General features: G+C 41.4%; 4 protein-coding genes across 5 annotated transcripts; 2 read left to right on the top strand and 2 right to left on the bottom strand.

Moving 5' to 3' along the window:
- Positions 1–18,915: 18,915 nt before the first annotated feature.
- LOC135466838 (uncharacterized) lies at positions 18,916–45,709 on the bottom strand. 2 transcript variants are annotated; one of them, XM_064744560.1, is made up of 4 exons: positions 45,380–45,709; positions 42,713–43,584; positions 29,660–29,890; positions 18,916–20,206 (listed from the first exon to the last, which is right to left on the bottom strand). In XM_064744560.1, the coding sequence occupies exons 2-3, from the start codon at positions 43,527–43,529 to the stop codon at positions 29,844–29,846; spliced, it is 864 nt and encodes a 287-aa protein (XP_064600630.1). In that variant the 5' UTR covers positions 43,530–43,584; positions 45,380–45,709; the 3' UTR covers positions 18,916–20,206; positions 29,660–29,843. The 2 variants fall into 2 exon arrangements, with proteins under 2 accessions (XP_064600630.1, XP_064600629.1); XM_064744559.1 differs by lacking the exon at positions 45,380–45,709 and adding an exon at positions 43,951–44,420.
- A 119-nt stretch (positions 45,710–45,828) lies between these two features.
- LOC135469352 (uncharacterized) lies at positions 45,829–90,783 on the top strand. The gene is made up of 19 exons (XM_064747981.1): positions 45,829–45,967; positions 47,578–47,696; positions 61,479–61,606; positions 61,966–62,106; positions 64,081–64,185; positions 64,967–65,084; positions 65,433–65,554; positions 65,850–65,919; positions 66,340–66,398; positions 66,595–66,726; positions 67,031–67,075; positions 67,714–67,758; positions 68,052–68,096; positions 68,312–68,434; positions 74,679–74,778; positions 80,519–80,620; positions 83,402–83,494; positions 87,055–88,715; positions 89,548–90,783. The coding sequence occupies exons 1-19, from the start codon at positions 45,939–45,941 to the stop codon at positions 89,569–89,571; spliced, it is 3,261 nt and encodes a 1,086-aa protein (XP_064604051.1). The 5' UTR covers positions 45,829–45,938; the 3' UTR covers positions 89,572–90,783.
- A 7,925-nt stretch (positions 90,784–98,708) lies between these two features.
- On the bottom strand, positions 98,709–105,989 carry LOC135468666 (protein lin-52 homolog). Its single transcript, XM_064747040.1, has 6 exons — positions 105,957–105,989; positions 102,998–103,069; positions 102,747–102,781; positions 102,353–102,425; positions 102,084–102,167; positions 98,709–99,464 (listed from the first exon to the last, which is right to left on the bottom strand). Exons 1-6 carry the CDS (start codon positions 105,979–105,981, stop codon positions 99,406–99,408), a joined length of 348 nt encoding a protein of 115 aa, XP_064603110.1. The 5' UTR covers positions 105,982–105,989; the 3' UTR covers positions 98,709–99,405.
- Positions 105,990–106,229: 240 nt separating this feature from the next.
- LOC135466156 (probable methylmalonate-semialdehyde/malonate-semialdehyde dehydrogenase [acylating], mitochondrial) lies at positions 106,230–126,470 on the top strand. Its single transcript, XM_064743532.1, is given in 16 exon segments — positions 106,230–106,339; positions 108,956–109,003; positions 111,031–111,105; positions 111,653–111,706; positions 111,708–111,815; positions 112,719–112,797; positions 113,212–113,321; positions 113,323–113,367; positions 117,572–117,719; positions 118,402–118,466; positions 120,358–120,414; positions 121,087–121,146; positions 122,700–122,829; positions 123,453–123,634; positions 124,181–124,459; positions 125,412–126,470. Coding segments are annotated over 16 exon segments (1,629 nt in total). The 5' UTR covers positions 106,230–106,252; the 3' UTR covers positions 125,514–126,470.
- The last annotated feature ends 3,892 nt before the right edge of the window (positions 126,471–130,362 follow it).

Genomic DNA, 130,362 nt, shown 5'->3' with positions numbered 1-130,362 from the left:
TTTGTTATGTCTTGGGATGGTGTGGGATTGAGAACATTTCAATGGGGAAGGACGCTGGGGGCGGGACGAAGTGCAGGGCGAGGTACCTTCTGCCCATATCCCTTTCCCGGTCAATGGCTTCAGGCAGAAAAACTGGGCTAAATATGCAGGGTCGACAAATTAATATCGTCAGGCGCGCGCTGTCAAAAGCAACTCTCATTGGTTGTTTTTTCACTAGAATGCCTGCGGATATTTCCAGGGGTCGCTGCACGTGCTTGCACGCAGGATAAAGTCGACCGGTGATTGGCGTATGCAATGTAAAACACTAGGCTATGTTTTTTGTATGTTCAGTTACTTGATAAAGCATGATAATAATTTACAATTTATTAAGATCAACAACAACAAAGGGTACGGTATATCTATGACAGCAGAGCCTGGAAAGGATAGGTTGTTATGATTGACTGGTTGGCTGTATGACTGGCTCCTTTAGTATGGCTGGCTACTTTACTAGGCCTATTTCCCACGCATGCGTCGTGCCTGCTTTGTGGCCGGTTTGATCTGAGTTATCATCCATATGTCAGAGTTTTATTAGCTTGTTCCTTGCTGTCTTCTGTCTTGATCTGCATCGCTCTTTTCTCTGCCCGCTCTCACTTAGCTTTAGTCCCACCTTAGGCTACTTGGTTATCCGTTTCTTGTTTCTTTTTTCCATTCTTCCCTTGGTTCGGTTACCTATCTTTTCACCTCTTCGAAGTCCGCACACTCTCTCTCTCTCTCTCTCTCTCTCTTTGTCCTTCTTTATTTCGCGGTATATCACGTGGGAATGTCCAGGCACATGAAAACACTCCCCTCACCATACTCCCCTTAACCGCCGCTGCATGGGCTTGTTACAAATGTTTCTGTCCGTCTGCGGCAGTAAGTCAGGCTGTGTTAATGGTTTATCTATTTTATTGTTGTTACGCAGGAATTGTTCACATACACGATGGCGGTCAGCTGTTCACATACAAGATGGCGGCCAGCTGCTCACATACACGATGGCGGTCGGCTGTTCACATACACGATGGCGGTCAGCTGTTCACATACAAGATGGCGGCCAGCTGTTCACATACACGATGGCGGTCGGCTGTTCATATACACGATGGCGGTCAGCTGTTCACATACGCGATGGTGATGGTGTCGCGATGACGACAATACAAAACACAAGTCATTTGCCGCTCTGGTTTGCGACCGCGGGGATGCGGACAATACAAAACACAAATAATTTGTCGCTCTGGTTTGCGACAGCGGGATGTCGACAATACAAAACAAGTAATTTGCCTCTCTGGTTTGCGACAGTGGGGATGGTGACAACACAAAACACAAGTAATTTGCTGTTCTGGTTTGTGACAGCCGTGACGGCGACAATACAAAACACAAGTAAGTTGCCGCTCTGGTTTGCGGCAGCTGAGATGGCGACAGTACAAAACACAAGTGATTTGCTGCTCTGGTTTGCGACAGCCGGGATGGCGACAACACAAAACACAAGTAATTTGCCGCTCTGGTTTGCGACAGCTGGAATCTGAAATGAGATTAAGCGGCGAGACTTTCAGGCTATTTACCCACAAATAGGCTTCACCTCATGATTTAGCTCTTCGCGGCCTTGCCTCTGATATGTCGTCTCATAAATGCAACTTTAACACATCTGATTTTATTTAATATTTTATAATCACTCCATAATTCCTGGATGGAAAAGGTATTTTCTTTCCACAAATTGACTGGAACCAAAGGAATGGTGATGTCTGTTATTTAATTTCTGGCCTCTGAGGAATCGATAATTTAAAATAGTGTTTTATTTCCAAAAATTGTCTGATATTAAAGGAACTGTTGTTATATTTTGATATGTTACGCGTACTTCCGTTCATTCTCCGGCTGATCACATGAAGCATGTGGATTTGCCTGCACAGAAAATTGCGGGAGTGCTTCACGAAACGTGAGGCGGTCACTCAGTGAAAAACTCACAGTGACTGTAGTAAATAGTGTAGTATATTGTGTGGTGAGAGCATTAATGGTTTAGACCATTAATCTATTCGACAAACTTTATGAATAACCTTCCGTGGGCTGATACCGACTCCCCCTATAGGTACACAGTACATATAGATAGATGCTAGGGGTTGCAGACTATACAGTGACATTTATGGATTAAAGCTATATGTAGTACTTTACCACACAAAGGTATAAACTGAGGATTCTACTAAGGCGATAAACAGTACCACTCATACACTTAATACTTGATTGGAGACAGTGTGTAACTATAGAAGAAACATGACAAACTCAACTTGTTGATTTAGCTTACTAGTTTCACCGTATCATGACGGTTCTTCAGAGCTTTGTTTATTTCAACGTAAAAAATTAGTCCTAGTTACAAATTACATATAATATAATAAAGTTCGAAATCGCCAAGGGGATCATCGATTCGGAGAGATTGTCTCCCGATGTTTTCTATGTTAAGTTCAGATTTAAATTTATGAATGAAGAACTGCTCTTTGATTCTTCTGGTTCGATCTTTATTCACCGATAATTTAAAGAAGGGCATTACGTGGAACCTGGGCCCACTGTGTAGGTTACGGGTACATGATGCGATATGTTTGGTTACAGGTAAAATCTGTAAACTTGGCGCGTTAATTTGTTGCCCATGTACCTTACACAGATTCCTTAAAGAATCACCGGTTTCTCCTTTGTAGAATTTGCTACAGTTAGAGCAGGTTAAGACATACAGTAGATCTGGGGAATTATTAGCATTAATACGGAAGTTAAAATTGGTAACATGAAACAAAAAATCACTGCTTGTTATTAAATGTTCACAGCATTTGCATCGTGGGTCTCCACACTTAGAAGTTGTATAACTGGTTTCTATTAAGTTGGTAGTAAACCGAGCCTTGTTAGAAGTTTATTAAGATTGGGAGCCTGTCGTTGACCTTTATAATTTTGGTTTGATGAAAAGTTTTAGTGAGACGATCATGTGATTCTTGTAGTGGACGGTTGTTGTGGATAAGGGGAGAGAAGTTGAAATCGTTAGGGTTATGAGTGCATATAAATAAAATATATAATTTTACCACTCACAAAGACAGTTGTACTGTACACTGTATCAACGGCCAACATAATGCTAGCCGCCGTTGTATGAGTGAATATTATTGAGTGTGGCGTAAAACATCAATCAAATAAATAAATAAATACTTCATTGGTGTTTTTACTCTGTACTCAAGAATATTTCATTTACACGACGTGACTAGCATTATGGTGGGAGGAAACCGTGCAGAGCCCAGGGGAAGCCAACGATGATCAGCAGGTTGCTAACAGACCTTCCCACGTACGACCGGATAGGAAGCAACCACGAGCTGGACTTGACTCGCAACGACTGCATTGGTGAGAAGCTTCTAGGTCAATTCTGGGACACGCTAACCACTGGGCCACGGTGGCACTCATTAGCAGTGGCGGCATAACTTACTTTTTCCTTTGATTCAAATGACTGGTAACTAGAAATTTTGAAATTAAGAGCTCATAATTTTGATGGAAAAAACTATTCCCATATGGGCTTACGTGTGTTGGATAACTCCCTTCTTAACACAACATCTATTGTTGGTTCAATGTTTTATTGACGGCCACGCTCAGTTTTAAAATAAACCATCTTAATGAGGAATGATCATCATAAGATATGGTGTGTTTACATCAATATAAGTACTAATTCCAAACAATATAGGCCTATATAGGATTAGTTATATATGTGGTTGTGTGATGTCTCTCCTGTATGGATGAGAATGTAGCTGTTATATATGTGATTGTGTGATGTCTCCCTTGTATGGATGAGAGTGTAGCTGTTATATATGTGGCTGTGTGATGTCTCCCCGGCATGGGTGAGAGTGTAGCTGTTATATATGTGGTTGTGTGATGTCTCCCTTGTATGGATGAGAATGTAGCTGTTATATATGTGGTTGTCTGATGTCTCCCCGGCATGGGTGAGAGTGTAGCTGTATATGTGGTTGTGTAATGTCTCCCCGGCATGGGTGAGAGTGTAGCTGTTATATATGTGGTTGTGTGATGTCTCCCCGGCATGGGTGAGAGTGTAGCTGTTATATATGTGGTTGTGTGATGTCTCCCCTATATGGATGAGAGTGTAGCTGTTATATATGTGGTTGTGTGATGTCTCCCCGGCATGGGTGAGAGTGTAGCTGTTATATATGTGGTTGTGTGATGTCTCCCCTGTATGGATGAGGGTGTAACTGTTATATATGTGGTTGTGTGATGTCTCCCCGGCATGGGTGAAAATGTAGCTGTTATATATGTGGTTGTGTGATGTCTCCCCGGCATGGGTGAGAGTGTAGCTGTATATGTGGTTGTGTAATGTCTCCCCTGTATGGGTGAGAGTGTAGCTGTTATATATGTGGTTGTGTGATGTCTCCCCGGCATGGGTGAGAGTGTAGCTGTTATATATGTGGTTGTGTGATGTCTCCCCTATATGGATTAGAGTGTAGCTGTTATATATGTGGTTGTGTGATGTTTCCCCGGCATGGCTGAGAGTGTAGCTGTTATATATGTGGTTGTGTGATGTCTCCCCTGTATGGATGAGGGTGTAACTGTTATATATGTGGTTGTGTGATGTCTCCCCGGCATGGGTGAAAGTGTAGCTGTTATATATGTGATTGTGTGATGTCTCCCCTGCATGGATGAGGGTGTAGCTGTTATATATGTGGTTGTGTAATGTCTCCCCTATATGGATGAGAGTGTAGCTGTTATATATGTGGTTGTGTGATGTCTCCCCGGCATGGGTGAGAGTGTAGCTGTTATATATTTATATATGTGGTTGTCTGATGTCTCCCCGGCATGGGTGAGAGTGTAGCTGTTATATATGTGGTTGTGTGATGTCTCCCCTATATGGATGAGAGTGTAGCTGTTATATATGTGGTTGTGTGATGTCTTCCCTGTATGGATGAGGGTGTAGCTGTTATATATGTGGTTGTGTGATGTCTCCCCGGCATGGGTGAGAGTGTAGCTGTTATATATGTGGTTGTGTAATGTCTCCCCTGTATGGATGAGGGTGTAGCTGTTATATATGTGGTTGTGTGATGTCTCCCCGGCATGGGTGAGAGTGTAGCTGTTATATATGTGGTTGTGTGATGTCTCCCCTATATGGATGAGAGTGTAGCTGTTATATATGTGGTTGTGTGATATCTCCCCTGTATGGATGAGGGTGTAACTGTTATATATGTGGTTGTGTGATGTCTCCCCTGTATGGATGAGGGTGTAACTGTTATATATGTGGTTGTGTGATGTCTCCCCTGTATGGATGAGGGTGTAACTGTTATATATGTGGTTGTGTGATGTCTCCCCTGTATGGATGAGAGTGTAGCTGTTATATATGTGGTTGTGTAATGTCTCCCCTGTATGGATGAGGGTGTAGCTGTTATATATGTGGTTGTGTGATGTCTCCCCTGTATGGATGAGGGTGTAACTGTTATATATGTGGTTGTGTGATGTCTCCCCTGTATGGATGAGGGTGTAACTGTTATATATGTGGTTGTGTGATGTCTCCCCTGTATGGATGAGGGTGTAACTGTTATATATGTGGTTGTGTGATGTCTCCCCTGTATGGATGAGGGTGTAACTGTTATATATGTGGTTGTGTGATGTCTCCCCTGTACGGATGAGGGTGTAACTGTTATATATGTGGTTGTCTGATGTCTCCCCGGCATGGGTGAGAGTGTTACTGTTATATATGTGGTTGTGTGATGTCTCCCCTGTATGGATGAGGGTGTAACTGTTATACATGTGGTTGTGTGACGTCTCCCCTGTATGGATGAGGGTGTAACTGTTATATATGTGGTTGTGTGATGTCTCTCCTGTATGGATGAGGGTGTAACTGTTATATATGTGGTTGTGTGATGTCTCCCCTGTATGGATGAGGGTGTAACTGTTATATACTCGTATAATCCACACCAATACCCTGATATGCTCAAAGTAAAGCCAGTGTGTTTATACCGGCTAACATTTAAGGTATAGTACTGCGGGGCTACAGATCTGTACAATGTCGTAAACTGATGAAGGACATATTTGCAACATTAACTTTCATATGAAAAAGATCACGATGCTTTTACGGGTGTTCAGTTTTTATCCAATCTATCAATTACATTTAAAGTAATTGTTAAGCTTTAAAAGGTGCATAGAGCCTATATCTTGTATGCTATATTTGTAGGTTAGTATGTATGTATACAAATTAGTGTGACATAGGCTTGCCTCAGTGAAAATAAACTAAACTCAATAAGCCTACTTTGCGATTTAATAAATATTGCCATAGTTTGTAATAAGCCTTAAGAATTGCCAAAGAGTAAAAGAAATTTCGATTGTCCAACAGATTTGTATGTTACTATCAGAAAAGTCTATCTGTATATTTGAAGAAAATAGCAGGTTGTCATTCACAACCAGCTATTTGGTCAGCTGTGGTCAGAAAAATTACCCCTGTGAGGCCCACCTGAGTCCTCGGGCGAAGGTACCACATACTGCCACGTTACTCATATCAAAGTAATGCTGATGATGTGGGCACAAGGCTCATATATTGATAACAGCTTTATTTGGTGACTCGTGAAGGCGGCAAAAATCAATACATAGTGTGTGGGTGCCAAAGACTGGGTATTTCCTGAAATCTTCGCTATCAGCAAAATGACATCATTCCAGTCTACCGAAAACTCCTCATGCATGACTGACACCGTGTAGAGAAAATCCTTTTTGCATCTGTACATCTACTGTAGACTGGATTTAATTGGTCTGACTGTAACAAGTGGCAATGGAAAATGTGTCACCGAAGCCTATATAATGTGTCCAGGAGAATACAAATTCCGGCTCGCAATAGTGTTCAGTGCAATAGAATGCACTAAAGAAATTTACTCAAAATTACCTGAAAATATAATAAAGGAAAAGACAAGCAAAATAAAAGTTTGCAGGTTGTCTAACCCTCCGTTAAATTGAGATCACCTGACCTCACTGGTCTAAAACTAGTGATCTCATCTGAGGTAGACCAGTCCATCAATAACACTCAAGATGGTGAAAGTGCGTATAGAGCAATCAAAAGTGCGTATAGAGCAATCAAAAGTGAGTATAGAGCACGAAAAAGTGCGTATAGAGCAATCAAAAGTGAGTATAGAGCACGAAAAAGTGCGTATAGAGCAATCAAAAGTGCGTATAGAGCAATCAAAGGTGCGTATAGAGCACGAAAAAGTGCGTATAGAGCAATCAAAACTACTCAGGTACAACATAACTAATCACATGTTCAGAAAAGAAAAACGCGGATAAATGGATTTAATAACTTTGCTTCCTCTCCGGTCGTACGTGAGAAGGTCTGTCAGCAACCTGCGGATGGTCGTGGGTTTCCCCCGGGCTCTGCTCGGTTTCCACCCACCATAATGCTGGCCGCCGTCGTATAAGTGAAATATTCTTGAGCACGGCGTAAAACACCAATCAAAAAAAAAAAAAAAATAATAACTTTGCTGAATGAAAATCCAGGTTGTTTTTAATTTGCGCAGAAATCATCCTGCCTATGTATGAAGCTTCTTAGCTGATGCGCCAAAGTTGTCCATTTCTACGTGGAATTTGGGATTGCCTTCAGATCAGTTATTAGGTTAATTTCCCAAATATTAATGCCCCAGTAGAGACAATGAATTCTCCATAGCAGCGTTAATGAACTGTGTCAAGCGTGGGTAGGAAGTGTTTTCACTTGTCATAATCGAGCAATCACATTTCGATTTGGGGTATACAGTATTGATTATATCGTTACATGCATATCCATGACTCCACTGAGTACACGCCCCATAGCTCCAGGGGCCGAAGTTATACCCGAAGAGCGGGGTTTCCCCGAGAATGGCCGTCTCCTGAATAACGCCAACCTGACGTGGCAACCAGCCGCTGATTCACGCCAAATTTTAACAGGGGATTCCCCTCTGAAAATTCGACATGACACATAATGTCAATCTTTGAATTTCCCGTGATGATAAAAAAGAAAATCACAGCGCAGCTCTTTGTCTTTAAAGAAAGAATCAGCTATCAGCAATGGAATCACTTAGTTTCTGACCAAAACATTAGATCAACGAAGTCATCATCTCTATGAAAAGCAATTTCAAAATGTCAAATCACTAATCCAAAAAAAGCTTTGTCGAGTATCAAATTGGCAAACACCAGTTCAAATAGTTGTATTTAACACAACAATTCCTTAAGAATACAGAACTGTTAATTAAAGTTACCTGATTGAAAGAAAAATGAATGAATAATTAGGAATAAAGATCAGATTAGCAGGATTTTAGTCAAACCTTGAAAGAAGAATTTTCAGAGCTAATCTATACACTGTGTCAAATCTTCACGTTGCCCAAAATATTGATAATGCTAAAGCGTGTCATATCACGGTTTCAGACGGTTCATACATAACAATATTCAAACCGTCCTATCTTTTCAAAAGTCAGGAAAAACTTCACATTTAAGCCCACCTAACTAGCATGACCTGTCAGTGTCTATACTGGACTGACGCATGTGTGGGCTACCCACCTAGGTGGCTGACCAGGTATCAGTCAGGAACACCAGGTGGATGTACAGGTGTCTGTACCATCCCTGCTCAAACCTACCAGACATATACACGCAGGCCTAGGCAATTTACCCTTAACATAGGCCTGTTTTGCAAGCTGTCTGTGTAATTTAACAGTATTTCTAATTCCTAGATCTCTAACTCTACATAACAAGCTGTCCTAAAAAGCTGAGCTGAGCCTACAATGACACCAGATTAATAACACGTGGAATACGCCTACTCCAGTCTGATGTTTACAGAAGTCCTCTGGCGACAGGCCTACAGTTAAACTACTGTGACGAATTTTAAGACAACATAGCATTACGCCGTGCATTAAACAGAGCTCTCTAGTTTCGTCTTGCAAATTTACTGTGTAAATGAACAAGGAGCTAACACAGTTTGACAAAATGCGTATAAATACATACTGAACATCCTGAATAGAAGGACGTGAAATCCTTCCGCCATCCTTGATGATGATGAATAGCAAAGATTACAGCATACAGAGCAAAAGCAGTGACAACAGTATGGTATTGGCAAATGCGTGGTCACACATAACCCCTTGTCAGTTTACCTCAACTTGTGTTGTCTTTTAACTGCTCATGCGAATGCTTACATACGTGTAACATCTAGGGCACGCTTCTGTATACGTGGACACTGAACTGCCCTAAACACGTATGCGGTTGTGTCCACTGGTCAATGGCTGATTACCTGGTGTCCAGTCTTACAGTGCTGCGAAATCGTACACCGTGTTTACTCAGTCATAACGAATATCGGTCTGCTTCCTCAAAACATCAGCAGGTAAAACTAACATGGAACACGAAAAGACGAAGTTGATATCGTGAAACCAAAGAATTGTCCTGAGTTCTAGAATGGCACCGAGAAATAAACAATCTGACGATGAAAACGTATGAAAAACAGTGCTTGTTTTTCCGGTCTAGAAATGATCTTGTGATTTGTGTTATTCAAAGGATCCTTTTACGAGTTACAACTTGTACTAGAGTAAGTGTACCTCATGATAGATGTTCTTGTTGCAGTCACTGTGCTAGATGGTCAGATAGCCAACGTAAAAATTATATTTTTGACCATTGTTTTTAACATATTTGGTTTAATTTGTTTAAATTTTTTTTCTTTTCATTGGTATTGATGTACTCTTTACCATTAACTTCATTGTTTTTCGTGTCGATACTCTCGCGATTAGACAAGGATTTTAGTCTCTTCTTCGGATATTTCAGGAAACGTGGTGTAAATATATCTTTTCCAGTGACAAAAGACCAAGTTTTAGGAAAGATATACACTGTCTGATAACCTCATGAGCATACATACACTCTAAAAACGACTGTATAGCACAGGTACACACAACTCTAACAAAAGTGAACACCTACACGTTTGTGTACAAGAGGTACACAACAGTATGTACTACCAATACACATGGTGTCTTCTCAAGTAATCGAGTTTATTACGTCTATTACACAAAATATGAGATGCTCAGTGTTGTTACAGTTGTGTGTACCTATGGTATACAATCGTTCACAGAGAATACACACCAGATTCTTCTACAGTACGGCTATCAGTATACTGGCTCTATTTCGTAAACTTAAAGGATGAGCACGAAATGCAATGAGAGTCGCTTCACAGCTTCGTGTAAGTGTAAAGATTGCGTGACGGTGTCGAGATATGTTAGTACATAGTGATCTGGAAAAATCGAAAAGGGTTGTGTTTCAAGATAATAAAATGCTGGGCAATATCGCGTATCTAATGTTCATTTGTCAAGAAGAAAAATAGCTCGGTCCATTATTACACTACTTGCAGGCTTTTTTGCGCCGATCTGTTCGCGTGTAGCACGACTCAGTTCACACGAGGCCGCCAAATCAATTCTTCTGAGACTTTGGTAATTCACTATAGGTGGATTGACGCAATACTTAAAGAGACTCAAAGGGTTTTGTTTATGTGAAAACCAGTGTTTCCTCTCACAAAAGCAGAGCATGATCTGCATCTCTAATCAACCTTTCGGACCTCTGTACGCGCCCGGTAGTTACAGTGTCGAGCTGCCACATCCATCGATAACCTATTCATCAAGTGGTCGGACGGCGCGATCAACCGAGGCGGCAAATTTATTTATCCAGTATCATGAAGTATCGGGAGATTGTACCGTAAAGAGTTTCTCTTGACTGGGTCAGGATTAGATCAGATTCCAGTATCGGGTACAAACCCCTGCGGGCAGGCTTAATCATGGAGCAGGCGGACAATTAGTCACCCCTCATATCCCTCCCTAGCTCTTTATCTTCCAGTATATTCAGCTATACGCAACCTCCTCAACGACACGAGTGACAAATGTGTATAAGCTACCATAACGTACTAGTACATAGTTGAGCAATACATCTTTACGCTTGTGTAGGTTCGCCAATGTCGTCACCCGGTAACACGGGGTATATTGGGATGGTGAATATAGAATATACTCAGATATACCCCTTGACCGAACTCGGCGATCGCAGGAGAGCACGTTAGGGCCATTGAGGCCGCGTGTTAGTATCCAGCTGTCGCCACACAGTACTTCGTGGTTTGTATTAGTCGCGTCCGATTTAAAATCATGATAAGGGAATATGTTAATATCAACAAAACACTTTACCTTCTCTCCAAGAGCCTTCATGCAGCTGTCTTGTCGTTTGTCACACAAAATCACGTATATTTTATACTTTGTTTTTATTGGGCTGGGTCAATGAGATGTAGCTAGTTAAAATGAGGATTACACCATATTGAGTGAGTGAGTGAGTGCTTGGGGTTTAACGTCGTACTTAACAATTTTTCAGTCATATGACGACGAAGGAATTCTAGAGTGCATGTAGTTGTTAGCCACCCAGCCCGAGCCATTATCTGATACGGGTCAACCAGTCGTTGCACTATCCCCTAATGCTGAACGCCAAGCGACACCATATTGTGGCAGACGAATGAGTTGTATTCTGTTATGTAAGGGTAATACCATATTGTGTCATGCGAATGAGGTGTATTTTGTTGTGTAAGGATAACACCATATTACGTCAGACGAATGAGGTGTATTCCGTTGTGTAAGGGTAACACCATATCGAATGTCTCAACGAAATGCCATCGCTATGATATCGTTGGCAATATTTTAGCTCCCTTAGATTACCGTGTTCCAACTCCTTAGCCGTCTGTTTGGATGGTCGAGGGGAGCTCCTCGCAATTGCTGTTAATTTAGAACATAAAGCCCATTTTACGCATTCACGCTGGCATTTTTTAGACGACGGTGTGCGAATGAAGTCAGTGAGAACATACTGGCTGTTCAAACTCCGCGCGGAATTGAGGAGCGCATTTCCGCTCGAAGGAGCCATGAAGGTTACCAGGGACGTGTCTGATCAGCTCATTCATAACTCCCTAGCCGTCCATAATTTACAAACCAGACTAATGTTTCGTAATGAATTTTAAAAGCTTTCACGACCAGCACATCGGGGCCACCCACTAGAGTCCTGCTGAATAGAGCTACTGCCACAATGACGTCATGCTACAGGGAGTAACCAACCTCCTCAGTTGTTCCGCATGCGCCTGTAGGGCACGTGTCTCGCGCCCTCCTCAAATATTTATCATCAAGAGTTCAGAGCTGGCGGGAAAATGAAATGCAGCCTTTGATGTCTTTGCTTGCGTGTTAAGCAACACCTTGTTATAACCGTCAGTTCTGAACCTGTGTCAGATTGCGTTCAGCTACTCTTTGGGCCGTGATCATGGTCTGCTCTACTCATTTAACTCTTCCAAGGACCATTGTGTTTAAAGAAAAGAGCAAAGGGACGCATTTTGACAAAACGGGTTTTTTTTACAGAAACAAAACCCCGTCGAGACAAGCGAATATGACGAGTATATCCAAGACTTTGAACATGGAAACCAATTACACGGGTGTATGCCCCACTTGAAGGAAAGTAAACGTACAACTTCCTCAATCAAATGCTCTGTTCTAACAGGTCGATGAAGTGGTAAATTCCTAACGTGTATACAAGAGCATGAACATGAGTGAGTGCTTGGGGTTTTACGTCGTGCGTTTTCAGTCATATAACGACGAAGGAATCTTTAGGGTGTATGTAATGTGCCTCTTTGTCGCAGGACGGATTTCCACAGCTTTATTATCTAGTGCTGCTTCACTGAGACGAATTACCGAAGGTAAGTAAGCCACCCAAGCCATTATACTGATGCGGGTCAACCAGTCGTTGCACTATCCCCTTCATGCTGAACGTCAAGCGAGGGAGTTACAACTTTTAAAGTCTTAGGTGTGACTTGACCCAGGATTGATCCTAGATCTATCGCTCCCGAAGAGGACGCTCTACCAACTGTGCTATCCGGGCCGGTACATGAACATGAAATTCAGTCTTCAGTCCATTGTGCTTTAATCACATCTAGTTTTATTTTTTATCAATGTACATTTAATACAAAATGGCGACTCAAAAAATTGACCCCATTCTTCCAGCATTCACAGTTTAAAAAAGCAAATTTTACTGATTCAGCTGAAGATCTGTTTGATAGTGAAAAAATGGTGTGTGCCCTTTGACAACTCACTGACAAATACCCTCAAGAAGAGGTGACCAGGTTAAGTGGGGACCACTTACACATGGGAACAGAGAGCACTTCACCCATTAGCTGTTCAGTAACACAGAGTACTTACCGTTCTTAACAAGAACACAGTTATCCATCACAATCAATATGCAATTCCTTTATATTAAATAATCTTTGACATAAATTAACAGAATTTACGTGAGACTGGCAAAGTGACACAAACTCAAAATAGGTTGCATCAAACTGTCATCTTCTGCTTTCCAAAACATATCTTCAGTTAAAGTTTATATGCGAAATACATCCGCAGTGCACTGTGTATTCATTCTGACATGATTTCCCTTTCTGTTTCTTAAACATCTGAGACAAAATTATTCAAAAAAACCCATGTTCCATCTAAAGGAATAAAAAGAGCAATTCATTATCAATAAAAATCATCAAAAATATTTGCAGCAAAAATAGAACAAAAAGGGTCATATATATATTTATATATATATATATAGTGATTGAAAAGAATGTGACATATCCGAAAACAAATGACCTGCTTCCTTATAGATGCAATGGTTAAATTCTGTTGAATGTGAAGCGCTGGCACAGTTGACAGATGAAATGTGTTTTATCTAAGTTTAAAAAGCAACCCAAACTGTATGTGATTCCTGTATCTGAAGACAATCTAGCCAGCGATGCGTAGAGACAGCCAAGAAGAGCATGAAGTATCTATGGTATTAACATACCACAGGTGTTCAAGGTTAATTGTAATAGACGTGCTCTGTCTTTTTTTTTTTTTTTTGATTGGTGTTTTACGCCGTACTCAAGAATATTTCACTTATACGACGGCTGCCAGCATTATGGTGGGCGGAAACCGGGCACAGCCCGGGGGAAACCCACGACCATCCGCAGGTTGCTGGCAGATCTTCACACATACGGCCGGAGAGAAAGCCAGCATGAGCTGGACTTGAACTCACAGAGACCGCATTGGTGAGAGACTCCTTGGTCATTACACTGCGCTAGCGCTGAGCCACGGAGGCCCCGCTCTGTCTTTTCAACTAGCATGAACTATGGTGAAGAGATAAAAAAGATTTGATATAACAGTGATCTAACAGATAAATGCCTGAAGCTGACTGGTCCACTGATTAGGGGAGAATGGATGTACGTCTCCACGTCAGTGACGGTATCGGCAATGAGACTAAAACCAGGCCTAATTTCCAGCTATTGAGTGTAAGGAAATGTCAGTAAATGTGTTAGATGTAGCAATAAGATATCAAAACGATAAGTTACAAAAGTGAATGGTTTAAAATGGCGATTGGAAATGATAATGATGTGGGTTTCTTGCATAGATAACACGTGATGAAATATGAAATGGAGCATGCATTTAACGTGGTTAATTTGATACATGACAACACTCCACTCTATTATCATGGGGTAGTCAACTGACTTGTAAATAAGGGGTAAAACCAAAAAATAAAGGAGCAAAAAGGAGAATAAAGTAAACAAAATTAATCAGCACTGAACAATAAGGTAAAACTGGAATGACTATTATTTGAGACAATTGCAAATGGGGTCAAAAACAACTCTCAAACCGCATGCAATGCATGCATTAGAACAAACTCCACAACACTTTTGGCCATCAGTATGCAGTACAAAAGCTATACAGCAGAAAACATATGCCATTAACGCTTCATGCCATCTTTTCCCTCAAAATAGTGTCTTTGTACAGGTCTGGGCTGGGAAACTACTAATACTGTTACAGAGTAAAACCCCCACCTTGATACCGGTTTATATGATGTCAACAGCAATAGTAGACTTCTATGCAATAGTTATGCAGCCTAGGGTGGGAACAGGCACACCGGTTTGACAGAACTGCATCTACAATACCCAGCCAGAATGAGAACCATCCTGTGATTAATACTCTTGTCCGTAGTCTCAGCCGCAGCACTACTGCTCTCTCCATTCCTATGCTTAACCTGGTCCCTATGTAATGACTAGTCACCAGATCAACCAAAAGGTTAATCGTCACAAACAGGCTAATCTTCATACACAGACACTGTTTACCTAAAAAAAAAAGGTAAATGTAATAAAAATTTAAGGTTAATTCTGATTTAAATGAGTTTCTTTACCTTCTATTTTGAACATCTTGTCAATGTTGCAGATTATTTTCTAGAGCAAAAGTTATTTTGAAGAATACTGTCTTCCTTGTAATAAGGAGCACAGCCCAATCCCAAAACACTGTCAACCATCTTACCGCTTTACACATTGTTATAAAACATATAACACTACAATAAAATCTCTATTGAAGGAACATGATAAATATAAACACACATTAACAACAACTATATAAGTGCAAGCAGAAAATAGCAACTCATAATTATCTGATGGTACCTAGGTTTGAAGAATAAATATTTTTCAGAAATACTGGAGAGATTATAGGATACCCCCCAAATTCAGCACAACAATCTCCATTTTTGGTTTTTTCTCTGTCTTTCTATCCAATGCTGTAGTAACTATTCATAATTGGGATGATATCCAGAACCAACAGCACCATAACACTTCCTGATTCTTAATCCGCAGAGAAAACTGTCTCTTTCAAAACACCTGCTACATGAACAACTTAAGGCTACATGCATCAACCAATGGCTTGCCCTTTACCAAGAACAGCGAGCAGCATATGACAACATCTACTGATCAGACACCAAGATGGCAGACTGTTTAACGAGCCTGCAGAATATGAAGTCCATCTGAATCCAGACAACCATATAGGTTAACACTTTTTCAAACATACATTATGGCATTGTACACAATTTAAAACAGTATGGTTATGGTGTTAACACTATTTACAATTGATAAACTTGAACATAACTATAGTACTGTTATAGTACAAGTTGAAAACCATTTCACTGCTGATAGAACCAACAGGGTCATCAGGGCAGCCAATCTGAGATCATAGAAAACATCCATATGGCCAAATGGATTAGAAAAACCATCCAAATGACAAAATAATGAGGGGGAAAAAGACAAAACAAATGGAAAATAAACAGTAGTACCTCATTCAAGATTTGAAAAAAAAAACACAAATGATCTTAACAATGGTATAGATACTAATTCACGACATTTCAGAGTTATACAAAAATTGACACAAATATAATTCTAGTTAGGTACACACCAAGAAAAACAGCTCTGACTTTGTCACGCTATGATTCCAAAATTTTTCATTTCAAAAATGTCGTCACTTTTTACAAAAATAAACGCACCCACTATGCTGTGTGTTTCAAATGAACGAGCTCTTGGTAGTCACCTCATCAGATGAAGGTATATACATGTGTATATTTCTGTATATATATTTATTTCACCACGGCCAGGTGTTGTGAGGCACATTTCGTGGGGGGATTTACACAAACTTTGGGGAATTCAAATGGATGATAAACATAGTGATATTTGCAAATTCCCCCAAAATATTTGGAACTTGAATGTAAATTGTTGCCCTATTAAGATATCTTAAACAGCTTTCTCTGCAATATCTTTGGTTCAGACACTAAGTCAGTAACAACATGGTACAAACTGGTCAAATCTCCCAGGAAGAGAAATCATACTGTTACATGCCACAGTGGAGATGCTTATCTTCCAAACTGTAACAAATCCCTACACTACCAACACGTCAACACAACCAGCATTCTTCATTGGCCCCAGAACATCTGGATGCACTACCACCTCTTTCAGATCAAACTGCAAATGAACAATTTACTTCTTACCCAGATAAGCCCAATGGTTTGGAAAATTGCTGCCTAAATGTTATTGAAAGCACTCCAATAACTCTCTGATGTTGTCTATTGTAGGCTAAGCAGGCTGCTGTGTCACCTTTGGCAACTAAGTCCATGTTCAATACCTGCAGGGCTACATTTACACACATTTCTTCAACAGAATTGTGTATGATGAGATCAGGGAATTCAACTGCATCAAAAAGTTCAGAGAACAACCATAAATTCATTGAGCTTGTCGTATCAAAATACTCATCCATATTTAACAAGTACATATGGAGATCGCTAGACAAAAGAATGTTGATGAAAATGTGTCATAATGTTAATGTCATGGTTACAGTTATTTTCCATTTGACAATGATGCCACAACCATGGTGATACATGTGGCAGAAAAATACAGGATATTCACCTGTCTCTAGTTTCAAATCCAAATCTGATGATCACAATTTGGCATAGATTTTTCTACAAAAAATGCACAATTGTGGCACTGCCATTTGCCTAATGGTTAATAGCAGCATTTACAAAAAGGTACAAGGCACAAGATGATGACTGCTCATACACTACACAAGATTACCAATTACAAATGGCGGAAGCAATCAACAACTGCTTGACAACCATGGAGTAACACTACTGCTTGACAACCATGGAGCAACACCACTGCTTGACAACCATGGAGCAACACCACTGCTTGACAACCATGGAGCTACACCACTGCTTGACAACCATGGAGCAACACCACTGCTTGACAACCATGGAGCAACACCAATGCTTGACAACCATGGAGCAACACCAATGCTTGACAACCATGAAGCAACACCACTGCTTGACAACCATGGAGCAACACCACTGCTTGTAACCAATGATGAGATTAGAATGATCAGCATTTTACTTCTGACACATCACAAGTATATGTACAGCAAGCTTGGTAAATCATTAAACCACATTCATGTATAGAACTGCTGCCTTGGATGGGAGGAAATTGCAAACATGTGCACATGGCTACACTGTACATGTACATATGTGTACACTAACTGTTATACATGTACATATGTGTACACTAACTGTTATACATGTACATATGTGTACACTAACCGTTATACATGTACATATGTGTACACTAACTGTTATACATGTACATATGTGTACACTAACTGTTATACATGTACATTTCTTAGTCATTAAGACAAAATTTCAAAGACTTTCAAAACCACTAAATTTAGTTCTCATAACAGTATTTCTAGCCTTGACATGCTCAACTCACTTTATACAAATGCTGCTGAGTCAAAAGTTTACACTTTTTCAAATGTCATTGATAAAACATAGAGAATTCTGATCCTGTTATATACAGCCCTGTTCTCAAAGTTGCTCTCTACAGCTGTTACTTTTTTTTTGCTTTTCTTGCTCATCGTCATACTTTCTTTTATAAGCACTACATGAATAGTTCACCACAATTCTGCATGAGGCAAAACTGGGTTGTTCAGATCATGAAATGCAGGGCTGTGTAGTTATTATAAAATATTAAAAAGATTATTTGGATATCTGATTACATGATTGTACAAGCGAATTTTTGTTCAAAAAGTCCTATACAAATATCAAGGTTATGTTGTTGTGTATTTGTGAAAAATGATGATATGATGCCCTGTGAAGATTTGTTGATGAGGTCAATACGCATTTGTAGGCCTACTCTACCATGATGATACCATGGAATATTGATTATCTTGTGTTTTTGGCTACCAAAATATACTGTAGCTACTCTAAAATATCTTTGGCATCAGGAAGCACACAAACCATGTGACCAATCATATGGGCTTTCTCCATCAAAATGGTGAGGCCAGCCAATCAAAAACATGAACAAATGACAGGTGATTTGACTGACTGTGATGGTAGCATGGCTGGACTAGATACTGACTAGATTTGCTGGTGATGACACTAAATGGTAGATGAGCTAGGACAAAGCACAGTTCTGGAGATAAAATGGCTTCAAGTCTTTAAGTATAGGTTCTCCACCAGAGGGGCTCCCAAAACTGTGCTCACATTGTTGACAAACTTTTGTTTTGTTTTTCAACAATGGCACAATATATTTGAAAATACCATGACAGAAATGCCATACATGTAATCATCAAATTTTTTTTAGTGTGATATTTTCTTTGATGTATGTGTAGGTTCAGGGTCACATTGGGATGAGTATGAACGTCTTTCTTACGTTGTCACTTTTCCGATAGATTTCAGAATGCTAATGGCACTAATCAAAAAGTCTGTGATACAAAAATGGTGATCTTGAGCTACTGTGGGCTATTCACAATGAGCAAATGACAAATGTCAGGAAATATTTTGCTCCACTTGTATCAGATAAAACAACACTGTAGTCATAACAAAATGATACCATGTATAGTCATGTGCGTGGTGTACTACTTGTCAAGTTCTTACAACAAACAACAACAACAGTATTAACCTCCAAACCCTTCCTTACAAAGGGGAGTGAATTGCATTGGTAGTATTCCCCTGGGGAGAGCCTCACTGCCCTCTGATTGCATTATCGTTTCCAAGGGGACATTGTGTCGTTCTTTAGCTCAAGTGCATAAGTTAGTGTGGATGGACAGCTGATATTTGCCAGTGCCTTACAGGCGCAATCGGTGAATGACATGGCATTTGTAACAGTTTTCAGCAACTTGTAATGCATGAAGTGCTTTTTAAAAAATGCATTACTCTTTTCTCTCTCAAAATTATTTCTTACAAAAATATTGCCCATAAATGATAATTTGTAGCACTGAATAATGGTACGATTGTGATGTAAAGAAATGTAACCATGATTTCACTGTGACCAAACAAACTGGTAGATGACCCTTGACATGAACTTTACCATGCTGGTACTCTGTACTTTGTTAAATGTCAGTGGAGACATCATAAAAATGAATAAGAGAATCATTTGTTCTACAAAATGTGTAAAAACAAAAATTTTATAATGTAAACATTTACCCAAATACAAAAGAAAAAAAGTTCAAACACTAAAAAAGCAAAGGCTGAAGAAAATGTATCTCATCTGTTGACAGTGTGAGTTGATTTCTTCTCGGTTATGATGATAACCAATCAAATTTGGTCTGGATCAGGTGCCATGTGACGGGGTGGCGTTGACTCCGGGCGACGTGGTAAGGCGTTCACACGGCGCTGTGAGGTTCCGCCAGACGCCAGAGATGAAGTGTGGATCCACCAGCGTAGACTCTGCCAAATACCAACACGCGATCCATCACTGGGGTAGGAGGATGGGGTGGAGACCAGTTGGGGTGGGGTGGCGGCCAGAGGCTGAGGCAGGGTGGCGACCAGAGGTGGAGGTGGCACGGTGACGCGAGCTCTGTAAGATAATGCAGAAAGCTTCATCCGTTAACATGATCACATAATCCACACAATATGCTGCTGATGGATAAGCAATGAAGACCTACACCAATGACATTTTGACCAACTATGCGAATTGCATCAGCTGTAGTTAAAGTCACAGATATGTTCATAACATCAGCTGTTCAACTTTATAAGCCACAAATATGTTCATAACATCAGCCGTTCAACATTATAAGCCACAAATATGTTCATAACATCAGCCATTCAACTTTATAAGTCACAGATATGTTCATAACATCAGTCGTTCAACTTTATAAGCCACAAATATGTTCATAACATCAGTCGTTCAACTTTATAAGCCACAAATATGTTCATTACATCAGCCGTTCAACTTTATAAGTCACAGATATGTTCATAACATCAGTCGTTCAACTTTATAAGCCACAAATATGTTCATAACATCAGCCGTTCAACTTCATAAGTCACAGATATGTTCATAACATCAGCTGTTCAACTTTATAAGTCACAGATATGTTCATAACATCAGTGGTTCAACTTTATAAGCCACAAATATGTACATAACATCAGCCGTTCAACTTCATAAGTCACAGATATGTTCATAACATCAGCTGTTCAACTTTATAAGTCAGGTATGTTCATAACATCAGCTGTTCAACTTCATAAGTCACAGATATGTTCATAACATCAGTCCGTTCAAACTTTATAAGCCACAAATATGTTCATAACATCAGCCGTTCAACTTCACAAGTCACAGATATGTTCATAACATCAGCCATTCAACTTTATAAGTCAGATATGTGCATAACATCAATCGTTCAACTTTATAAGTCACAGATATGTTCATAACATCAGCCGTTCAACTTCATAAGTCAGATATGTGCATAACATCAATCATTCAACTTTATAAGTCAGATATGTTCATAACAGCAGTCGTTCAACTTTATAAGTCAGGTATGTTCATAACATCAGACTGTTCAACTTTATAAACAGAAATGAAAATCGGGTCAACTATACAAGCGGCAAAGATTGACTGATTGAATGTCGGATAAGTTCCTCATGTCACTCGACATAATCAAAGCCTGAAACTTAAATGACCTCAACAAACACCAAAAATCTTTGATGCTGAAATATGGTGACAAACATAAGAAATAGACTGATGCTCTATGTCACAACAATGCTCTTAAACAGGCATGTTCAAATTATGACAACCAAAAACCATGTTGATGTTAGACAGTGCTCAGACATACGACGTACAGTGTATGACATATGACATTACTGGAGTGCCGAAGCCAGCTTAACAATGTACCCTTACTGTCTAGAATGCAGTATGCAGAATGCCTCATCACATGTATTACAGATCTGTTTACGGTCTTAATTTTGTGAAACTTTGAATACAAAGATACTAATAATTGTTTAATCAGCAGTGATTAACATGCAGGTTATTAACAAGCACTTAATCTGAAGACAGCAGCTGAGATCACCCAACCACAAATTAAAAAGCTGTTACTGGATAAAGGCAACGATTTCTCTAACACTTCAATGTTCTGCTAAACGTTTGGACAATCAATAAATGTGTGAAAATAGAAACTAGCATTCAGCACCATACCTATGAATTAATGAAATCTTTCATCAGATCACGCCTTGGCAGATGGTATTACGAAATTTCGAACAACACACAGAAGTATACAAAGCCGATCTGACGTCAATGGCCCTATTTTTATTGAACAGTCTACAGTTATTTCTAATCAAACATTTTATCTGTGATAAAGACATGCCACGTGGCCTTCTGTGGAGTTAATTTTAATCTGATTCAGGTCTGTTTGGCTCACGTCTCGTCAAAACACACCACAGTTTACGTCAGCTACCCACATAAATATTGACCTGTCGTTGCCATAACGACACCCAATTAATTTGGAGTAGGGTCAGAAATGCAGGACTTGAGTAGGACAACTCCGTCCACAGCCAACTAAATCGAATGTTCCTTCAATGACAGTGTTTCAGGCCAGGCCACTAACCTGTACATATTGCAGGCAGATTACGTTTGGGGGGTCTAGAGAATACCCTGCAAAAATACCGCTCAAATCTGTAATTTCATATTTTTCAGTGTGGTGTGAATGGATGAACCCACTGCAATTTCTGCACCATCAATGATAACTACATAGTATATCTATTTTCTCATTTCAGTGATACATGTAAACTGCTACTTACCCAGAGTGAAACTGAAGACCCTACTCCTCTAGAGCCTCGTCACAATAATATTATGGCTGTAGGCACACACGGACTTAGCTCAAGCCCACTCTGCAAGAGCGAACCAGATCAATAAGTAGGTCAGCAGACTTTGGGTAAACCTGTTATCTGATTGGTTCAAGAGGAAATATTTTCATCCCTTGACTGGCTGACGTAAAGCTGCGCTAGTTCTGTGAATACCCACAGAGAAGGTGACTCATCTACTGCCCGCGACTGTACAGCTTCACTGCCGAGCCGTCGTTGTCCCAGGCCACTGCACTGATAATTTCAACTGTGCCAACTGCACAGTGGCGCAGACCTGCTCTCAAAGGCTGTCCATGCGGTTTCTGCAGACAAATCTCTGTAAAATGCTAGCTTGTAAATGTAGCTCAATTTCCATTCTTGGAAAGTGCTGCTCATGCCTCTATAGCCTACCGCTCACTGAAGTGCTGCACATACCTCTATAGCCTACCACTCAGTGAAGTGTGGCACATAACTCTATAGCCTACCGCTCAGTGAAGTGCAGCACATGCCTCTGTAGCCTACCGCTCACTGAAGTGCAGCACATGCCTCTGTAGCCTACCACTCAGTGAAGTGCAGCACATGCCTCTACAGCCTACCGCTCACTGAAGTGCAGCACATGCCTCTACAGCCTACCACTCAGTGAAGTGCAGCACATGCCTCTATAACCTACCACTCACTGAAGTGCTGCACATGCCTCTATAGCCTACCACTCACTGAAGTGCTGCACATGCCTCTATAGCCTACCACTCAGTGAAGTGTGGAACATGCCCCTGTAGCCTACCACTCAGTGAAGTGCTGCACATGACTCTGTAGCCTACCACTCAGTGAAGTGCAGCACATGCCTCTGTAGCCTACCACTCACTGAAGTGCAGCACATGCCTCTGTAGTCTACCACTCAGTGAAGTGCAGCACATTCCTCTATAGCCTACCGCTCAGTGAAGTGCTGCACATGCCTCTGTAGTCTACCACTCACTGAAGTGCTGCACATGCCTCTGTAGCCTACCACTCAGTGAAGTGCAGCACATGCCTCTATAGCCTACCGCTCACTGAAGTGCAGCACATGCCTCTGTAGCCTACCACTCAGTGAAGTGTGGCACATACCTCTATAGCCTACCACTCAGTGAAGTGCACCACATGCCTCTGTAGCCTACCACTCAGTGAAGTGTGGCACATACCTCTATACCTACCACTCAGTGAAGTGCAGCACATACCTCTATAGCCTACCGCTCACTGAAGTGCAGCATATGCCTCTGTAGCCTACCACTCAGTGAAGTGTGGCACATACCTCCATAGCCTACCACTCAGTGAAGTGCAGCACATGCCTCTGTAGCCTACCACTCAGTGAAGTGCAGCACATGCCTCTATAGCCTACCGCTCACTGAAGTGCAGCCCATGCCTCTGTAGCCTACCACTCAGTGAAGTGTGGCACATACCTTTATAGCCTACCACTCAGTGAAGTGCAGCACATGCCTCTGTAGCCTACCACTCAGTGTGGCACATTCCTCTTTAGCCTACCATTCAGTGTGCTGCAGATAATCACAGACAGCTGCACAGCCTTGCACTGTGAATGTCTTCCATTATACATGAAGACATATTGACCTAATTGGCTGCATAGAATCAGATAACTAAAACTGCTCCACAAACATGGTGTCATTTATAAAACAAAATAAGAAATAACCGCCTTCTCTCATGTAATCTTTTCTGTAAAGAATGGTACAAAACAGATGCATGCGAAACCATGGCAACAGTTTGATACATAGTCCAAGGAACACCAGTCTCCACCAGCCAATCAAATGGCTTTTTCTTATTGTTTTTCTTTTTTTTTTTTCTTGTTTGCCTTTAACATGGCTGCATGTACGGCCCAGAGGTGTAGAGATGAAAGAGGAATTTTTTTAAAACCAGAATGCATCACTCTTATTGGACGCCTGATGGTTACATAACATATCATCTCTGTGATCAGCAAACCAGAGGCAGCCTTCACCTCGTCACTGGGTCAAGGCATGTATAAAAAACATAATCATAATGCGTATTGCACTGAAAAGTGACAATGATTTTCTCAACCAACCATGAGTGTAGTATAATAATCTTCAGGAGTTAAACAATGGAAAAAGTGCAGCTTATGTTACTACTACATATCCTATTTCACCTCAATTTTAGCTTTTATCCAAGTGGCACATTTTGCTTCATTCTGACTGATCCATCAGCTTATATAGCCACCTAAGAGTTTTTTGTGAAGTTTCATTCATTTCTTATCCGAATTCTTACGTATTGCATCAAAAGTATCATTTTAAGTCCTTAATGTTCTTCTGAAAGCTGATTTTGAGAGGTCAGGTGAGTGGCAAACAGTCTCCACCCACATCTAGGTTAGACCTATATGTTCATTTTGACAGGTCAGGTGAGTGGCATACAGTCTCCACCCACATCTAGGTTAGACCTATATGTCCATTTTGACAGGTCAGGTGAGTGGCACAGTCTCCACCCACATCTAGGTTAGAACTATATGTTCATTTTGACAGGTCAGGTGAGTGGCATACAGTCTCCACCCATATCTAGGTTAGACCTATATGTCCATTTTGAGAGGTCAGGTGAGTGGCATACAGTCTCCACCCATATCTAGGTTAGACCTATATGTCCATTTTGACAGGTCAGGTGAGTGGCATTCAGCCTTCACCCACATCTAGGTTAGATCTATATGTTCATTTTGACAGGTCGGGTGAGTGCCATACAGTCTCCACCCACATCTAGGTTAGACCTATATGTTCATTTTGACAGGTCAGTTCGTCGTCATATGACTGAAAAAATTGTACAACAACCCCAAGCACTCACTCACTCACTCACTTTGACAGGTTAGGTGAGTGGCATACAGTATTCACACACATCTAGGTTAGATCTATATGTTCATTTTGACAGGTCAGGTTAGTGGCATACAGTCTCCACCCACATCTAGGTTGGACCTTTGCGTTCACAACTGCTCTGATCCTGAAAACCTATAGGTCACACATCCTCCACTTTAAGGAATATAAAAAGGCACAGGTATGAACACATTTTGACCTGCATCTCGCAGTCTTGGAATTTAAGGTGGGTAAACCACTGAGACAAAGTTTTGAATCTGTTCCTTCCCAGCGACTATATACTTATATTGCACATATGCAATAAATATCTATCAGTGGTTAGCAGTCAAACTGGCTCAGAATCCCTATCATGTCTATCCAACTGCCATGTCATAATAATCCCTATCATGTCTATCCAACTGCCATGTCATAATAATCCCTATCATGTCTATCCAACTGCCATGTTGTAATAATCCCTATCGCCTCTGTCCAACTGCCATGCTGTAATAATCCCTATCACGTCTGTCCAACTGCCATGTTGTAATAATCCCTATCACGTCTGTCCAACTGCCATGTCATAATAATCCCTATCATGTCTATCCAACTGCCATGTTGTAATAATCCCTATCCCCTCTGTCCAACTGCCATGCTGTAATAATCCCTATCGCATCTGTCCAACTGCCATGCTGTAATAATCCCTATCACGTCTGTCCAACTGCCATGTTGTAATAATCCCTATCGCGCCTATCCAACTGCCATGTCACAATAATCCCTATCACGTCTGTCCAAATGTCATGTAATAATCCCTATCACGTCTGTCCAACTGCCATGTCATAATAATCCCTATCACGTCTGTCCAAATGTCATGTCGTAATAATCCCTATCGCGTCTGTCCAAATGTCATGTCGTAATAATCCCTATCGCGTCTGTCCAACTGCCATGTCATAATAGTCCCTATCACGTCTGTCCAAATGTCATGTCGTAATAATCCCTATCACGTCTGTCCAAATGTCATGTCGTAATAATCCCTATCGTGTCTGTCCAACTGCCATGTCATAAAAAACCCTATCGAGTCTGTCCAACTGCCATGTTGTAACAATGTCATACACTCTGTCATGGAAATGTCGTGTTGTATATGTACATACAAATTCATGGAATCCAAGGCCATATGCAGACCTGCCTGATACTTTAGATCAGCTTCAGATTCATTATGCTGACAGACAAAAGTATACACAGTGTATAGCCAATGGGAGTAGAAACAGGGATGTATATGTATATGAGCGAAGTACATGTATAAGCTAAGGTAGGGAACAGGGTTGGTATTTTGGGAGGCGGGAAATAAATTCATACCTGCATTGCGACCACTGTAGGCCTACACTTAATATGTCACTTGTGGAATATCACGAGTGCGTGTATGCACTAACTACATGTGTGCTTCTAGTCTTTGACTTTGTTGCATTGCGACCACTGTAGGCCTACACTTAATATGTCACTTGTGGAATATCACGAGTGAGTGTATGCACTAACTACATGTGTGCTTCTAGTCTTTGACTTTGTTGTTTTATAAATATCATTCATTCAATTTACTGGTTTTTTTGTGTGTTTTAGGGGTGGGGATTTTTAGGAATTTTACTCACCACTGTGATCAACTGACTTGAATGAATGTGGGATCTAGGGATTAGCATTGTGAGGCGATGCAGCATACTGCAATGTGTGCAGCAGGCAGCATATGTGCATGTACTGTCTGAAGCGGTTGCAGTATGAGAGTATGTTAGCAAAATAATCAATACTGGACGCTAGCACTTCTACAAGTACACCACTAACTAACATTGCAGAACCCACCACTTGTGCAATGTCTGGATGCTCTAGCTGCAGTCAGCAGGCCAGGCAGGATGTCAATCTAGCGACAGATGGCAGCGATGTACAGCTACCGTGACATCCAGTCAGCTACAAGCCAACAATGCGCGTCCCAAAAAAAATAACAATTAAAAATAAAATAAAAAAAGTCTATGTGTTACCAGAGCACAGTTTGAAACTAGTATTAAGAAGTATAATGTGATTTATGATTTACCCGCTGACCATCGAAAGGTTTGTGATTTACACGCTGACCAGCGAGTGATCGAGTGATCTGATTTAGAGAACAGAGAGTGAATTATGATTTACACGCTGACCATAGTGATTTATGACCTACACACTGACCAGCGAGTCATTTACGATTTACACACTGACCAGCGAGTCATTTATGATTTACACACTGAACAGCAAGTCATTTATGATCTACACACTGACCAGCGAGTCATTTATGATCTACACACTGACCAGCGAGTCATTTATGATTTACACACTGACCAGCAAGTCATTTACGATTTACACACTGACCAGCGAGTCATTTATGATTTACACACTGACCAGCAAGTCATTTATGATCTACACACTGACCAGCGAGTCATTTATGATCTACACACTGACCAGCGAGTCATTTATGATTTACACACTGACCAGCAAGTCATTTACGATTTACACACTGACCAGCGAGTCATTTATGATTTACACACTGACCAGCAAGTCATTTATGATCTACACACTGACCAGCGAGTCATTTATGATCTACACACTGACCAGCGAGTCATTTATGATTTACACACTGAACAGCGAGTCAATTATGATTTACACACTGACCAGTATGTGATTTAATACTGTGCTCTATTAAACATACAACATTTGCATTTATCAAGAAAATTTTGTGCCCATTTCAAACCAAATGCCATCTTCTGTTCACACATCTATGTGTTATGTACATGTATACACATTGTGCTGATTAGATAAGTCATCTAAAACTGAAATGTGATATAGAGTAGGGCAATGTGGAATGTTGGCTAAAACTGTTTCAGCTTCTGATGTGAATTGGTAATTCAGGGATTAGAACTCTTAGCCTCTTCAGTTAGAGAGTATTTTCACCAGCTCCAAAAAACTAGCATGTATATCAATTGGACCAGCTATGTGACACAGTATTCAAGGCTATGTGAGCAGGTGTCAATAGATTCTCTGAACAACATTTAGATAACACTTTATTAGCATCTGCAATTCTGTTATCTTATTCAGAAAAAGAGGCTTACAGTGACCAGGGAAGTGGAATAAATGAATAAGCACACAATTTGCTTAATAAAACAAAAACTAGAGCCAGCGAGTGGTAAAAAACTTAAATGATTGGAACACTGGCCCATTTTATGTTGCACCATTAAATCCAGTTGGATGTGAAGCCATTAATCCTGAAGTTAACAATATAATGAGTAACTTAATTCAGACAGGGAAAAAAAAACCATGTCCCTAGGTCACGCATTTCAACCACTTACAGCCAGCTAAAACCTTCTGCCAGCCAGGACTCTCTGTCATTTCACTGTTTACACTGGAAATTAGTGGTGTCCGTACTATCCACTGAACTAAATCAAATGTTACCCACATGGGAGAGTGGATTTAATGGGGCCAGTAAATTTCATCACAGCAAGAAGTCAAAGGAGTAACATACTGCAACCTAATTACATGCCTTTGAATGATTGGCAGGTTTTTTGCGTTTTTTTTTTTTGTTTGTTTTCTAAAAGAGGCAAACCTTCACGGTCTAACAGGCTTGTGGCAATTTTCATATAGCACCAGAACTAAAGACATGATCACTGGTTTCCATCTGCTTACTGAATTTCTGTGTTCAGTATAAACATCTGAATTTTTGATCCTACCCAATAAATGCAGATGGGTTTCTGAATTGAGCCCTTAATTTCCCTTTCTATCATGGGTAATTTTCCATCAGCACCCGAGTCTATCATTACTGCATTACTAGGTCATACGTCAGCATCTCATACAGACTTGTACATCCAACAGTAAATATCACTCATTTATGGCTGCGATAAGCAGCTGTTTACACGTTGTTCTGTTGGTCTGTTGTTCTGTCTGTTCGCTGGCCAGTCTGTCCGTTGTTCTGTCTGTCTGTTGGTCTGTCTGTTGGTTGTCTGTTTGTTGGTCAGTCTGTCTATTGGCCAGTCTGTCAGTTGATTTGTCAAATTTTTCACATCAAATCTTTTAACATAGTCTAAAAACAAAGTGCATGTATAAACTTGGTAATGGCCTTTGGAATGTTGGAAAACTTGGCAATGCCTTGGAAAGTGTGAAAATGTGGAACTTTGACAATGTGTTCTCTTATGCAGAGAAACGCCACTTTTACGGGGCCAAGACCTGGATTTGACCTTCACATTGTGTTTTACAAGTCAATCTGTCAAGCGGCACCAAAGGCTAACTGAATTCCATGTAAGACAAGACAATACAGTCACCTCCAAAGCTAACATTTATTTTTGAAAAAAAAAAAAAATGACTCTTACCAAATTTCCTCGGATAAATTCGAAATGAAACTCATCACTGATTCTGCGGAGTTGACGTCCCACTTCTATCTCTGGTTGGCTGGCTATGGCGGGGGCACATTGGGTAATGAGATAGAGCGGTCCCCGCGTCACGGGGGACAAGGTCCGGCAGAGGCTCAGGCGAAATGTGGTGTCTGCTTCCTCACTATACTCCCCCTTCTGAGTGATGTCGTAACCTGGTGTGAGCAGAACCTACAACATGAGACCCAACAATTGCAAGATGACAGAAATAATAACTAATAGTCAGCATTATTTCCAATGAACTTACACATGCATTTTGCCTATTCTCAACATTATCACAGTACATGTACTTTATAGGGGCAGAGCTATTTTGTGTGGTTTTTTTGTCAGACACATTTTGTCATTCACCATGCTAAATGAAAAAAAAAATAGGAAAATTTCAGGAAAGAGACTGTTTTACATCAGATTCAGATTACCACAGACAAAAATACATAAATGCCTAAATCATTTACAACATTTTGCCCATAATAAGGTACGTACAAACTTATAATTTTCTTGACCCACACAGGATGGTAGCCTCAAAATGTGCCAAAATGTCCAGCGTAATAAAAAGCTTGGAGGACGTGGAATATCACTGGACGACGATCAAAACTTCCTCAACATGCATACATTGTATTGTCTACCATCTTATGTAATACTGCAGGTCACAAAACTTCCTCAACAAGCATACATGTATTGTCCTACCATCTTATGTAATACTGCAGGTTCACAAAACTTCCTCAACAAGCATACATGTATTGTCTACCATCTTATGTAATACTGCAGGTCAGCCAACTTCCTCAACAAGCATACATGTATTGTCTACCATCTTATGTAATACTGCAGGTCACAAAACTTCCTCGAACAAGCATACATGTATTGTCTACCATCTTATGTAATACTGCAGGTCACAAAACTTCCTCAACAAGCATACATGTATTGTCTACCTATCTTATGTAATAGCTGCAGGTCACAAAACTTCCTCAACAAGCATACATGTATTGTCTACCATCTTATGTAATACTGTAGGTCACAAAACTTCCTCAACAAGCATACATGTATTGTCTACCATCTTATGTAATACTGCAGGTCACAAAACGTTCCTCAACAAGCATACATGTATTGTCTACCATCTTATGTAATACTGCAGGTCACAAAACTTCCTCAACAAGCATACATGTATTGTCCTACCATCTTATGTAATACTGTAGGTCACAAAACTTCCTCAACAAGCATACATGTATTGTCTACCATCTTATGTAATACTGCAGGTCACAAAACTTCCTCAACAAGCATACATGTATTGTCTACCATCTTATGTAATACTGTAGGTCACAAAACTTCCTCAACAAGCATACATGTATTGTCTACCATCTAATGTAATACAGCAGGTCACATTAAGCAGGTAGTGTGTGGAAGAATTTAGAGCATTTAATGTTCCAAGTGAATACCACATAAAAAAGAAACAGTGAACTTTTGACTCATATTCTCCAACGTCTAGCTATATAGTAATTTTCATAGCTTGCCACAGACGACTCTTTGTAAACCCTTGATGAGTGGCCCACTGAAAGCCTTTGTAACCTGCGGCTCACTCTAACCATTTGTGGAAACCATGGTTTTTGTCTGCTGTTACAGCAGCTACAATTATCACTCTTTGATCTCAGAAATCAATGTTACCGAATATGTAGGTCAGACTCAAAGGCATTAATGATAGTGTTAGCTTACTGACAAGTACTCAAGGCCTGGTTTTGTCCAATATTGACCCACCAGTGAGAAAGACAAGAACTGCCACTAAGCACACATACCAATATACACATGGCTCCTGTGTGGGGAAATGGTACGTCTAATATATACCAGCAAAAAGATGAAGTCCATGTTACAGGCACCAGTAGTATTCAGTACAGTTTGCATGGTCTATGAATAATAGTAAAGGTAACAAAATTTTAAAATGCTATGAACAGAAAAATTTTCTGTCTTTGTTTTTGTCCATAATACGCAACAAACAGACTTCCTAAATGATGTAAGCTACAACACAGCCTACTTAATCAAGACTGAAGAGGTATCCTTCATAGTCAAGAAATCATTTACTGGAGAAGTTAATTGAAGCTTGGCCTAAGGGCAAGGAAATTCAAGACGTCCCACAGATGGGGTATCAAGTTGTTTCCATGGCTGATTAGTCTCTAATTAAGATAAGCACGAGCAGGTAAAAATACTGATATGGCACATGGGTATCACGTATCTCAGCTGATAATGATGAGACACCTGTAACTGGAAGAAGGGATTGACAGTTTGACACAAGCCAGTAAATATCATTCAGTCTTTTGATCCTGAAAAGTATGAAATTTGCGCAGGCCAATTGCTCAGCCCATCAAGTCAAAACGGAAACACTAATTACCTGGATGCCGCAGGTAACCTAAGTAAGCTTAAAGAACAAAACCACAAGAGTGCTGATAGCATGCCCCTGTGGTGCGTAGGGATAAGTGAGGATTAACCATATCCCTGATGATAAGTGAGGGATTAACCATATCCCTGTGGTTTGTAGGGATAAGTGAGGATTAACCATATCCCTGTGGTTTGTGGTGGGGATTAAGACACAGAGGTTCACTTAATCCCTAAATTGCTTCTGACAGAGCAATGATGTTACACGTCTGTGTAGCATCTTAGAGCAAAACATATTAATAGACATCAAAGAAATAATATTGCATACCATCAAATTTTTGCATATTTCTTTTAACTGTCATAATGATAGAACATTTAAACATGTTAAATATCTTAAACTTAAAACAAATGTGATATTAAATTTTTAACATATGTACCAATGATACATTTATCAATTGCTGCAAGACTCAATGACAGAAGTCAGACAGTTGCAAGTTTTATTCAATTTTCCTTTCTTTAAACTTTTTGCAAGCCAAAAGGCAGATGCTTTAGATCGGGATTGTGAATTTGTGGGGTAAAGTATTTTCAGAGCTCCGTGATATGTAGAATTTCTTCAGTTTTCACGAGGCGCCTCTAACAACTATGCCTTAATCAGGACATCATGTTAACAAATTCAACTACAATGCTTTTCAAACCCAACTTAAACTCTCTCTATGGTAATTACTCTCCATGATTCGGCAAAGTAACAGGACCTTTGGTTCATTTCAACAGCAGAAATACTCATACTGGAATTCACTGTTATCATCTCATCCAATCAGGTCCCACGATTCTGTTTCAAATTTTCCAATCAATCACCAGAGAGTATCAGTCACATCTTGACATATCTACATTCAGAGTAACCTGAGAGGATGTGTTACTGCAAAGTGTTTTCCTTGACCCAAATCAGGAAGAGATGATCAGTATATGATGGCAAAAACGTAGATAGATGGGAAGAGACAATTCTGTGTCTGAACACAGACTTTTTACTGTTGACATTTCTTGCTTGGTTCAAATAGGATTTTTAGGAATTTTCAAGGGCAACCACAATTCAACCACACAGTCCTTGGGATTTGGCAGAACTCTCCCACGGGGGGCTTGAGCCAAGGTATAGTTTACCAGGTAAAGCGTACATGTACATTTCCAGTGAAATTATAGCAGAATGCAACATCACAGCACATAATGATCTCAACATTTCCTTAGAGATAAACTCTCCGTTCCTTGTAAATCATGCAATAGATTCCGAGAAATCAAAGATTGATTTAAATGTTTTATTTATATAGACTGCTCTACAGAAAATAAATGAGAATGCGGCCAGCATTATGGTGGGAGGAAGCTAGGCAGAGCCTGAGGAAATCCCATGACCATCCGCAGGTTGCTGCCAAACCTTCCCACTTACAGCTGGAGAGGAAGCCAGCATGAGTTAAACAAGAGTAACTCAATCAGGTGTGGTGTTGTATATGAATTGCTGTTTATTATTAAAACAAGCATTATAGTGGGTGGAAACCGGGCAGAGCCCGGGGGAACCTGTTCAATAAACTAGACTACTCCAGGTGTGCTGATGTACCTTATCACAGGTGTGTCTGTTACACAAGAAGAATGTCTCAGGTGTGCTGATGTAATTTATCATAGGTGTGTCTGTTACACATGAATGATGTCTCAGGTATACTGATGTACCTTATCATAGGTTTGTCTGTTACACAAGAATAATGTCTCAGGTGTACTGATGTACCTTATCATAGTTGTGTCTGTTACACAAGAATAATGTCTCCGGTGTACTGATGTACCTTATCATAGTTGTGTCTGTTACACAAGAATAATGTCTCAGGTGTACTGATGTGCCTTATCACAGGTGTGTCTGTTACACAAGAATAATGTCTCAGGTGTGCTGATGTAATTTATCATAGTTGTGTCTGTTACACAAGAAGAATGTCTCAGGTGTGCAGATGTACCTTATCATAGGTTTGTCTGTTACACAAGAATAATGTCTCAGGTGTACTGATGTACCTTATCATAGGTGTGTCTTTTACACAAGAATAATGTCTCAGGTGTGCAGATGTACCTTATCATAGGTGTGTCTGTTACACAAGAATAATGTCTCCGGTGTACTGATGTACCTTATCATAGTTGTGTCTGTTACACAAGAATAATGTCTCAGGTGTGCTGATGTACCTTATCATAGGTGTGTCTGTTACACAAGAAGAATGTCTCAGGTGTGCTGATGTACCTTATCATAGGTGTGTCTGTTACACAAGAATAATGTCTCAGGTGTACTGATGTACCTTATCATTGGTGTGTCTGTTACACAAGAATAATGTCTCAGGTGTACTGATGTACCTTATCATAGGTTTGTCTGTTACACAAGAATAATGTCTCCGGTGTACTGATGTACCTTATCATAGTTGTGTCTGTTACACAAGAATAATGTCTCAGGTGTACTGATGTACCTTATCATTGGTGTGTCTGTTACACAAGAATAATGTCTCAGGTGTACTGATGTACCTTATCATAGGTTTGTCTGTTACACAAGAATAATGTCTCAGGTGTGCTGATGTACCTTATCATAGGTGTGTCTGTTACACAAGAATAATGTCTCAGGTGTACTGATGTACCTTATCATAGGTGTGTCTGTTACACAAGAAGAATGTCTCAGGTGTGCTGATGTACCTTATCATAGGTGTGTCTGTTACACAAGAAGAATGTCTCAGGTGTGCTGATGTACCTTATCATAGGTGTGTCTGTTACACAAGAAGAATGTCTCAGGTGTGCTGATGTACCTTATCATAGGTGTGTCTGTTACACAAGAAGAATGTCTCAGGTGTGCTGATGTACCTTATCATAGGTGTGTCTGTTACACAAGAATAATGTCTCAGGTGTACTGATGTACCTTATCATAGGTTTGTCTGTTACACAAGAATAATGTCTCAGGTGTGCTGATGTAATTTATCATAGTTGTGTCTGTTACACAAGAATAATGTCTCAGGTGTGCTGATGTACCTTATCATAGGTGTGTCTGTTACACAAGAATAATGTCTCAGGTGTGCTGTTGTACTTTATCATAGGCATGCCTGTAGCAAAAGAAGAATGTCTCAGGTGTGCTGATGTGCCTTATCACAGGTGTGTCTGTTACACAAGAATAATGTCTCAGGTGTACTGATGTACCTTATCATAGGTGTGTCTGTTACACAAGAATAATGTCTCAGGTGTACTGATGTACCTTATCATAGGTTTGTCTTTTACACAAGAATAATATCTCAGGTGCCCTGACGTACCTGAAGGGCTGTTTAATAAATGAGAACATATAAAGTCAGGTGTGCTGTTGCACCTGACATGCTGCTCGTTTAATGAGAGCATAAACTCAGGTGTGATGTTTCTGTGTATTGATCATTAATGGGCCAATAACCTGATGACCTACAGAGATCATTACCCAGCTAGCGGAAGCTTCCCCCTGCTCTGATGGTCTGTCTAGACAGCCCACATTACATCAGCGCTCGGAAATACCCGCCTATAGACAGAGGCTGGCCTAAAGTGAGTACTGTGAGGCAATGTTTACAGACACAGAGCAGAGGCCAACAGTTCCTGCAGGATGATTGCGCTGTGTGGCTAAACCAACAATTATCACATCTAATAAATACTACATCACTGCTCTACCTTAATGACCCAACATATAATTCCTCACGTCTTACAGTAATTACACCCATTCTTTCAATATTTTAGCCCCATTCTTTAGGTATGATGATTAAGTGAAGACAGGGCTAAAAGCCCTATATCACTAGTATATAAATAAAAAACACTAGATATTCTTCAGTTCTTCACATTAAACTCTGTGTACAGGAACACCACAGGTCTGCAGAGTTTGGCCATATATATAACAGGGTGAATACTTTACACATAATGTAGAACCTTCACAGCATAGCCATTCTGGTTCATAGATAAGTGTACAAAAGGGGCTACAAAAAGAGTCACTGCATCATGCACAATGGTGGCAAACACTAAAACATCAAAGATTCTTTTTTCTCCTTTTCAAACTAAGAATACCCATACATATGTAAATCTATTCTCTTATCCTCTGGTAACTGTAATTTGTTTAGTGGTCAAATTAAATGTATATGACAAGTTCTTAAGAATATGTATTTGATATAATATCAATGTTTGTGATTCCCACATCAGTGACATCACACACTAATTGTTTGGCTTGTACTAGCTCTGTGACATCACACACTAATTGTTTGGCTTGTACTAGCTCTGTGGCATCACACACTAATTGTTTGGCTTGTACTAGCTCTGTGGCATCACACACTAATTGTTTGGCTTGTACTAGCTCTGTGGCATCACACACTAATTGTTTGGCTTGTACTAGCTCTGTGGCATCACACACTAATTGTTTGGATTGTACTAGCTCTGTGACATCACACACTAACTGTTTGGCTTGTACTAGCTCTGTGGCATCACACACTAATTGTTTGGCTTGTACTAGCTCTGTGGGCAGCATCAGAGATAAGCATGTTTTGGCTAGGATCATTTCTCTGTTTTTGTGTGTCTCTCTTCATGGCTATGTTGAAGTTCAAATAGCCATGCACTACGCAGGTCTCTGTGTTAAGCTCTACAAGCACCATTATGGCTTTGTCTCCTGGTCACAATCAAAACCCTTTCTGTGGGCCAGGTGCCACTGTGTCTGTCATCTGTGCAGTTTAGGGCAGTCTCTTGTTGGAAACTTGTTGGAAAGCATCTAACATGCCAGATAAGCTGGACAGCTGCCCAATCCAACTCCCAACAACCCTCCCCACCTCCATCACTCTCAACTTCTTTCACCTCCTCCCCCATGTCTGAGGTGGTTTGTGGTTCCCCTGGGGTAGGCGGTCAGCCCAGGGTTCCCTTAAACTGTGTCCTGTTTGCTCAGTGGTTCTCACCTAGCAATGGGCCACACGCTTCCTCTGCTTCCCTCAGTGTTTGTGTATCTGTTGAGTGTCCACAGGCATCCCTGTGACCCGATGGCTCTAATTTTCAGGGGTGTCCAGGCTAAGGACAAGGATAGTATATAAACAAAGACCTAAATCTGGCACTGGCTTTCCCTGACAGATAATTGAAAGGCATTTTGACAGATCCAAGTGGGGCCAGTGGCTGGAAAACAAAGTAGTGACATATTGAGGGCATGTCCCTGCACCGCTGGCCTAGTAAGACAGCTTGGATATACAGAGGTGCAGATGGCGGGGATTTTGGTTAGGTGGGGTGTGGGGTGGCTTGAGTTTCCATGCTGGTACAGTTCCCACGGCTATAGGTTTTCACTAGTCACTTTTACTACAGCTATACTACTACTATGTGTCCTCTTGGATCCATCTTGGCACCAATGAGGTGTCAGTAACCCTATTTAGGTTTGCTCAGATTCTAAACTAAGAGTATCTTCCCTAGCAGTTGCCAATTTTCCCAGCGCCCCTTAAGCCAGACTGTGTCTCAGAGTTTGGTGCATGTCAGCTGGTAGCAGTCAGCCACTGCTTTCTACAGCCATACCATTGGCCCCCATCTGGAAAATTTGTCTCCAGGGTAATTTTTTATGCTGTGTGGCTACAGCAGTGGCAGACCTATAGGTTACAGACAGTGGTGTGGCAGACTTCATAGTTTAGGCATGAGGTGGAGTTCTGATAGGGGTCTACCCCCTGGAGTGCTCACTACACCCTAAGACTGGAGGCAGATCATTCTGCCTCCAGGCTCTATTATCTCCCCACTAATTCCTCCACGCATTTCTATGTTGTAATACAGCACATCTTGACAGATATGACCCACAGCCAATTGTCCTGTGTACAAAGTCATGTATATTACCAATATTAAGGAGATCCACATAATGCAGTTTTTAATTAAAACAATTTCATTTCTAATTTTATGAGGCATACTGTGGAAAAATTAGGATGTTATGCACATCCTCCGTTGTACACCTGCCCGGTACCCATGGAGTGCCTGCCAGTCCGGGGGGGGGGGGGGGGGGGGGGGGGGCAGGGGGGGGGGGGTTATCCCACACAGCCCTATCCTACTTACCAATGTTCACAGACCACTAGGCATGTATTTCTGACAACCATCAGGTAGAAACAAACTCAAAGGAAACTGGAGCATTTTCACAAAACAATCAGAGTCTGTGGGAAAACCCTGGCTAGTAACCCTCTACACCTCCCCTATCCCCTGCTCTTCACACACAAGGCTTACCCCTGCCAATAACACTGTGCTTAACTTTAACCACCCACAAGTGATTTCTAAACCTATTACCATACTAATGGGTTATAAATCTGACAAATAATTCTGTCTAAATTCTTTCCAACAGGACATGTCAAGTCATGCCTTTTTTCACCATAACCACTATTAATTGAAAAATAATAGTAAAATAAAAAAGAACAAAAAAATTTCATAAGAATACGGTTTTGAGATTGGGTATGTTTATTGAATAAATTTTTGTCTAGTTCTTGTCTTTGTATTCATAAATTAAATACATTACACAAGACCTGTGTTTCAGACATCTACCAGAAATTCCAGAATAACTTGTAATAATCAGTTCCAGCTTTCAGTTAACTGAACCATCACAAATAACTATTCACTGACAAATTTTATGGCAAAACTGGCAGTCTGGAACATTTCTTACAAAATGTAACAATATGGATAACAATGTTTTTCTAAAAGAAAAGCATCATTAACTTGGAAAAAAGTTAATATTCTGGAATTAATAATGCAGTAATTGTGAGTATGTATAAAGATAAATGTTGAAATAAATTGGCGCTCTCAAAGGTAACTGATGTAACATCAATGGTTTTCTAGATCTGCACAACCTTTTTGTTGTCAAATCAAAACACATGCAGTCAGGGTAAACAGGTCTTCATTATGATCATAGATTTGTACACTGAACTTAAAAACAAATACTGTAGCTAGGAGTAAAAAAAAATGATTTGGCAGTGTGCCAAGTTGTAGCTTTGACAGGAGCAGACCCATATGGTACAGGTTATATTTCAATGGCTGGGCCTTGTTAAAACATCAACCACTTAAGGGGGTCAACCTCAGGCCTACTGCTAATTCATTCCTGCTTAAATAAAAACTAAGAAAGGATTTAAAAATAATAGATCTGTTTAACAGGAAACACCTTCCTGTTTTTCACTTCTGGTTCTCCTTTTTAGAGCTGAGTTCTTGGTAATTTTTAATATTACCTCAAAAGCAGTGACAAAGTTTTCAACATACTTTCAAGGAGAAAGTGTATAAACAAAGAAGTCATGATTTCCTCACACCACACTGGAACCATTATACTAGTACCATAATATGCCTCTCTAAAAGCTCTAACATTGTCTCGTCTTTTTTCTACACAAAACAAATGTGAAATACAAGGTAACGTAGATAAATTACTCAAATGATCTAAAAGTAAAGTATAAGAGAACAACTGAAATATAGGATTACATCAATGCTAAAAATAGCCTGGCCAGGGCAGAGTGGGGGGAGGAGGAGAGGTAAAGGAGTGTGAAGCTGGGCTAACAGAAGACTGGGTGTTATCTGTGGGCAGGGTTGAGATGATAGGAGATTGCATGGACTGTGGTTTGTACAGGCAGATCAATCACCCCTCAGAGAGAGAGAGAGAGAGAGAGAGAAACCAGCACAGAATACAGACAGGGACAGAACCTGCAAATAGTGTCTACACAAGAGCCTCCATAGGCCAAGTGCCAGACAATATCGCTTAACAAGCCATGGGAGATAGGCGTAAAGGTCAAACAGGAATGTTGTGACACTTGAAAACAGATGTGCCCCATCATGTAGGCTGTTGACATTGTAGTGATAGATATGATGATGGGACATTATTAGGTAATATACCACAGGCCACTGAAGGAGACTAAATAGTGGCTACCTGTACAGTCTCAGGTGGAAATTTGCAGAAATCCAGGTGTGACCATATGAACTCCGTGTACACTGACATGAAATGATAACACATGCAGATGATACTTTCAACAGAGACCTCCATATCAGAGAGGGTGCTCTATCAGCTTTTCACTCATTATCACATGAGATCTGTAATATTGGAGCATAGACTTAAACAAGAATTGGTGAGTCACATGATCTGTCTGGCCAAGAAAGGCCAATAGTGCGCCTTAATGTAATATCAGAGCTTTTCCAACCTACAGGCACAGTGGCAACCTGCCTTTTTTGCTTGAAGCTATATAAGTTACTGTGTTTGTATTCTACCTGTTCAATTAAACTAAACATATACTTGTTCTTTAATTATTTACATGTCAGCAATCTGAAAGCATATCACCCATCACACCAAGCACACAGTACATCCATCATCTTCAACAATAAATTCTACTTCAAAAAAGCTGTATCATTAAAATCTACATCAGAATATATGATGTACTGCTATTGTCACAGGACCTCCATTACAAGATTATTTGAACTGATTATACTCAAATTGAAATGATTGATATATCTATATAGATGTGTATAATTGCTGATAATAATCAACATCTAAATGTAAAACGTTACACAAGCTTTCAATTTTTTGGCCAGGACTTACAAAGATTGCGATAAGAGGATCATAGGCTTGCGTAACTTTTCACATTTACATGGTGATGCTTTGACGTCTTCATTATCAATGAACCCAACAACAACAACACTTAGCCTAAAGCAGCCTATAATAGTATAAATAATATGTATTATTATTGCAAGGCAAGGCTCCTTTCTAGCTGGTGCCCATTACTCAATGGCAAACAAACACAATGTATGTTTTTCCCCATTTTAAGGGTATTTTTGTAGCAGACAGACATTAACTAGACTACACTGTACAGACTGTCCATAGACGTGTTTCTGACTTCACTTTTACATCAATTACACCCACACAGGTGATGGAGCAGCCAGCCTTGTCAAGTCTAACACATGACATTCTGTGCTAGGTGATTCAGCATCTACATCTTCGCTTGTCATAACCTCATGTAGATACAGCTGATTTGTTATGAATACGTCTTATGGGGTGATTCCCAGATGCCATCACTATAAGTAAGAATTAACTACTTCCTCTCAGAATTTTGTAAACAAATCGGTGAAATCACAGTCCATTAAAATTATATCATGAAGTTTTGTCCCTATAATAATAAAGGCATCATCATAAAGTCTATATTTCTCGCCAAATTAAATTGAAAACACTTTTAATAAATGTCATACAGTCATAATGATTAAAATTTCCTGGAAGAAATGTCCAGCTTGTCTTTTTTAAAAGTTAATTTGCATTAAGGCACACGAAAACTGCCAGAAACTGACTGAAAAATCAGATCCAGACATGCCATCACATGTAATTAATTACCTAGCTCGTTAAGGATTTTCATCTTTGATCTGACAGTGCGCCAGACAGAATAACTAAACCTAAATTTTATGCGTCTCAGGTGACAATTCCATGGAGCACGTGGCCACTCAGAAATTAAGAATGTGGCTATTAACAAATTATGGTTTCCTTTGAAGCTATCTTAGAAATTACCCTTAAGGCAGCAGTGATAAAAGTGAGCCCAAAAGCCAGCTACCTGGAAACTTAAACCACAGTAATCTGCATGGAAGGGTTATAAACTTGACCGTTTGTTCCAATTACAGGTTGGGACAGGAGGGATGTATGTAGTTATTGATGGTCAGGGTAGACTGTCTGGCGGTAGCGTACTTATCTATTAAATTGCGGGCAAATTACGGTGGAATTGAGACATTATCAATGTAAACGGCTATCTGCTTGTAAACAGAATCCAAAGTTTTCAGCCCAAAGCTTTATCATTCAGAGACATTTATTACAGCAATCCCTTGAGCTGTTTATTTTAACATCACCCAGCAACAGACACCTTTCTCAGCTTAACAAAGAACTACTGGCAACAAAAATACATAACCAGAGATTCTCACACAAGTACCATGGGAACTCCAGGGTTTCCAGGGCTGTGTTTCCAGGAAAGATCTCATACTTAACAGCAGATGTGTGGACAGGCTTTGTGTAATTCCATCAGTTCCTTGGTCAATGTTCATAAACACAATGCCGACCACAAGATCACAGATACATGTACTTCACGTAAACTTGTCTTACATGCAAAATATGTAGTTCTTTGTTCCAGATGTGTCACTCATAAATGGTTTTTAATAGAAACATAAGAAATTTGTCAACATGTTTTCTGAAAAAATATTTTCCCGTTTCACAACCACCGCTGTCATTCGTAAGCACACATAATAAGTGCATATTAACATCACATACAGAAGATATTACTGACATATAGCTACAGACACTTTCTTTTCAATGAATGCTGAAAATTGCAAGAAATGTTGCTCAGCACTTCAAGTGCACATTCAGATTCAAATACCAGAGTTTTTTTGGTTGTTTCAAAGAAATTGATTTGAACTTACATCAGTAATGACTTAGTGTGATATATTATGATCAGTTAAATAAATCTACTCTATGGACACTTCTTGGCTAATAGTTACATCACAGTAACCAAAGATTACAGAGATATAGAAACATATTCACGTTACCACGTAAGTGGGTTTTATGAGAATCTATTAAGTTTCAAAATCAAAGCAAAACCAATAAAAAAAAAACAGCAAAAAATTACCAATAATTCTTACCTCTTGCAAATGTTTGTGATTCAATTCCGCCTTGAATCAGGTCTTGGATGATGAGAGAGTGCTGGTTTGGTGTTTGGGTGCCAATGCTGCGACTTAGCATGCCCACATGCCCAAAGTACATAAGGGCGTTCCTGGGCGAGCCCAATGAGCTAGCACTGTGATGAAGTGTAGAGGAGCTGGACAGGGTGCAGGGGCAGGACGCGGGGGACGGGTACCGCATGTGACCTTGAACCTCGCCAGGTGGCATCCTGGGTGCCCCAGCCAATCCCCGTGCTACGCAGTGGGGAATTGGGATCGGCCGCGAAACAAAGTTTGGCGGCTGCATGTGGACAGGTAACGATGGCTCGACGACACTGAACAAGTTGTCATTGAACCTGACTTGGGCTAGCTCCTCCTCTTCTTCCACCTCTGGGGTTGGTAAGAATACATCTATGTCTGGGGTGACAGACGATCGGGACCGAGGACGACCCCTGCTCCGACGGCCGCTCATTGGCTCAATTGTAGGTGGTGAGAACACGTCTATTTCAGGTGTGATTGAGGAGGCACGCGACATGCGGCTACCCCCCATGTGACCCCCGACGGCGCCTAATGCTGACAATTCTTCATCAGCTTCATCAGCCTCATCCTCTGGAGGAAACGGCGACTCAAATGTAAAGTGACGACTGGAACTGGTGCCACTGGCAGGGGAGTAGTCAGTCAGGTAACCACTGTCTCTTTTCCCAGATTGTGGAGTTTGGGGTGTCAATGGGGAGGTTTTTCCTGGTTTGTTATCTTCTGGACTGAGCGAAAATCCCCCACCTGTTCCTCGCTCAGTCATTTTGGGCAAGGCTCCCAGAAAAGAACGGGCACAACTATAACTACTAAAGTGGGACCTGAAACAGTTAGAAAATCACAAAGAAACAATTACAAAAATTTTGCACTAACATGTATAGAATACTGCCTAACATTAAGACAGTACCAACAACTGAATGGTCATAACAGTTATCAAATATTAAGGCCTTCAATGATATTATCATTAAATAATTATATGTAAGTGAAAAATAAATGGCAAAAAAAGATAACGCACTTTATAAAAAACAAAAGCCAAACAAGAGGTGAAGCCAAAAGAAGATACAGTTGGGTGAAAACAGATACAAGTTCACTACAACGTTTAATAAGAAATCTATCAATAAGAGGCACAGACATCAAGAGACTATGTGGTGAAATGTAAACAGAACAAAATACAACTGTTAAATTACCATGTTCATTGAAACATTTCGCAACTATTGCTATTCCTCCGAAGGTAAACGTTGATTTCGGCTGAGGACAAGCTGCCAGTCAGACCTACATGTACATGTACGTGCTCTGACACCAACTGACAACTGACTTGCGTGCCTCTGTTTTTGTTTGTAAACTCTCGTTGTCATGTCCTCCTTCCAAAAGTTTATCTCCGGACATGTGCTCACCGACAGAATCCAAAAATAACTCTGCACGCAAAATGTGTCAACTGTATCGTTTTGAGGGTTCACTTTTTCCCGCCTATCTCAATCACAAACTTGGGGTATCGCTTTACGATGGGCTGCCTCAGGAGTGAACAGCTACTTCAGCACAGACTAAAAAAACAATCCTCACCGAAATGGTACTCGGTATGTGACCTTATAATATTCTTGAAATGTCAGCCGGAAAACTGAGGTTACGCAGATAATTTCTCACTACTGTGTTTACCCGAACGCGCTATAAATGAGATAAGTGACAAATCGACGGATGTTTATTTCAAGACGTGACCAGCCCGAGCGCGCGCGCGCGCTCGGTTGCCTCGTTTCAGGAAATACCTTCTGGGTGACATCACCAGGCTTGTACATTTCAGCTGACGGCCGAGGCAGGAAAAGCGAGCCCCTCCGTCAACTGCCCCGCCAATGCATTGGCATGGCTGCAGTCACTCAATTACTGCAAATGAGCTCAACTGTCCACAGCCTTGACAATGAAGCACGGGATTAAGCAGGCCATACAATTCACAATAGACGCGATTTTCCCCAAAAAACAAACAAACAAAAAAATTAAAACGCGTAAAAGGACCAACGCATTTGCGGAATTTATACAAGATAATTTGTTGTATATATGATTGGTGGGTCCGTTCAGTGGCGTTTAATTTACTGTCAGTTACGTCACAGATATTTTTAGCAACATCATGAATTCGAGCATGTCAAAAAAGAAGCAAAAAAAAAAAAACAAACAAAAAAAGCAAAACAAAAATAGAAAAACAATTACTGAAAAAATCCCCATTCAAAACAAAAATATTGGGATTAATATTCAACAGATTGCACCACCCTATCAAAATAATCCTTGCTTTACTCTTTTGTTTGGAAAATTTATAAGAATGCTGTTTTTGCTTTAAGCCCCAACTGTAATAACTAAGATGCTTTGCTGTAGACATTAATGCAAACATGCTACCATTCCAGCAGTGAGCACAACTCCGCTAGTCGACAGTGTGCGCGTGCAGCGTATTCCATTGATTGTCCCAACCTGCACTGACAGCATGCATTGCATGTGCGCTGGCCAAGGCATCGCGACATCTTTTTGTGATGTATGATGAGATGAAAACAATCATGATATATCCACTTTATAGAACCCTCGATCATCATTCCCTCTTTCGATTACAATAACACCTACTCACAGCAGGATACTTACCTTAGTAAACGTACATTCACGACCTCTTCTTGTAATTGTTTTGACAGAAGTATGTACAGCTCACATGGACGCGTTTGTTTGGGTGCGTGACGTCAGTGGTCTATGTTTGGCTCCACCAATCAAAAGCTGCTGCATTTGACAGGTTCAAACACGCCAGAACATTTTACTACGCTAGTTGTAGAGTAAGACCAAGCTTTCTGGCTTACAGGATAATATCTAGACTACTTGTCACAGACAAATCTCCGTGCCATTCTTCAGTTGATTAAACTGCAATATTCTACGAACGACTCACGCCCAAATTCGTACTATTATCTCTGAATCTTCACAGAACAGGCATCGCGTATGCTGATGTAAACATTAACTCCTCCCAGCATGACATCAGCCACGTGGCTTATTCTCACCAAGTATCGCGAGATTTACAAAGGCGGAAGCAGAAGGCGCTTAGTTTTGAATTCTGAAAATGTTCTAGAGGGCATTGCGAGATTGCTTTGACAGGCCGGATGAGACGATGATATGAACATTTATGAACGCTGGATGATGGAATAGTTGAAAGTGAAACATGAGTGCTTTCAATAAACCCCACGACGGGTGTGTATATCCGGTATTAGTTGTCAACTCCTTTGTCTTTACTGTTTACAACACTTAAATGTTGTTGTTGTAACCGCACCAAAAGCAGCAAGAAATGTGTTTCTAGCGAAGTTTTACACGGGCACCACATTGACAGCCTTACCTTACAAACTTGAAATTTTGAGATGGAAGCTAGAAACGTAAAATATCAGCGACGGGCTCTGGTCATTTGTTGGATACGCCCAGAATGTCTGCTTCTCAGCCTTCTCATAATTTGTTTGAAGAGGAAAGAATATCGCACAAATTTCGTCAACAAACATTCACCTTGAAGTGTGCTTACTTGTTCTTGTCTGGTAGCACGAGTGTACAGGGTAGAACAGACCGTCAATAAATAAAGTATTCGTCATTAAAAAGGCTATTTCTTGCTGAGTCCAAATATAGTCTTCTTGATTTTTTTGCGTTTTTTTTTCACAGTTGACTGTGACTAAAATACAGATAGGTTCAACGGTGGACTTTTTGAACCATATTGAACAAGCTGAAGCACAGTGATGTCACCTGTTCAATATGCTCATAAAGTCCACGGTAGAACCTTGGTGCTTTTTGCACATCATTAACTGTAAAGAAAAGTGTATATAAAATCATGAAAACTACATGTGAAATCTGCATGAAATGGTAATACAGGTGATGCATACTTTATTTAAATGTGGTTGTTGTTTGGTTTTCAAACTAATCATGATGTCTTTAAACTAACAAGTAAACTAAACAAATATATGATGGTTTACTGATATAAGTTAAGTTTTCCTGCAAATTTCATTCACTCACAGATTAAAAAGCTCCCCAGAAAGGATCACTTTGAGTTGCATTTGATAAAATTTCTTAAGGCACAGTCAATATGTCACCTTTAAAAGAAAAGACAACACTTGACCAAATGTATATATTCTCCATAAAGTATCCCAAAGGAAGTTTAAAAAGCAGAACTTTTTATCTTTGTGATGTTGCACGTGTATCTGAGGTATCGCCTTTCTAAGTAATGAAAATCACGCACCTTGAGGCAATCAAAAGTGTCACCATGTTATAAGGTTTGTCTAATCAGGCACAAGTTATTTCTAGTTTTGCCTTTCTACCATACATGTCTGTGCATGGAATGAGTGACACCACTGTGTGTTTCTGGTTGCTCTAACAGGTAACATCCTGTGGTCTCTCGTCGTCATATGACTGAAAAATTGTTGAGAACGACGTTAAACCCCAAGCACTCACTCACTCCTGTGGTCTCAGTTGATTTACCAAGCATGTCTGAAAACATGTCTGACTATTTATTGTTTTCAAACCTCTTTCTAAATGATTCTGGTTATTATTATCTCCTTGTTATTATTTATTATCTTTGCCTCTAAAGTTTGAAATCATAACCTTCATATTTTTTTTTCTATATATGGTCTCCATACATAAAATTTACATGTGTTGTATAAGTAAAATATGAACGCCAACCAAATAAATGAATGAATCAAAAGGAGGATGATGAAAGAAATATCTAACTTCCTAAAGCTTTGAAAGTCTAGTTGTTTACTTTTATCTCTAACCATTTTTTTTTTGTATGTAATCTTAATTTGCATGTTAATTGTGGGCTATTTCAGGTCAAGACGAAATATTCTGAGTCGAACCCCAAGCGAACATCACATGGTAGCCAAGGCTTCTGGAGGAATAGCTCAGCTTTTCAAAGAGATCACAACTCATACTCTCCCTGTTTTACAACGTGAGCAGTTTTTTATTTTGCATTTTTGAATGTTTGATACATGGAATTTATAGCCGTGGAAAGTTTGTCAGGTACCTGGCTGGATATTGTACGCATTTCTTGATGCCCTCTACCCATGAGTTGTCCATTTGTCATACAGGTAATCAGAGTGTGACAGATGCGAAGCCCCAGGTGGCTGTTTCAACTCCTCTCTTTTTATGGTACTTGGTTGGTGGAATATCATAACCGTGGCAGCAACCTATGGTATAGCATACATCATACCCGATTTCATTATAAGGCAAACTATTTCTAAACAAATCGACCAAGAGACTCTTGTTTTCAGGCTTAACATGGATGTAACCCATAACTTTGGTGAAAACAAAATGGCTGCTGCTTCAGAGTGTGACTAATGAGGAGAGTTTGAATGGTAAAGAGACTGAGGAGGAGAGTGACTGATGAGGATAGCCTTACGTATGAGGAGAGTCTGACTGATGAGGTGTGTCTGACTGATGAGAGGAGCCTGACTGGAGAGGATTGTCTGAGGAGAGTGAATGAGAAAGAGGAAAGAATGAATGGTGAGGAAAGTCTGACTGATGAGGAGAATGTGACTGGTGAGGAAAGTGACTGGTGAGGAAAGTATGACTGGGGAGGAGAGTATGACTGATGAAGAGTGTGACTGGTGTGGAGAGTGACCAATGACTGAGTGTTTGACTGATGAGGAGAGTCTGACCGCTGAGGAGAATCTGACTGGAGAGGAAGGTCTGACTTGGGAGGAGAGTCTGACTGGCAAAAAGTGCCTGACTGGTGAGGAGAGTCTGCATGGGGAGGAGGGTCTGACTGGTTAGGAGAGTCTGACTGGTGAGGTAGAGTCTGACTGGTGAGGAGAGTTTGAAAGTGAGGAGAGTAACTGGTTGTTGATGGTCTGACTGGTGAGGATAGTGTCTGGAGAGGTGTGTTTGACTTGGAGGAGTGCCTGGCTGGTGAGGAGGGCCTGACTGGTGAGGAGAGTCTGACTGGTGAGGAGAGTCTGCATGGGGAGGAGGGCCTGACTGGTGAGGAGGGTGTGCATGGGGAGGAGGGTCTGCATGGGGAGGAGGGTCTGACTGGTGAGGAGAGTCTGACTGGTGAGGAGAGCCCGAGTGGTGAGGAGAGTCTGACTGGTGAGGAGGGTCTGACTGGTGAGGAGAGCCCGAGTGGTGAGGAGAGTCTGACTGGTGAGGAGAGTCTGACTGGGGAGGAGGGTCTGACTGGTGAGGAGAGGTTTGACTGGTAAGGAGAGTCTGCATGGGGAGGAGGGTCTGACTGGTGAGGAGAGTCTGACTGATGAGGAGAGCCCGAGTGGTGAGGAGAGTCCGACTGGTGAGGAGGGTCTGACTGGTGAGGAGAGTCTGACTGGTGAGGAGGGTCTGACTGGTGAGGAGAGTCCGACTGGTGAGGAGGGTCTGACTGGTGAGGAGAGTCTGACTGGTGAGGAGAGTCCGACTGGTGAGGAGGGTCTGACTGGTGAGGAGAGTCCAACTGGTGAGGAGGGTCTGACTGGTGAGGAGAGTCCGACTGGTGAGGAGGGTCTGACTGGTGAGGAGAGTCTGACTGGTGAGGAGGGTCTGACTGGTGAGGAGGGTCTGACTGGTGAGGAGAGTCTGACTGGGGAGGAGGGTCTGACTGGTGAGGAGGGTGTGCATGGGGAGGAGGGTGTGCATGGGAGGAGGGTCTGACTGGTGAGGAGAGTCTGACTGGTGAGGAGAGCCCGAGTGGTGAGGAGAGTCCGACTGGTGAGGAGGGTCTGACTGGTGAGGAGAGTCTGACTGGTGAGGAGAGCCCGAGTGGTGAGGAGAGTCTGACTGGTGAGAAGAGCCCGAGTGGTGAGGAGAGTCCGACTGGTGAGGAGGGTCTGACTGGTGAGGAGAGCCCGAGTGGTGAGGAGAGTCCGACTGGTGAGGAGGGTCTGACTGGTGAGGAGAGTCTGACTGGTGAGGAGAGCCCGAGTGGTGAGGAGAGTCTGACTTGTGAGAAGAGGTCTGACTGGTGAGGAGAGTTTGCATGGGGAGGAGGGGTCTGACTGGTGAGGAGAGTCTGACTGGTGAGGAGAGCCCGAGTGGTGAGGAGAGTCCGACTGGTGAGGAGGGTCTGACTGGTGGGGAGAGCCCGAGTGGTGAGGAGAGTCTGACTGTGAGGAGAGGTCTGACTGGTGAGGAGAGTTTGCATGGGGAGGAGGGTCTGACTGGTGAGGAGAGCCTGCATGGGGAGGAGGGTCTGACTGGTGAGGAGAGTCTGACTGGTGAGGAGAGCCCGAGTGGTGAGGAGAGTCTGACTGGTGAGAAGAGATCTGACTGGTGAGGAGAGTCTGCATGGGGAGGAGGGTCTGACTGGTGAGGAGAGTCTGCATGGGGAGGAGAGTCTGACTGGTGAGGAGGGTCTGACTGGTGAGGAGGGCCTGACTGGTGAGGAGAGCCCGAGTGGTGAGGAGAGTCTGACTGGTGAGAAGAGGTCTGACTGGTGAGAAGAGGTCTGACTGGTGAGGAGAGTCTGCATGGGGAGAAGGGTCTGACTGGTGAGGAGAGTCTGACTGGTGAGGAGAGCCCGAGTGGTGAGAAGAGGTCTGACTGGTGAGAAGAGCCCGAGTGGTGAGGAGAGTCTGACTGGTGAGGAGGGTCTGACTGGTGAGGAGAGTCTGACTGGTGAGGAGAGCCCGAGTGGTGAGGAGAGTCTGACTGGTGAGAAGAGGTCTGACTGGTGAGGAGAGTCTGCATGGGGAGGAGGGTCTGACTGGTGAGGAGGGCCTGACTGGTGAAGAGAGCCGGAGTGTTGAGGAGAGTCTGCATGGGGAGGAGAGTCTACATGGGGAGGAGGTGACTTTCTAGTTTGATTCAGCCACTGTTGAAATCGGGGTACATTTCACACCAACATGTAGACTTATGGTAATTTAATTTTCTAACATTACTCATCTTAAGAGATTCATGTAAATCATGTGTTTATGTTAGAGAAAAATTAGAGTGCAAAGAAAAACAAGTAAACAAAGTAGAATAAAATATGTTTACATTGAGTTTTGACAGCATTATTCTTGTACGTTCAGCATAACAGTAGTTAATCTTGCCCTGACAATTTTTGCACACATGTATTTGTAATTCAGTATGATGTTTATTTTTATAAAGCTACATGGATATATAAATGTCACCTGCATAAAACAGCTCCACCAACTGCATGTTTAACCTTGATGCTCTGCAGTAGAGGGTTTAGTTCTCCTGCTCACGCCTCCGATGTAACATCAGGTCAGAATGACTTGAGATCACATTCGAGATGTAACAAGTCTTGCGATTGGTCGATTCACATCAGGCCTTGTGGCTCAAGTGATCTGATAGGTAAAGGCTTACTGGGTCATTGGATGGTTTTTTGACACAGCCTGCACCTATCTGCCCCAGTTACCCTGGTGCTGATATTGGCCAGCTTGGTTTGGCTCAGCCTAACCTTATGTAATGTGGGCTCTGACTGGCAGGGCATGTTGGCTTGTGACAAGATAACCGTAGATAACCATGGTCTTTTCTGTTGTATACAGGAGGTGGGAGACCGCCACAGCTGATGCCTTCCTTTTTCTCTCTCTATCTCTCTCCAGTTTAGGGTATAATTATCTGAGGGACTGTTTACTTTATAGTGTATGTCTTCATCACCAGTGTAATATGTCTGTCAGCACAACTCTGCTAATGGGAACAGCTAGTATTAACATATGCATGAGATATGATTATTACCCTTTACTCACCTCAGGCTATCCCAAGCAATCAGGCATTCACTCTACAGAAATAATGGTCTCTTTATTATTTAATGCTTTTAAGCTTGGAATTAATTGAACAGTTTTGATGGAAATTAAAAACTGAAATAATGTCTTGAAATTGTTTTGTTTTTTTTCATGTCTAGTGTTTTAGATTTTTGGAAACAAATAGTATGTAGATCTGTATTTTTAGCGTTCAACCATGTGCACACTTTTAAAGTAATCTCAGACAAGAAGAGCATTGCAGTTAAATTGTGATAGATTGATTGATTTATTGGATTTTTGTTTAATGCCATACTGAAGAATTTTCCTCCTGGCAGTCAGTATTATGGCTGCAGGAAACCTGAGTGCTTAGGGTAAACCACTGACCCTTTTCAAGTTACCCTAAATGAACTTTTTATCCAAAAGTGCATTTCTGTAGGAAAGTTAATGTTATAAAGTATTACTTTCGATTTTTCAAGTAGGATATCATCTGACCTTCCAAACAAACCTAAAATCATCTTTCTAAAATCAATACAATCCTCAAAATCTGGAAAATGAACAACTTAGTCAGGGAGGAAATTCCAGGTCATTTAGAGTATCTTCAGACTATGATATGCACACCATATTGGTGGAGGACTAGAAATCTTCAGTGATTTTTAGACACTGCAAATGGACACATGAGTGTCACTGACCAGTTATTGCAACCGATTATGCCCCACACACAGTGAGAGCGGCCCCACATGCAGTGAGAGTTGCCCCACATGCAGTGAGAGCGGCCCCACACACAGTGAGAGCGGCCCCACGCACAGTGAGAGCGGCCCCACACGCAGTGAGAGCAGCCCCACACGCAGTGAGAGTGGCCCCACATGCAGTGAGAGCGGCCCCACACACAGTGAAAACGGGACAGTCTGCACATTTTCTGTCAAAGTCTGGATTTGAACCAACACCTCATGTTACATAGTGATTGAAAGGCAGGTACATGTACTGTGGTAGAGAGTTGTAAACTTGTAATGGTGCTTGGCTGTATTATAGCTCAAGTATTTTCTACTGACTATAGCATACATGTAGCCTATTCACAGTAGAGACAATGCCCTCATATGGAAAGCAGATAATTTTTAGACAAACCCTGCCCTTCAACCTAACTATGAAATGCTTAAGGAAGCAATCCCCTCAATGTGAAATGAAAGACTAGATGAATATGTAGGTGAATATTGTTTGTTAGTTTGTTATTCACCTGCAGTCATTCTGTGTTTGTGGCTCTGTGATAATGGTTCTGTGTTTGTGGCTCTTTGATAATGGTAATTTCTGTGGCTCTTTGATAATGGTAACTTCTGTAGCTCTTCTAACTTCTGCGTTCATGGCTCTTTGATAATGGTAACTTCTATGTTTGTGACTCTTTGATAATGGTTCTGTGTTTGTTGCTCTCTGATAAGGGTTTTGTGTTTCCAGCTCTGTGATGGTGGTTCTGTGTTTGTGGCTCTTTGATAATGGTAACTTCTGTGTTTGTGGCTCTTTGATAATGATAACTTCTGTGTTTGTCGCTTTTTGATAATGGTAACTTCTGTGTCTGTGGCTCTTTGATAATGATTCTGTGTTTGTGGCTCTGTGGTAATGGTTCATGTTTGTGGCTTTTTGATAATTGTAACTTCATGTTTGTGGCTCTTTGATAATGGTTCTGTGATTGTGGCTCTTTGACAATGGTAACTTCTGTGTTTGTGGATCTATGATAATGGTTCTGTGATTGTGGCTCTTTGATAATGGTTCTGTGATTGTAGCTCTTTGATAATGGTAACTTCTGTGTTTGTCGCTCTTTGATAATTGCAACTTCTGTGTTTGTGGCTCTTTGATGATGGTAACTTCTGTGTTTGTCGCTTTTTGTGTATAAAATTTTGAGGTAATGGTCATCTGTTAGAGGATCTCTGACAATGTTAATGTGTAAGATTTTGTGGTAAAGGCTGTGTCTTAGGGGTTCTATGATAATGTCCCTGTGTGCAGGATTATGTGGTAATGATTGTGTGTTAGAGGTTCTATGATAATGTCCCTGTGTGTAAGATTGTGTTGTAATGGTTGTGTGTTAGGGGTTTTATGATATTGTCCTTGTGTGTAAGATTGTTTGGTAATGGTTGTGTGTAAGATTGTGTTGTAATGGTTGTGTGTTAGGGGTTTTATGATATTGTCCTTGTGTGTAAGATTGTTTGGTAATGGTTGTGTGTCAGAGGTTCTGTGATAATGTCCCTGTGTGTAAGATTTTGAGGTAATGGTTGTGTGTTAGGGGTTCTATGAGAATGTCCCTGTACGTAAGATTATGTGCTAACGGTTGTGTGTTCGGGGTTCCATGATAATGTCCCTGTGTGTAAGATTTTGAGGTAATGGTTGTGTGTTAGGGGTTCGTGATAATGTCCCTGTGTGTAAGATTTTGAGATAATGGTTGTGTGTTAGGGGTTCTATGATAATGTCCCTGTGTGTAAGATTTTGAGGTAATGGTTGTGTGTTAGGGGTTCTTTGATAATGTCCCTGTTTGTAAGATTGTGAGGTAATGGTTGTGTGTTAAGGGTTCTATGATAATGTCCCTGTGTGTAAGTTTGTGTGGTAATGGTTGTGTGTTAGGGGTTTTATGATAATGTCCCTGTGTGTAAGATTGTGTGGTAATGGTTGTGTGTTAGGGGTTCTGTGATAATGTTCTTGTGTGTAAGATTGTGTGATAATGACTGTATGTTAGGGGTTCTATGATAATGTCCTTGTGTGTAAGATCGTGTGGTAATGGGTGTGTGTTAGGGGTTCTGTGATAATGTCTCTGTGTGTAAGATTGTGAGGTAATGGGTGTGTTTTGGGTCGTTTGTGCAAGATTGTTTGGTAATGGTTGTATCTTAGGGACTTGGTGATGCCTGGATCTGGTTGGTGTCAGTTTGTCAGGCTGGCCTGACCCTCCTGTCCTCACAAACTGGGTTAGTGTGTCAGCTGCTCCTGTGAACTGACCTATTTATTGCAAACACAGCATGATCAAATCAATGAACAGAGTTTCTTACACAGGGCACACAAACCCATAACCCCAGCTCACTACACCCCACCCCACCCCACCCTCCTCTCGCCATCAGTCCTCGGCCAATCCATCAGGATAACAGCCAGTACAGCTTGGACTATCCTCACCATTACAGTAATACATGTAATAGCCCCAGCAGTCACTGGTACACATGTAGTCATATTGATTTCCATTCAGATGTGTGGCTGTCCTGCAATGTAAACATTCCATGTTGTGTGTTTTTATGTGCCGTGTCTCATTCGTGTGTGCAGTCTTGATTTCACTGTCTTAGCGACACCCTGTAATGTTATAAATTAAATAACTTGTGAAGTTCACAAAGTGCGGTAGGAATCCATAAAATTTGTTTTCTGTTAGCTCTGACAAGGATGCTGAAGATCGCCAGCATTTGCTGCGAAGATGGGGAAAGATGTGCAGCTGTAGGCCTATTTATGTACATGTATGCTACATGTACAACATATGTTTTAATGTACTCGATATCTCGCATTCCTTAGTCCTGTGTAAATGTTGTGATGACTGTAACATACGTACTCAGTGGTGTTCACCTAACATACAAACTCCATGTTTCATGTACATGTTGAGATGCCTGTATAACATACATGCTCAGTGGTGTTCACATAACATACAAACTCCGTGTTTCATGTACATGTTGTGATGCCTGTATAACATACATACTCAGTGGTGTTCACATAACATACAAACTCCATGTTTCATGTACATGTTGTGATGCCTGTATAACATACATACTCAGTGGTGTTCACATAACATACAAAATCCATGTTTCATGTACATGTTGAGATGACTGTAACATACATACCCAGTGGTGTTCACATAACATACAAAATCCATGTTTCATGTACATGTTGTGATGACTGTGTAACATACATACCTAGTGGTGTTCACATAACATACAAACTCCATGTTTCATGTACATGTTGAGATGCCTGTATAACATACATACCCAGTGGTGTTCACATAACATACAAACTCCATGTTTCATGTACATGTTGTGATGCCTGTATAACATACATACCCAGTGGTGTTCACATAACATACAAACTCCATGTTTCATGTACATGCTGTGATGCCTGTATAACATACATACCCAGTGGTGTTCACATAACATACAAAATCCATGTTTCATGTACATGTTGTGATGCCTGTATAACATACATACCCAGTGGTGTTCACATAACATACAAAATCCATGTTTCATGTACATGTTGAGATGCCTGTATAACATACATACCCAGTGGTGTTCACATGTCTTGTATTTGTGCCGTCATGATCCTGGCTTGTTATTTACATGTACTGTATTTGTGCCGTGCTGATCCTGGCCTGTTGTTTACATGTACTGTATTTGTGCCGTGCTGATTCTGGCGTGTTGTTTACATGTGCTGTATTTGTGCCGTCATGATCCTGGCTTGTTATTTACATGTACTGTATTTGTGCCGTGCTGATCCTGGCCTGTTGTTTACATGTGCTGTATTTGTGCCGTCATGATCCTGGCTTGTTATTTACATGTGCTGTATTTGTGCCGTGCTGATCCTGGCCTGTTGTTTACATGTACTGTATTTGTGCCGTGCTGATTCTGGTGTGTTGTTTACATGTACTGTATTGTGCCGTGCTGATCCTGGCGTGTTGTTTACATGTGCTGTATTTGTACCGTGCTGATCCTGGCGTGTTGTTTACATGTACTGTATTTGTGCCGTGCTGATTCTGGCGTGTTGTTTACATGTGCTGTATTTGTGCCGTCATGATCCTGGCTTGTTATTTACATGTACTGTATTTGTGCCGTGCTGATCCTGGCCTGTTGTTTACATGTGCTGTATTTGTGCCGTCATGATCCTGGCTTGTCATTTACATGTGCTGTATTTGTGCCGTGCTGATCCTGGCCTGTTGTTTACATGTATTGTATTTGTGCCGTGCTGATTCTGGTGTGTTGTTTACATGTACTGTATTGTGCCGTGCTGATCCTGGCGTGTTGTTTACATGTGCTGTATTTGTGCCGTGCTGATCCTGGTGTGTTGTTTACATGTACTGTATTTGTGCCGTGCTGATCCTGGCGTGTTGTTTACATGTGCTGTATTTGTGCCGTGCTGATTCTGGCCTGTTGTTTACATGTACTGTATTTGTGCCGTGCTGATCCTGGTGTGTTGTTTACATGTGCTGTATTTGTGCCGTCATGATCCTGGCTTGTTATTTACATGTACTATATTTGTGCCGTGCTGATTCTGGCGTGTTGTTTACATGTACTGTATTTGTGCCGTGCTGATCCTGGCGTGTTGTTTACATGTACTGTATTTGTGCCGTGCTGATTCTGGCCTGTTGTTTACATGTGCTGTATTTGTGCCGTGCTGATCCTGGTGTGTTGTTTACATGTGCTGTATTTGTGCCGTCATGATCCTGGCTTGTTATTTACATGTACTATATTTGTGCCGTGCTGATCCTGGCCTGTTGTTTACATGTACTGTATTTGTGCCGTGCTGATCCTGGCGTGTTGTTTAAATGTACGGTATTTGTGCCGTGCTGATTCTGGCGTGTTGTTTACATGTACTGTATTTGTGCCGTGCTGATCCTGGCCTGTTGTTTACATGTACTGTATTTGTGCCGTGCTGATCCTGGCGTGTTGTTTACATGTACTGTATTTGTGCCGTGCTGATTCTGGCCTGTTGTTTACATGTGCTGTATTTGTGCCGTGCTGATTCTGGCGTGTTGTTTACATGTACTGTATTTGTGCCGTGCTGATCCTGGTGTGTTGTTTACATGTACTGTATTTGTGCCGTGCTCATTCTGGCCTGTTGTTTACATGTGCTGTATTTGTGCCGTGCTGATTCTGGCGTGTTGTTTACATGTACTGTATTTGTGCTGTGCTGATCCTGGTGTGTTGTTTACATGTACTGTATTTGTGCCGTGCTGATTCTGGCCTGTTGTTTACATGTGCTGTATTTGTGCCGTCATGATCCTGGCTTGTTGTTTACATGTACTGTATTTGTGCCGTGCTGATCCTGGCGTGTTGTTTACATGTACTGTATTTGTGCCGTGCTGATTCTGGCGTGTTGTTTACATGTGCTGTATTTGTGCTGTGCTGATTCTGGCGTGTTGTTTAAATGTAGGGTATTTGTGCCGTGCTGATCCTGGCGTGTTGTTTACATGTAGGGTATTTGTGCCATGCTGATCCTGGTGTGTTGTTTACATGTACTGTATTTGTGCCATGCTGATTCTGGTGTGTTGTTTACATGTACTGTATTTGTGTCGTGCTGATCCTGGTGTGTTGTTTACATGTACTGTATTTGTGCCGTGCTGATCCTGGCGTGTTGTTTACATGTGCTGTATTTGTGCCGTGCTGATTCTGGCCTGTTGTTTACATGTGCTGTATTTGTGCCGTGCTGATTCTGGCGTGTTGTTTACATGTACTGTATTTGTGCCGTGCTGATCCTGGTGTGTTGTTTACATGTAGGGTATTTGTGCCGTGCTGATTCTGGTGTGTTTTTTACATGTACTGTATTTGTGCCGTGCTGATCCTGGTGTGTTGTTTACATGTACTGTATTTGTGCCGTGCTGATCCTGGCGTGTTGTTTACATGTAGGGTATTTGTGCCGTGCTGATTCTGGTGTGTTGTTTACATGTACTGTATTTGTGCCGTGCTGATTCTGGCATGTTGTTCACATGTAGGGTATTTGTGCCGTGCTGATTCTGGTGTGTTGTTTACATGTACTGTATTTGTGCCGTGCTGATCCTGGCGTGTTGTTTACATGTACTGTATTTGTGCCGTGCTGATTCTGGTGTGTTTTTTACATGTACTGTATTTGTACCGTGCTGATCCTGGCGTGTTGTTTACATGTACTGTATTTGTACCGTGCTGATCCTGGCGTGTTGTTTACATGTACTGTATTTGTGCCGTGCTGATCCTGGCGTGTTGTTTACATGTACTGTATTTGTGCCGTGCTGATCCTGGCCTGTTGTTTACATGTACTGTATTTGTGCCGTGCTGATCCTGGCCTGTTGTTTACATGTAGGGTATTTATGCCGTGCTGATCCTGGCGTGTTGTTTACATGTAGGGTATTTGTGCCGTGCTGATCCTGGCCTGTTATTTACGTATAGTGTAATTGTGCCATGCTGCTCCTCATGAAAATCGTCACTTCTCCTTACCCTTTTTTTTCGCACCCTTAAAAAGTTGTAGCAGACTTTCGTACCAAAGTATTAGATTTGACAGTGTTAGAGAAGTTTGTCATGAGGAAAGGAATTGATTCTTGGAGATGATGAAGATTTGTGGAGAATTAGGAATTTGGCAGAAAGTCTTGCTGTGTTGGTGTCACTTTTCATACTATTTTTAGCCTGTGTTTATTGAGCATGTTGACATTGTGAGAAGCAGCATCCCTGCCCCGAATCAGAGACAGCCGGCTGCGGGTGTAATTCAACACCCTTGTCAATCCTCTTAATGGAACTCATGCTCGAGACAATTACATTATTCTTTTTTTTTTTGCATTCCAAATACTGCAGGTTTTTGTCCTGTGACAGTACACTGAATGAGTAAGCCCATTCATCTCCAGCAGACATTTTGGATCGCTGTTCATTCCTAAACGTTTTCCTTCATTTTTTTGTGACTCATTCATGATTAAAACTGGCCAGAATCCCTTTGGGCGACAGCTCTGGGGTATCACTGGGGAGAGGGAGGTGTCGGCAGGCCAAGAGCCAGTTTTTGTTAACCATCGATTCTCATTGTGCGCATATTTAACCCAGATTTGGTTTTTGAGGTTAACTATGTGGGGATAATCCTTGAAGACCTTATGGGGATATGAGCTTCTCGTGTGAGCTGATAGGACCCAGAGAAAGCCTAACTAGAACCCCTCTCTGGTCTGACCTTTCAGTTTTTCTGTGGTTTATTGGGCAGCTAATGCGTAATGTGTATAATTACCCTGCTTCTGGCAATATCTTGGTTGACATTGTATGAATATCTAACATTGCATTTTTTCCCCCATTTGAACACAGCTATTAAGGGTCATTTGTATTTCTTTTTTCTTTCTTGATTGCTTTAATGTAAAACCATTACGTTTACTGCAGAGTTAAAAGTATGGATTTATGTTTAGTTTTTGGCATTTTTATTCAGTTTAAAACCAATTGTTGGACTTTGTCAGTAGCATATTTTAGGTGGATTTTTTTTTTCAACTCAGCACCTAATGGCAGATTTCACAAATCACAATGAGTGTCCAGACGGGGTATTGGAATAATTCAAAAATACCACAGTTAATTCAGGATACCTACATTTTATGCTTGGTAATTTACCTTTACTACATGCTGTAAGATTTCACTTATTAATTATTAATTTGATGACCGTGGGGAATATGATTGGAAAACAGATCAGAGCCACACTTGTGTAGCTGCTGTGTTGAGTCAGTGTTTAATATTCCATAGTGTCCTATAGACAGTTCCTCTGCCCATAAACCGGACTGTCATAATATATTTGTAAGAAATGGCAGACTTGGAGACTTGGCTATAGTAAAGGGTCCAGGCACAATAGAGCACATTGGTTTCTTCTGTGATGCTGCAGTGCTTGTGTACTACACATGTACCTACATGTTATATGAGCAGACACACCAGTAATTGTGACGTAATGAAGGAAAGAACAAGAGTTTATAGCTTTGGACTGCTTTGTGAACAAGCGGTCCAAGGTATATAGCGGTCCAAGGCAAATCGTCCCATGTGAACTACATGTAGCGATTCAAGGCAAATCGTCCCAAGGCAAATCGTCCCATGTGAACTACATATAGCGATTCAAGGCAAATCGTCCCATGTGAACTACATGTAGCGATCCAAGGCAAATCGTCCCATGTGAACTACATGTAGCGATTCAAGGCAAATCGTCCCATGTGAACTACATGTAGCAATTCAAGGCAAATCGTCCCATGTGAACTACATGTAGCGATCCAAGGCAAATCGTCCCATGTGAACTACATGTAGCGATTCAAGGCAAATCGTCCCAAGGCAAATCGTCCCATGTGAACTACATGTAGCAATTCAAGGCAAATCGTCCCATGTGAACTACATGTAGCGATCCAAGGCAAACCGTCCCATGTGAGCTACATATAGTGGTCCAAGGCAAATCGTCCCATGTGAACTACATGTAACAGTCCAAGGCAAATCGTCCCATGTGAACTACATCTACCCTCAGATGATGCTACACAAATGTTAATGGCTGTTTTGATGTGTTTGTCTACCCTCAGGTGATGGCTACTACACAAATGTTAATGGCTGTTTTGATGTGTACATGTATACCTGTCATGCACATGTTAGTGGCTGTTTTGATGTGTTTGTCTACCCTCAGGTGATGGCTACTACACAAATGTTAATGGCTGTTTTGATGTGTACATGTATACCTGTCATGCACATGTTAGTGGCTGTTTTGATGTGTTTGTCTACCCTCAGATGATTGCTACTACACAAATGTTAATGGCTGTTTTGATGTGTTTGTCTACCCTCAGATGATGGCTACTACACAAATGTTAATGGCTGTTTTGATGTGTTTGTCTACCCTCAGATGATGGCTACTACACAAATGTTAATGGCTGTTTTGATGTGTACATGTATACATGTCATGCACATGTTAGTGGCTGTTTTGATGTATTTGTCTACCCTCAGATGATGGCTACTACACAAATGTTAATGGCTGTTTTGATGTGTTTGTCTACCCTTAGATGATGGCTACTACACAAATGTTAATGGCTGTTTTGATGTGTTTGTCTACCCTCAGATGATGGCTACTACACAAATGTTAATGGCTGTTTTGATGTGTACATGTATACCTGTCATGCACATGTTAGTGGCTGTTTTGATGTGTTTGTCTACCCTCAGATGATGGCTACTACACAAATGTTAATGGCTGTTTTGATGTGTTTGTCTACCCTCAGATGATGGCTACTACACAAATGTTAATGGCTGTTTTGATGTGTTTGTCTACCCTCAGATGATGGCTATTACACAAATGTTAATGGCTGTGTTGATGTGTTTGTCTACCTTCAGACTATGGTTGCTACACAGACGTTTATGGTTGTTTTGATGTGAATGATGGACAGTGCATTCTGGCCCTCCGGTACAGGTTTGTGGAAGTGCTAGGGACAGGGCAGTCAGCTGTGGTCATCAGGGCACAGGTGAACTTTCATTTCAGATTTTGACTTTTTAAAAACTTGGAAATCAAGTTAACAAAGTCCATTATTTGATTTGTGTATAATGTTGGTGTTTGTATGTGAAGGGAAAAAACCCTGTTTGGTGTCTTTATTAAGCTTAATAAAAAGGAGGGTTTCTTGCAATGTCCTTTTGCAGCTACTTTATAATAAACACATTTTATGACATCACATTTAATTATATGTAGATGTACATGTATCTTTCTTCTGCCTAAAGTGATCTTTCATTATGCTTACTGATCAATCATTGTAAGCATCAATCTAATAATACGGATAATTTATCTGTAAGCTTCCATGTATGCTGACACTGGTCTTTACTCCTTCAGGACATGTTTAATGGTAACAAGGCTGTGGCGATTAAGATCCTGCACTCACACTTCTACCGGTTGGGTTACCAGGAGACTGACTGTTGTCTCAGGCTGAGGGCAGCTGACCCATTTGGTGTCTCACATGTGTGCAGGTTACTGGTCAGTGTGGTTGTTCACATGTCTGTAGAATACTAGTGAGTGAGGTTTTTCACATGTCTGTAGAATACTGGTGAGTGAGGTTTTTCACATGTCTGTAGAATACTGGTGAGTGTGATTGTTCACATGTCTGTTCAGTACTGGTGAGTGTGATTGTTCACGTCTGTTCAGTACTGGTGAGTGTGATTGTGCACATGTCTGTTTAGTAGTGGTGAGTGTGATTGTCCACATCTGTTCAGTACTGGTGAGTGTGGTTGTCCACATTTCTTCAGAGTTGTTGTGAGTGTGATTGTTCACGTTTATAGAATACTAGTGAGTGTGATTGTCCACATGTTCGTGCAGTACTGATGAGTGTGATTGTTCACATGTCTGTAGAGTACTGGTGAGTGTGCTTTTTCATGTCTGTAGAGTACTGGTGAGTGTGGTTGTTCACATGTCTGCAGATTACTGGTGAGTGTGATTGAACACATGTGATCGTATGTAGCTGTACATGTAGGTGAGGCGACTCAAGCCTCTCACCAATGTGGTTGCTGTGAGTTTGTCTGGCTCATGTTGGCTTTCTATCCGGCTGTACATGGGAAAGTCTGCCAGCAACCTGCTGATGGTTATGGGCTTCCCCTGGGCTCTGCCAGGTTTCCTCCCACCAGAATGCTGAGCGCTGTTGTATAAGTGACATATCCTTTAGTACAACGTAAAATGCCAATCAAATAAACAAATGTACATGTAGGTTACTTCTGTGGTCATATGTTCTGTAAATCACTGCTAAGTTGTTTGTTCACTTGTCTGTAGATTAGGCCTGCTGGTGAGTCTTACTGCTCACTTGTCTGTAGATTAGGCCGGCTGGTGAGTCTTACTCTTCACTTGTCTGTAGATTAGGCCTGCTGGTGAGCGTGACTGCTCACTTGTCTGTAGATTAGGCCTGCTGGTGAGTCTTACTCTTCATTTGTCTGTAGATTAGGCCGGCTGGTGAGTCTTACTCTTCACTTGTCTGTAGATTAGGCCTGCTGGTGAGCGTGACTGCTCACTTGTCTGTAGATTAGGCCGGCTGGTGAGTCTTACTCTTCACTTGTCTGTAGATTAGGCCTGCTGGTGAGTCTTACTGCTCACTTGTCTGTAGATTAGGCCTGCTGATGAGCGTGACTGTTCACTTGTCTCTAGATTAGGCCTGCTGGTGAGTCTTACTCTTCACTTGTCTGTAGATTAGGCCTGCTGGTGAGCGTGACCATTCACTTGTTTGTAGATTAGGTCTGCTGATGAGCGTGACCATTCACTTGTGTGTAGATTAAGCCTGCTGGTGAGCATGACTGTTCACTTGTCTGTAGATTAGGCCTGGTGGTGAGTGTGACCATTTACTTGTGTGTAGATTAGGACTGCTGGTGAGTTTGACCATTCACTTGTTTGTAGATTAAGCCTGCTGGTGAGTGTGACTGTTCACTTGTCTGTAGATTAGGCCTGCTGGTGATTGTGACTGTTCACTTGTCTGTAGATTAAGCCTGCTGGTGAGTGTGACTGTTCACTTGTCTGTAGATTAAGCCTGCTGGTGAGTGTGACTGTTCACTTGTCTGTAGATTAGGACTGCTGGTGAGTATGACTGTTCACTTGTCTGTAGATTAGGCCTGCTGGTGAGTGTAACTGTTCACTTGTCTGTAGATAAGGCCTGGTGGTGAGTATGACTGTTCACTTGTCTGTAGATTAGGCCTGCTGGTGATTGTGACTGTTCACTTGTCTGTAGATTAGGCCTGCTGGTGAGCGTGACCATTCACTTGTCTGTAGATTAGGACTGCTGGTGAGTGTGACTGTTCACTTGTCTGTAAAGTATTCGCTGACTTTGACATGTGAACATTGTGTAGACTACTGCCTGGTGAGTTTGAGGTGCTGTAATTAGAATACTGTTGTAATGGGCTTCTCAAGTTAATGTTTTATACTGATGAGTTTGAGGATTTATTGTTAAAGCAGTTGTGTTTTTTCACTTGACAGAATACATTTTCGTTTGATGACCATTACTGCATGGTGTTTGAGTTGATGTGTGAACCCAACTGGGTGGAGCTCTTCTACCCTGATGACACATCAGCACCCTCAGAGGTAAGCACCCTCACAGGGAAGCACTCACAGAAGTACGCAACCTCAGAGGAAAGTACCAACATAGGTTACCCACCCTCAGAGGTAAGCACCCATAGAGGTATGCACCCACAGAGGTTACTCACCCTCAGAGGTAAGCACCTGCAGAGGGACGCACCCTCAGAGGTAAGTACCCACAGAGGTATGCACCCGCATAGGTTATGCACCCTCAGGTAAGCACCCACATAGGTTACGCACTCTAAGAGGTACCCACCCTGAGGTATATGTAAGCACCCACAGCTGCAGTAGTTTACATTTGGCACCACCGGGCAAGCTTACAATACAACAGTAACAGTTTTAGGATTTCATAAAAAAAGAGAAAAAAAATAAATAGGCAGATGCAATGTTAAGAAATATTTGCACAAGTGTTTGTGATTTATTGTAATAGCTGGTAAGATAACACTTATCAAATGTATATTTCAGAACTGGTTGTTTTGAAATGCTATGTTCAGATGTCAGAATAAGATTGTGTTCAGCTGCAAAATGTATACATATATCTGTTGTAAAATTAACCTGTATGTTGTCCATAGTATTGTTTTAAAAGAAAACATCAACTCTAGCACTTCAGGAGTCATTCCATATATTAGTATTTTCTTTTTAAAGAGCACCTAGTATCTGTTAGGCCTTATTTCACTCAACATAAGAAATTAAATCTTTTTGCTAATTTAACAATTTGTTTTAAACATATATGGTGTGAAATTGATGGTTCATGATAAAATTGATGTTTTCTTTTTTCTTTTTGCAGGAAATCTACTCCAAAATTCGCCAAGTAGCTGTGCGACTGCTCATGGTTCTCGGCTTCCTTCGTCAACAGAATGTCATCCATGCTGACCTGAAACCAGACAACCTACTTCTTAAAACAAGTGTGTAACACAGAGAAAACCTGAGTATCTCCCATGTGGCAGTAGTCAAACCAACATCTGAAATGTTTCCTGAAAGAACATTTCGAGTCTGTTTTACATTTATTGAAGATCACCTGTCATCCACCAACACCACAGCCATATTTGTATGTCATGAAAAGTCATCAGTCAATACAATAAGACATATTTTATTATTTGTTATTATTGATTGTGGAACAGACAATGTTTCCAGTAACAGTGTACAAGTGTTGATGGAATATGTTGTGATCCCCTGCCAGAGTTTTAGGCTGTGATAGGTTGGTGAATCCAGTCCTGTCACTGTAGTTATTAAGATGGACTTACGTTTTGCAGAAGGTGACCTAAACTCCCTGCACGTGGCAGATTTTGGAAACGCCATTCACTGCGTGTATGATGAAGTTTCCCTATACTATGAAGACTTTGATCTCCAGACTCTACTGTACAGGGCACCAGAGGTAAGGGGACAACTATGCCAGTCTGGATTGCACCTTTAGGAAAGTGTTGTACTCTGTAACCATACTTAACGGCCCCTCCCATGACTGTAGACAAGAAAGCTTTGTGCCTTTAGCAATGTTCATGTTGCATGTCACCTTTAGCAATGTTCACATTATATTGGCTTGTTGTCTGTGGACTGTATATTGTATTGTGTGTGCTGGTTGTTGTAGGTGATGTTTGGTTTACAGTTTTGTCAGGAGACAGGCCTGTGGTCTGTTGGTTGTACACTGTATTGTATGTGCTGGTTTCTTGTAGGTGATGTTTGGTTTACAGTTTGGTCAGGAGATAGGCCTGTGGTCTGTGGGTTGTAATCTGGTTGTTGCAGGTGATGTTTGGTTTACAGTGTGGTCAGGAGATAGACCTGTGGGTTGTACACTGTACTGTATGTGCTGGTTTATGTGTTGTAGGTGATGTTTGGCTTACAGTTTGGTCAGGAGATAGACCTGTGGGTTGCATACTGTATTGTATGTGCTGGTTGATGTGTTGCAGGTGATGTTTGGTTTACAGTTTTGTCAGGAGACAGGCCTGTGGACTGTGGGTTGTACACTGTATTGTATGTGCTGGTTGTTGTAGGTGATGTTTTGTTTACAGTTTTGTCAGGAGACAGGCCTGTGGGCTGTACACTGTATTGTATGTGCTGGTTTATGTGTTGTAGGTGATGTTTGGTTTACAGTTTGGTTCAGGAGATAGGCCTGTGATCTGTGGGTTGTACACTGTATTGTATGTGCTGGTTTATGTGTTGCAGGTGATGTTTCGTTTACAGTTTTGTCAGGAGACAGGCCTGTGGACTGTGGGTTGTACACTGTATTGTATGTACTGGTTGTTGTAGGTGATGTTTGGTTTACAGTTTTGTTAGGAGATAGACCTGTGGGTTGTACACTGTATTGTATGTGCTGGTTTATGTGTTGCAGGTGATGTTTGGTTTACAGTTTGGTCAGGAGATAGGCCTGTGATCTGTGGGTTGTACACTGTGTTGTTTGTGCTGGTTTATGTGTTGTAGGTGATGTTTGGTTTACAGTTTGGTCAGGAGATAGACCTGTGGTCTGTGGGTTGTACACTGTACTGTATGTGCTGGTTTGTGTTGCAGGGAATGTTTGGTTTACAGTTTGGTCAGGAGATAGACCTGTGGTCTGTGGGTTGTACACTGTATTGTATGTGCTGGTTTATGTGTTGTAGGTGATGTTTGGTGTACAGTTTGGTCAGGAGATAGACCTGTGGTCTGTGGGTTGTACACTGTACTGTATGTGCTGGTTTATGTGTTGCAGGGAATGTTTGGTTTACAGTTTGGTCAGGAGAAAGGCCTGTGATCTATGGGTTGTACACTGTATTGTATATGCTGGTTTATGTGTTGCAGGTGATGTTTGGTTTACAGTTTTGTCAGGAGATAGACCTGTGGGTTGTACACTGTACTGTATGTGCTGGTTTGTGTGTTGCAGGTGATGTTTGGTTTACAGTTTGGTCAGGAGATAGACCTGTGGTCTGTGGGTTATACACTGTATTGTATGTGCTGGTTTATGTGTTGTAGGTGATGTTTGGTTTAGGGGCCTCCGTGGCTCAGTCTGTTAGCGCGCTAGCGCAGCGTAGTGACCCAGAAGCCTCTCACCAATGCGGTCGCTGTGAGTTCAAGACCAGCTCATGCTGGCTTCCTCTCCGGCCGTACGTGGGAAGGTCTGCCAGCAACCTGCGGATGGTCGTGGGTTTCCACCCACCATAATGCTGGCCGCCGTCGTATAAGTGAAATATTCTTGAGTACGGCGTAAAACACCAATCAAAAAAAAAAAAAAATGTTTGGTGTACAGTTTGGTCAGGAGATAGACCTGTGGTCTTTGGGTTATACACTGTATTGTATGTGCTGGTTTATGTGTTGTAGGTGATGTTTGGTGTACAGTTTGGTCAGGAGAGTTGTGGGTTGTACTCTGTATTGTATGTGCTGGTTTATGTGTTGCAGGGAATGTTTGGTTTACAGTTTGGTCAGGAGAAAGGCCTGTGATCTGTGGGTTGTACACTGTATTGTATATGCTGGTTTATGTGTTGCAAGTGATGTTTGGTTTACAGTTTGATCAGGAGATAGACCTGTGGGTCGTACACTGTATTGTATGTGCTGGTTTATGTGTTGCAGGTGATGTTTGGTTTACAGTTTGGTCAGGAGATAGACCTGTGGTCTGTGGGTTATACACTGTATTGTATGTGCTGGTTTATGTGTTGTAGGTGATGTTTGGTTTACAGTTTGGTCAGGAGAGTTGTGGGTTGTACTCTGTATTGTATGTGCTGGTTTATGTGTTGCAGGGAATGTTTGGTTTACAGTTTGGTCAGGAGAAAGGCCTGTGATCTGTGGGTTGTACACTGTATTGTATGTGCTGGTTTATGTGTTGCAAGTGATGTTTGGTTTACAGTTTTGTCAGGAGATAGACCTGTGGGTTGTACACTGTACTGTATGTGCTGGTTTGTGTGTTGCAGGTGATGTTTGGTTTACAGTTTGGTCAGGAGATAGACCTGTGGTCTGTGGGTTGTACACTGTATTGTATGTGCTGGTTTATGTGTTGCAGGGAATGTTTGGTTTACAGTTTGGTCAGGAGAAAGGCCTGTGATCTGTGGGTTGTACACTATATTGTATATGCTGGTTTATGTGTTGCAAGTGATGTTTGGTTTACAGTTTTGTCAGGAGATAGACCTGTGGGTTGTACACTGTACTGTATGTGCTGGTTTGTGTGTTGCAGGTGATGTTTGGTTTACAGTTTGGTCAGGAGATAGACCTGTGGTCTGTGGGTTGTATACTGGCAGAGCTCTTCCTGGGCAGACCACTGTTCTACGGTGCAACCAAAGAGGAAGTCCTGCAGAAGGTGGGTGTATGCATATAATCACCAAATGCATTGTATATTTACTGAATAACCTTCCAAAATCCAAACACCCCAAATATTAATGGATGCAACAATGCAACAATGGGCATTTGGCCCCCTACAATATGTATAATCTGTATGGTGAGTGGGTGAACAGTACAACACCACATCTTCCTCTGTCTTAGGAATAAATCTCACCTCATGGTAAGCCCAGAATGGCATGCGGGTGATGATATGCATTTTGTATTCTGCGGTCACGTGAATGTGTCGTAGGTTATGTTCCAATATCGCCATCAAATTAAAAGATGTGGACAAAGAAATTACTTTTAAAATACAACTATATGCCATTAATTTTCCATAAGCGACAATGTTAACGTTTAGTGCTGTAGCTCAGCCCCAAACATTCCGTGGCCAATAAGCTATGATGCGTACCTCGCCTTTGAGAAAGAAGCCATGAAAGCTTGACATAGGTTGACCGTCAAAATCTGGACCTTTCTCTGCGGGCAAAAGGGCGGGGTGCCTAGCAACGCCAAAGGGGACGTCACTCGCAGCCTCATCACCACCTGTCTCCTTGTGTCCTCTCTCCCAGAATTTCAAACTTTCATCAGTAAAACCCATACCTCTCCAAAGCTTTGACAGTTTCCATCATTTTAATACCAAGCATGCACCTGTACACCAAAAACGGCAAGCTGTCAGCAAGACAAAACTTTACACCCTAAAATACACAGAATTACATTCGTCCCTCCTGAAAAACAGAACTTGTAATGGGTGTCTGTGTTTGTATTGTTATGCATCCCACATCAGACAAAATACTTGTGTTAACTGAGCAATGCAAGTCACTTGGGAGACTGATATTGTATATATGTATCCTACAGCAAATGCAATATGCTCATTTTAACTAGGTTATCTCCCTTCATTGTGGCATTTGGATGTGAAAACAGTGATGTCGCAGCAGCGATTTGCAAATACATCAGCCTTCTTCTCTGAATTGATAGGTCTTTTGCAGGATAAATTTGTTACATGGTTACTCATTGACTGTGTGCAGATAGAGATGGTGTCAGTAAGCTTTGAAAATGTGATGAGACATTATTTCATGTACTTGTATTACTCTGGGACCTGCCTTCTGAAGCTGGGATCATGTCAAGTTCTGATTACATGTATGCCATGAGTAAATCACATGGAAGCTGCTTGTGGTGGCATGGCACATATTGTCGTGTAGTTTTATTTCCATGAACAGTGCACTGGTTGGTTCTTTGAATATCAGCATAAATCAGAGTATGTTTTTGGGCTGTCACGTTCATGTACCTGTGTAGTGCTAAGCGCAGAATACTTTGGAATGGTTGTACAAATTAAGTACAGGCGACCTTTGACTTACAGCTCTGTAAAGACATATGCAATGCAGCTGTTTTAAAATGTTTTTATGAAAACAGTGATTTTGTAGTAGATTGTAAAAGGCTGAACAATAGTTAACAAGTTCTTAAAGGTCAGATAACCAGTCACAGAACAGCTGTTACTACTATAAGCTGTGTCGAGAGTTGGTTAGGACTTGTGGTCCAGGGCTTTTGCTCTTGACTTAATGACATTTGGGTTCGACAGCTGCGTAGAGCGTCCGCTTCAGGATCAGTAGATCCATGGTCACTCTTGGGTCACACCTAAGACCTTAAAACAGAAGAAGCTGTAACTTCCTCACCTGGCCTTCAGCATTAAGGGGATAGTGCAATGACTGGTTGACCCCTATCAGGATAATGGCTCAGGCAGGGCGATTTACTTGCCTTTGGAAAGCCATCTCATTGAAGCCGCATGAGATAGAATAGCGGTGAAATCCGTCCTGCAGCAAGGAGGCACATTACATACACTCTAAGGGTTCCTTTGTCGTCATATGACTGAAAAAGTATAAGCATGACGTTAAACCCCAAGCACTTGCATAATACGTGCATACGATAGGTATGTTGCAGTATGTCGGCATACTTAGCATGGATTTTAATACCTGACGAAGTGATAAATGTCAACTAAGCAAATCAATAAGTCAACATGTATGTAGGTAATGGAACTTAGAACAGCTGGGTTCTGTGTTATTGGCAAGGGCTACTTTTGAAGAAATCTTGAATGAAAAATGAGCACTCGTTTAAACTTATCGCCTTTGATTCATTTTTTCTTACGCTAAAACGAATGAAGTCTATACCATTTGTTTTTGTATTTTGGATATGGAGGTGAGAAAAGTGAAGAAAAGATGCAGGCTCTGTGGGGAGGCCCCTTAACCTGCTTGATGGATGTGCAGTGTAGATGTACTTGTGATACTCCACCCAAAGGGGACTTGGTTTGTTCTGAGGGACCATTGAATGATTTTAATACTCGTATTGCTTGTAGCATAAATTCTCCTTCAGTTGGAAATGGTTGACTGGACACTTTATAATTAGAAACAAAATTTATTTATTTCTGTCAAAATATTCATTACATGTATGTGATACTGTGAATGGTTGAACATCTATATGTGTGTTAGATGTTACACATGGCATTGTAAGCAGCTTTTGTGGGTGGATTTAATCTCTCTTTCTTAATCCCAGTGCAATGGACAACATTTTTTAATGATCCAGGCATCCCAAAAATTTCACAATAAGAATTCTTAACAGATGGTATTTTGCACCCACAGTCTTTGCAGGTAACAGATTTTCTGAACACAGTAAATACTGCCTGTGTGCGGGTAACAGATATTCTGAAAACAGTAAATGCTGCCTGTGTGTGGGTAACAGATATTCTGAAAACAGTAAATGCTGCCTGTGTGTGGGTAACAGATATTCTGAAAACAGTAAATGCTGCCTGTGTGCGGGTAACAGATATTCTGAAAACAGTAAATGCTGCCTGTGTGTGGGTAACAGATATTCTGAAAACAGTAAATGCTGCCTGTGTGTGGGTAACAGATATTCTGAAAACAGTAAATGCTGCCTGTGTGAGGGTAACAGATATTCTGAAAACAGCAAATGCTACCTTTGTGTGGGTAACATATATTCTGAAAACAGTAAATGCTGCCTGTGTGAGGGTAACAGATATTCTGAAAACAGCAAATGCTACCTTTGTGTGGGTAACAGATATTCTGAAAACAGTAAATGCTGCCTGTGTGTGGGTAACAGATATTCTGAAAACAGTAAATGCTGCCTGTGTGAGGGTAACAGATTTTCTGAACACAGTAAATACTGCCTGTGTGTGGGTAACAGATATTCTGAAAACAGCAAATGCTGCCTTTGTGTGGGTAACAGATATTCTGAAAACAGTAAATGCTGCCTGTGTGAGGGTAACAGATATTCTGATAACAGTAAATGCTGCCTGTGTGCGGGTAACAGATATTCTGAAAACAGTAAATGCTGCCTGTGTGAGGGTAACAGATATTCTGAATACAGCAGATGCTGGCTGTATGCGACTAACAGATTCTTCTGAACACAGCAAATGTAGATGCTGCCTGTGTATGGCAAACAGATATTCTGAACACAGCAAATACAGATGCTGTCTGTGTATGGCAAGCAGATATTCTGAAAACAGCAGATGCTGCCTGTGTGCGGGTAACAGATATTCTGAATACAGCAAATGCTACCTGTGTGCAGGTAACAGATATTTTGAATACAGCAGGTGCTCCCTGTGTGCAGGTAACAGATATTTTGAATACAGCAGATGCTGGCTCTGTGCGGCTAACAGATATTCTGAATGCAGCAATGCTGGCTGTTTGCAGGTAACAGATATTCGGAATGCAGCAGATGCTGCCTGTATGCGGCTAACAGATATTCTGAATGCAGCAATGCTGGCTGTTTGCAGGTAACATATATTCCGAATACAGCAGATGCTGCCAGTATGCGGCTAACAGATATTTTGAATACAGCAAATGCTGCCTGTGTGTGGGTAACAGATATTCTGAAAACAGTAAATGCTGCCTGTGTGTGGGTAACAGATATTCTGAAAACAGTAAATGCTGCCTGTGTGCGGGTAACAGATATTCTGAAAACAGTAAATGCTGCCTGTGTGTGGGTAACAGATATTCTGAAAACAGTAAATGCTGCCTGTGTGTGGGTAACAGATATTCTGAACACAGCAAATGCTGCCTGTGTGTGGGTAACAGATATTCTGAATACAGCAAATGCTGCCTGTGTGCAGGTAACAGATATTCTGAACACAGCAAATGCTGCCTGTGTGTGGGTAACACATATTCTGAATACAGCAGATGCTGCCTGTGTGTGGGTAACATATATTCTGAATACAGCAAATGCTGCCTGTTTGCAGGTAACATATATTCTGAACACAGCAAATGCTGCCTGTGTGTGGGTAACAGATATTCTGAACACAGCAAATGCTTCTGGTGTGCAGATAACAGATATTCTGGATTACTTAAGACCAGGATCTAAACATTCTATTTTAGGTAGCAAGTGTTGGTCATGTTGGTTAGCTGGGTTTTAACCCCAGGGCAGGTGTGCAGAGTAACTGAAATAAAACTCCATCTGTCATGAAATACAGACCACAGTCCAGACTTATTGACTCAAAATGTTTTAAAACAGCTCTTTAAGTACATGTAGGTTGGGCAGTTATAATTAAGACCAAGAGGATTAGAGAGTTATGTGATTACCTGTACAAGCCTACCTGTTCAACCTCATGACTATGTCAACAACACAAGGGGAGAACTGATACAACCTCGTGACTATGTCAACTCCACAAGGGCATGAACTGATACAAGCTCATGACTATATCAACACAACAAGGGCATGAACTGATACAACCTCATGACTATGTCAACAACACAAGGGTATGAACTGGTACAACCTCATGACCATGTCAACACGACAAGGGGGAGAACTGATACAACCTCATGACTGTCAACAACACAAGGGCGAGAACTGATACAACCTCATGACCATATCAACACGACAAGGGCATGAACTGATACAACCTCATGACTGTGTCAACAACACAAGGGGGAGAACTGATACAACCTCATGACTATGTCAACAACACAAGGGCGAGAACTGATACAACCTCATGACTATGTCCACACCACAAGGGGGAAAACTGATACAAACTCATGACTGTCAACACCACAAGAGGGAGAACTGATACAAGCTCATGACTATGTCAACACCACAAGGGGAGAACTGATACAACCTCATGACTATGTCAACACGACAAGGGGTAGAACTGATACAACCTCATGACTGTCAACACAACAAGGGGGAGAACTGATACAACCTCATGACTATGTCAACACCACAAGGTGGAGAACTGATACAACCTCATGACTATGTCAACACCACAAGGGAAAGAACTGATACAACCTCATGGCTATGTCAACACCACAAAGATGAGAACTGATACAACCTCGTGACTATGTTAACAACACAAGGGGGAGAACTGATACAACCTCATGACTGTCAGCACCACAAGGGAGAGAACTGATACAGCCTCATGACTGTGTCAACAACACTTGGGGGAGAACTGATGCAAACTCATGACTATGTCAACACCGCAAGGGCATGAACTGATACATTCTCATGACTGTCAACACCACAAGGTGGAGAACTGATACAACCTCAAGACTATATCAACATAACAAGGGCAAGATCTGATACAACCTCATGACTATGTCCACATGACAAGGGGGAGAACTGGTACAAACTCATGACTACGTTAACACCACAAGGTGGAGAACTGATACAACCTCATGACTGTGTCAACACCACAAGGGGGAGAAGTGATACAACCTCATGACTGTGTCAACAACACAAGGGGGAGAACTGATACAACCTCATGACAAATGTACATGGCCGTTTTATGATAAGGATATCAAAATGACGACAAACAAACAGGGAAAGAGGTGTGATTTGGTTCTGCATGTGTGATAATCATTGTGACCAGTATCTGCTGAATGCTCACTAGATTTGTTTGGGGAGTTGGTTTGGCAAACTGCAGCACTTTTGAAATACACAACATATGTATAGGGCCTACATTGGCCTTCTCAATTACTCAGTCAGTCAAAAGAGGAATTATCTTTACATAATTTATTTACATTTATTGTGTTAAGCTGCGAGAGTTACTGCTGAGTATCATATTTTCTAGAGTATCCCTGAGCTTTCAGTCAGGATGTTTGTCAGGTACCCAGGGAAGTTCACTGGTTTACTGCAGGTATCCCTGTTTTTTTCACTGATAAACCTGATTGCTGTCATAGACGCGAACATTTCTTGAGTCATGTTTGGATGGTTGTTTTCTGTCTCAGATGGTACATTTACTGGGACCTGTGCCTAGGTCTCTGGTACAGAGAGGGAAGTTCTACTCCAGTCTGGACATGTTCACCTTCTCAGGCCTGCAGCCCGATGGTAAGATTTAACACAGCGGGTGAAAACTACAAAGATATATGTCTGGTAACAGGTTCATGGACAACCACACACAACATGTTTACAAGTTGTTATAACCATACACAGCATGTTTACAAGGTGTTATAACCAGACAACATGTTTACAAGGTGTTATAACCAGACAACATGTTTACAAGTTGTTATAACCACACACAGCATGCTTACAAGTTGTTATAACCACACACAGCATACTTACAAGTTGTTATAAACACACAGAGCATGTTTACAAATTGTTATAACCACACACAGCATGTTTACAAATTGTTATAACCACACACAGCATGTTTTCAAGTTGTTATAACCACCCATGGCATGCTTACAAGTTGTTATAAACACACACAGCATGTTTACAAGTTGTTATAACCACACACAGCATGCTTACAAGTTGTTATAAACACACACAGCATGTTTACAAGTTGTTATAACCACACACAGCATGTTTACAAGTTGTTATAACCACACACAGCATGCTTACAAGTTGTTATAAACACACACAGCATGTTTACAAGTTGTTATAACCACACACAGAATGTTTGCAAGGTGTTATAACCACACACAGCATGTTTACGAGGTGTTATAACCACAGCATGTTTGCACCGCGTTTATGAATAGTTAGATCTACATTCACCATGTTTATAGATAGTTAGAACTATGTACCGCGTGTTTATAGACAGATACAACTACATACACTGTGTTTATAGATAGTTACAACTACATACACTGTGTTTATAGACAGATAGAACTACATACACTGTGTTTATAGATAGTTACAACTACATACACTGTGTTTATAGACAGATAGAACTACATACACTGTGTTTATAGATAGTTAAAACTACTTACAACTATATACACTGTGTTTACATAAAGTTAAAACTACTTACAACTACATACAATGTGTTTACAAATAGTTGGAACTACTAACATCGTGTGTACAGATAGAACCACATACACTGTGTTTATAGATAGTTAAAACTACTTACAACTACATACACTGTGTTTACATATAGTTAAAACTACTTACAACTACATACAATGTGTTTACAGATAGTTGGAACTACTAACATCGTGTGTACAGATAGAACCACATACACTGTGTTTACAGATAGTTAAAACTACTTACAACTACATACAATGTGTTTACAGATAGTTGGAACTACTAACATCGTGTGTACAGATAGAACCACATACACTCTGTTTACAGATAGTTAAAACTACTTACAACCACATACACTCTGTTTACATATAGTTAAAACTACTTACAACCACATACACTGTGTTCATAGATAGTTAGAACTTCATAGACCGTCCGTAAGTGGGAAGGTCTGCCAGCAACCTGCGGATGGTCGTGGGTTTCCCTCGGGGTGTGCCCGGTTTCCACCCACCATAATGCTGGCCGCCGTCGTATAAGTGAAATATTCTTGAGTACGGCGTAAAACACCAATCAAATAAATAAATAAAATCATAGACCGTGTTTATAGATAATGAGAACTACATACACCATGTTTATAGATAGTTAGAACCACATGCACCGTGTTTACAGATAGTTAGAACCACATGCACCGTATGTACAGATAGTGAGAACAACATACATCCTGGTTTACATATAGTGAGAACTACATGCACCATGTTTACAGATAGTGAGAACTACATACACCGTGTGTACAGATAGTGAGAAGGACATACCTCCCGGTTTACATATAGTGAGAACTACATGCACCATGTTTACATATAGTGAGAACTACATGCACTGTGTTTACAGATAGTGAGAAGGACATACCTCCCGGTTTACATATAGTGAGAACTACATGCACCATGTTTACATATAGTGAGAACTACATACACCGTGTGTACAGATAGTGAGAACTACATGCACCGTGTTTACAGATAGTTAGAACTACATGCACCGTGTTTACGGATAGTTAGAACTACATGCCCCGTGTTTACAGATAATGAGAACAACATACATCCTTGTTTACATATAGTGAGAACAGCATACATCATGGTTTACATATAGTGAGAACTACATGCACCATGTTTACATATAGTGAGAACTACATACGCCGTGTGTACAGATAGTGAGAACGACATGCACCATGTTTACAGATAGTTAGAACTACATACACTGTGTTTACAGATAGTTAGAACTACATGCCCCGTGTTTACAGATAATGAGAACAACATACATCCTTGTTTACATATAGTGAGAACAGCATACATCATGGTTTACATATAGTGAGAACTACATGCACCATGTTTACATATAGTGAGAACTACATACACCGTGTGTACAGATAGTGAGAACTACATGCACCGTGTTTACAGATAGTTAGAACTACATACACTGTGTTTACAGATAGTTAGAACTACTTATGCCGTGTTGCCAGGCTGGAAGAACCAGGTACGCCTTGTATAAGGGTTGTTAAAAGCATAAACACCATGTTTAGAGACTGTCTCTGTGGCCTACTGGTTAGAGCATCTGCACTAATATTGGAAGATCTGAGATAGTACTTGTTGCTGTCTTGCTGCGTGCTCAGCACTGAGAGGCTAGAGTGAGGAAACCGGACAGGTTGCCCGATGTTAGTATAGTGTCTAGGTGGGGTGTAATGTCTGCTCTGGTTGGTATGATGCTTCAGTATAGTGTCTAGGTGGGGTGTAATGTCTGCTCTGGTTGGTATGACGCTTCAGTGTAGTGTCTAGCTGGGGGTGTAATGTCTGCTCTGGTTGGTATGATGCTTCAGTATAGTGTCTAGGTGGGGGTGTAATGTGTGCTCTGGTTGGTATCATGCTTCAGTATAGTGTCTAGGTGGGGGTGTAATGTGTGCTCTGGTTGGTATGATGCTTCAGTGTAGTGTCTAGGTGGGGTGTAATGTGTGCTCTGGTTGGTATGATGCTTCAGTGTAGTGTCTAGGTGGGGCGTAATGTGTGCTCTGGTTGGTATCATGCTTCAGTATAGTGTGTAGGTGGGGTGTGATGTCTGCTCTGGTTGGTATCATGCTTCAGTATAGTGTGTATGTGGGGTGTAATGTCTGCTCTGGTTGGTATGATGCTTCAGTGTAGTGTCTAGGTGGGGTGTAATGTCTGCTCTGGTTGGTATCATGCTTCAGTATAGTGTGTAGGTGGGGTGTAATGTCTGCTCTGGTTGGTATCATGCTTCAGTGTAGTGTCTAGGTGGGGTGTAATGTGTGCTCTGGTTGGTATGATGCTTCAGTGTAGTGTCTATGTGGGGTGTAATGTGTGCTCTGGTTGGTATGACGCTTCAGTGTAGTGTCTAGGTGGGGTGTAATGTCTGCTCTGGTTGGTATGATGCTTCAGTGTAGTGTCTAGGTGGGGTGTAATGTCTGCTGTGGTTCATATGACGCTTCAGTGTAGTGTCTAGGTGGGGTGTAATGTGTGCTCTGGTTCGTATGACGCTTCAGTGTAGTGTCTAGGTGGGGGTGTAATGTCTGCTCTGGTTGGTATGATGCTTCAGTGTAGTGTCTAGCTTGGGGTGTAATGTGTGCTCTGGTTGGTATCGTGCTTCAGTATAGTGTGTAGGTGGGGTGTAATGTGTGCTCTGGTTGGTATGATGCTTCAGTGTAGTGTCTAGGTGGGGGTGTAATGTGTGCTCTGGTTGGTATGATGCTTCAGTATAGTGTGTAGGTTGGGTGTAATGTGTGCTCTGGTTGGTATCATGCTTCAGTATAGTGTGTAGGTGGGGTGTAATGTGTGCTCTGGTTGGTATGATGCTTCAGTGTAGTGTGTAGGTGGGGTGTAATGTGTGCTCTGGTTGGTATGATGCTTCAGTGTAGTGTCTAGCTGGGGGTGTAATGTGTGCTCTGGTTGGTATAACGCTTCAGTGTAGTGTCTAGGTGGGGTGTAATGTGTGCTCTGGTTGGTATGATGCTTCAGTGTAGTGTCTAGGTGGGGTGTAATGTCTGCTGTGGTTCATATGACGCTTCAGTGTAGTGTCTAGCTTGGGGTGTAATGTCTGCTCTGGTTGGTATAACGCTTCAGTGTAGTGTCTAGGTGGGGTGTAATGTCTGCTCTGGTTGATATGATGCTTCAGTGTAGTGTCTAGGTGGGGGTGTAATGTGTGCTCTGGTTGGTATGATGCTTCAGTGTAGTGTCTAGGTGGGGGTGTAATGTGTGCTCTGGTTGGTATCATGCTTCAGTATAGTGTCTGTGGGGGTGTAATGTCTGCTCTGGTTGATATGACGCTTCATTATAGTGTCTAGGTGGGGTGTAATGTCTGCTCTGGTTGGTATGATGCTTCAGTGTAGTGTCTATGTGGGGCGTAATGTCTGCTCTGGTTGGTATGATGCTTCAGTGTAGTGTCTAGGTGGGGTGTAATGTCTGCTCTGTTTGGTGTGATGCTTCAGTATCATACATACACTGTGTGTGTGTCGGATGTGGTTGGTATGATGCTTCAGTATAGTGTCTGTGGGGGTGTAATGTGTGCTCTGGTTGGTATGATGCTTCAGTATAGTATGTAGGTGGGGTGTAATGTCTGCTCTGGTTGGTATCATGCTTCAGTATAGTGTGTAGGTGGGGTGTAATGTCTGCTCTGGTTGGTATGATGCTTCAGTGTAGTGTCTGTGGGGGTGTACTGTGTCCTGTGGTTGGTATGATGCTTCAGTATAGTCTCTCGATGGGGTCTAATGGTGGCTGGTTTGTATGATGCTTCAGTGTAGTGTCTAGGTGGGGTGTAATGTCTGCTCTGGTTCGTATGACGCTTCAGTATAGTGTCTAGGTGGGGGTGTAATGTCTGCTCTGGTATGACGCTTCATTATAGTGTCTGTGGGGTGTAATGTCTGCTCTGGTTGGTATGATGCTTCAGTGTAGTGTCTAGGTGGGGTGTAATGTCCGCTGTGGTTTGTATGATGCTTCAGTAGTGGCAGTGCATTGGCGGCATGGACTCACAAGAAGAGACAGTAAACGTACACACCCCTAATGATTCGTCTTCGTCATATTCTTAAGTATGACGTAAAACCCCAGCATATGTGTGCATACATTAGATGGTTGTTATAACTACCTACACCATATTAGTAGATAGAGAATACAAACATCATGTTTACAGCTTGAAAGAATTACATGCAATACACCATTTTTGTAGGTTGTTACAAACTTACATGCACTTTATAAGTGCATTAGGGGGTGAGAACTGCATACACCATTCTCAGGGGGAACTGTAATTACATATACCTGTAGATGTACGATGCTGTGAGATCGAGAAAGCTGTTACGAAATCAACGCAATAGGGCAGTTTTGAGTTTGAAGCCTTTTATCAAGTCCTGCTGTACCATGTAACGTATAAGAAATTTCAGAATTAGATATACTATAAAATGGGAGTCTGAAGAAAGTTTTACAAAACGTTTTTGAAAGTAATTTGGAGAAAAGTGAGGAGCTGAGTGTTTGTGAGGTCAGTGAGATTCTGAAGAAAACACGTGTCATTTGTGCCTCCAGAACATGGTGAGACGGGTAATCGGTGAATTAATATCAACAGAAGTTGTCTAGCATTTTTGACAAGTCACATGATCTAGAAGGACTTTCATTACCTCTTGTGAAGAAAGGGTTTGATCTCAAAGCTACCCCATTCAATGGTATTTTCAACCACAGTGTAATTCAGCAAATTTAGAATGTTCTCATAGAATGTATTTTGAATTCAAAACACTGCCCTTTTTCCTGATGAACTGATATCACTTGGTTGTTTTGCCTTTCAGCCACAAATGACCTGAGATTACTCTTGAAAACTGGTAAAATACAAAAGTGCACCAATTATGCCTTTGCCAGTTTCCTCTCTCAGATTCTTCGCTACGATCCGGGTAAGGAGGCTTGTTTTAGTTTCTTCGTTTCTACCGGGTTTCCTCCCACCGTAATGCTGGTCGCCGTCTACTAAGTGAAATATTCCTGGGATGGCGTAAAACACCAATCAAATAAATAAATAAACCTTTTCTTCATTTTACATTGTATTTATGTGTAGCTTCAGTGTGGGTGGCGCAGTACTGTATATGTATCATCAGTCAGTGGTGGGGTTTGGGTCGGTGGTGGCTGTGGTGCAGTACTGTATATGTATCATCAGTCAGGGGTGGGGTTTGGGTGGGTGGTGGCTGTGGTGCAGTACTGTATATGTATCATCGGTCAGTGGTGGAGTTTGGGTCGGTGGTGGTGGTGGTGGTGCAGCACTGTATATGTATCATCAGTCAGGGGTGGAGTTTGGGTGGGTGGTGGTGGTGGTGCAGTACTGTATATGTATCATCAGTCAGTGGTGGGGTTTGGGTCGGTGGTGGTGGTGGTGCAGTGCTATATATGTATCATCAGTCAGTGGTGGAGTTTGGGTCGGTGGTGGCTGTGGTGCAGTACTGTATATGTATCGTCAGTCAGTGGTGGAGTTTGGGTCGGTGGTGGTGGTGGTGCAGTACTGTATATGTATCATCAGTCAGGGGTGGAGTTTGGGTCGGTGGTGGTGGTGGTGCAGTACTGTATATGTATCAGTCAGTGGTGGAGTTTGGGTCGGTGGTGGTGGTGGTGCAGTACTGTGTATGTATCATCAGTCAGTGGTGGAGTTTGGGTCGGTGGTGGTGGTGGTGCAGTACTGTATATGTATCATCAGTCAGTGGTGGAGTTTGGGTCGGTGGTGGTGGTTGGTGCAGTGCTATATATGTATCATCAGTCAGTGGTGGAGTTTGGGTCGGTGGTGGCTGTGTTGCAGTACTGTATATGTATCATCAGTCATTGGTGGGGTTTGGGTCAGTGGTGGCTGTTGTGCAGTACTGTATATGTATCATCAGTCAGTGGTGGCTGTGGTGCAGTACTGTGTATGTATCATCAGTCAGTGGTGGAGTTTGGGTGGGTGGTGGTGGTGGTGCAGTACTGTATATGTATCATCAGTCAGTGGTGGGGTTTGGGTCGGTGGTGGCTGTGGTGCAGTACTGTATATGTATCATTGGTCAGTGGTGGAGTTTGGGTCGGTGGTGGCTGTGGTGCAGTACTGTATATGTATCATTAGTCAGTGGTGGAGTTTGGGTCGGTGGTGGCTGTGGTGCAGTACTGTATATGTATCATCAGTCAGTGGTGGAGTTTGGGTCGGTGGTGGCTGTGGTGCAGTACTGTATATGTATCATCAGTCAGTGGTGGGGTTTGGGTCGGTGGTGGCTGTGGTGCAGTACTGTATATGTATCATCAGTCAGTGGTGGGGTTTGGGTCGGTGGTGGCTGTGGTGCAGTACTGTATATGTATCATCAGTCAGTGGTGGGGTTTGGGTCGGTGGTGGCTGTGGTGCAGTACTGTATATGTATCATCAGTCAGTGGTGGAGTTTGGGTCGGTGGTGGCTGTGGTGCAGTACTGTATATGTATCATCAGTCAGTGGTGGGGTTTGGGTCGGTGGTGGCTGTGGTGCAGTACTGTATATGTATCATCAGTCAGGGGTGGAGTTTGGGTCAGTGGTGGCTGTGGTGCAGTACTGTATATGTATCATCAGTCAGTGGTGGAGTTTGGGTCGATGGTGGTGCTGTGCTGTATATGTATCGTCAGTCATTGGTGGAGTTTGGGTCGGTGGTGGTGGTGTGCAGCAGTGTATACTGTATGTGTTCGTAAATGAAGTGTCTGTCTGGGTGATGGTGTATATCATAGATGTATGTAGTGTCTGTCTGGGTGATGTTGTATAGATGTATGTAGTGTCTGTCTGGGTGATGTTGTGTAGATGTATGTAGTGTCTGTCTGGGTGATGGTGTATATCATAGATGTATGTAGTGTTTGTCTGGGTGATGTTGTATAGATGTATGTAGTGTCTGTCTGGGTGATGGTGTATATCATAGATGTATGTAGTGTCTGTCTGGGTGATGTTGTATAGATGTATGTAGTGTCTGTCTGGGTGATGTTGTATATCATAGATGTATGTAGTGTCTGTCTGGGTGATGTATCGATGTATGTAATGTCTATCTGGGTGATGTATGTCAAAGATGTATGTAGTGTCTGTCTGGGAGATGTTGTATTTCATAGATGTATGTAGTGTCTGTCTGGGTGATGTTGTATATCATGGATGTATGTAGTGTTTGTCTGGGTGATGTTGTATAGATGTATGTAGTGTCTGTCTTGGTGATGTATAGATGTATGTAGTGTCTGTCTGGGAGATGTTGTATTTCATAGATGTATGTAGTGTCTGTCTGGGTGATGTTGTATTTCATAGATGCTTGTAGTGTCTGTCTGGGTGATGTTGTATTTCATAGATATATGTAGTGTCTGTCTGGGTGATGTTGTATAGATGTATGTAGTGTCTGTCTTGGTGATGTTGTATGTAGTGTCAGCCGTCCAGTGTAGACTTGTGTGTACTGGCTGATTCTAGTGAATTTCTTTGTTCTCCTAAAGCTTATAATAAATAATAGCTTGTATTTCAAATTTTTATAATGATCGGCTGGCTATTGGTGGTAATATTAGTAAGGTTGTATTACCTGTTGACATACAATCCTTTTTTTTGATTATGAGCATTTTGCACATACTTACAAAGGTGATCTTTTTGATGCTGATTCAAGTTATTCTCTATTTTTTTGCCAGTTTTTTCCAGTTTGTGATTGTACATCCATGTCTGTGTGCTACTCTGTTACAGATGAGCGCTTGTCCCCATGCGAAGCTGCTTGTCATCCGTTCCTGGCCCAGGAAATGAGCCTAGCCTACCTGATATCAACCTCTTCCCACAATGGTACAGCTTCTCTACACACTCACACACCTGATCCCAGCCTCTACCCACAATGGTACAGTCTCACCACATGCTCACACATCTGATCACAACCTCTTCCCACAATGGTACAGCTTCTCCACATGCTCACACATCTGATCCCAGCCTCTACCCACAATGGTACAGTCTCACCACATGCTCACACATCTGATCCCAGCCTCTACCCACAATGGTACAGCTTCTCCACATGCTCACACATCTGATCCCAGCCTCTACCCACAATGGTACAGTCTCACCACATGCTCACACATCTAATCCCAGCCTCTACCCACAATGGTACACTTCTCCACACACCCACACATCTGATCCCAGTCTCTACCCACAATGGTACAGCTTCTCCACATGCTCACACATCTGAACCCAGTCTCTACCCACAATGGTACAGCTTCTCCACACACTCACACATCTGATCCCAGCCTCTACCCACAATGGTACAGTCTCACCACATGCTCACACATCTGATCCCAGCCTCTACCCACAATGGTACAGCTTCTCCACATGCTCACACATGAGATCCCAGCCTCTACCCACAATGGTACAGTCTCACCACATGCTCACACATCTAATCCCAGCCTCTACCCACAATGGTACACTTCTCCACACACCCACACATCTGATCCCAGTCTCTACCCACAATGGTACAGTCTCACTACATGCTCACATATCTGATCCCAACCTCTACCCACAATGGTACAGCTTCTCCACATGCTCACACATCTGATCCCAGCCTCTACCCACAATGGTACAGTCTCACCACATGCTCACACATCTAATCCCAGCCTCTACCCACAATGGTACACTTCTCCACACACTCACACATCTGATCCCAGCCTCTACCCACAATGGTACAGCTTCTCCACATGCTCACACATCTGATCACAACCTCTACACACAATGGTACAGCTTCTCCACACACTCACACATCTGATCCCAGTCTCTACCCACAATGGTACAACTTCTCCACACACTCACACATCTGATCCCAACCTCTATCCACAATGGTACAGCTTCTCCACACACCCACACATCTGATTCCAGCCTCTATCCATAATGGTACAGTCTCACCACACACTCACACATCTGATCCCAGCCTCTACCCACAATGGTACAGCTTCTCCACATGCTCACACATCTGATCCCAACCTCTACCCACAATGGTACAGCTTCTCCACATGCTCACACATCTGATCCCAGCCTGTACCCACAATGGTACATTTCTCTACACACCCACACATCTGATCCCAGTCTCTACCCACAATGGTACAGTCTCACTACATGCTCACATATCTGATCACAACCTCTACCCACAATGGTACAGCTTCTCCACATGCTCACACATCTGATCACAACCTCTACACACAATGGTACAGCTTCTCCACACACCCACACATCTGATCCCAGCCTCTATCCATAATGGTACAGCCTCACCACATACGTCCACATCTGATCCCAGCCTGTACACACAATGGTACAGCTTCTCCACAGACTTGCATAACTGATCCCAGCCTCTAAGCACGATGGTACAATCACCACACACTCACACATCTGATCCCAACCTCTATCCACAATGGTACAGCTTCTCCACACTCTCACACATCTGATCCCAGTCTCTACCGACAATGGTACAGCTTCTCCACACACTCACACATCTGATCCCAACCTCTACCCACAAAGGTACAGCTTCTCCACACACCCACACATCTGATTCCAGCGTCTATCCATAATGGTACAGTCTCACCACACACTCAAACATCTGATCCCAGCCTCTACCCACAATGGTACAGTCTCACCACACACTCACACATCTGATCACACCCTCTGCCCACAATGGTACAGCTTCTCCAGACACTCACACTTCTAATTACACCCTCTACCCACAATGGTACAGTCTCACCACATGCTCACACATCTGATCCCAGCCTCTACCCACAGTGGTGCAGTTTTACTACATACTCACACATCTGATCGCAGCCTCTACACAATGGTACAGTCTCACCACATACACATCTGATCCCAGCCTCTACCCACAATGGTACAACTTCTCCACACACCCACACATCTGATCCCAACCTCTACCCACAATGGTACAGTCTCACCACATGCTCACACATCTGATCCCAGTCTCTACCCACAATGGTACAGCTTCTCCACACACTTACACATCTGATCCCAGCCTGTACACACAATGGTACAGTCTCACCACATGCTCACACATCTGATCCCAGCCTCTACACACAATGGTACAACTTCTCTACACACTCACACATCTGATTCCAGCCTCTACCCACAATGGTACAGTCTCACCACATGCTCATACATCTGATCCCAGCCTCTACCCACAATGGTACAGACTCTCCACACGCTCACACATCTAATCCCAGCCTCCACCCGCAATGGTACACTTCTCCACACACTCACACATGAGATCCCAGCCTCTGTCCACAATGGTACAGTCTCACCACACACTCGCACATCAGATCCCAGCCTGTACCCACAGTGGTACAGCCTAACCACACACTCCCACATCTGATCCCAGCCTCTACCCACAATGGTACAGTCTCACCAGGTACTCACACATGAGATCCCAGCCTCTACCCACAATGGTACAGTCATCACACACTCACACATCAGATCCCAGCCTCTACCCACACCGGTACAGCCTACACAGAGTCAGAATTACACAAAGTTAGAATTACACAGAGTCAGAATGTCACAGAGTCAGAATTACACAGTCAAAATTACACAGAATCAGAATTACACAAAGTCAGAATTACACAGAGTCAGAATTACACAAAGTTAGAATTACACAAAGTCAGAATTACACAGAGTCAGAATATCACAGAGTCAGAATTACACAGAGTCAGAATTACACAGTCAAAATTACACAGAATCAGAATTACACAGAGTCAGAATTACACAGTCAGAATTACACAGAGTCAGAATTACACAGTCAGAATTACACAAAGTTAGAATTACACAGAGTCAGAATTACACAGAGTCAGAATTACACAGAATCAGAATTACACAAAGTCAGAATTACACAGAGTCAGAATTACACAAAGTTAGAATTACACAGAGTCAGAATTACACAGTCAAAATTACACAGAATCAGAATTACACAGAGTCAGAATTACACAGTCAGAATTACACAGAGTCAGAATTACACAGTCAGAATTACACAAAGTTAGAATTACACAGAGTCAGAATTACACAGAGTCAGAATTACACAGAGTCAGAATTACACAAAGTAATTTGTGACTGAATTGTTTTCAACACCAAGGCTGTTTAGAATGATCTGCATGAAAATAGGAATGTATAACTGATTTATCCAAAATCACTCTGGCTTTGATGTTCTTAGAAAATTGTAAAACTGTTTATACCCATTTGACCAGGTGGTTTGACTGTGTGGTAAAACTTCTTGGTCATGTGTACAGTTAGCATAGATGATGATCTACCTGCTGTCTGAATATTGTACGTGCTGATGTCTAAACCTTAAACAATTTTTGGGTTATCTCTTTTTTCAGCACCTTCAGATGAAAAGTGTGGTTATCCTTCAGTCTTAGTTTCTAAGAAATCCTATTCCTACAAGCCACATATTGATAAAGACATTCTTAGGGGTCACCCATCCAGCTTGGACCTACTTTATATGGGCACATCTTTACCTGGGCGTGGAGACAGTGGTGGGAAGAAACGTCGTGTTGCAAAGGTTCCACCTTTAGGGTTCCAGGCCTGTCAGATCAGTACGACCAAATCAGCAGACTCAAGATCAGGTGACGCTAATCCCAGAGTTCGGGATGGTCCATCAGACTCGACATCAGGAGAAGCTAGTCCCAGAGTTCAGGATGGTCCATCAGACTCGACATCAGGAGAAGCTAGTCCCAGAGTTCAGGATGGTCCATCAGACTCGACATCAGGAGAAGCTAGTCCCAGAGTTCGGGATGGTCCATCAGACTCAACATCAGGAGAAGCTAGTCCCAGAGTTCAAGATCGTCCAGCTGGTGCTAAAGATAGACAGTGTCCAGTTAAAGTTGATGGACGCAAAGCCCAGGCCAGAACTACTAAAAGCGCTAAGAGGCAGAAAAGATTTGAATCTTCAGGGAAAATGACTTCATGTGAAGTAAAAGTTAAGAAATCCTGTTATGCGAAAGAACAAGTTTCTATAAAGTATACTTATGAACCTACACAATCTTCTTCCTTCCTCACAGAGGAGACGGGTAAATCTAGGAAAAGGATTGGAACAAAGGAGACGGGTAAATCCAGCAAAAGGATAGGAACAAATATACAGCCTGCCAGGAGGCCGGTATTAGAGCATCCTCGTAACACTACCAGGAAACAACTAGCATACAATCAGCCAGGACCAGTGTCCTCTCCAGTTACCTCACAACCACTGCCATGCTCCTCTCCAGTTACCTCACAACCACTGCCATGCTCCTCTCCAGTTACCTCACAGCCACTGCCATGCTTCTCCCCAGTTACCTCACAACCACTGCCATGCTCCTCAGTTGCTCTGAAATCTGAACCTGTCCAAGCACTTGTCATAAATGGTAGTTCAAATTCATACTCCTCATGCAGTGATGGACAGCCAGCTAGTTGCAAAAGCAAGTCCAAGGCAAGAATCATCTATTGGGGAAAGAAGAAACATTCAGAAAAATTTGGTAGAATTGCTGCTAAATTGGTAACATTAACACCAGAAAAGGCAACTGTTAACCATTGTGTGAAGAAATTTAGTTCTGAAGTGAGAACGTCCTCATTTAACAGTCGTGTAAAACAGGAAGTAATTCAAAGTCCAGATAAACCACAAAGAAGCACCTGTGAACTTGAGAATGCAAAACAATCATGTGACACCTTCAGTGTCAAATCTACATCTGCCAAGACAGGAAAGCATGATCAAACCTTGCACAGAGAATGGTCTGACCTAGAGAGAACTGCATTGCACAAGCCTGAAGGTGATCCACAGTACCATGGTTGTCAGAGTGACACAGATTTGTCAAGGCATTCACAGAGACTTGGGAAGTCTTCAGCTGTTAAATATTTAGGTGTCTCACTACAAAGAGAGGCTCAGAGGTTGAAGATCGTACAGAGGTCAGCAGTCAGAGGTGAAGGTGAAAATGGCAGAGGTCAGATTCAGACAGCAGTGGGGGACGAGGCTGGGCCAAGTAGTCCATTGTCAGATGACAGTGACGAGGTAGGCTCTGTAGACAATGATGTTTGTCAGAAATACATGTAGATGACGAGGGTCCACAGGTGGCCAGGTGGTTGGGATGGTTGCTTGTGTTTCATTTGTTTGATTTATGTGAAGTGAGTTTAATCCTAGCATTAGATAGGGGATTGTTTTACATCCCTTGCCTCCAATCTTCTTGGGAGCCACTTGTAGGGTCAGATAATTGGTTTTGCATTAAGATCACTTGACCTCCACCAATATTGAGCATTAGATGTACATTGAGCTTGCTCAGCAAGTGAGGGACACATGTGGGACATTTGTTTCTAGACACCATATGTATCACGTTCCTCCCCAAGTACTGCCATGATACAAGTCTAGTGTTCAACACTGATCAGTCTACCCCAGCTCCCAGGGGTCCATCAAAGAGATTTGAAATTTGGACTAGTTTTTATGACTTTGTGATGCCAGGGCCAGAGGCGTTAGTGACATTAAGCATTAGACCATGCTTGGGTGACCGTTTCCGCAGTTTTGTGTTTACTGAAGACCGCTTGTCATCAGCTAGTTTGGTGGGCATAGCTGTATGTCACTCTTGAAAAAGTTTGTAAGTAATTTCTCAAAGGTCAGTGATCTGCCAGTTTTACTCCTGTTTCCTTCATCCAGAGAACTGACCACCATCCCATGAATGAAGAATTATTGAGTATGACCTTACCAACATAAAAATAATCAGTTAAATGAAAGTTGTTATTAGTGTTTTCTCTCCAGTATTTTGTAAATGATTATTGTGAAGATTTTATAAGCGAATTCCCATCCTCATCTCCAATGTTTTTTTAATGAATTTGTGTCATTTCTATTTCAGGAAGTGTTATTAGTGAAATACTAAACATTTGAATGGCTGAACTCAAACCTGAACACTGGAAACGTGAAGATGTATTGGCATTGTGCCTCGCTTCTATGCATGTTTATTTCATAGTGTGCAGGGTGAGCAAAATAAATGCATTGTAAAGATTATAGCAATAATTATGTATAAAATGTGCCCGGAGAGTTTTTGCACAGGGATGGTTACAGGGTCCAGTTTTTGATCGCAGATGGTTACTCACTGCTCTGTATAAACATGTAGAATGCCGAACATGGAAAACTTTTTATTTCTATAAATGCACAAATGTTATTATTTTAGATAGCTCTGTGACTCAGGCAGCATTCAAACAGAATATGTTTAATTTGAAGGGTTTAATATAGGAATGGTAGTTTCCTAAATTTTAAGCACAGATGTGTACAATTTTAGGTGTAGTTTTCCTCAGCCAGGTGTATTGGTGATTGCTGACTCCTCAGCTTGCTCAGTGATTGTTACTGATATTCACATATTGGCTCTTTGTGTACCCATGGTGGTGTTGTTAATGATTTGATGAACTTTAAGATTTTTTCTATTAGCATTTCTCCAGAATTCTTAACTTATTGTTAAATTTGTCTTTTAAATGTAACAAATGGTGTAACTGTTTTTGCTATTTTTAACGAGCTGCTTAAAGGGTTTTAGTTTGGATATTTGTTTCCTGGAAGTATGAAACTTTTGTGAATCATCAGTCATGACAGAACTGTACTGACTCATGACAGAACTGTACTGAGTCATGATAGAACTGCACAGAGTCATGACTGAACTGCACTGAATCATGACAGAACTGCAGAAACCACACTGACTTTAGTCAAGCCAATTATCTTCCACAGAAAACAAAAAGAAGTATTGATGTACACAATAGCAATGTGTTTAGTTCCTTTATACCCAAGATAAATGTCTTTTTAAAGTTTTTTGTAAAAAACGTTTTAAATGAAATTGAGATCTCAGATTGTCCAGATAGGGATTACGATCGTTGAGTGCTCTTGACTTGGTTTTCTAAATGTATCTCTGTTCTGTAAGACTTACAGCTACCTGCCAGTTTCAGTGAGGAAGGAAAATCAAACATGGCCAATTTAACCTTGTAATTTTCAAGTGTAAGTTGAGTAAAGCGCCATTTTGTTAGGACAAAACCCTTTACACCATTTCTGTCCTCCAAGTACTTAGCAGCTAGAAATAAAATCAGGAAATATGTTCAGTGTTATCATTGTATACATGAACTTCAAGTTCAGACTTTTTTTTTTCTTTCTTTCTTTCTTTTGATTCATTAAACTCAATCATTTTTGAAACATAAGAAATGTTTTTCGAATGTCATATGGAACAGTTGATGGATGCCGTAAGTTTACGAGGTACATGTATATCCTGGCTTTAGTGAGAAATGACGGTAGCATCTGTGTTAGGAAAGCGAGACAAAGCAGATGGTAACTAGTGTTTCTTTAGAAATATATCCATCTTATTTGCCAAATCTGAAACTGCCTGATCAGCCACAATCACGAGAACGAAAACTCAGCGCGCTTGTGTTGTTTATTCAGGCAATTGGTTTTCAAGAATGAACATGTAAGCATTCGAATCCTGTGTAGTGGAATAGGTGGTATGTCGGACACGAGGGACAGAAATGAACGTGTAAGCATTCGAATCTTTTGTAGTGGAATAGGTGGTATGTCGGACACGAGGGACAGAAATGAACGTGTAAGCATTCGAATCCTGTGTAGTGGGATAGGTGGTATGTCGGACATGAGGGACAGAAATGAACGTGTAAGCATTCGAATCCTGTGTAGTGGGATAGGTGGTATGTCGGACACGAGGGACAGAAATGAACGTGTAAGCATTCGAATCCTGTGTAGTGGAATAGGTGGTATGTCGGACACGAGGGACAGAAATGAACGTGTAAGCATTCGAATCTTTTGTAGTGGGATAGGTGGTATGTTGGACACGAGGGACAGAAATGAAGGTGTAAGCATTCGAATCCTGTGTAGTGGGATAGGTGGTATGTCGGACACGAGGGACAGAAATGAACGTGTAAGCATTCGAATCCTGTGTAGTGGAATAGGTGGTATGTCGGACACGAGGGACAGAAATGAACGTGTAAGCATTCGAATCCTGTGTAGAGGGATAGGTGGTATGTCGGACACGAGGGACAGAAATGAACGTGTAAGCATTCGAATCCTGTGTAGTGGGATAGGTGGTATGTCGGACATGAGGGACAGAAATGAACGTGTAAGCATTCGAATCTTTTGTAGTGGAATAGGTGGTATGTCGGACACGAGGGACAGAAATGAACGTGTAAGCATTCGAATCCTGTGTAGTGGAATAGGTGGTATGTCGGACACGAGGGACAGAAATGAACGTGTAAGCATTCGAATCTTTTGTAGTGGAATAGGTGGTATGTCGGACACGAGGGACAGAAATGAACGTGTAAGCATTCGAATCCTGTGTAGTGGGATAGGTGGTATGTCGGACATGAGGGACAGAAATGAACGTGTAAGCATTCGAATCTTTTGTAGTGGAATAGGTGGTATGTCGGACACGAGGGACAGAAATGAACGTGTAAGCATTCGAATCCTGTGTAGTGGAATAGGTGGTATGTCGGACACGAGGGACAGAAATGAACGTGTAAGCATTCGAATCTTTTGTAGTGGAATAGGTGGTATGTCGGACACGAGGGACAGAAATGAACGTGTAAGCATTCGAATCCTGTGTAGTGGAATAGGTGGTATGTCGGACACGAGGGACAGAAATGAACGTGTAAGCATTCGAATCCTGTGTAGTAGGATAGGTGGTATGTCGGACATGAGGGACAGAAATGAACGTGTAAGCATTCGAATCCTGTGTAGTGGGTTAGGTGGTATGTCGGACACGAGGGACAGAAATGAACGTGTAAGCATTCGAATCCTGTGTAGTGGAATAGGTGGTATGTCGGACACGAGGGACAGAAATGAACGTGTAAGCATTCGAATCTTTTGTAGTGGGATAGGTGGTATGTTGGACACGAGGGACAGAAATGAAGGTGTAAGCATTCGAATCCTGTGTAGTGGGATAGGTGGTATGTCGGACACGAGGGACAGAAATGAACGTGTAAACATTCGAATCCTGTGTAGTGGGATAGGTGGTATGTCGGACACGAGGGACAGAAATGAACGTGTAAGCATTCGAATCCTGTGTAGTGGAATAGGTGGTATGTCGGACACGAGGGACAGAAATTAACGTGTAATCATTCGAATCTTTCGAAGCAAGTCGAAAACCAGTTTTGATGTTGTATTCCCCCAAAATCGACCGTCTGAAAAACTGCTTATGGGTTGTGGGTTTTGTAGAAGTTAGCACTTATCGCCTTGCTCATGTAACTGTTTAGCTTCAATTTTTGTCATTTTAAAACTATTTTATCTCATTTGTTCTGTGAGCTGAAGCCCCCAGGCTTGAATCGTGAAACGAAACAGCCTGGGAAGTGTAGGCTAGTTTGACACGTTGCTGTGGTGAAAGGGGCTGATTAGCTGTCACGTGGAATCAGGTTCTGTAATTTCACATTGTACCAAGTATCCTTTGGAAACCTCATTAGCACTCTTTCTTTAGCTCTTCAGGCGGTGGCATTTTCCTTTGCCTAAGGCATGGTGCTCGCAGTTGGCAAATTGACTCTTTCGAAACAAGTCTCGGAGTACTGGAAACAAGTTGCATTATCTCTGCGAATATTGAATTCCAACAAATATTGATCCCCGTGAACTGGGTTACTATAGTCCTGTTTGGGTTGATTTTGGTACTCATTGTGAATGCTCGACCAAGGAACATGTCCAAACCACCTAACTGGCCCACGGAATGAGGACTAACTGTAGATTCCTAATCCATTCGCGTAGAAAATGGCAAATTTGGCCAATATTATTTTGGAAAGCTGCATGTTGACCATTACTTTTTTTTTCCTATTCTTTTTTTTTTCTTTTACCGACTTCTGCTGTGCAGGAATAGAAACGAAATTTGTATAATAGATTGTCAGCAGAGCAGAGTTAATGGTGATAATTTATATTCTTTCTCTTCTCTTGTCGTCGTCATGGTTGTGTATACATGCAAACGCGCAGTAATAAGGGTAGATCTTTTAACTTGTACTTACACAGGTACTATGTATTTAGCATTCATGATGTATAGTGGACAAAAGCATCCTTTTTCTTCATGAACTGGTAAATCTTGGAAAGTAGTGTTCTGCAGAAAACATTTATCCGATGTCTGCATGCCTGTTATTATGAACATTCATGAATATTTAGGATCACGTGATGTTATACTGACGTGTGGTCTGGAGGTGCATTTTATGTGTAGAAGAGGCTAAGCCAGTGCCAAACCATGCCCACCTATATCTACAGACCATAATACAAGCTTTCAAACTGAAACTTGGATATGGTTTGGTCAGCACTCCAGGGGCCGTTTCAAATAGCCATTTTGGGATGGTCCAAAATCTTTGAAATCACAAAACAAAATATTTGAAGCCATATGCTCAACTTTCATTAAAACTGGACTAGCACAGGACAGAAGCTACTGTCAATGTTTTGCTTATTTGATGCATCTGTTGAAGATGATTCATTTAAACGGGATTATAGTTTAAGCTAAAGCCCGAGATCGCTTTGTGAAACAGACTCTATAGCTGTGTGTGGTGGTAGAAAGGTTGTCAAAGATATGATGATCCGGCTAAGAGGGGCGAGATCCATTTTCAACCAGTGTCACCTTCCAAACCGACATGGTCTTGAGAGAACAGGAATGCATGGTGACTAACAGGTGAGAAATACTGCACTGTCCCACCACCCAGCACCATATATTGATCCCAGAGTTCGCTGTGAACTTAATGTGGTTAAGCTCAGTGATTCATTCATTCGTTGTCATTCGGAGTACCCGATTGTCATTCAGCGTTGTTTTGTAAATCGGTCCTGTTGTCTTTAAGAGCTTCACATCTACATAAAATTAAAGTGCCTTTTGTTACGTGACACTGGAGTTGTTGTTATATAGTTGGACGTTGGGCTTTCAGGAGTATGTGTTTACATCTGATGATCACGATATGTAGATTCAAGTCATCAGTAAGGTAACGCAACTAACATTCAAGTTCGAATTTTAGAAAATTTTTGTATTGTTGTGGACTTTGATAAAGCTGTTCCTCTGAATGTCCAAACCGGTAGGAGACTTTGACAAAGCTATTATTCTGACTGTTCAAAGCGGTAGGGGACTTGACAAAGCTATATTCTGACTCCAAACCGGCGGGGAACTTTGACAAAGCTATATTCTGACTGTCCAAAGCGGTAGGGGACTTTGACAAAGCTATATCCTGCCTGTCCAAACCGGTAGGGGACTTTGACAGAGCAATTATTCTGACTGTTCTAGTCGGTAGGGGACTTTGACAAAGCTATATTCTGACTGTCCAAACCGGCAGGGAACTTTGACATAGCTATTATTCTGACTGCCCAAAACGGTAGGGGACTTGGACAAAGCTATATTCTAACTGTCCAAAGCGGTTGGGGACTTGATAAAGCTATTATTCAGACTGTTTAAACCGGTAGACGACTTTGACAAAGCTATTATGCTGACTGTGCAAATCGATAGGGGACTTTTATGCATTGCCAGAAAGCTCGGCCTTCTTCATGATGTACCCTTTTCATAGTCAAGATATTTACTTGACTGCTGTTTAACGCCACATACAAGAATTTGTTTATTTATTTTGGTTGTTGCTCAACGCCACCTATATATGATGGTGGGCTGTTTTATTGGCCGCGTGCCTGGGGTTAATCGCCGACTTCTGGCATGTTACAGATCGGCCTGAATTACTGATCGGCCCGAAACGTCTAAAGACTTAGAAAGAAAAATTTCAACACACCTACCGTTAAAATCGCTCTAGAATGTTTAAAATTTGTATTGTGCTTATTTACTGCAGAGTAATGAAGTAATTACATGGTGAGTTCTGTCCCTTTAAGGACTTGCAGTTTATGTGTTAAGTTGCTTGATAAATACGGGCCATGGAGTTTAAGCTAAAATGTCGCGTTGGCCATGTCGAAAACTATAAATTGTCGTCGTTCTCTCTGCCTTTCTGCTCTCAGTTTGATAACGTGACAAAAAGGCGAATTATGTATTTGACAGTAGGCCTATACATCCATTCCAACATGTTGCATGTATGTTTCGATAAAACCTAAGTATAAAACAAGGCAACATATACGCATCTTTTTACTCGGCGTTGTGATAATATTAGTCCACACTAAACCTCGTTTGTCTTTTTTGAAGTTACAGCCCAGCTTCGGATATGTTACTTAAAACAATACGCAGTTACAGTCATTATATAGTTAATGGAATTGCTTTGGTTTGACTGGACTTCATTACACATATAAGTATAGGTATATGTTAGTAGGCCTATGTATAACGTCTTGGATATTACTAGTATTGGAACTAAAACCAGTCGCGACGCTTTAGTTACACGCCATCCAGAAATATATTCGCCCTATATGTATCGTAATGACTCTTGCAGCATAAATTCTTTGATATAAATTACATTAGGCCACAAAACTCAATTGTAGACAAAAGTACATAGACGGGCATGAACGGCATTCCAAAATCTCTACAGAAAAGTAAGGCCTGTTACATATCCATTCAAAACAGGTGCGTAAAACACTTGTAAAATAGGTAAACATTTGTCCGGTTCCTGGCTGTGCCCGGAAGACTTACTGTCTTCTGTGATATCTGCCTTGTAAATTATCATATAGGCCAGCAAAGCCTTTTATCTCCGTGAGCCGACACGAGGTAAATACGAGCCGCTCACTGGAGGCACAACATGCTAGTGTCCCTTGTCTTTGAAGAAGGCAGGAAAGGCTGGCGGATTACGATCATCAAGCCCCGTAATGGAGCTGAGAGACAGACTGACAGACAAGAACACGCGATCAGCTAGTTTTTCTCCGCACATTCCTTTGATGTTCTCATCCCAGGTGGCGTGGTCGTTGTTTTAGTCTCGTTAATTGCCCGTGTAGTGTCACTGGTTCAGACAGATGATAGCCCACAGGCCTGCAGCCTACTGATCTCACAGTGTTAGCGCAGTTGCTGTCACGCACTCTATGATAGCAGACAGTTTTATACCGTATTTTATCGGTTACACACGGCATTCGCGCCTTTCACAAGGAAGCAAAGGCTACGTTTTGGTATCATTCTGAGCGAATTATATTGCTGCATTCATATCAGTTATGAACAGACTTTAGTTCAGTAGTTTAACTTATGTCCGACCACCGGGAGTCTGCAGTCCATTCAAAAAATCCCATTACTTAACTCAAAATGGCATTTAAACTTTTAAATCTTGAGTATGAAAATCTCGCGGTTTCACTCGCGGTTATATATCCATTGTAAATATCACTTCACACATACACTGTGGCCGATTTAATTATAAGTTTGTTTATTGCATGCATAAGAATTTTTCACCCACTGGTTGAAATTTCATGTAAATGGACAGGATTATGTGCTGGATTTGATCTTTCTTGACTTTTTGATGAAAAAAGCAACGAATGTGTATTCCAGACTGGAGCTTGATTTGATCTTCATTGGTTGTCCGCTTTCTTTGCTTGCGGTTTAACACAGTTATAATTTTCATTTAATTATGCTTTAAAAAATTAATTCTTAACATAATGAGCAGTGCTAATGCACTGCATGGAGAGCTCTGGTGCTGCATCACTGCAACACTGTATTGCAGGTACCAGATAGACTGGGTGTCCCACCCACTGGCACTTTACTGACACTGGACTACAGTTAGAGGATGCCGTAAGATAGTTGTAGCTGTTGTAACTGAGTCAAACTGATGTCAATCGCCTGCTACATACCAGCCTCTGGATCAGGACTACATGTAACTGTTGTAACTGAGTCAAACTGATGTCAATGGCCTGCTACATACCAACCTCGGGGGATCAGGACTACATGTAGCTGTTGTAACTGAGTCAAACTGATGTCAATGACTCAATGCCAACCTCTGGGATCAGGACTACATGCAGCTGTTGTAACTGAGTCAAACTGATGTCAATGGCCTGCTACATACCAACCTCTGGGATGAGGACTACATGTAGCTGTTGTAACTGAGTCAACTGATGTCAATGACCTGCTACATACCAGCCTCTGGGATCAAGACTACATGTAGCTGTTGTAACCAATCAAACTGATGTCAATGGCTCAATGCCAGCCTCTGGGATCAGGACTACATGTAGCTGTTGTAACTGAGTCAAACTGATGTCAATGGCCTGCTACATACTAACCTCTGGGATCAGGACTACATGTAGCTGTTGTAACTGAGTCAAACTGATGTCAATGGCCTGCTACATATCAACCTCTGGGATCAGGACTACATGTAGCTGTTGTAACTGAGTCAAAGTGATGTCAATGGCCTGCTACATACCAGCCTCTGGGATCAGGACTAGGTGTAGCTGTTGTAACAGAGTCAAACTGATGTCAATGGCCTGCTACATACCAGCCTCTGGGATCAGGACTACATGTAGCTGTTGTAACTGAGTCAAACTGGTGCCAATGACCTGCTACATGCCAGCCTTTGGGATCAGGAGTACATGTAGCTGTTGTAACAGAGTCAAACTGAAGTCAGTGGCCTGCTACATTCCATCAGAACTACATGTAGCTGTTGTAACTGAGTCAAACTCACTAACCTGATACATACCAGTTTCTGGGATGTAAGTGGGACCAGTGTAAGTCTTCAACATTTTTCACGTGTTTACAAGATACTTATTAAAGAATTTTCTGAGGGCATTATTTTGTGTAAACTGATAAAATTACACTTTTTGTAAAGCCGTCAAATCGGCCAAACCAGCCATGTACACAAGGACTAATGGTATGTACTGTAACCGAGTCGACTCGTGTCAATGACCTCATACACACTAGCTTCCTGGATTAGGCCAGCAGTATGCTGCTGGTGTAAACTCCTTGATGACTCACAACGTTCAGGTTACACAAGACCCACCTGATGCCTTTGTAAACCTACCCAACACTTGTCATAAAACACCTCAGTGTTTGCATGTCTCAGCACATGAATGATTGATACTATTGAATGTCAGCAAATAAAATATGAGATGAAGATCTGATGTTCATTGTGTTCTGGTGATTCTCAAATAAACACATTAGCTAAGGATATTGCATGTTAGGATTTTATTCATGTATGATTTGCTGAAATTTGACATGTCAAGATACTCCACAAAGACACATATGATGTGAATTTAAGATATCATTGTCTCATCAAAACCCCTGGTTTGATTTATGACAACTTGTGATGCTACAAAGAACAGTTTGCCCTTTGCATGTTCTTTCATACTTTACAAAGCTCATAACAAGAATTTATCATTTATTTATTCATCAACTTCTCAACAACTTTACAGTGTAATTTACAAATTTACAGTGTAAAGTTAACAATTCCAAGTTTATTAGGGATTCCTATTTACCAGTTAAGCAGGATTAACCTGCATCATCTTCATGATCCTGCCAGTAGGGGCTGTAAAACCTGACATTTTCACACAAGCAACAAATGTTCAGTTTCTCAAACAAATTTTGGCCTTTTTAAATGTTGGGCTTAAGGTGGTAGGTAGCATGAGTACAAACTTGAGAAAGAACTCTGTTACTGTGATGGTCAATCCACAATAACAGAGTTTATCAGGAAGAGACCAAACCCTTTTTAGCAATAAAACGCATTTACAACCACATACAATTCATTCTCCTTTTTTTGCTAACTCGTTAATTCAGTTCACGCCAGTCTGTTTGGAATTCATCCAGACCTCCTTGATGCCCAGAATCCGTCCTCAGTTTGGTAAATTAGATGGTCTAGGACTGCATCACTTCACATCATCACCTTTTCTCTGATTTCTGTAGAATATTTAAAAATTTGCCTCTGGTCATCTCACGAGCTGTAAACAAAATATCAGAGAACAATTACCAATTGTATGACACAAGTACTTGAGTACAAACTGGGTTCTAAACTGAGTACAAACTGGGTTCTAAACTGAGTACAAACTGGGTTCTAAACTGAGAACAAACTGGGTTCTAAACTAAGTACCAACTGGGTTCTAAACTGAGTACAAACTGAGTTCAAAACAAACCAGACTGTGACAGGCAATGGATTCAAAGTGTCAATGTCCAGATTCTGACAAGCAATGAAATGAAGATGTCATTGTCATAATTGGCAGGTAATGAGTTCAAGGGGCCACAGTCAAGATGCTGACAGCCAATGAATTCAAAGAGTCAATGTCCAGGTTCTGACACTAAATGAATTCAAGGCGTCACTGTTGAGAGTCTTACAGGCTTTGAACTCAAAGACATCACTGTCCAGATTCTGACAAGCAATGAATTCAAGGTGTCAGCGCACATACTGTGACAGAAAATGAATTCAAGGTGTCAGTGCCCACAATATGACAGGCAATGTATTCAAGGTGTCAGTGCCCACAATGTGACAGGAAATGAATTCAAGGTGTCAGTGCCCGCAATGTGACAGGCAATGAATTCATGGTGTCAGTGCACACTTTGACAGGCAATGAATTCACTGTGACAGTGCCCACATTGTGACAGGCAATGAATTCAAGGTGTCAGTGCACATACTGTGACAGGAAATGAATTCAAGGTGTCAGTGCCCACAATATGACAGGCAATGAATTCAAGGTGTCAGTACCCATGCTGTGACAGGCAATGAATTCAAGGTGTCAGTGCCCACAATGTGACAGGCAATGAATTCAAGGTGTCAGTGCCCACACTGTGACAGGCAATGAATTCACTGTGACAGTGCCTACATTGTGACAGGCAATGAATTCAAGGAGTCAGTGCATACACTGTGACAGGCAATGAATTCAAGGAGTCAGTGCATACACTGTGACAGGCAATGAATTCAAGGTGTCAGTGCACATACCGTGACAGGAAATGAATGAAAGGTGTCAGTGTCCACACTGTGACATGCAATGAATTCACTGTGACAGTGCATACACTGTGACAGGCAATGAATTCAAGGTGTCAGTGCACATACCGTGACAGGCAATGAATGAAAGGTGTCAGTGCCCACAATGTGACAGGCAATGAATTCAAGGTGTCAGTGCGCATACTGTGACAGGAAATGAATTCAAGGTGTCAGTGCCCACACTGTGACAGGCAATGAATTCAAGGTGTCAGTGCACACACTGTGACAGGAAATGAATTCAAGGTGTCAGTGCCCACACTGTGACAGGCAATGAATTCACTGTGACAGTGCCCACATTTTGACAGGCAATGAATTCAAGGAGTCAATGCACACACTGTGACAGGCAATGGATTCAAGGCGTCAGTGCACATACTGTGACAGGAAATGAATGAAAGGTGTCAGTGCCCACAATGTGACAGGCAATGAATTCAAGGTGTCAGTGCCCTCAATGTGACAGGAAATGAATTCAAGGTGCCCACAATGTGACAGGTAATGAATTCAAGGTGTCAGTGCCCACAATGTGACAGGCAATGAATTCAAGGTGTCAGTGCCCACAATGTGACAGGAAATGAATTCAAGGTATCAGTGCCCACAATAAGACAGGCAATGAATTCAAGGTGTCAGTGCTCACATTGTGACAGGCAATGAATTCAAGGTGTCAGTGCCCACAATATGACAGGCAATGTATTCAAGGTGTCGGTGCCCTCAATGTGACAGGAAATGAATTCAAGGTGCCCACAATGTGACAGGTAATGAATTCAAGGTGTCAGTGCCCACATTGTGACAGGAAATGAATTCAAGGTGTCAGTGCCCACAATGTGACAGGAAATGAATGAAAGGTGTCAGTGCCCACAATAGGACAGGCAATGAATTCAAGGTGTCAGTGCCCACAATGTGACAGGCAATGAATTCAAGGTGTCAGTGCCCACAATGTGACAGGCAATGAATTCAAGGTGTCAGTGCCCATGCTGTGACAGACAATGAATTCAAGGTGTCAGTGCCCACAATGTGACAGGCAATGAATTCAAGGTGTCAGTGCCCACAATGTGACAAACAATGAATTCAAGGTGTCAGTGCCCACAATGTGACAGGCAATGAATTCAAGGTGTCAGTGCCCACAATGTGACAGACAATGAATTCAAGGTGTCAGTGCCCACAATGTGACAGGCAATGAATTCAAGGTGTCAGTGCCCACAATGTGACAGGCAATGAATTCAAGGTGTCAGTGCCCATGCTGTGACAGGCAATGAATTCAAGGTGTCAGTGCCCACAATATGACAGGCAATGAATTCAAGGTGTCACTGTCCATGACCAAGCTTGAACCCGCAGCTCTTGTGTCCTAGCAAATGAAAGGCAAGCATCATCATCACTCGGCCACAGCCCACTCCCAAAAACCACCTTCAACAGTTTTAAATCTCCATCAGAGCTTGCTGTCCAAAAGCAGGCCGCTTCCAGCATTAAACACCCATCACATAAATAATAAAAGTATGGTGAAATCAAAATAACCCTCCGTAGCTACATCAGTTTTGTTACAAACACAGAATAAAGACATATACATGTAGTATGTAGCCCTAGTACAAACCTTCCTCCAATCCCAGCTGGTAGGCCAAGTTCTGTAAACCCTTCATTTTCTCTACTAACTGTGATGTGGTTAAGCTGCCAAACTCTGAAAACAACAGATTTCCACTGCATGAGAAGCTATCTTACCAAATGTAAATATTTAAATATACATTACTTTATTGTATATATTCCAAGATGACATGTGCTTAGTGATTTTTACCAATGCTTCATAAAATTGGATTAAACAGAAGACAGTCAAATGAGATTTCTGATTCCACATCCAATCCCTACCTTGTAGCAGATCTATGTCCTCCTTCTCCAACTCAGTCATCCATTTGGGGGTAGGGTTCTCGCCTTGGTTTGGCTGTAACACAACAAAATATCTTCACCTTACAATGTCATACTATTATCAGTGACAGACCACTGAAGAGCTTATAGGTGTGGTTTATCTAGTAAACATTTAGCATAATGTTTCAACTACACTCCTTTCATGAGATATTCAGTTCTACTTTACTACATTTCTACAAGTGTCAGCATATATGTACTAAGTTAGCTTAGACCATTACTACAAAATGATCTGTTTGACTTGTAGATAACTTAACACTCACTGGACTTCAGGTCATAACCATATATGCTATAAAAGGTGCATAAATTGACAAATTTCTGTGACCTTTAAATAACTTACACTTTTTAAAGCTGCAAATTCAGATACACCAGGAACTGTAAATGAAAAGGAAGTTTCAAAGTACAATTTAAACACATTTACAAATAGCAAATGGTAACATTTCATTACACAGAAATTCTTTACATACAACACCATGATCACTGTAAGTATTTTATGCAGTATAATCAAAGACCTCTTAGAGAAAACTGCACATTTAAACTTATAAAAATGAATATCTTTTGTTATTAATTTTATAAACTTGAAAAGCTTACTTTTCTCCGGCCATAAATCAGGTGAGGCTCTGTCCAATTTTTCTGTGCTCAGTAGCAATTGGTCCAGATCGTCTGAAATTAAAATTTTTGTGCTTGATTAAAACACGTATGGTATACATACGCACATAAGCTAAAGGGGAATAACTCTTACCAACATAAACATTAGGGCTTAGATGCTTTATTCTCCTGGCACACAGAGCATATGATGGATGAAATATACTCAAAAAGAGGCAAAAGCAAATATTTTCCAAACATGCTAGCTACAAAATTGTATGACTTCCATAAAACTTGAACAAAGCATTTAAAATTTGTGGAACATCACGAACACACGCCAAGCACCAGGTGAACAGTGAAATTTATTTATTTGATTAGTATTTCACACCACACCCAAGAATACTTAACCAAATACGACGGCAGCTAGCATTATGGTGGGAGGAAACTGGGCTTAGGGAAAGCCTTGACCATCCGCAGGTGATGGCATATCTACCATGTACGGCGTGTACAGTGAAATGTATGTATGTATGTACATGTATTACAGCTTTACGTCGTACTTTTCAATTTTTCAGTCCCATGAATATGAGGAGCCATGTACTGTATCTTCTTGTCGCAAGGAGAATCCATCCCACCAAAGTGCTGTTGCCACTGAAGTGTCATGCTTAACACAACGGGCATGACACCTGGCCCAGACACATTATACTGACACTGGGGAAACCAGCCCTGTTTTCTTGATCTAACCTCTCAGTGCCTAGTGCCAGGTATGACTTGACCCAGGTTTGATCCTGGGTCTCTCATGTTCCAGGCGGACGCTTTAACCAGTAGGTCAAACAAGCTGTCTTACTGTGAAATGGCCAGTGTCTGTGTACATCTTGGTTAATATAAACACCATAGTTTTAAATTTCTTTGAGAATGTGAGGTTTGGAACCCTACAAACAAGACACTAGCTGAATTGGAGCACCTGAGCTGGAAAGTCTACACACAATACACCAGCTGGATTGGAGCACCTTAGCTGGGATATCTACACAGAATACACCAGCTGGATGGAGCACCTGAGCTTGGATATCTACACACAATACACCAGCTAGAATGGTGCGCCTGAGCTGGGAAGTCTATACACAATACACCAGCTGGATTGGAGCAACTCAGCTTGGATATCTACACACAATACACCAGCTGGATGGAGCACCTGAGCTTGGATATCTATACACAATACACCAGCTGGAATGGCGCACCTGAGCTGGGAAGTCTATACACAATACACCAGCTGGATTGGAGCACCTCAGCTTGGATATCTACACACAATACACCAGCTGGATGGGGCACCTCAGCTTGGATATCTACACACAATACACCAGCAGGAATGGCACACCTGAGCTGGGATATCTACACAGAATACACCAGCTGGATTGGAGCACCTGAGCTGGGAAGTCTATACACAATACACCAGCTGGATGGAGCACCTGAGCTTGGATATCTACACACAATACACCAGCTGGATTGGAGCACCTTAGCTAGGATATCTACACACAATACACCAGCTGGATGGAGCACCTGAGCTTGGATATCTACACACAATACACCAGCTGGATGGAGCACCTGAGCTTGGATATCTACACACAATACACCAGCTGGATTGGAGCACCTCAGCTTGGATATCTACACACAATACACCAGCTGGATTGGAGCACCTGAGCTCGTTAGACTACACACAATACACCAGCTGGATTGGAGCACCTGAGCTCGTTAGACTACACACAATACACCAGCTGGATTGGAGCACCTGAGCTTGGATATCTACACACAATACACCAACTGGATTGGAGCACTGAGCTCGTTAGACTACACACAATACACCAGCTGGATTGGAGCACCTGAGGTAACTTGTCTACACACAATACACCAGCTGGATTGCACTGTAAGACATCTAACCACAGTCAGTTGCAAAAATACACATGTAACTCTGAAAATTAAAAATGAACTGTTCTGCGATGGATGTATAGACCAGTTCTGTGGTATAAAACACATGTGCAAAGAAGGAGATAACTTGAAAATATGAGGTTTTCCACGGAACTCATCATAGTTATAGTTGTGGATGATGGTGCTGATTTATTCAAAATATTGCAAAAAATATCTTCCAGAGACTTTGATGCATTGGATATGGTTTTGCGCTGTAACTCTCTCTGTTTCATCACTCAAACCAGCGTTGCATGTTCACTACTAACCACATGGGACATATGAATACAGGATATTGCATAGAGAACGTTGAATACCATAAATATATTGTCAGTAAGTGTTGGAAATGACAACACAGTCAACACAAAGCATCTCACGGGTTATCATTACCTCTCGCTCAATATTTATGATGTTCAACATTCATCATGCAATATTCTATTTCTTATTTATATTTTTGACATCATGATTTTGTGTAATTAAATATCTTATGTAATGTTTATAGTTGCAGGCCTTCATAGACTTGTATATATTGATCATGACGCCGAACATGACATCTTGTATGATGTAGTGTTTTGTTGGGAATATTAATAGTTGACTCAAATTGGTTTCACATGATGTCATCTCTGTGAGCTTGGATTGGAACATCAGGACACAAAATGTTTTGATTTTGACATCGAAAGGTGTCTATAAAGGTGTTTGATATGTGAAATATGAAAATGTAATAACAAAACTGGTATCTTATATGTGAAATAACACTTTTATCAGTGGAAAAAAATTATGACATTTCATTTTTAAAATAATAATTTCACTTGCATGGAATTTGTGTGATATTACTGATATCTAATTCAGCTTGATGATTAGTGTCAGTTGAACGCAAAAACTGCATTCTATATGGACCAATTTCAACAGTGCACGTAAATTACAACACGTACGTAAAATATATCTGCTATCATATACACAATTACAGTTAACGTCTTCCAGGAACATGTCTACACCACAAACAAATTACCCGCACTTCCACTCGGGGACACCATCTTGAAAGCCGAAGTTAAGGGGTCGTTACAAAATTCCATATTAAGCTACCTGGGTCAATATCTTTTAAAACAAGGTGATATCTTTTCATTCTCACAAATAATAGCACACAGACTATTTTAGAAGCTGGAAGTTTTCAACATATTAGAAACTATCAAACGCAAAACTAAATACAGAGTGTAACCTTTAGATTTAAATGGAAACTGTGGAGTCCGTTTTCATTGATGGGCCAGTGTTGAATTTTGTCCAGGTTTGTAGGAACTGGCACGTTTGATGTTCACGGCTTGCGCACAGTTCAGATTGTCTACTGGGAAGCGCAGGATGGCATCGAAATTCTTGCTGCGAGTGACACTGAAACAGGTGAACACTGAGTCTCCATGACGACTCTGACACGGAAGAATCTAGACAAATACAGACACGTCATTAAAACGAAAGGTGCTGTTGTTAGCATTAGAAATGAAGGTGCAAGGTCAAGCCAAAACCAGCTGTAGTAAGCGTAGTGATGTACACTACTAGCACTGGCCTCGAGTGCATGTGGGCGGTTCATGGGACAGCTCCCCTTCAGGCAATGTAGTTACCAAGATTACGAACTTATGGGGAGAAAAGCTATGTGTATAAACCTGATTTATGGTGATAAAACAATCAAAAATTAGCAGTTAGACTCGGAGAGAAATGTTCCATGTTGGAATGTTGTACAATTTGGGGTTACATTTACGTGTAACCTTCAGTGTCACTACTTACGTCAATGGTGAACTCGTTAAACTCCTTCCAGTCTGTATCAGGATGGTCCAAATCTCATTTGTTCTTTCCTTTATCAAGTCACAATTGTATGTGTGCTTATAAAAGATATATGAAGTAAATCCTGAGTGCAACAATGCACTTTACTCTGAGTGCAACAATGCACTTTACTCTGAGTGCAACAATGCACTTTACTCTGAGTGCAACAATGCGCTTTACTCTTAGTGCAACAATGCACTTTACTCTGAGTGCAACAATGCACTTCAGTTAGACCGTCTGTAGTTCCTGTAGCTTCATGCTTTGCTGAATGAGGCTGGCCAAATATGGAGTAGACCCCTTTCAGATGTGGCTCGCGTGACAAAAGCTGTGACACACGGACATGCACGTTCAACCCTTACCATGTTCATTTGTCTTAAAGGCGTGCGCGTCTGAAAATCATGCTCAAGCACATCAACTCGAGTGGTGTAGTGATATAAGTAACCGCCTAATCTGATGGCGCAAAAATTAGAAAAACTGTACAAAAGTTTAAGGTTTACATCAGAAGCTATTCCCAGTTTCACAAAATGATATGGGTAACAACATGTGCATGGAGTGAATGCTACATTTATTTGAGTGCATTATAGTGAAAGAATTGCCTGAAAGAAAGAGCAGTTGATGAGAGGTCTTGAAATGATCACCAAAGACATATGTATTGACTGATGGGCTCAGGAATAGGGAGCCCTTTAGCGCCTTATGGAAAGATGCTAAATTGGTGGAATTTTTAATTGTAAGAAGTGATAGGCAATTGCCAGAGCCCTGGGAGACCTCATGCGAACATGGTGAAGTCATGGGTCATCAATTGCACCTGACGCACTTGGATTTGTAGTGCCAGTTAATGTTCAGGACCAATGTTACATGGATATGTAGTGCCAGTTAACGTTCAGCGCCAATGTTACATGCCTGTCTACCATTTCTACCATTTCTATGACTTTGGCCAGGAATCTGGGGCTTGCCACGTTTGTCATTCACCCACTTCTCATATGTTAAAATTTTGTGTATAGCTTATCATTCAGTGAACAGACATTGCTATACCACATGACAGCACCTGATTCCTAACAACTCTGGGTTACTTTCACAACTACATTGCTTGAATGACAGTTAATGCACTCCCTAACAAATAACAACTGACCTTCAAGATTGAACGGATAGTGTGATGCTGCTGTGTAAATGTGTTTGCATTGGGACTGATCTGCTGTGTAAATGTGTCAGCATTGGGACTGATCTGCTGTGTAAATGTGTCAGCGTTGGGACTGATCTGCTGTGTAAATGTGTCAGCGTTGGGACTGATCTGCTGTGTAAATGTGTTAGCATTAGGACTGATCTGCTGTGTAAATATGTCAGCATTGGTACTGATCTGCTGTGTAAATATGTCAGCATTGGGACTGATGTGCTGTGTAAATATGTCAGCATTGGGACTGGTCTGCTGTGTAAATATGTCAGCATTGGGACTGATCTGCTATGTAAATGTGTCAGCATTGGGACTGATCCGCTGTGTATATATGTCAGCATTGGGACTGATCTGCTGTGTAAATGTGGCAGCGTCGGGACCAATCTGCTGTGAGGAGATACAATAGTGAAAATGACGGAAGTAATGTTAAAATATGATGTTAAATCTGTCCCCACCCTTATTTTAGCAAACAAGCGAAGCAATTGAAGTATGTAAACCATGATAAACAAGATCACAGCACACCTAATGCATCGATTGTTCACTGATAAGTGGCAGTACAAACCTACATATAACTTTTTTGCATGCCTCCAATTTATATATGTGAGGCCCAAGTTTCCTGTTTCCATTTTATTTTCATAAAAAATGATGAACAAAATAGCCCTCCTTTCTCAATAAAATTATGCAGGTGTTGAAAAGCAGCCTCCGTTGCATGCCTTGTAATAGTAGTGAGTGATCAAAATAGGCTGTTGCCATGGTATAATTGATTTATTCCTGAGCTCTGTATTGAACCACTCAGGGAATCAGTCCAAATAACAGTTTTGTTTTTTTAGCCAAGGCTCACTGACCTGGGCCAGGCGGTGAAGATTGGCTGTTTCTTCACCAGTGAATGATAACATCATGCAGAATAGAATTACCCAATGGAGATTCTGCCCTGAAGGGAAAATTAAGACACCGATCAAAGTAATAAATGATACCTGGTTACAAAATGTCAGCATCAGACTGATTGTAATAAAGCTGTAACTATGTTTCAGAAATTCTGGATCAGTGGTGTACCCAGGTTCTACAGTTCTGCTTCAGTGGTGAGTTGTCAGTGGTCCGTCATAATAAGCCTTTAAGCATAGTGCAGATAAGTTGTCAAAATGTATTGTTCCTCTCTACCTTTTGATCAGTCTAAATACATTATCAGGGGGCATTTTGTATTTTAATGTTAACAATTCCCTATATCTCTCCTTAAGTGTGAGCTGAACGTTTGAACACTCATTATTTCTTACAGTAATTATTGAACAGGAGGATTCCATCTGGTATGGTTAGCGTGGGCCTTATTATTTAGGTGGGTGGAGAATGTTCAGGGTGCAACTATTAAAGCATCAACCTACTGTATATGCCCCTGTGTGATCAGCCTACTGTACATGTATGTGCCCCTGTCTGATCAACCTACTGTACATGTATGTGCCCCTGTGTGATCAACCTACTGTACATGTATGTGCCCCTGTGTGATCAACCTACTGTACATGTATGTGCCCCTGTGTGATCAACCTACTGTACATGTATGTGCCCTTGTGTGATCAACCTACTGTACATGTATGTGCCCCTGTGTGATCAACCTACTGTACATGTATGTGCCCCTGTGTGATCAGCCTACTGTACATGTATGTGCCCTTGTGTGATCAACCTACTGTACATGTATGTGCCCCTGTGTGATCAACCTACTGTACATGTATGTGCCCTTGTCTGATCAACCTACTGTACATGTATGTGCCCCTGTGTGATCAACCTACTGTACATGTATGTGCCCCTGTGTGATCAACCTACTGTACATGTATGTGCCCCTGTGTGATCAACCTACTGTACATGTATGTGCCCCTGTGTGATCAACCTACTGTACATGTATGTGCCCCTGTGTGATCAACCTACTGTACATGTATGTGCCCCTGTGTGATAAGCCTACTGTACATGTTATGTGCCCCTGTGTGATCAACCTACTGTACATGTATGTGCCCTTGTCTGATCAACCTACTGTACATGTATGTGCCCTTGTCTGATCAACCTACTGTACATGTATGTGCCCCTGTGTGATCAACCTACTGTACATGTATGTGCCCCTGTGTGATCAGCCTACTGTACATGTATGTGCCCCTGTGTGATCAACCTACTGTACATGTATGTGCCCCTGTGTGATCAACCTACTGTACATGTATGTGCCCCTGTGTGATCAACCTACTGTACATGTTATGTGCCCCTGTTGTGATCAACCTACTGTACATGTATGTGCCCCTGTGTGATCAACCTACTGTACATGTATGTGCCCCTGTGTGATCAACCTACTGTACATGTATGTGCCCCTGTGTGATCAACCTACTGTACATCTATGTGCCCCTGTGTGATCAACCTACTGTACATGTATGTGCCCCTGTGTGATCAATCTACTGTACATGTATGTGCCCCCTGTGTGATCAACCTACATGTACATGTATGTGCCCTTGTGTGATCAATCTACTGTACATGTATGTGCCCCTGTGTGATCAACCTACTGTACATGTATGTGCCCCTGTGTGATCAACCTACTGTACATGTATGTGCCCCTGTGTGATCAGCCTACTGTACATGTATGTGCCCCTGTGTGATCAACCTACTGTACATGTATGTGCCCCTGTGTGATCAATCTACTGTACATGTTATGTGCCCCTGTGTGATCAGCCTACTGTACATGTATGATGCCCCTGTGTGATCAACCTACATGTACATGTATGTGCCCTTGTGTGATCAATCTACTATACATGTATGTGCCCCTGTGTGATCAACCTACTGTACATGTATGTGCCCCTGTGTGATCAACCTACTGTACATGTATGTGCCCCTGTGTGATCAACCTACTGTACATGTATGTGCCCCTGTTGATCAACCTACTGTACATGTATGTGCCCCTGTGTGATCAACCTACTGTACATGTATGTTGCCCTTGTGTGATCAACCTACTGTACATGTATGTGCCCCTGTGTGATCAACCTACTGTACATGTATGTGCCCCAGTCTGATCAACCTATGTAACCTGGGTGGATTGTAATACCAATATGGCTTACTTCAACTGTATTTCATTTTTTTTCAGCCCACTACAAAGTTGTTTATCAATGGCAAATTTGTAGATTCCAAAACTGACAAATGGATTGATGTTCACAACCCTGTAAGTTTTCCTTTGGCATAACCTGTCATTGGGTCACTCCTTTCTGTGTCATGTCTTATGACCACTGACTGGTTCTCTTATGTTTAGAGGTAGAAGTCATAGCATTTACTTTTCAGTTACACATATGTAAGACTACTAGGAAAGTGTGCAGCCCTTAAAATTTAACTTGAAGATAACATCCAGCTTGAATCATTGACCTAATTGCTCAGCATGAGGTTCCAAACTGAAAAAACATTATGTATGTTTAGACAGTTAGCTTTTTTTTATTTTTATTTAGTTTATTTTTTTTTTTAAGTTGAACGCGATGAATTTTTTGATTTTTTTGTTTTTTTTGGCACCGTCTAATAAATCATGGAGAAAGCCATTTTGAAATACATGTGTTTCAAATTTTACTTTAATATTTATTTTGAAACTCGTTAATTCTACACAGGCTCCTTCTGATTAAGTGTAGAGTAAACAGTTTTTAAATAGTTCACTTTTTACTTTTAAATATTTATTTTGTTAACTGAAAGTTTTTCTTAACTTTAGTTTTGCCTGTCCTTGACAGGCGACCAATGAAGTGGTGACACGGGTGCCAGAAGCCACAAGGGAGGAGATGGAGGGGGGCAGTGAGCGCAGCCAAACAGGCGTTTGAGTCCTGGTCACAAACCACAGTCCTCACCAGACAACAGACCATGTTTAGGTTCCAGCAGCTCATCAAGGAAAATATGGTTAGTTATAGAACAAACAGGGACTGCTAATGTGGCAAAAAACATGTGAGATAGTTAGTCATCCTGGCATTAACTGCATTTTCTATCAATCAGGGTCACTTAGTGACAGTAACCACATTTTCTATCAGTGATGGTCACTTAGTGACAGTAACCACATTTTCTATCAGTGATGGTCATTTAGTCACAGTAACCACATTTTCTATCAGTGATGGTCATTTAGTCACAGTAACACCACATTTTCTATCAATCAGGGTCACTTAGTCATAGTAACCACATTTTCTGACAGTAACCACATTTTCTATCAGTCAGGGTGACTTAGTCACAGTAACCACATTTTCTATCAATCAGGGTCTCTTAGTAACAGAGAACAGTTGATGACACTTGTGTGGCCATTTGTTTAAACTGACAGTTGTTGGGAGAACACCTGTCTGTCACCAATATGGTATGCATATCTATGTTTCACGTGGAAAACTTCATCAGTAACTTACCAAAGGTCTGTGGTTTAACCGGGCAATCTGGCATCCTCCATAAAACTGATCTCAACTCCAGGAGTATGACTTAGAGCAGAAGTCAAATAAATAAATGAACAAAACAAATTGTCCCATTTTCCATTTTTTCACTGTCTTTGAAATACTAAGAATAAAATCACTGACACAAATCATTAATAGAGCAGTGTGTATTTAGGATTTACAGAAAAAAAATATTGACTTTGTGGAGGGACAGTGTTAAATGTACCGGTCAGCAACCTGAAAGCATCCAATAGATTTCTCTGCATTACCATAACATGAGGTTGAAGTTTTTAAGGAGTAAGGCATCATATCCCCTGCCTGTTACCAAGGAGTTCTTTTGGCCTATACATGTAAGTCTGGTCTGCTAAACATTGTTAAACTTTCTGTTTTGTAGAAACGACTTGCTGCTAACATTACATTAGAGCAAGGAAAAACGCTGGTTGATGCAGAGGGAGATGTGACAAGAGGCCTTCGTGAGTGTCTGGCTTACACACATATCTACATACTACAAGCATTCATATTCAGTGCATAAGGATATTTCCCACTTTTTAACTCTTTATAATAGCCTTTCTCTCGTGATATTTTGTGGCATAAATTAATGGAGAATCTACAAGTAGATGTATTATCAGTACTTTTATTGTAAGCATCCTCCGCGTGATAAGGGCGTATTCATGGGACAAGGCTTTAAGAAAAAGATGTCTTAGTGAGACTTGGCAAAAAGGGTAATAATAGAGAATGAACATCACTTTCTGGTGCCTGTTTCTGGCACATTGCGGCAGCATGATAGATATGTTTTTATCCAAACCATTCTAGTAGAAGGAAACAACAACCAGTGAGAAGAGGGCCAGTTGTGGAATGTAACAAATTAGCTTTTCTTTTTCAAACAGAGGTAGTAGAGCACTGTTGTAGCATCCCGTCCTTACAGCTGGGGGAGTCTATGTCTACGATAGCTAAGGACATGGACATCATCTCTTACCGTGTCCCCCTGGGGGTGTGGTGCGGGCATCACGCCATTCAACTTCCCGGCCATGATCCCCATGTGGGTAAGCTCCTTACAGATTTCTTTACATGTTGGCTTCAGGCTGGTGAGCCAGACTTGGTTTCACAAGCTAGTGCTCAGATTCAAGTAAAACTTCAGATTTAACTAGAATTACATGTTGGCGTCAGGCTGGTGAGCCAGACTTGGTTTCACAAGCTAGTGCTCAGATTCAAGTAAAACTTCAGATTTAACTAGAATTACATGTTGGCTTCAGGCTGGTGAGCCAAGACTTGGTTTCACAAGCTAGTGCTCAGATTCAAGTAAAACTTCAGATTTAACTAGAATTACATGTTGGCGTCAGGCTGGTGAGCCAGACTTGGTTTCACAAGCTAGTGCTCAGATTCAAGTAAAACTTCAGATTTAACTAGAATTACATGTTGGCTTCAGGCTGGTGAGCCAGACTTGGTTTCACAAGCTAGTGCTCAGATTCAAGTAAAACTTCAGATTTAACTAGAATTACATGTTGGCGTCAGGCTGGTGAGCCAGACTTGGTTTCACAAGCTAGTGCTCAGATTCAAGTAAAACTTCAGATTTAACTAGAATTACATGTTGGCTTCAGGCTGGTGAGCCAGACTTGGTTTCACAAGCTAGTGCTCAGATTCAAGTAAAACTTCAGATTTAACTAGAATTGCATGCAGTGTGTTTCCAAGCAGTCTGTACACACAGCCTTTAGTGTCCACTTTCTGAAACTTTCCACTGTCTCCTCAACAGACCATTCAAATCTATCAGATCTTTGCTCTTTTGAAAAAACTACGGTTTGTCTATTACAAGCAAAAACATAGACCTAATCCATATTACACAATAAACCCCGTGAGTTTCATGTACCTTGTCAAAACCAAATCTTCAACAAAAACAAAAACTATTTCAGCTATACCTGGCATCACGATCTCCCACAAATGAACCATAGTGTTCATACTTAAACCTGAAATGAATCTGGTATGAATGGTAAAGGATTTGAACCCAGGCCGCTAGGACTGGTAGACTGGTGCCTAATAATTTCATGGTAATTGAAGAAAAGCAGAGAACAAAGATTGGCAGGAATGAACTGGATTTGAACCGGTGACTGCTTGGGTGATGTTCATTGAGGCTATGGCGAAAGACAGTGAAAAGAAAAACAAACATTGCTCTCAAATAGCAGTGCTGGGCCACATGTATAGAGAGATTGTTCCTTTGACCTGCTGCTCCTGTCACCAGACAGAATTATAATACAGGCCCTGTAGACAGCACTCTATAGTGAACAGGTCTCATGCAGTCTTGCACGAAGCTCTCGTGTTATTTGAACAGGAGGTTGTGTCAATTTTGGTTTGTATGTATGCTGAAGGGGTTTGCTTTATACTTCATATTTTTGATGTTTTTTTTTTTGTCATAACCTGAAAAACTATACTAAGTACAAAAGTGATTCTTACAGATTTGTAATCCTGACGTCAAGGAGTACTAGACGGGGTGTTTATTTAAGCATTTCAAGCAGTTTTTAGGCTTGTGACCTACTTTTTAACTAATTTCATTGGTCAGTTACAGCATATCTTGAATATAAAACAAAAAGATTTTTTACAATATAGTTACGGCGATCCACCTTAACCTTGCAAGTGAAATTTCATCAAAAGATCATTAGCTGTTGTAAGGAAAAAGATGGTTTAAGCTTATTGCTAAAATTAAAAATAGCAGCTAATACATGTGACTGGCCCAAAAACATTACAAGCTGTTTCATATATTCCTTATTTAAAGTGCCAAGTTTTTTGTTTCTACCTTTACTCGTTTTGGAGATATTGTATCTCCAAATGGCGAAACTATCATCATAGCCCCTCGGTCCTACCAGTCAAAAATGAAAATCTGTAGTTGATCTGTCTACTGACTAATTTTCAGCTTCATAGCTATTACGGTGTTCTGTCACGTGACATTTGAAATGTGACAGTAAAATGGGCTTTAATAGCAATTTAAAGTTAAACTATAGATCGCAGAAAAAAAAAACGAAAACTACGGTTGTCTTCAGCAGGTCAAGCCACATCTAATTGCTATCTTGTTTTTTCAAAATTCAACCATCATGTCATCATGTGACTAAAACGACTAATAGCGAGCTTCCACATTTTTCGACCAGTAGTCTGGTACATACGTGTCAATTTTCAATGCTATCGGATCAGCGGTTCTGGGGACGTTTTTTTTAGATTTCTGTACTTCTTCAATATGGCCGAAAAGTGGGTCAAAGGTGGGTAAAGTTTTATACTCCAGCAGATAGCCGAAGTGATTTGGTAATGAACATGTGTAGAAAGTTAACAGCTGTGACGCGCAGTTTTTTTTGCAGAAGAAAAATAATCTGTAGCAAGAACAGTAGTCTTCCAAGTGATGCTAGGAAGCCTAATGAAACAGGTATTTATTGATTTCAAAGTTGTGTGTTTTTATGTAGTTCAAACGAAGCTATAGTGGAAATTTTCCAGCAAGAAGTTTAGAGTTTATATTATACAGAATTGTTGCAAACCAACTGCTGAACAATTCTTCCTCTCATTAAATATGGCAAGCCTTTCGCTTTACATATGCTGGTACGCACACTAGTGAAATACCATAAATGGGGAAAATGCAATGCCAAATAACACAAAAGAATGTGTACAAGGCCAAATCAGAGAATGCCGTCTTGTATACAGGACATGAAGGCCTGATGAAGTCACAGTCCTGATCAGCCAGGTGTAGGACCCTGTAATCTGTGGTTTTCCGTGTGTAACAACAACCCCAGAGAATGCCGTCTTGTATACAGTACATGAAGGCCTGGTGAAGTCACGATCCTGATCAGCCAGGTGTAGGAGCCTGTAATCTGTGGTTTTCTGTGTGTAGCAACAACCCCAGAGAATGCCGTCTTGTATACAGGACATGAAGGCCTGGTGAAGTCACGGTCCTGATCAGCCAGGTGTAGGACCCTGTAATCTGTGGTTTTCCGTGTGTAACAACAACCCCAGAGAATGCCGTCTTGTATACAGTACATGAAGGCCTGGTGAAGTCACGATCCTGATCAGCCAGGTGTAGGAGCCTGTAATCTGTGGTTTTCTGTGTGTAACAACAACCCCAGAGAATGCCGTCTTGTATACAGGACATGAAGGCCTGTTGAAGTCACGGTCCTGATCAGCCAGGTGTAGGAGCCTGTAATCTGTGGTTTTCTTTGTGTAACAACAACCCCAGAGAATGCCGTCTTGTATACAGGACATGAAGGCCTGTTGAAGTCACGGTCCTGATCAGCCAGGTGTAGGACCCTGTAATCTGTGGTTTTCTGTGTGTAACAACAACCCCAGAGAATGCCGTCTTGTATACAGGACATGAAGGCCTGATGAAGTCATGATCCTGATCAGCCAGGTGTAGGAGCCTGTAATCTGTGGTTTTCTGTGTGTAACAACAACCCTAGAGAATGCCGTCTTGTATACAGGAGATGAAAGCCTGGTGAAGTCACGGTCCTGATCAGCCAGGTGTAGGAGCCTGTAATCTGTGGTTTTCTGTGTGTAACAACAACCCCAGAGAATGCCGTCTTGTATACAGGACATGAAGGCCTGATGAAGTCACGATCCTGATCAGCCAGGTGTAGGAGCCTGTAATCTGTGGTTTTCTGTGTGTAACAACAACCCCAGAGAATGCCGTCTTGTATACAGGACATGAAGGCCTGGTGAAGTCATGATCCTGATCAGCCAGGTGTAGGAGCCTGTAATCTGTGGTTTTCTGTGTGTAGCAACAACCCCAGAGAATGCCGTCTTGTATACAGGACATGAAGGCCTGGTGAAGTCACGATCCTGATCAGCCAGGTGTAGGAGCCTGAAATCTGTGGTTTTCTGTGTGTAACAACAACCCCAGAGAATGCCGTCTTGTATACAGGACATGAAGGCCTGTTGAAGTCACGGTCCTGATCAGCCAGGTGTAGGAGCCTGTAATCTGTGGTTTTCTGTGTGTAACAACAACCCCAGGTTTTTACTTCAGTCCAAAACATGAAACGTGCCACTGATCTGGCAGAAACTCCCATTGTATTTAATGTCCAAGTTTATAGTACGAGATGAAGGTACATAATTAAGAACTGTTTGCTCCATGTTTTGTAGCTGTGGCAACAGTACCAGTGTGGTAAACTGTTACAATTTATAACAAACAGATATGGTTTAGAAAATTATGGATTGTTTGAAAATAACAGCATTACAGTGCATGTTTGTATGTGTGCTTTTAAAATGGTTTACATTTGTTTGCAGATGTTCCCTACAGCGATTGTCTGTGGTAACACCTGTGTGATGAAGCCATCAGAGAGGGACCCTGGGGCCACCATGATACTGATGGAGTTGTTACAGGAGGCTGGGGTCCCTGATGGGGTTGTCAACGTCATACACGGCAAACATGACTGTATGTGACAGTAACTTAAGTTTTTTGGGATTTACAGCTTCTGGATAAGGTCTCTTACATGGTGTAACCAGCATGTGTTAATATAGATAATGCTGCTCATATATAGAATATGATATCTTTGTATCGAAATCTTGTTGAAAGACATAGTCAAATGGTAACCAATCAAATTGCAGGTAACAGTCCACCATGTGATCTCATTGGCTAATTGATAGTACATCAAAGTAAGAAATGTGGTGAACGTGACAGAATGATTCACAAGGGTCACATAGCCTATCCATATGTACATTATTAATACTGTGACAAGCAGTGTACTGAGATATTGTGCCTGGTACACTTCATGAGATAAGGCAGTTCACCAGCTTTTCAAGCAGTGCATCAAATGCAGCATTCCTTAAAATAACATCAGACTGTATCTGAACTTACATAAATATTTATTGTGTGTCACTATATATACAGGTACCCTATTTCTTCTCAAATTTGATGTAATTCTAGCAGGAATATTGAGGTTCTTTTTTTCTCACTTGGTTAGACCATCTTGTTAACAACGTACTCATATCTTTACTTTTCCAAAAGGTTGGTAAAGAAATGTAATATTCTACTTTCAACAATGCTAATATCTGGCCCAAATTTTGCAAGGAACATTCTGGATTGTGTTTGTGAATTATTCCCATTTTGTTTTTAGCTGTGAACTTTATCTGTGATCACCCTGACATACGGGCCATCTCATTCGTTGGATCTGACCAGGCAGTAAGTACCAGGGAAGAGGGTTAGTGTTGGGTGACAGTGAGTACGAGGGAATTGGGGTGATATTAGTAATTGGCAGTGAGTATGAGGGAATGGGGGTAATATTGGTGGGTGGCAGTGAGTATGAGGGAATGGGGGTAACATTGGTGGGTGGCCGTGAGTAAGGGAATATTAGTGGGGTAACATTGGTGGGTGGCAGTGAGTATGAGGGAATAGGGGTAATATTGGTGGGTGGCAGTGAGTATGAGGGAATGGGGGTAACATTGGTGGGTGGCAGTGAGTATGAGGGAATGGGGGTAACATTGGTGGGTGGCAGTGAGTACAAGGGAATTGGGGTGATATTAGTAATTGGCAGTGAGTATGAGGGAATGGGGGTAACATTGGTGGGTGGCAGTGAGTATGAGGGAATGGGGGTAACATTGGTGGGTGGCAGTGAGTACGAGGGAATTGGGGTAATATTGGTGGGTGGCAGTGAGTATGAGGGAATGGGGGTAACATTGGTGGGTGGCAGTGAGTATGAGGGAATGGGGGTAACATTGGTGGGTGGCAGTGAGTATGAGGGAATGGGGGTAACATTGGTGGGTGGCAGTGAGTATGAGGGAATGGGGGTAACATTGGTGGGTGGCAGTGAGTATGAGGGAATGGGGGTAACATTGGTGGGTGGCAGTGAGTATGAGGGAATGAGGGTAACATTGGTGGGTGGCAGTGAGTATGAGGGAATGGGGGTAATATTGGTGGGTGGCAGTGAGTATGAGGGAATGGGGGTAATATTGGTGGGTGGCAGTGAGTATGAGGGAATGGGGGTAACATTGGTGGGTGGCCGTGAGTATGAGGGAATATTAGTGGGGTAACATTGGTGGGTGGTAGTGAGTATGAGGGAATGGGGGTAATATTGGTGGGTGGCAGTGAGTATGAGGGAATGTGAATATTGGTGGGTAACAGTGAGTGCAAAGGAATGGGTCGTCGTCGTCATATGACTGAAAAATTTGTGTGCACCATGTTAAACCCCAAGCACTCACTCACTCACAAAGGAATGGGAATAATATTGTTGGGTGGCAGTGAGTATGAGGGAATATTAGTGGGGTAATATTGGTGGGTGGTAATGGATATGATGTAGGGAATATTGGTGGGTGGTAATGGATATGATGTAGGGAATATTGGTGAGTGATAACGGATACGATGTGGAGAGTATTGGTGGGTGGTAATGAATATGATTTAGGGAGTATTGAATCGATCTAGTGGTAATGAATACGATCTAAGGAGTATTGGTGGGTGGTAATGAATACGTTCTAAGGAGTATTATTGGGTGGTAATGAATACGATCTAAGGAGTATTATTAGGTGGTAATGAATACGATCTAAGGAGTATTATTGGGTGGTAATGAATACGATCTAAGGAGTATTGGTGGGTGGTAATGAATACGATCTAAGGAGTATTATTGGGTGGTAATGAATACAATCTAAGGAACATTGGTGAGTGGTAATGAATACTATCTAAGGAGTATTGGTGGGTGGTAATGAATACGATCTAAGGAGTATTGGGGGGTGGTAATGAATATGATCTAAGGAGTATTGGGGGGGTGGTAATGAATATGATTTAAGGAGTATTGGTGGGTGGTAATGAATATGATCTAAGGAGTATTGGTGGGTGGTAATGAATATGATTTAAGGAGTATTGGGGGGTGGTAATGAATATGATTTAAGGAGTATTGGGGGGTGGTAATGAATATGATCTAAGGAGTATTGGGGGGGTGGTAACACAAACATCCCTGTAAATTACATAAGAATAGATATGAATGTAGGCTATGGGTTTGTGAGTCTTATCGCATAATGTCACTTGTTATGTTCTATGTTACACTTGTCTTGTAATAATTTTTTGTTTGTGTATATTTTAGGGCCAGTATATTTATGAAAGAGGATCAAAGAATGGCAAGAGGGTACAGTCAAACATGGTAAGTTGTTTGGTTGATGGTAACTTTACTGCGTTGTACTGCCCAGGGGACTGCTCTGAATGTTATATTTGAGTCAAGGTTTAAGAAGACTGCAAAAATTTTAAGAACAGGTGAAAATTAAACAAGAAATGATTTTCTGACAGCTCTGTAGACTGCTTGTTTTGTAATGGATGAATTCCTCAGGGTTCTGTGAGCCTAGGAAATACTGGTCACAAACAGTTTACCCACAGAAATCTGAACATGTTTAGTACTGGGTTAGAAATTGGACATACACGATGGTGCCTAATGGCTTTTTGGCCCCTGCTATATCTTTTAATCCTCTGGCACTTTCACCATTGGCGAGCCTCAGTTCACAACATTTTTGGGGTTCTTTTGTGCAGTCATTTATGTTTTTGTAAGACCACTTGCCTTCCAGTATCATGGTATGCTTATCTGTAAGTATGTCCTGTGTATGGAAGGTTTTCAGGAAGGTGGCACATGTAGGTGGTTTTCTTACATACTCCGGTTTCCTCCACCCTTGAAACTGATTGTAACCTTTCTAGTGAAAAATTCTTTAATGTGACATCAAACAAAATTCAAGGAAATATATTAAATATACTGATTAAACAATGTTAAACTAAATGTATTTGGATTCCAGCTGATCTCTTTTGTATATACATTGTAACTCTTCAGGGAGCCAAGAATCATGGAGTTGTTATGCCGGATGCAAATAAAGAACAAGCCCTCAACCAGGTGGGTGTTCCAGGTTTTATTTTAGCTGATGGTTTTCTACTATTCAAGAAAGTAAATCTATTTAAAGAAAGAACTGTTTATTTACGGGCAAAACCTCTAAAAACCGAAGTATGCATCACTAAAAACACCACTTAAAACTGTATTGGTAAATATATTTTCATTTATTTTTTTAGATTTTTGTGAAAAGAGTTAAAGGTGCTCAAACATTTGAATTGTAAGGTGTGCTTGATGAACCATACTGTCTGACAGTTTAGGACCTCTGACCTCTGACAGGTTAGGACCTCTGACATCACGGGAAGTTTTTTCAACTCTAATCACAACACTGACTGTTGGAATAACTCTTTTTATTCATGAGTGAAAGATGTGAACGTCAGGAAAAATAGTTGGCTTGTTGTTAGAGTCCCTAGATACTGTCTGTATGGCTCGGAAAGCCCACCATAGTGTTCAGATATCTGAATGCATTTCAACACTCTTTTAAAAATCTGAAAAAATAAATGTATTTGTATAAAAATAAAAATAAAGTATTTGTATGCCTAGTTTTCATTTGCTTGTAGGAAGAACCTTACTTCATATTTAAGCTTTTTTAGGGTAAGATACAAATGATGTGATTTCTCGGAAATAAAACACTGTAAAAATGTTATGCCATTTGTATCCTAGAAATGAGCGTTGTGTTTTGTCAGTGGTAATTTGTATCCTAGAAATGAGGGTTGTGTTTGACCGTGGTAATTTGTATCCTAGAAATGAGCGTTGTGTTTTGTCAGTGATGATTTGTATCTTAGAAATGAGCATTGTGTTTTGTCAGTAGTGATTTGTATCCTAGAAATGAGCGTTGTGTTTTGTCAGTGGTGATTTGTATCCTGGAAATGAGCGTTGTGTTTGGTCAGTGGTAATTTGTATCCTAGAAATGAGCGTTGTATTTTGTCAGTGGTAATTTGTATCCTGGAAATGAGCGTTGTGTTTTGTCAGTGGTGATTTGTATCCTGGAAATGAGCGTTGTGTTTGGTCAGTGGTGATTTGTATCCTGGAAATGAGCGTTGTGTTTGGTCAGTGGTAATTTGTATCCTGGAAATGAGCGTTGTGTTTTGTCAGTGGTGATGGAGCGCTGCTTAGCTAGGAATATGACACTCCTCAGTAACAGCAATTAATCGTGACCAATGTATGTATGGTGTTGTAATCTAAGCCTGTGGCTTTACATGGCTCTATAATAATTGGTCAATATGAAAGAAAAAATTCATGAATGGCATAAAGTGATGAAAAATGACAGCTTAGTTTTTGTACATCGCTCTGCCGTGACCTGTTCACAAAGGAGCAGCCTGTGGAACAGTAAGATCGTATGAGGGAAGGTCAGTCAGCAACCTGCAGATGGCTGTGGATTTCCACCGGGCAGTGCTCGGTTTTTTTTCCACCATAATTGACATTGTATATGTGAAATATTCTTGAGTATGACAAAAATTACCAATCAGATAAATAAATAAATCAAGCTCGACTATATCTCAGTTAGTGGGAATTTTAATCATCACTCAATCTTCTTCTTCCGATTTTTGTATGCCCAGTTGGTGGGAGCAGCATTTGGAGCAGCAGGACAGAGGTGCATGGCGCTGAGCACAGCCCTCTTTGTGGGAGAGGCTCAAGATTGGCTCCCTGACCTTGTTGAGAAAGCCAAAAAGCTAAAGGTCAATGCAGGTGTGTAAGTCTAATTTAATCTTCCTGCTATTTTTTTTTTTTTGATTGATGTTTTATCTACTGCCATGAAACTGGGTAAATTTGCTTTGATCCTATAACAGTATCATTGTATACTTCATGGGGAACATGCTTATCTGAGGGTCAAAAAAGAGCCATAAACTTTGACTTCAGCATCTGAAAGTGACATTTTCTAGTGGAGTATTATCCTACCTTCCAAACTAACTGGAAAACATATTTCTAAACCTATATGACTGGGTGGGGTGTCCGGGCTCGTGTCTTCAGCCCTGCCACAAGGAGACACATTACATATGTACATACACCTGTATATAATGACTCTGTGTTGTCATATGATGGAAATATTAGGTAAAAACCAAACTTACATACATACATTGTTTCAGAATCGTGCAAAATTGCATCATATTTGATGTTTTAGGTCAAATATTAACTTTCTGTAGATAGTGTAGAAGTGGAGGATAGTCATTCTGTTAATTTACATCTAAATTTGCCACGGGCATTGATTATTAGGGGTTTCTGAATTTTCAGTTTGCAGATCTGACCGATGTACAATTCAGCTTGTAGCCTATTACCCTCATAATCAATATGTAATGCTGTTTGTTCTGCAGGTCACGAACCTGGCACAGATCTGGGACCTCTAATCTCTCCTCAGGCTAAGCAAAGGGTGCTCGACCTGGTTCAGTCTGGAGTGGATGAGGGGGCAGAACTCCTGTTAGATGGCCGTGATGTTGTGGTGAAGGGTTACGAAAAGGGCAACTTTGTGGGGCCGACCGTCCTGCACAAAGTCAAGGTATTACCTTTGGTAAATTGTGCCAAATTAAAAGGCACCTGAAAGGCAGATGCTTTTCTCCAACCTTAGAGATGGACAGTGTAGCCTAGTGGTTAGCTGCCAGTACGGCACAGTAACCCAGGAGCCTCTCACCAATGGGGTCGCAGTGAGCTCAAGTCCAGCTCATGCTGGCTTCCTCTCCGGACATATGTGGGCTATCAGCAACCTGTGGATTGTGGGATTTCCTACAGGCTTTGCCCGTTTTCCTCCCACCATAATGCTGGCTGCCATCATGTAAGTGAAATAGCCTTGCCTACGGCGTGAGCACAAATCAAGTAAATAAACAAATAAACCTTAGAATGGGTAATGTTATGACCGTGTGTATTACACCTAGAACAAAATTAACAGTCATATTCAGATATATAAATGAATCAGTTGTGCAGTTGTTTTAACAGTTTTTAATAATTAGAATCTGAGGAAAGATTAACATTACACTCAAGACGACAGAACAGACCCATGCAGTATGTCGGAAGGTAAACACAGATATGTGTGCTGTTGTTGTTGTAGCCTAACATGAAATGTTACAAAGAGGAAATATTTGGGCCGGTGCTGGTCAGCTGTGCTGTGGACAGCCTGGACGAGGCCATCAACCTCATCAATGCCAACCCTTACGGTAATGGCACAGCCATCTTCACCACAAACGGGGCTACAGCCAGGAAGTACACAATGGAAATTGATGTGGGACAGGTGGGCGTGAATGTACCCATCCCCGTCCCTCTACCCATGTTCTCCTTCACAGGCTCAAGGGCTTCCTTCAGGGGAGATCAGAACTTCTATGGAAAAGCAGTAAGTGGACAAACGTTTTGTCCTCATATTTCAAGTCACCACAATATAGTTGTGGAAATAGTCGCCACAATATGGCCGTGGAAATAGTCGCCACGATATGGCTGTGGAAATAGTCTCCACGATATCGTTGTGGAAATAGTCGCCACAATATGGCTGTGGAAATAGTCGCCACGATATGGTTGTGGAAATAGTCGCCACGATATGGCCGTGGAAATAGTAGCCATGATATGGCCGTGAAAATAGTCACCACGATATCGTTGTGGAAATAGTCGCCACGATATGGCCATGAAAATAGTCGCCACAATGTCGCCGTGAAAATAGTCGCCACGATGTTGTTGTGGAAATAGTCGCCACGATATGGCAGTGGAAATAGTCACCACGATATGGCCGTTTAAATAGGCACCACAATATGGCTGTGGAAATAGTCGCCACGATATGGTTGTGGAAATGGTCACCACAATGTGGCCGTGGAAATAGTCGCCATGATATGGCTGTGGAAATAGTCGCCACGATATCGTTGTGGAAATAGTCGCCACGATATCTTTGTGGAAATAGTCGCCACGATATTGTTGTGGAAATAGTAGCCACGATATGGTCGTGGAAATAGTCGCCATGATATGGCGGTGGAATTAGTCGCCATGATATGGCCGTGGAAATAGTCGCCACGATATGGCTGTGGAAATAGTCGCAACGATATGGCTGTGGAAATAGTCGCCATCATATGGCTGTGGAAATAGTTGCCACGATATGGCTAAAGTATTGCCAATGTGACGTTAAACCGTAATCATTTTTTCAATAATGAGGTAATAGTATAATGTTGAAATACTTTTCCTGTCTTGGGATATCTGCTAAAACCTTCAGCATGGTAAATTATAGTAGGACCACAGACTTGTGAATTGGCACCTTGGGATAGAAGTTTGTAATTGTAAAAATCAATTGTATTTGTTTGTAGGGTTTTAATTTCTACACCCAAGTGAAGACGGTGACCCAGATGTGGAGAGCGGATGATGCTACAGGTGGGAAGGCCGCCACTGCCATGCCTGTCATGCGTTAACTCTCACACTTATAATAGTGTCAGTTCAGCACATGTGTGATGTGGACAAATCTGATATAATAAACTGTTATGCTGTACACACTTGTACATGTATGTCAACCTCATTTTCTCAGTGAAGAGATATAACAGAATAAATCTGAGCTGAATGGCAGACACATGAAACAATGTACCTGGCCATGTAAGCCACTTCTGGAGACCAGAGTCGCCTGCCCTTACTTCAGAATCTGTCACCAAAAATTCAGGGTTATACACAAAATAATGTGTGGAAGTACATGTATGTTTTGTGTGATTGAGCAGAGTAAGGTATATACTTGTCTGATGTTCAGATGTTGATGAGAAAGAGCCCATTTTCATACTGCATGAAGTTCACCATTTTAGATAAGTATCATCATGGTGGTAGATATAGCTGTGTATGAAACCTTTCATACATGGGGTGAGTAAGTTGTGATATGCTTTTCTCAGTGCTATATGATTAAGGTGCAAACAGAATTCTGTAGCTGTAAGTCCTGTGGAGCTTGCAGTGGTTTATCTACTGGCATTTCAGTGGTTTTTGTACAAAATTGTTCTGGTGTACTTCAGTATGGCCATGGTTGTGCATTTCTACCTGAGCGTAAATTGCTCCATTAACTTGTTCTTACCTGAAGTTCACTGAATGAGCATTTAATCATAATAATGGGAAGATTTGGATTTTGCTATTTGAGATTCCCGGTGTCTTCTAGATCTGCCCTGAATACTGGTGAAATTATGGTGCATGGCCTGTTGTTGCAGAAATTATTTGTCTAATAAATGCTTGTTGCTCATTGCTGTTTTTACGCAAAGTGCTAAAATTCAATCATATTATGAAAGATGATCAAATACTTCTCATAATCAAGAATGTGTAAAAAGAGCAGTTAAATTCCTTAAATGTTTCTTATTGACTATGGTTTTCAGAATGGATTTTAGTGAAAGATAAGACTCAGGGTGAATTACAGTATAGGATATTGTGGTACATACAATTGTCATATCTAAAGAGCCAATCATGCATTTGTGTGCTCAGTGTTTCTTTTTTTTTTTTTTGTGACGTTTTTGTTGTTCTGTCAAAGTAGCATCTTGTGAGCGTCATATTAGTCGAAAATTTTATAGGCCTGGAGTCTCTCATTTTATTACTGATATTTTATGGATTTTGTTTGTTCAACCCATTTTCAGTGTGACAGAATTCGAAAGATGATTCATAAAAAATGGGTATGTCGTGTGTGCTGAAGGAAGAGCCAGATATCCTATTTCTTGGTGTTATATTTCAGTTACTTAGGGCTGAACTATACTGATTTTTGAAGTGAATATATTTGCATATCATGTGAAGTCTTTGTTTTTTTTTCTGTTTCTTGCTGGTGTAGACCATTAACATTACTGGTACAAATCCAGTCCTCAATGACCAATGATGTCACAGGTTCAGATCCAGTACTGACTGACCAATGATGTCACAGGTTCAGATCCAGTACTGACTGACCAATGTCACAGGTTCAGATCCAGCACTGACTGACCAATGATGTCACAGGTTCGGATCCAGTACTGACTGACCAATGTCACAGGTTCAGATCCAGCACTGACTGACCAATGATGTCACAGGTTCAGATCCAGTACTGACTGACCAATGTCACAGGTTCGGATCCAGTACTGACTGACCAATGTCACAGGTTCAGATCCAGTACTGACTGAGCAATGATGTCACAGGTTCAGATCCAGTACTGACTGAACAATGTCACAGGTTCAGATCCAGTACTGACTGAGCAATGATGTCACAGGTTCAGATCCAGTACTGACTGACCAATGATGTCACAGGTTCGGATCCAGTACTGACTGACCAATAATGTCACAGGTTCAGATCCAGTACTGACTGACCAAAGGCATGACATTTTCATAGCCAGTGCCCACTGACCAATGCTATTTCATGTTCAAGTGCCCACAGACCAATAACATGGCAATCTGGTCAGGAACAGGTACAAAACAGTGTAGAAGGCTGGTTGGTTCCCTATCAGGCTCCTTTAGGTTTTCATCACTCATGAATCTACCTACATGCCTATGAAATAGTCTTCTAATAAAAATGCGTAAAAAATCTGGGTCAAAAGTATTGTACTAAAGCCAGTTTTATGAAAAAAGTGTAACACTAGACTTATACCAAGTGTAAATACTACAGAGGCATCTCTACAGTATGTTGACATGAGGGTTATGCTGGACAAACATCACACCTTCCTGCAACAGGCAAGCAAAGGGAGATGGAGAAGATCGATGATGGCATGACCATCATGAGTTATTTCCTAACACAACTCACATAAAATTTCACATTACTTTGTGTAAAAAAAATGCATGAAACAATATGTGACTCAGAACACACCACCAGAGCACTTTTGTGTAGGTGTATTGAAGACCACTGGTAATCATCTGGCCTAAGCTCAGACTTCACCGGTTTCCTCCACCCACACAAATCCTAAATGACCATAAACTTGCCCATTTTTCCTGATTGTGCGAGTTCTAATGATTTTAGAAAGGTGTTTTGAGGTCTGCTTGGACCATGGGATAATTTTCTACTGAAAAACTCAGTTTCAGCACCAAAAGTTATCTTTTTCACATTTATTTGCCTCTGAAAATGTACTTTTGTGGACAAAATTTGGGGTTATTTAGGATAAGTGAAAAATCCCTGTGTATGACATTAAAAACCAATCCAATTTATAAATCCATAAATCCTGTTGGTCTGCTCTCACATTCTGGTGACATACAGCCGGGATGGATACCATCAAATATTCAGTTTCCGTCTACCATATGGTACAGCCACCAGTCTGAACGTGTCCAGTGTGCATCCACGCAGAGCAGGGGAGATGTTGCCGCCACAATGGTGAACAAGACAAAATTCAGCATACGTTTTAACAAGCTTTAATATACTTCATAAATAACACAAAGTATTCTAGCACTGACTTGTCTGCAAGATAATTTTGGTCAAAACATGCAAGAAAAAGATGTAAATTCCATTATGATTTGAGTAACGCCTATCGCAAGCCAATCCTGATTTAACAACAGTTTGAGTACAGACTCAAATTACAACACAATAGCCAGCTTCAAGACTCCACACCTTGTCTATTTTGTAAGCAATACCACTTTGCGCTACCTGTGCTGCCGAATACTCGAGCACACGTATACTATTACTGGCACATAGGCTTACTTCGCCATTCTGTCAGTATAAATACACATGTGTAACACTGGTACTGGTGCATAAGCTTACTTTCCCATTCTGCCAGTATAAATACACATGTGCAATACTGTTACTGGCACATAGGCTTACTTCCCCAATCTGCCAGTATAAATACACATGTGCAATACTGTTACTGGCACATAGGCTTACTTCTTCATTCTGCCAGTATAAATGCACATGTGCAATACTGTTACTGGCACATAGGCTTACTTCCCCAATCTGCCAGTATAAATACACATGTGCAATACTGGTACTGGCACATAGGCTTACTGCTCCATTCTGCCAGTATAAATACACATGTGCAATACTGGTACTGGCACATAGGCTTACTTCCCCATTCTGCAAGTATAAATACACATGTGCAATACTGGTACTGGCACATAAGCTTACTTCCCCATTCTGCCAGTACAAGTACACATGTGCAACACTGGTACTGACACATAGGCTTACTTCGCCATTCTGTCAGTATAAATACACATGTGCAACACTGGTACTGGCACATAGGCTTACTTCCCCATTCTGTCAGTATAAATGCACATGTGCAATACTGGTACTGGCACATAAGCTTACTTCCCCATTCTGCCAGTATAAATACACATGTGCAACACTGGTACTGGCACATAGGCTTACTTCCCCATTCTGTCAGTATAAATACAGATGTGCAATACTGGTACTGGCACATAAGCTTACTTCCCCATTCTGCCAGTATAAATACACATGTGCAATACTGGTACTGGTGCATAAGCTTACTTCCCCATTCTGCCAGTATAAATACACATGTGCAATACTGGTACTGGCACATAAGCTTACTTCCCCATTCTGTCAGTATAAATCCACATGTGCAATACTGTTACTGGCACATAGGCTTACTTCTCCATTCTGTCAGTATAAATGCACATGTGCAATATTTGTTCCGGCACTGTACCCGTACACTGATTGGTTGAGTTCTGTTCCGACCTTCTCAAGGCCTGATGATATGTTACAACCTGATGCCTTTTCACATGCATGGTGATACACCTAACATTAGCTGTGTCTGACACATGCCTGAGAAGAATATGTTTATGAGGGCCATTTTACCCTCTTTTGGGAGACAACTGTGTGAAATACCATCTTAAGATTATGCTATGTTGTGTGCTCTTGGATTTCTTCTCTCATTGAGTTCCACATTTTAAAGAACCAATTTCCTACAGAAGGTGCAACTAGACTTGAACTACAGTTTGTTTCTGGCTGAGTACACTTAAATGTGGAACGCATTCAATGCGTACATACTCACATAATCAGGTGACATTAAACTACAGAATACATTTACAGTTAAACCTATGTATTCAAACAAGTAGTGGGACAACCCCAGACAAACAAAAAACAAATAGTTTTGACAGGTTATCAGAATAAACATGACTTTCCAAATAATACAAAACAGTGTCCTGGTACACAGCTTGTCGAATGGAACAAGCAAGTCTGAAAGAGACAATCAATTTTACTACTAAATTGTGTGACTTTGACACCAGGATAATATCACAAGAAAACCTCTGTAGACGTCTACACAGTAGCACCTTGCACTCAGTGCTGGGAATATGCACAGTGACTTTAGGACTTGTCAGATACAACGTAACAGGTGACCATAAG

Source organism: Liolophura sinensis, chromosome 6, assembly GCF_032854445.1.
Source record: "Liolophura sinensis isolate JHLJ2023 chromosome 6, CUHK_Ljap_v2, whole genome shotgun sequence".
In the NCBI taxonomy this organism is placed as follows: Eukaryota; Metazoa; Mollusca; class Polyplacophora; order Chitonida; family Chitonidae; genus Liolophura; species Liolophura sinensis.
The sequence above is the reverse complement of the archived record's forward strand: the minus strand, read 5'-3'. Positions and strand labels throughout refer to the sequence as shown.

Bases quoted from the DNA above. Each gene is read 5' to 3' on its own strand.
- LOC135466838 (XM_064744560.1), bottom strand. From the start codon at position 43,529: ATGACTGAGCGAGGAACAGGTGGGGGATTTTCGCTCAGTCCAGAAGAT. The intron at 29,891-42,712 runs GTAAGAATTATT...CTCATGTTGTAG, and splicing joins ATCACAAACATTTGCAAGAG to GTTCTGCTCACACCAGGTTA.
- LOC135468666 (XM_064747040.1), bottom strand. From the start codon at position 105,981: ATGGTGTCCCCGAGTGGAAGTGCGG. The intron at 103,070-105,956 runs GTAATTTGTTTG...TTTTAATTTCAG, and splicing joins GTCCCCGAGTGGAAGTGCGG to ACGATCTGGACCAATTGCTA. The intron at 102,168-102,352 runs GTAGGGATTGGA...TGTTGTTTTCAG, and splicing joins GGACATAGATCTGCTACAAG to AGTTTGGCAGCTTAACCACA.
- LOC135469352 (XM_064747981.1), top strand. From the start codon at position 45,939: ATGAGTGCTTTCAATAAACCCCACGACGG. The intron at 65,085-65,432 runs GTGTGTAACACA...TACGTTTTGCAG, and splicing joins CAACCTACTTCTTAAAACAA to AAGGTGACCTAAACTCCCTG. The intron at 83,495-87,054 runs GTACAGCTTCTC...CTCTTTTTTCAG, and splicing joins ATCAACCTCTTCCCACAATG to CACCTTCAGATGAAAAGTGT.